Source organism: Trachurus japonicus, chromosome 16 (genome assembly GCF_045865225.1).
Source record: "Trachurus japonicus isolate A0001 chromosome 16, Traja_1.0".
Lineage (NCBI taxonomy): Eukaryota > Metazoa > Chordata > Actinopteri > Carangiformes > Carangidae > Trachurus > Trachurus japonicus.
Genome location: NC_140922.1, coordinates 20,462,219 through 20,606,397, shown reverse-complemented (window position 1 = coordinate 20,606,397; position 144,179 = coordinate 20,462,219). Strand labels below are relative to the sequence as shown.

Here is a 144,179-nt window from a genome sequence, read left to right as displayed (position 1 = left end):
GCTAGACGCTCCAGTTTTGACGCTGGTTCAATATGCAAAAAACGCCTCGTCGCGGCATCGCGTCGCGCGACGAGCCCGCCCAAACAACAACATTTCTCCCACTATTTCATTCTCTGGCTGAGATAACCACCGTCGCTGCACTGTTCCTGTCCCTGTAGATGGGAGAGGAACAGCGGTGTGGGTCTCTGGCTGCAGGAGGAGGAGGAGACGGCTCCGTGAACTACTGTGTGACTGACCGCCTGTTGAGTGCTTTGGGACGGGGCGGCCGGCTCGCAGCGCCCGCTGGTTGAAAACAGCAGTGATAACGGGCTTTCAGGTCCGAATCTCCAAACCAGAAACGTTTGTAACAGCACCGGGAAAGCAACAGTGAAGAGCTGTGGCTTTGCTGCCGCTAATGGGGATCTGAATAATAAACTAATCTAAACCAGAAAACTTCTAATATTGTCAATAGACTCGCTCTGACTAAGCTGCCAAGGGAACACCAGTACGTCCGTACGTCAGCACGTCGGTGACGATCTCGAAGCTGATAGGCTGTCGCGGCGCGTCTTCACGCGAATTCGCCGCAAAAGTTCAATTATTTGAACTCGAGCGATGAAGCGTCATCGCGCCGGGCGACGCGATGGAGGCGATTTTTCGCGGCCAACGCGTCCATCGCGCCGCGCTATCGCGTCCATCGCATCGCCCGGCGCGATGACGCGACTAATCGCGTGTTTGCATTGACTTTACATGTAATCTCGACGCGCGATGAAGCGTCATCGCGTTTGGTGGGAACACCCCGTTAGAGGCGCATTCACGGGAATTCCGTGAGTGTGTGAGGGCTGTTCCGTTGTCAGATCATCAAGTCAGTGAATGAGCCCTTACTGCCCCCTTACCGTAAGTCAGCACCGATGCATGGTGATGCCGTTGGAACGCAAGTGTTAAAAAAAAAAGCAAAAAGCAAATAAACAAACGTAGTCAGAGAGAGCTCTGCCGCTCTCTTTATTGTTAATGGACAGGGGCAACAAAAAAATAAAAAAAGAAGTTTACCGTCAGTATTAACATGTGCAGTTTGCACACGTTAATACTGACGGTAGTAGTACTGCAGAGTATTGATGATGATTTGATCAGATCTGATCCAGGAACATTTTGTTTTGAGTCCATCCCCCTCACACACTTTGTGCGTGTTGAAATTACAGTAAATTATCATTTCATGACCAAAGTCAACAACATTTTGTTGTCAAGGTAACGTATCGTGAGAGTGCTGTTCCATTCATGTTTACAGCATCTGGACCCTCTGGGTTCAGGGCTTGAGTCTTTAGGGGGCGGATTGGAACTGGGCCTATAGTGTGGGTCAGCGGATGTGTGGATATACATACATATTTAGAGCACAAAGAATAATGCCATGATGGCATAACTCTTATATGATACACACCTGCTCATCAAGGCTGGAGCTACTCCCCTAGTCCTCCTCGTTGTCCTCGCCTTTGCTGCATTCAGCTGAGACCGACCACAGATGCCCTTTCCTGGTGCATACAAAGACAAAAAGTTTCTAATGTTATTTTAAAAATAAACTTTCAAGTAGTACAAGAAGTTCAATGAGAATCTATGTGGAAAATACACAAATGAACCCCAAACATGTTGCAAAAATGTTGCATTTTGTTGTTATTGTGTGTCTCCTGCACCCACTCCCCATTTAACTAACTAACGCAAGCCAAAATAGTTTTGGCTCACTGAAAGATGACGGCAAAAATGGACGCATCTGTCCTTTTGGTTGTTTAACACGGCTGAAAATCATCATCTATTAATGGAGTTTCCGCTCCTGCCCGCTCCCGTTGATTTTTATTCCCGTCCCGTCCCAATCACAGGATTAATAAAACTTTGACTCCCATCCCGCGGGAATCACGTGACCCGTGGGAATTTCCAACAAGTGTCATCCTCTTTCTGCGCACAGCTTGTCCACCTTGAAAGAGCTTATCACCCACTCCATAAAACTCTGGTAAAACGGTGTTCAAACACACTTTGCCAGTCTGTTGACAGAATAATTGAAAATACACTTATATGTAGAATTAAGAGGTGGCAACTGTAAATATTGCATAAGCCAGCCCACCCTGGCATACTCCATTTTCTGCCAGCATCCATATGAAGTTTAGGAGAGAGTTCTCAGGTGGTGTTATGTTGCGTGTGTTGGAAATATGATTGGTAAGAGCACCGGTGTGATGCTGCACTGAGCTAATTTAAGGTGGTACTGTGGCTTAAATCAGGCCCTGTGAAAATCACATTCTAAATGAAGTATTATGGTGATGTTGAGGTGTGCAGGCCTACGACTACAACTACTACAGACTTCAGAAAGCTTCTTGGACTGGTACATCCGCATAGAAATCCTAACATGATGTTTTTCTACCAAAATAAGAATAATGATGCACAAATTATCACGATCACATACCAAATCCTGGCTCTTGTTCATCAAGCATCTCCACACCGGTCTCCTCAAGGACACAGAGATGATCATCACGTTTTCTCCATCGTGGCAGGTCTGATGCCTTTGTCCTCTTTTTTGACCTAAAAAAACAACACAATATAATCAAAGTAATGCAGTTAACCACACAGACTTCCTGCACAAATGCATCATAATATCTGATCCCCATGCATGGAATAAGATATTTAAATTACCTTTATGTCAGGCTCTTCGTTTTACTGAGCATCTCATTGAACTCAGCTTCAGCAGTAGCCATTGTAGGTATTATCTGTTACCTGTAAAACAGTGAGAAAAGTACAGTGAGGGCTGGCATGTAGCATTAATGTTAGCCTAGCTATGTTAACGTTAGCCTAATCATTAAAATCTACATCAAACAGTGCAGCTAGTAAAGTCAGCCAGTTTAACAACTTTGATCAACCACATCTGTCAAACTTTGTTTGTGGTTGACGACACTGGCTGGTTTTTGGAGGTAAAATAGCTTTAACTGTTAATTATTTTATCACAATTTTCCATGTTGTTTGTTTACGTTACCTGAACGGGGGCTGCCTGTCGGTGAGACGATGACGGACTTGCCGGAAGCTACGTCAGTCACAATGAAATCAGCTGATCGTTCACTGTAACCATAGCAACGATGGAAATCTGAGCAATCTTCGTAATAACTAACAAACGAAATACACATTAACTGAATAAATATAACGTTTATGATTAAAATAATGCACCAAACGTTGGCCTACCGCAATAATGAAAAAAAAAAATTACATTCATAAAATAGCGTTTAAAACAACCACGACAGCAACTACAAGCTGAAAAAATCTTCGTCAAAACGAAAAAAGTATCAGGTTTTCATAATCATAATTCAGTGCCCACAATAGTGGGAGAGTCCAATCAGTCGGATAAAATATCGCTGGAGTAGGCTACAAATAAAACTTAATTTTCATTCATTCAACATATTTGTAAAGTAAAAGACACATTTCTCGCTAGAAATGTCCTCAAATAGTGCCAAATAATCACATTTTATCCGCCAGAAAGCTTAATGAATAATGTTGAATATATACGTTTTCAATTTTCAAATTCGCAGAATATGTTACAAACAGAAGCTTATTTGCATTAATTCAACATACATTTGGAAACTAAAACACACATTTCTCGCTAAAAAAGTCATCAAAACCATGCCAAATATATCCTAAAATGTTGTTTTTCCAGCGAAAAAATAACGTTGTACAGCCACATGTAAAACGTTGATAATGAACGCAGCAATTGGCTCACGTTAAATGAATGGGCAACGTAATGTTGGCGTATAACGTATTTTCGCTCGGAAACGTTGATCCTGGACTTTTCTGGAGTTTGCAGAATAGTCCATAGTGAACGTTTCTTTCTGGCGACTGGGTTGCAACCCACTGTGCAATGAAAAGGATCAAAACATGTATTCTATAACCAATCTGCTGTTGTGAGAATTGTAAAATAATTAGGTACCATTTTAAGTCACCTACAAATATTTTTTTAATCTTGTAATTGCAGTGTCTGGCACACATTGCTTTGATAAAATAATGAAGAGTTCAAAATATAACTCCATTATGATAATAATATATAATAATTTCCCTCTAAATTCACACATATTTTACAGATATATTTCTAAACATATTAGTATACATACAACCAACCTCAAGACCTAAGAGCTGGAATCATATAAAGGTTCAGAGCAGACTCATGTTCATTGTTTTTGAACACAGGAGTGCAGCAGTTAAGTCAGTTAAACTGAACTTCAGTGAACTAACGGATGTGTTGTGTGTCTCACACTTGGGATTGTGTACACTATGCTAAAAACATGAGGCATGTGCATATTTTTGCCATTCTAGTTCAACTGTGTTATCTCTATCTGTTGACACAACATAAAATGCATGTGTGAGTCACTGAGTTGAGTCAGTGATTTAAAGTTGGTTTAACTTGTCTGTTACATGAAACCTACTTCTCACCTTCTGGAAGAGAAGGCTGAACAAAACAACACAGACTGGTTTCTGTCTATTGAATGTCAAAACTTTCAAGTGTCTGCTTTTTATTATTATTCATGACACAGAGGATCTTCAGTAAACAGTCTGGTGTGTCTGTATGATAGCAAAACACAATTTCATCCAGATCTAACTCTGCATTTATGGCGTACACATTTAAAATGTGTTTGATGTCTTGTTTTGGAGCATCAACAATAAGATAAGGAAAAGAAAGTCAAGGGCGTGTTATGTTGTCAGTTGTTATGAAGCATCATTCATAATTGTAAAGAGTCACTTTAATCTTGTATGTTAAATGTTTTTAATGACATATTGTTTTTTCTTGACTTTGTTTACAGCTGCAGAAGGACAAAAACATCACTGACAAAATCAGCATGTTGTCAAATTAATTTTTTAATTGATTACACTTTCCATAGATCTGGAGACAATTGATACAGATTTATTCATCAAAAATGCGACAAATTGATCAAATTAGATGACAAAGAGGAGATTGTATACCGATATGCTTGTCTGCAGAGCTTACAGCCACTTACCTGCAGGGTAAACTACGACTCTGCGCTTGTGGCAGTAATTATACTGGCTGTTAACTGAAGGAACATTATATTTAACTTAAAATGACTAAATATGAAAACCTTTTTTAATCTAATGCTCTGTTGAAGTTATTTTACAAAGAAAATGAAGTGGCAACACAGAACAAAACTAAAAGGATTTTTTAAAATCAATATGTCACTCGTCACTTCATAAAGCGACTACATCTTGCTAATAATCCATCACAACATTTTAATACAACAGACCCTGCCTTTCACACAGCAGATGTTGGTCTTTCACAAGAATCTGAAGACAGGAGAAAGAGATCTGTGAAGAATTGATTGGAGACATTTCTTCCCACTTTGTCTTTATTGTAAATAGTTTAAATATGCTCCCTCTTATTTAGTCTGAGGAGCCTTGCCATTATCTAACATTTCGCATAATAAAACAATCTCCTGTCAGACATCTGAGTAGGAGGAATGAATTAAAGGGAGGGAAATTTGGTATATTATAAGCAGATGAGTGAGATGGAAAAGAATATGATGAGGATTTAATACAGCACTTGACCACCTACCGAGAATCGAGCCGTATCAAACACAGGGAGGAAATGCAGCTTAATTCAAAAGACGTGACATATGAAAGGAAAGAAAATTGTTGCTTTATTAGTGTAATGTTCAACAGTCAATTCACCATAGATTTGATTCAAGAACATTACTGCGCTAAAGTTACCTCCCCGGGGTGCCAGTTACTCCTATAAAATCAAAATGTGACATTATGAATAAAGCATAAGGAAGACAAGACTCACTGTCACTGATGACAAGAGTGAGATTAATTTAGCGACTCCGCAGACTTTGAGAATGCTTGCTTGACCTTTGGTATCCAAGAAAAAATAAAAACTTAAATTAATTGCAAATTTAACAATCTACAAAAGATGACACAGTGCCTCTAAAAGGTCTATTGAAACAGAAGTGTTACGTATTGAACTCACATGTGTGAAACAGTTTTTGATATTGTTTAAATCTTGTAAATGGCATTGACAATAGATGTGTCCAAGATTCAATCACATGAAATCCTAAGGAGAATGGATATGTATCTCTATATTCCCATTGAATCTACCTTTTGAATGTCTGAGTGTTTTTTTGTTTGTTTTTTTCAGCTTGATGAATCCAACCTTTAATTATTTACTTGCTTGTTTGTGAACATTGTGGCTCTCTTAGTAATTTGGACCTTGAATTACTCCTTCAAAAATACACTGCTGTCCAAGAGACAAAGTAATGTGACATATTGTATGGAGTATGCTTGAAGTAAAGCAAGTAAAGTGAAGCACTGCTGCCTGCTATCAGCTGAAAGTGTCAGCTTTTCAGAGGACAGGAAAAAAGTAAAGCCCTAACACTGACAATCTTGCATTTTGAAAGGATAGAGCAGATTTTGAAATGGCTGGGGAAAGAAGGTAAAAAACCACATCCATTATTCACTGTCATACAGAAAATGACTTTGAAAGGAACAATCTAGAGCTATAAGGTGAGAACACCAAAAAGACAAACACACACACACAAAAAAAACAACTAAAGAAAGCGCCAGCGCAACCTACTCACGCCATTTCACAAATGGATGCCATTTAGGTTACTTTAAGGTGCACAAAGCATGAGAGCATTCACCATCTCCTAAAAAGTACTGCAAAGAAATTTTGGGCTGTAACTGACAGCTGATATTGTCTGCCATGCACTCCATACAATGGTGACAGGCCTAACCACTAGTAATGCACCATATCATGTCAAAGTAATCCCAGTCATGAAGGTTTTCTCCCAAGTTTGTCGAGATTTTAGGAACATACAAGCAAGGTCTCAACAGGACACAAGATAAAAGTGAGAAGAACAGGGGGAGAAATGTAATTACATACAATAGCAGGGAATTTTGACACACAGACAGACAGCAAACACCACACACAAATGAATGTGATTCACCGTAAGTGGCTTAAAGCAAAGGATGCACTGTGTAGTTGCCATTTACAAATAATAGACCTGTCATCTGATGTGAGAAGACAGCAGTATGGGAAGAAGGGGAAGCTACTGGTTCAGTGCATGGATGCATGTTTATGTAAAGGTCAACCTTATTATGGTGATATAGAAAGAGCACAGTGGCCTAAACAAGCTTGTCAACCAAGCCAAGTAAGTATCTGTCAGGGTTATGGCGAGTGGAGGAGTTAGTGATGATTTAGGCTTCCTCAGTGCTACAAAAAGGGGAAATGGCGCTCCATTTATAAATTCACTTCATTTCTTGTAGAAAGATGTGGCGGAAGGGCAAAGTGTGTGCCGCCTTGGCCACAGAGAGCAATAATGAATGCTAGTGAAATCCAGTAAAAGCTGTTCGGATGAATATAAAAACTCCAGCACAGATGTATCTTTAATAGCTTTTTTCACCTTAAAAATTAATTATGGTGCTTGGACACTAGGAAATTTCAGGAGGTGCTAATAACTATTAGTGCTGATGATAATTAATAACATTATGTTAGCCTCGGAAAATGCACACAAGCGGATAATTTAAGTACATTATGTTGTCTAATAGTACACCAATCAGGCATAATATTATCACCATCTGCCTATTGTGTTGTTCCCCATTTTGCTGCCAAATATGCAACAAACTGCGATGCACTGTGTATTCTGACACCTTTCTATCAGAACCAGCATGAACTTTTTCAGCATTTAAGCACAGTAGCTCTTCGACCACATGGGCCAGCCTTCGCTTCTCACGTGTATCAATGAGCCTTGGCCTCCCATTACCGTATCGCTGGATAGATACTGAGCACTGCAGACCGAGAACACCCAAACTCACTCAAATCCTTATGCGTGCCCATTGAGGACAAAATGTTCACTTGTACATAATATATCCCACCTACTAACAAGTATCATGATGAAGTGTTATTCAGTGTTATTCACTTCACCTGTCAGTGATCATAATGTTATGCCTGATCGGTGTATATTAGCTTGTCTGTGTGTGTGTATGTTAATTTTACAGTTATAGTGCAAATACCTTATAACGACATCATCCATACTGCACTCTACAATGGCGCAAGTTTGCTTTACTTCCATTGATTTCGTTCATCTACAGTCAAAGTTGTTTAAACAGTAATATGAGCAAAGGTGAAGCTAAATTCAGATGTGTGTGGATATGGTGTGTCGTCAATGTTGTATGACCAAAATCAGTGAGAAGGTGGCGAGAGCAGGGTATAATATTGGCATCATGGGTGCTTGTAGCAATGACTTTGATATCACTTCAATCAAGTCTTTATAAACATTAAACCAGCAATAATATCTCATTGATTTTCAAACAGCATTCCCTCAAGAAGCTCTTCATGTGAATGCTGCTAAAGGTTGGAAATATGTGGCAGCACAAAGACAGAAATTCTCCCTTTTTTTAAGACCTTAAGGAAATGTAGGATTCTGATCAAACTTATTCAAGAAGGTGAAAGCAGTGTAATTCGGTCTCATGAATAATTCATTTCCTCCCCCTCTTCACCCTTGATTTTTCCTGACAGGTGCCTGTGTGTCCTCTTCCATTACCCATGTCATTTCCTCTCCTTCAACTGCAATCCCCTCTCATGTCCTCAACACTGATCCCCGAGGACTGACATGCAAGTGGAGGGTGGGGATGGAGTGGGAAGGAAGGAAGGCAAGGAGGGAAAAGGAAACTGTGAGAAAGCAGGGTGAAAACTAGAAAAAAGGCAAGATGGAGGAGAAGGAATGGTTACAGTGGGCAGTAACATTTTCACTGCTTTGGCTTGTCTATGTGGATAAAGCAGAGGAATTATAGACAAGGCAGACGGGAAGATAAATAAGCCATGTCTGAGTGAAAAATCAAGTATGAAATGTTGCACTGGGACACATTATAAAACAAATATAGTCAGATGGACAAATGCCTAGCCAGGAAGGCAATCACACTTGACTTGACCACCCTGCCAACTATGCATTGAGCTACAAAAAGCTGTGAGAGCCAGCTTGTAAGCCACCAGCTTCCAGACAGACAGCCTTCTATCCATGAGGCAATCTGATAGATATGAAGCCTTAGCTCACCAGCCAGGCTCACAGACAGATAGACAGATAGAGCTGCTGCTGCTTTGCTACTGCTCTTCCCCTCCAGTGACGCTAGATAACAGCATGCAGCTAGACAAAGTAATCCACCATAAAAATACTGTTAGAGCTACCAAGAGATAGATAAATGCTGACAGAGGAGGAGAAGGAGGAGGAGGAGGAGGAGAGGAAGGAGGGGAGAGATAAATGTGTGTGGGGAGGGGGTTAGAGGGGTTGGTTGGACATGGAGGAAAGAGGGTTAAAGAATGGGATGCAGCGAGATAAAGGGAGGGGAGGACGAGTGGAGGAAAGGGAAAACAGTGGGAGATGAAGAGGCAAAGGAAACCGAGCTTGTAGGAGAGGATGAGGAGCACGAGCAAAAACAACACAAGTGTGAAAAGTGACTGTTAAATGACTGTTTCCCTGCTTGTTTGTGTGCCACAGACTGGGTTTGCACCTTGGGCAACTGCGTTCCCGCAAGAAATACAACACAATGGTTGATTAATGGTAGGAGATGGAGAGAAAGCAGCAGAACAGCCGGCAAAAGGGGGAAAGGGATATGGGGAAAAAGAAGGGAGAAAGGGGAGAGGAGTGAGAGGATGCAAGAGTAAAGACTAAGAAATGGATCTCGGCTGAGGATCAGCTTTCCTTTCTGCCTGTACTCTCCCGTTTGCTTTTGTTTCTGTATCTCGTTTTTTTTTTCCCTCTCCTGCCCTCTCATCCTCTCACTGTATCTGCTGGCTCTCTCTATCCATCTTTCTCTCTCTCTCTCTCTCTCTCTCTCCCTCCCTCTCACTCTGTTTTTGACTCCAGACAGTGTTGAATGTAGGTCACCCTGTCTGGAAGCTCCTCTCCCTCTGTCTCTCTCTCCCTCTTTCTCTCTCCCTCTTTCTCTCTCGCAATTCATTTATTCCACAGCTCTCTGCCTGTCCTTCTCCTCCACTGGGGCTTTCTCTGGGCTGGGTGCCGGATGCTGGACAGCTCGCCTGGCTGGATACCGCTGTACTGAATATGATTTATATCGCATATGGAGAGTGCAGAATCTGCACAATCACAAGGCCCGGCTGCATCTATATCCTGGATTGAGAGCGGGGGATTTCCATTGCTTTATCAGCAGTAGCATGCAGGTGGAGACAGAGCGTAGCCAGAGCCCAAGGGGTCAGCTGCTGTGGGGTGCTGAGTGTTTTCAAAGCAGACCAAGGAGAACCCTTTGGCATCGCTCCTGCCTTCTCACTGTCCTCCAAAAAAAGACCCTTGGATCACTGCGTGTTCGCTCACTTCCAAAATCCACCACATAGGTCCAAATTTCCTTCTCCTTCTTCCCACTTTTGTGTTTGCCTCTTTTTTTCGTCTGGCAGGTCGAGCTGTGAATATTCCTTCTGTAATGATGATACTCCGAATCTCTTTGAAACAACTTTCAGCACAAGGCAGGAAATCAGAAATCCCCGAAAAACGTTTTCTTCGCTTTGCAGCAGGTCTCCATTAAAAGACACGAAAAATGCAATGCTGTCTAGCTTTCGCTCGCTCCTCGTCTCTTCCCTTCCAAAAAATATGGGAGCGGAGCAGAGAAGTGTGTGTGCGTGCGAGTGTGTGTCTGCTTCCCCTGCCTGCCGCAGTGCAGAGCGACTGGCTTGGAGAAGTGAGGGAGGCAAAACGCAGACTGTTGCTAACTCTGTGGTGGCAGACTGGCAGAAAGTGTTTGCATGCATGTGTGTGTGTGTATGTGTGTAGCTGGCTGGCTTAAGTGTTATAGTACAGCAATCAGCTGAGACCATCAATCAATTATCAATCACTGTCAGCCACAGCCTTTCGTCATAACAAATAGCTGTGTGTATTTGTGGGAGGGTGAGTGGGTGTTTAAGTGGGTGTACACATGGCTGTCATCACCTCACAGAATATATGGACACACACTCAACATACACACGCACATACACACATCCGTTGTCTTAACTCTCTTGCCTCAAACTTGTTCATTCTTTGTTAAAACCGTGCATGTATGAAATCTGATTTTTTCATCTCTTATCTATTTAACTCCTTATTGCCTTCCTGTGTCTTAATAATTACAGCAGTGCAACCAGGAGTGTTTATTCCACAGAGTGTACTACAAGTTCTCATAGTACACTGTGGCCTATAGACCTGTGTTTAACCTGTTCAACACTGTCTCACAAACAGATGTTACATTATTCAGCAGATGTTGTTCCTTTTCACTGATAATTAATGATATAATGTGTGACTGCAGCATGACCTTATTTAAGGAGTTACAGAACACATAATAGTAATGCTCAGTATATCACCTCTGAAGATATCTCTCTGAGGAACACATGTCCTCCTGATTGTGTGTGAAATTACAGGAAATCGCGGTGCCCTTGATTCTGGAGTCCCCAGCACGAAAGGAAAAAGACCACTCTGATCCTCAGCCCTTCTGAGAGAAGAGTTGCTGACACGTTCCCCTTGTCTTTCAGCACAGCTCTTTAGGTGGTGGCATTAGTAGAGGCTGCAGCGGAGCAAGGCTTGGTCTCCTTTGGCTGGGATTTAATTTTGTATTAGTGCTGGTTGGTGATTACAATACCATGTGGAGTGAGTCATTTTTCACCTCAGTCAGTAATATTTACAACCCTTAATACCTACTGTTCTTCAGGTCACATGCTCATCCACCTATAATATAATTCAGAGAATTCAGTTGCACATTCACTGTGGCATAAAATGAGATGTTGACAGCCAAGATTAATGGTGAAAAGCCGGTACAACCAAGTACTGTTCCAATCTCATGTGAATAAAATGACTCTAGGGATTTAAACTGAAACTTTAAGCAAACATTTAGCATTGAGTATCTTCAAGGCTAAAAAAGAGAGAGGGGTTGTGTTTGATTGGTGTGCATCCTTACTGTGTGAAAGAGAAAAATGAACACCAGTTACCTTATCAATGTATTTGTCAAAAAAAGATGCAGTCTAGGTCAGTAAGTCAGTTAGGAAGGATGCTCTTCTGCAGCCACACCCTGACTCTAAAAGCAGCAGCTTCCTCCACCTTGATGTTGTTTTCACTTCGTGTTCTTCACTTCTGTTTCTCCCTGAGAAAGACCCAGAAGCCCTTGTTCATCTTCTTTGCCTCCTATTACCCAGTCAGAGCCAGACAGGTTGCAACCTCCTCAATCTTACTGCTGCTATCATCATTTTTATTCCTACAACCGCACCAAGACCAGGGGCTTTTCCTCTTGATCTTCTTCTTCTTTTTTTTTTATTTCACCACATTGTTTTGAAGTACTGTAATGTCAAACATGCTGTTAAAATCACATGGTGCAACATTTCAGAAGCTGATTTTTCTTTATGAGCAGGAATTTGGTCTCCTCTTCATCCTTGTTCGTCTTCTGAATCAAGTTCTCATATTTCATTGAGCGACATCTCCAGATTCCTCATTACTCTTGGCTTCTTCTCTCTCATGTCTGCTTTGCAACAAGGTTGTGTCTGAAGTCTCCACAAGACGGTTGCATTTCTTGTTCCAACACATCTCGCTCAGATTCAGTTCTTCTCCTTTATGCTCAGCAGGGCCAAGGTCTACAAATGCGCCTTTGTCCAAGCTTCCTGCCTTTTAGTGACCTGGACGACCTCCATCTCCATTTCATTCTCTATCAGTTCAGGCTGGCGAACCTTGTTTTGTCACCTGTCATCCACTTCCTTTAGCTTGGTGGCCCACTCAACCTTGAAATCTTTAAGATCTTTTTCACTGGTTACTCTCATCCTAAAGCTTACCCAGGCAGCACTGATCTTATCATTTTCCCCCATCCAAATGTGGATATAGATATTCTCCATGTTGAGGCAGCTTTTAGATTCTCTACCTTGTTTTACAACATGAGGAGAATCCTCCCTCTCTCTGTTTGACTTTCTTCTTGCACTCTGTCAGATTGTTCTTGTTCATTTTCCAAAACCCTTGTCCAACCTGTGCGTATCCTGTTTGTTACCTCTCATTACCCATCATCTATCTGGTAAGGTTACCCCTTATCAGGTTGTCTGATAGAGCAACGTGCTCTTGTTTTTGTTAAACATACCACAGACAGGATGCAGTGGGATGCCAATCATTGGTCTGTGGTGTGACAGTCGTGTATGCCCACCATCCACAGCGACCGCACGCCAAAGACCATAATGCTAATTAATAAAGTAGAGCTTCATTCAGCCGGTGCATATTCTCATTTGCCCAGGTCATAGTATTTCAAAGGAGGTTAAATCGAAAGCAACTGGACTTAGTTATTTGTCTAGGAAGACGTTTCACCTCGGACCAGTCCCAGCCTGGTCAGATGCGTACATGAACTGATGAAGCCTCTTGGATGAGAGGTGAAACGTCTTCCTAGACAAATAACTAAGTCCAGTTGCTTTCGATTTAACCTCCTTTGAAATAGAGCTTCATTCATTCATTGATTGAAGGACTAGCTACTGACCAAGTGTCTCCATGTATTGAGTTAGGAGTGACATTAAATGTAGGTTTTTAGCTAAAAATTGTGTCCCATCCATCCATTTGTTACAATTACAAAACTTAAATTGATTAACACATGTATTCACCTGTGTTACAGGTGAAATTGACCATGAGAGCAAATTAAAATGTTGCTTTAGAGATTAATACTTTTTTGGTTAATGAAGCATTCAGGTGATATTGGGAAGAAGCTATACCGACAGTCCTATGATACGGAAGGACGTCTTGTTTATATAACAATTTACAATTTATGTGTATTTAATCTATGTGCATTACAAATAAAGATCACTCTGCATTTCAGTGAATGGACGTGTTTTCTCAGGGCAGGAGGAGATAGTTGACAGATATATGATGTTACAATGGACTAAACTGCTGAGAATTAAAGCCTCAGTCTACCAAATTGTAAAGCATGGCCTTCAGCTTTTGTTTGTATGTAGCAAAAACATACAGATAATGTGGTTTTCCAGGGTTTTAGTTTTGAAGCACTTTAGACACACCACTTGACCATTTTGAAGAAAGAACTTTTATGATCATGTTTTTGTCCTTGTGGTCATACATTACATTTGCAGATGTACAGAGGACAAGTTTGCTGTTTGTGTTGACAATATATTTGCACCGTGTTTTCAGTATTACAAGACTGTAAAGTTGGATTTCTGAATATTCAATTCTAACAACAAAACTGGTCTTACACTTTGGGAGATTACGGAATATAAAAACACTGGAGAGTTCAGCACAACAAAAGCTTCACAAACTGCACCAAAGTTGGGGCGCTGAGTGGCGCAGTAGGTTGAGGATGCACCCCATGTGTAGAGGCTACAGTCCTCACCGCAGGCGGCCCTGGTCCGAAGCCCGCATCAGGCAGCTCTTTCCTGCGTGTCATTCCCCCTCTCTCTGCATTGCCATTTCCTGTCTCTCTTAACTATACTATCTAATAAAGGCATGAAAAGCCCAAAATATATATTTTAAGGAAAAAAAACTGCACCAAGGTTGAATTACTGTATCATACTGCACTGAGAAGAAAACTGGTATTTTTATGTCAGTAACAAAATGAAAATAATTTGAAGTCAGATTAAGCTGATTCTACCATGGAGAAAATGAATGAATGGAAACCAGAACAACATGTGAACAGCCTGTTAGCTACAGCAGTGTGATATTACAAGAGCTGAAGATGTGTCATTCACCTGATGAAGACTGAGGACACGTAAACACAAGTGACAACCTCTTTAAAAACTTCTCTGCCTGACCTAATCTTTCTGTCTGGCTCTCACTGCCCATTTTGCTCTTTCCTACTCCCTCTCTCATTCTCTCTGTCACACGCACATACATGTTGTCAGCCACATCCAATGTCTGCCAGGTGTGAAGAGGGAGATGGCAGTCAGTAATTGGTGAGAAAGCACTTTGTCACTCTGCTACATGGAGGATAGATTACATCCAATATGTTCCTAATACGGTGGATGACAGAGAATAGAAATCATATTCATTCTTGTTATTGAAACCCAAAGGCAAACCCCACCAGTGAAATACAAAATGAAATGCCCTGTTTGACTGGCATTTCTAATCTAATGTATGTAATGTACTAATTTAATATTGGAATAATGGCAAATAACCAAAATATGTGTTAGCATGCCAGACAACCCCTACAAATTATGAAGGATACAAATTTAATATTTTCTTGAAGTCATCTGAGATTTGCATGACCGCAAAGGGAAATTTCTATTTCTATATACTGCATAATATTTAAAGGGTACACACCAGTTTAGGTAGCCTAGTGCTACTTAAAACACAGCAGGGAACACTGTCACACCATACACATACACCCATCCTTAATAAAGTGTTACCTAAGTTCCTTAGCAAAGTGTCGTCTTAAAAGCTCTTTAAAAAGCAACACTAACTGATGGATACAGGGAAATACAAATGGTGCAGTTGTATGGAGGACCACAAGGGACACATCAATTAAAAAGAGGAATTTCAAAAAGGATTTGAAAAAGCAACTTTAAAACAGTCTTTTAAAACACCATTTAGAAAATACACTATCGAATTCCCAAATTTCAAAATCGATTTCAAAAAGCAACTTTAAAACAGTCTTTTAAAACACCATTTAGAAAATACACTATCGAATTCCCAAATTTCAAAATCGATTTCAAAAATACAACTTTTAATCAGTCTTTCCATTTTCTATTTGGATTTCCATTTCCTAATTGCTTTTTCAAATCCGATTTGAAAATGGATTTTCGAAATCAACCTTTAAAAGCAGTGTCTGGTGGTTTAACATTTTTTCAGGCACGAAAGCAACCATAAAGATTCCCCATATGCGGTCAGTTTATCCAAATAATGCCTGTTTGTTAATCTGCTGCCACGATTTCAGAAAAGCTGTGACTAGTCGGTGTTTCGGTTAACTGGTGACTTTCACGTACAGGTCAATTGTTAGCATCTCATCTTTTAGCCTCTGATCCAACTGAGATGATGAACCGGTCATCTGAGAGAGAAAATGATCCGATGAACTGATCTGTGCAGGGTTTTGGTGATTTACTGCTAGCTGTAATGAGTAGCATTTTAATATATGTATTATTCCCTTTGGTCTCTCACAGATTAAATCTACTGCCATCTGTGTGAATAAGAGTTTCATGTTTTTACTGGACAGAACAGTGCTGCCTATATATCATCAGCTTTACATAAACATAAATGTACAGTACATACACTGTCATACACACAGACACACACACGCTTGCTCCCTCTATGCGCACTACATTATCATTCACACGCACATGCCATCACTCTCCTGTGCGCTCTTGCTCGCTCCATATTTCGGGAGATTGAATCTCATTTGTGGGTGTCAGGGAGCCGCTATAGCACAATTAGGAATTTAGTTTGCAAATTTATTTATTTATTTCTGATTTTCAAAATGCATTATGAAATCGATTTTGAAATTTGGTTATTCATTTGGGAATTCAATAGTGTATTTTCAAAATGGTGTTTTAAATGACTGTTTTAAAGGGACAACGAGGAGTTTTGGAAAGCAAAGTGTTCTCATACTACATTATGAGCCTCCGTGCGCATGGTGAAATTCTTGGACTGGCGCAAGATGGACGTCTTGCCAAGAATGTTTTCATTCATTAAGAGTGAAAGTCAGAGGTTCGAAGACGATCAGATACCGCCGTAGTTCCTACCATAAACGGTGATTCGGCGGCGTTATTCTCATGACCCGCCGGGCAGCGTCCACAAAACCGAAAGTAAGGAAACGCTGGTCGGCTCGCCCAGCATTTCCACCATTAATTAAAAATAACAAAATAACGATAGAGACAAAACAATATATTTATCGAAAATGGAGGCATTAACAAGTGTGGGTAGCGTAGATTCATCCACATTAATGTGAGACTTTTTTATAACCAAATACAAACTCCTCGTTGTCCCTTTAAAGTTGCTTTTTCAAATCCTTTTTGAAATTCCTCTTTTTAATTGATGTGTCCCCTGTGGTCCTCCATACAGATGACCCTGTTGTTTGAATAACATTAAGTTTCTCAGTGTGTATATTGTGACGAATGCGAAAAAGAAGTACTCATAAAAATACATTAGACTAAATAAAATAAATTACAAAAAACTTTGGTAAGTGAAAAGTCATATAGGAATCATATTGAGCTTATCATCTTATTGTATTTTTTGGCTATGCATATGATATATCATGTAATAACAATAATAGAGCTTTGTAAGAATAAAAACTTGGTGCGCAGGCTTTCTTTCTTTCTTTCTTTCTTTCTTTCTTTCTTTCTTTCTTTCTTTCTTTCTTTCTTTCTTCTATTGACCCTGACCCTGATATTGACTGACTGCGCTATCAAGCCCCCATCAAGCAGAGCGCAACTTCCTATGTCGAAAGCATCAGTGTGTATGTGTGTGTGTGTGTGTGTGTTTGTCATCCACGCTCTGAAGGTAGTGGATCTCAAGAGATATGAACCACACACCCATGCTGCCGCCTCATCACCTGAGGTTCACTCCAGGGACCCTTCCATGTGTGTCAACCATGCAGTCAGCCTGGAGTGGGAGGCATCTCGAGAGAGGCTTGACACACCCACACCCACACACATGCACGCACACAAGCACACACACTCACACTCAGACACCCTCAGTCTCCCCGGAGTAAAGGTTGGAGGTGACAAGGTGACACCATGTCTCTCTGATACCTGGTTTCTGTCAGAGCGCAGTGACAACTGGTCACCTCTGACTGGACACACACAGAACCACACAAAGCCACACATGTAAATACACACATACAAGCATGCACAGTCATGCAGTTTGGCAAAACTGCCCACTCACACACATACAAACATCCAATGTGCAAATTAACACAGGCATAAAGTACACACAGTATACATATATACAAATGCAGGGATATGCACACAAAGGCGGCTACATCCTGTTCAAACACTAATTTCAAATTTAAGCCCCTCTACAGCATTGCAGGGCAGAGCAGTCATCTACTGTAATGACTGAAAACATGGTGTCTAGCATTGTGGCACTTTCCACATGAAGGTCAGAAGCCAAATGTCATACTTGAATGTGCTTGAGCCAGATGAAGTGTGTTTTTATGTTAACTCTCAGAATGACAGCGAGCCTGTTCATTATGTCCCAGTGTCACTGGGCTTTACAGAACAGGGATCAAAGACATCATTCAAATCTTAGTTACACACACTGCGGATTCGATAAAAGGGTATTTCTATTGAGAAAATAGAAATGCATTTAGAGATGTATTCAGTATTGGTAAAACTTGTACAAACCAAGGCAATAAATTGCAAATCCATTTAAAGTTAAATGTTCAAATGTTCTTGTGCAGGTTTATTTGACATAGCTGCTGAAATACTGCTTTGAATTCATCAGTTTGCCACCCAGGTTCAATCTCTTCATACAAAGATAGAAATATTGATTAAAAACTAAGTTATGCATGCGTCTGAAGCTGACAGTGTTGCTATGCAACATGTATACTTTTGGGCAAAGAAGTGAGGCTTCAAGAAATGAAAACTAATGAACAAAACACCTATAATAATGTTCAGACCCAGTGATGCTAAAACTGTGAGGCTTAATGTAATGTGCAGTATTGCACATGTATTCTGTAAGGAACTGGATCAACATAGATGACATTATATAAGATCATAACAGTGTGCAAATATCAGAAATATTTGAAAATGCAGTCATCTCACATCTATTGGTTTGTCACACATTTATCTGCCGGATGTGTGTATGTTTGAATTCCACTTAATCACCACTGTGATAGATTAGCCCAGCTTGTATTTGCTCTCCCCTACAGAAACAACCTTGAAATGCAACAGATGTTCAAATTCACCTTGCTGAACTTCACAAATCAAAGCTAGACCACTAATAATGAACTCTTGTCAGTTGAGAAAGAGGTGGGATTGTGAGGGTAAAACAAGTACACACACACACACACCGCCAATCATTAACAGCTAAGCTTGGGTCACACATTGCAGCTGCTCTTTCTGGATAAGATAAGACTTTGACTGCTGAGAGTGTGTGTGTGTGTGTGTGTGTGTGTGTGTGTGTGTGTGTGTGTGTGTGTGTGTGTGTGTATTTATGTCTGCATCTTTGTCTGTATCTGTGTCTGAAAACACCTGTTCAAACAAAGCTTTAGAAATACGACTGAATAAATACATTTCATATATACAGTAACCAGCCATCTGTCTGTTACAAGGCTGTAAAGGCTGTGTGGTGAACATTGACTTTGATGACAGGAGAAATATAATAAATCAAAGGGCTGAGTTGTGTGTACTGTAGTTTAGTGATACATGCTGCCCCATTATCATACAGGTGCATAATGTTTTAATGAGGTTAAGTGTTTATCTTTCTTTACCTGGGTCTACACAGTGGGAGAAAAGGAACGGTGGGGGGTAAAGCAATGGCCCATTGCAATTTTGGTAACAGTGTTTTGCACGGTCTTCCATCAGGGTCAACAGTCTGGTTCCCACAATGCACCTGTGGGGTGTTTCTTTTTCGTCACACTTTTCCAAATTCACATGGGACCCTGTCATTCCTGTTTTGTTGTTATATGTTTCAATTTCATACAGCCATCAACCTCTAACTGAAAATAAACCATTTTTTAAAAAATTCAATCACAGCAGTCATGCCATGATGAAAAGCTGAATAAAGATTTTGGATTCTCACCAGCATGTCTAATCCACCACATCTTTCACATATGACGTCCCTCTCTTCCTGCTGATTAAATCCCTTTGCAGCCTCTGAATGATGCAGGTATGTGGTCCATCTGCAGCCTCTAATTTGAGTGGCATGCATTGACAAAGTGTGATTATGCACATCAGATACACTGGTTACATTGATTGACTCTTGTGCAACCAGCGTCATGCTGTTGCAAAATAACCATGCAGACTTCTGTGTGCATGTTGACGTCAAACTGGAAAGTTACTGCGCGTCTTGATATTCTGCACAGCCTGCCAGGCAGTGAAAATGAATGCAGTGAAAGTAATCAGGAGTGTTAGAGATGGTGACATCCTTGAGATTCATGGGGACACAGAGTTCATTCAGCTCCATGAAAAACCCTGAAACAATTAAAACTTCTCTCACCTCTTCACACTGCTTGCACCCCTCAGCGTGGCAAATTCCCACCAATCTCCTCTTTGAATAAACAGCACCTCAGTGCTGGGTTACAAGGGGCAGCAGCTGCATGTGGCTAAGGTAGTGCCTGAAGTATCACAGGCTTAATTGCAATACAGGTCGACCTGTGGATGTAATGAACAACATGATGTGGTGAGAGAGGCGGAGCAGAATCCTAATTGTTAATATAACTGTATAGCTGTGTTGATTTTTACTTCAGGCTGTTGATTACACTGCCAGATGCAGACTTTTCCTATTTAATTGACAAAAGCAAAACATTTCTCATTATAATATCATACTGTATTTTAAAAGCATTCATTAAACACTGTATTATACTGTCATCTTTCTGGGGTTTTTTTCCCTTCTGTTTGTTACTTATGTCTGGCTAACCCTTTATTTCTTTACATTGTCTTTCTACAGGTTGAGATGTTCAGGGCAACATCTTTTGTAATAGATTAGTTACTGCAGTTATGATTCAAAGTTTGAGCAGGCTGAACTCTTAGCAGGGTTTGTGACAGCCGGTCAATATACGGCTCCATCAATATTTCATATGGGAAGATTTTAAGTTTTCATGAAACTGACTGGATGTACTCTGAGTGGGTGGTTGACCATATGGTGTCAGTGTTCTGAATAACAGATGACCTCAGATCAGATTTATGTTGAGTGGGAGATGGGGAGAGAAGGGAGAAGGAGATGGGGGTGCTTTGGCAACACTTTTCATCTAACATTCATGCCAACAAAACAAACTGAGCTAAACTGAGCAGAGAGCGGGGAAAGGGCTGAGAGACGGAAAGTGGAGTCAGAGAGCAGAGACAGAGGAGGGAACGAGAGACGAGTGAGAAGAGCCAGCACAGACGGAAAGAAGAGGGAAGCTGGTGAGAGAGAACAGACCAAGTCCTTCACCAAAATAAAACTCACATACTGACAGTCTGACACGCTCTCAGACCAAAACAAAACTCAATGTTTACTTGAAGAAAAATTGAAATTGTCATGAAAGCAGTAGAAAATGCCTGAGCCTCAGGGGAAATTGTGGAGCGACATCTGTAACCGATCCTTAAACATTTCCCTCCTCTTTCTGATATTGACTTCTCTTGATCTCTTTTCTTATACAGTTATCTCATGTACCATAGCATGTATATGTCAATCTGTGTTTCAATCTTATCGTTCATGTTTTATTTTTTCAATCATTTATTTGATCCAACTCTTTCATTTGTGGTATGAGTAGTTTTTCATAACTTCACTCTTTTTTCTGTATTTTGATACTGACATGATAAACCTTGTACAGCAAACGGGAGTGAAGTTAATTATGGTGGTTCTAATGACACTAAATCAAATTAGGCAGAGGGAGAGGGAGAGAGAGAGAGAGAGAGAGAGAGAGAGAGAGAGTATAAGAGAAGTAGTTTGTGAAGTAAGGTCCATGGGGGAGGAGAATGAGTAGAGAGAGAGTGAGAAAGAGAAAGTGAGGACAGACAAAGAAAGGGAGGGGGGTGGAGTGACGGGCTGTGAAGGGAGGGGAGGGGTGTGGGGGGGTAGGGGGTGCAAGTGAGAGACACCCAAAAGAACACCTGTTGAGATTAGGGTTGGCACGCGACCCACTCCAACTCGCGTGGCAGCTGCACCTCACTGGAACAATGGCAGTAAAAGAGAAAGACAGAGAAAGCGAGAGGAGAGAAGTTTGAATGCACTACTTATCCTTTCAGGTCATGTGTGTGCGTGTGTGCGTGGCATACTAATGTGTACACTGAGAGGGAGGGAGGGAAGGAGGGAGGAAGGGAGGGAGGGAGAAACAGAGAAGTGTGGGCAGCCAAGAAAAAGACATGTATTCAAGTTATAAATAAGCCAAAAACTAGGTGAAAGGTCTTGTTTAACTTTGGGTTATTGAGAATAGAATAGAATAGAATAGAATAGAATAGAATAGAATAGAATAGAATAGGGGGCACCTGCTCACAGCACTGAATAAGGTGTTAGCTTCCGAAGCCTGCCAGCTGTCACTCCAGGTGCACCGAGACTCTTAAGAGTTTGCTGGAGGGAAAGAGATGTACAACACATGGAAGTTTTCAGGTGACTCCAGCAGGGATTTACAGCGTGTCCGTGGTCAGTGTTACACAATTCATACCAACCTTAACACATTTCCACTGGGATGTTTTTTTTTTTTTTTTTCCTTTGCACTTCTGCAGTGCCTTTGGAAACTTCAGTGTGATTTACACAACTCCATCTCAAGGTCTTAAGTCCTGCTTTAAGGCACAGCCACCTCTCTAAGCTTTAACACTTTCACACTGTGGTTCCTTATTAAAATGGCTTTGAGGAGCAGTGTGAGTTTATGAGTTAACATTCTTATTTCCATTGCAGTTCTGCTCCATGAACACACAAATTGGAGCCCAATTACCCATTGCTTTACTTGGATGCACTGCAGATATGGGGCCATATTGAATATAATTGTACCCAGTGAAATATATCCAGTAACGTTGGTGACTGTACTTTCATACTAATTTCCCCAGTGGTAATCCAAGTCACCTCTGACTCTCCTTTCATTTAGCTAGAGAACATCTGACCATCTCTCTCTCTCTCTCTCTCTCTCTCTCTCTCTCTCTCTCTCTCTCTCTCTCTCTCTCTCTCTCTCTCTCTCTCTCTCTCTCTCTCACACACACACACACACACACACACACACACACACACACACACACACACTTTCTGTTCTATACAAGGACCCACTTTCATTTCCATTTCCAATTCATTTCATATTTTGCCATTTTCATGTGAGGAATCGTGTTCTCTTGGAAGCTGAGATCATTACAGTGGTGAGTGATTTTTTTTCCCCCCACCAACTCTAAATTGTTTTATTCTTCATATTTTATTTCACTGTCTGCTCTACCTTCCAAGAGTCATGGCATTCATACTACACACACACACACACACACACACACATTGCACAACAATCGCTTGAATAACCCCCTATTGCACAGACATTATGTAATTCACCCCTGGTAACTATTCTGGATGCTCGTCTGATCTCTGTTACCCTTCCTAAATTCTCTGCAGCAGCTGAGCTGAGTCCTCTCCGGCTCTGCGACGCCATCTAGCGACATTCCAACACCGCACTGTGCTCCTTGCCTACAGTGTCTGCTTGAACCCCTGTCATACCTCCTGTTTTCTTTTTTCTTTTTGGTAACTCGTCGATAATAATAATAATAAAAAAAAACGAAATAAACTGCTCATTATTTTTAAAGGGGGCATGGAAGGTTATTATATCTAAAGATGAGTCATTATTTCCCAAAAGCGAAAGGTTGCAACAAATCTGACCCAAGAACTTGTATTGGTAATTACGATCATTATAACAGTGTAACATTTGGGGTTGCCGTTTTACATGTGTCTGTGGTAAGACTAAGAAATTAAAGTTTTCATTTTTAACAAAAGATAATGATTGTGTTGTTAAATCTGCCCATCGTCTATTTTTTTTTAAACAACATGCATCTTGTTTTGTGATAAATTAGATACAGTCTCCTCCGTGCGTAAAAGTCAAAACTTTGTGCGTAAAAACGCTGCACAGTGCGGTTTTCTGTCTTTTTCGTGTCACTGCACGGAAAATTGCACTTGCTGTCAGTTTTGAAGATGTGCGGATGTGAGCGCGCATATAGGCAGTTTGCACACACACATACAGCCGCCTGCTCCTCTACCTCCCTCTCTCTCTCTCCTCCGTCTGGTGGTGTGCGGGAGAGGGGTTGGTTCGATGTGTGTTATGTGACAAAAGACCGCCCAACCCCGCCTCAGAGAGAGAGAGAAGGAGAAGGAGAGAGAGAGAGAGAGAGAGAGAGAGAGAGAGAGAGAGAGAGGTGAAAGCGCGGAGCATATACAGCTTGGCTTGGAGCCGTTTCTCACACCAGCCTAACGATCGTGATGTGTCCAAGAGACATTTCCCTGTTTGTGACGCGCTCAGGCTCAACTGTTGAACATGGTCTAGTTCCGCAACGGGTCCATGATAACACAACCTTGGTCAGTGACCACCTGTAGCCAAATAAGCGCCAGTTGAAACAGTTATCATTACTGTTATAAAAGAGTCTCCTCTTCTCTGCCACAAGGTACAATCACTTTTCAAAAATATACAGCACATCATATCTACATCACAGCGCGTAAGCGTTAGAAAGTGTACCACAAGGTGAAGTGTTTCTGCGCTGCCAAGTACTCTGGTTCCAGATTCCAGCTCATCAATAACATAGATGAGCACCATTCATAACACCAAGGAGGTTTATACCACAGTAGTAGCCTATATTTCTTTTACCCAGAATTATCCTGGCAATACACTGCTACAAACTCTGTGTTAAAGTTTCCATATGGTAAAGTAATATACTTACGTTCCCATAAAGCTATATGTTAATGGTCTTCATATGAGCTGGTGGTAACGCCAGCTCATATGAAAAAAAAGTGTGTGGGGGGGTGGGGGTCCATAACATAAGCCAGTGTCTCTTTAAAAAAATTTAGTTTCTTGTTGTATTCTGGAATGAGGTCAGACACGAGGCTCCTCATTGCACGCGCTGATTATTATTACATTCCATTTTTGGCCAATCAGCGCTGAAAGGGGCGTGCATTTGGCCCAGAAGCAGGGTAGCGACAGCGTGCCATTGGTGGATTTTTATCGCCGTTGTATCTCGGGAAGGGATAAATGCAAGCAAGGGGGGCCGGGTCTGGAGGGCTGCTTGAAACTCGACTGCAGGTCTGCAGATGGAAGGCGGACAGTGTAACTCGCTCTAGGTCTCTTTTTTTCCTCCCCACCATGCATGACTTTTGTTTCTAGGAGAGGGGACAGAGTTGATGCAGAGAAAAGCACTTACTTTACACACTGTTACTTGGGAACCATTTGTAAGTGCCCGAGCGCACAGTGTGGCACTCAGTCTGCGCTCTGCAGCTCTATGTTCAGTCGCCACACGGCTGAATTGATTTTATAACACAGAAGGAAGAGACTGATAAGAGGGTACACAGTGGAGAGTGTACTATAACTGTCCGTGCTGTTCCAACACCTACAGAATCTGGAAATTAAACTTTTTTTTTCTTTTTACACATCCAGCCTTTTCAGGCTACTTTGGACTGAACTGTTGCCGAGTTTACTGCACATCTCAGGAGTGAATTATTTCTTGCGCCTTTTTTTTTCTACTGAGCTCAAACTGTGAAGAGTGGGAGAAAATAGCTGAGTTTGCTGTAAAGTGAATTGGAGGACCACGGAGAGAGGAGGGAGAAGGAGCAAGTACACCGCTCTCCCTCTGTGTGTAACCGGGCAGCATGGTGCAGAAAATGAGCCACACGGAGAGCACCGCCGAGGCGCTGTCCTTTTTCGCCGGGGACTCGAGCTCCGACTCCGGTGCGTGCATGGATCTGGACGCGGCCGCCTCGCCTCTCTCCCCGGGCTCCACAGCCTCATCGACCGGGGACAAGCTGGGAGAAAACCCGGCGTGGTGCAAAACTCCAAGCGGCCACATCAAGAGACCCATGAACGCGTTTATGGTGTGGTCGCAGATAGAAAGGAGAAAGATCATGGAACAGTCCCCGGACATGCACAACGCTGAGATCTCCAAGAGGCTGGGGAAGCGGTGGAAGCTGCTCAGAGACAGCGACAAGATCCCCTTCATCAGAGAGGCGGAGCGGCTCAGACTCAAGCACATGGCGGACTATCCCGACTACAAGTACCGGCCGAGGAAGAAGGTGAAATCAAGCGCCTCTAAGCCTGGCAGTAGCGGAGACAAGGGAGAGAAACTCAACAGTAGCTCTAACAACACCAGCACCAAGACATCCTCATCTTCGAGGAAGAATGGATCCAAATCACCCAGCAGCAGCAAACCCCACAAATCACTTTTCGGGAGCAGCAGCAGTAGCAGCACCAAAGCATCACCGTTTGCCTCTGAGCACCCATCAGAGCACCATCACAACTCTCTCTACAAGTCGAAATCTGTCTCCTCAGCAGCTAAGCAGATACCGGATGGCAAGAAGCCCAAGCGAGTTTACGTCTTCGGGAGCAGCGCGGCCAGCCTGAGCGTCAGCCCCACGTCCTCCGTCGTGGTCCCGGCCAGCCCGACGCTCAGCAGCTCGGCGGACTCCAGTGATCCGCTCAGCCTGTATGAGGACGCGGCCAGCGGCAGGGAGGAGGGAGCCGAGTCCCCCAGCAGCAGCAGCGGCAGCAGCAGCAGCAGCAGCGGCAGCAGCAGCAGCCTGGGCGGGTCTTCAGAGCGCCACGGCGGCCACACGTACAGCAGTCGGCGGGCTTCCTCCCCGACTCCCTCCGGCTCTCACTCCTCCGCCTCGTCCCACTCCTCGTCCTCCTCTTCCTCGGAGGATGAGGAGTTCGAGGACGACTTGCTCGACATCAACCCGAGCCCCAGCTTTGATAGCATGTCGCTGGGGAGCTTCGGTTCCTCGGTGCTGGACAGAGACTTAGATTTGAACTTTGAGTCCGGCTCCGGGGGCTCTCACTTCGAGTTCCCCGACTACTGCACGCCCGAAGTCAGCGAGATGATCTCCGGGGACTGGCTGGAGTCCACCATCTCCAACCTGGTGTTCACATACTGAGTGAGCAAAAAACGCAGACAACGACAGGTAATGTCCTGCGCGCAAACATATGACCACAAACAGAAACAGGGGTTCCTGGCACAGTGGGTGTACTAGAGTTTGTGTTGTGACTACAGCAGACTAGTAAAGCCCCACTGAAACTAGCCCCCGTCCCTTCTCGTCCATAAAGGCAAAAGCGATGCAAGTCCTTGGGAAGCTCAACTTTAAAGCGAATAACTTGCTTTTTGTACTTTTCTTTGGATGCGTGGACTGTGGGACTTGGTACAACCACGATAAGTGGGGGGAGTGCAAAACAAGGGGAGAGACGAGGAGAGGCAGACAGACAGACAGACAGACAGACAGGGTTTCCTGCTTGAGAATCGCTTCGTCCTGGACTGTTTTGAACTGAACAACTTAACTGTGATTGATTTGCACGTAACGCGGTCCGCCGTTCACTTAATCAATGTTGTTGCTGACTTAAAAAAAAAGGGACATTTCACAACTTTTTACCAATCGCCAAGTGAACTTCACCACTACAAAGGTACAGAAACAGGACTGTCGTGCGACATTTTTATTGTGGTGTGTCACCGAAAGGAGTTTTTTAATGAAACCGAGGTGGGTTGATGTTTTTTAAAAGTCGACTATTTTCTCAAAAGCAAAAAAACATGTTAAGCATGATAGCCTACTTTGTTCCTATCTTGTGCTGAGATTTTCTGTAAGACTGTCGAGCAGTTAAAAAAAACAACAAAAAAACAACTAGTATTAGGATTATTTAAATGGATAGGTGGCGCTCGCTTCGGTTCTTCTCTTTTTAAAAAAAGGACATTGAAATAATCACCAGCTGTTGTAATTTTTCAGACTTCAGGATTCAAACGCAACTTCAAATCTGTGCTGAACTTTATACACGTGTTCTCTACGATTCAGGACCAAAATTCTTTATAATGTTAATTTCAGATGATAGTTATAGAAATCCTCACCGATTTTTTTTTTTTCATCCTCTGAGCTTTGTTTTGTACATGTATTCAGATGCCATTTTATATGGGATGTTGTATTTATATACTGGGCCAAGCGTTTTTGACTTGATCTTTTTTTCTTTTTTTTAATTTCTTGTATACATGATCTAATCCTTTTTTTCTTACACGGTTGTTTGTCTGTATGTCTGTGTCTGTCACATTTCCTTCTCAGGCGAAGGGCTAGAGTTTTAAAAAACACAACTTTTGATTTCTTTTTATATTTAAATGTACACACTTTTGGACACTTAAAAGAGAGGAAACAGTTTGATTATTTTCTCAGTGTATTTTTGTACAAATCTATATAGAAAATGGGGGAGTCAACAATCGGTGTGTGTAGCCTACTAATACAGCTGTATTGGATTTCCTAATTTTTAATACCCCGGCAGGCTGGTTTTCATGCTGCCTTCAAGTGCTCATAGCAAACTCGTACATATGCTTTTTTGTTGCCTGTTCAAACGCTTTTGTAAGAACAGCCAGCAAAACAAACCTTATATCACTATGGTGCCTATGGATTAATCTTAAAAAGTAAAGGCACCAGCCTAACTTTGGCTTACTTGACCATGCAGAGGAGATAAAATAAATCAGGTGTGTAATTGGTGTTTTAATTCACTAATTTGGCAAAGTTTGTTTGACTTTTACCAGCAAAGACTGACAAAACCTCCTTAGTGTCCAGTCCCTGAACATCCCGAGTGGGCAGGGACATGAGACACTTAAGAAACCCAGTTATGAGGATGCAATTACGATTTTCCCGACAGCACTTAAATGCAGCACCAGCCTTTATATCAGCCTACCTTCTACGTTTACAGTGCTAGTCTGCAGGCTCCTTAAAGACACAGGAACACATTACTTCTAGAGGCTGTTCCTGTGGACCCTGTGGGTTTAACAGCGTCACTATCTTCAGCAGCCACTTGTGTTCTTTTGATTTTTTTTCTTTTCTTTTCTCTTTTTTTTGGCATTTCCAGTCAGATATCTTGCCTATGACAACAAATGAGGAGATTGTAGCTTTAAATTTGACTTATTTCTTGATGTTTTCATTAATTGATGTCAAATTTGCCAATCAACCACTGGATTGAACAGGCTGTCAATATAGCAAGCAAGCAACAAGGATGACAACATCAAGCATATTCAAATTTCTGACTTGAGTTCCGCAACACTTGTACTGCGTTTCTCATTGTATTTGAATATATAATCTTTTCTACTTGTCGGCTAACTATTAGCTAATAATTGTTTTAGTATCTTTATGGCATGGTGAATAGCATTTGTATTTCAGATTCAGGTTATTAGCTGTTGTGTTTTTCAGAAAAAATGAAAAAAATGAGGAAAAAACGATGAAACGTGAACTCGATCTTTGTATATTTGACTGTATCATAAAGCAAAAAGATTGTGTGTTTATGTATGTTGTTGCTATCGAGGACAGGCACTGTCTAGAACTGCTATCTTTTACACATCCTTACTTACATTTAAGGTGGTCAGTTCAGGACTCTTTTTTTTATATATATATGAAAGCATTTTTAAATATATTAACTTTATTTTTCATCCATCCTGTGCAATATGCTGTGTAGAATTATCATTTATTGTCTCTAATCATGCCATAAACAAAGGGCCCACCCTTTTTTTGAAACTCAGAGAAAGGGGGGGCAAACTCATGCCAGCTAAATTGTGTCCATTCACTGCCTGTCAGATTGTTGATATAAACTTGTGTACAGAACTTTTTCAAGGAAGGATAATAAATATCAGCTGGAACTGAAATTCTCTTCTCTTGATTCTTGAACTTTTCTCTCTCTCTTTCTGTCCATCAGCAGCAAACAATGACATTATTGGATTCCACTGATAATGAAATTGATTATTAACTCCCTATTATCATTACCAGCTTCATGCATCTGTTATCATTATTATTTGTATTTTGATAGAGATAATGAGGGACATTACACAGGGCTACTGACTCAGGTCACCACTGCACCAACTTTTTACTTAGTAACATTACATTGCATAATGCAATGGGTATTGCATAATGCAATGTAATGATGTAAAAGAATAGCAAATCTTACTATATGGAAAGTTTCCTAAACATGGATTACTAGGACTAACCAATATGAACTGATGGACTGCTTTCTGAGAAGCCAATGGTGATCACCTACATTTGTGGAAGGAATTATAATACCATGGTTACCGTGATGAAGAAGAAGTTATTAAAGCACAAACATTCCCATCAAAAGAAATATGATTTGTAATCCAAAGTATCACATTGAGTGTTGTTCATATCTGCATATCACTCATGACTCTTTTTTTTTAAACATCACAGCAATAAACTGAGTGTGAATGATTCACAGCTGATCACTGAGCTATGAAAAAAAAACAACAACACTGTTTTCCCAGTTCAAGTACAATAGGCAGCAGTGACTTTGAAATAGTTTTATAGCAGACTCCCCCCTCCATAGACTTGGGATGGTCTTGACACTGTAAAGCCTCAGGGAAGCTTACAACAGCAGTGAGCAGCCAGAAATGCATTTATAAACAGTAGACTCAGAGAGAGCAAATCAATAAGATTATTTTAACCCCATAGCCACGAGGCTTAAGTCTACTGCATGCATTCTAAATGTATCTTAGTAGGACAGGGGTGTTGATATGAGGTCGGATGATTACATGGCCATATGACATGACCTAGCTCAGAAATAACTGGGTCTACAGATCCACAGTAGACTGATTCTTTAAACCGAGCTGCACAGTTTTACGATCAGGAAGAGATCACATTAAAAAAAAAGCTTTATTTTGTCTGTTTAAAAAGCCATGCTACATTGATTTGTGGCTCAAAGGGTTAAGAATCAAATGCATCATACAAAATGCAAAGTTGTTTTGATTCTGCTTGAAAAATGCTAATATTTTAGTGTCACTTGCAGCAAACTGAAAACACAGGTTGTAACCCTACCAACAATGAAGTGCATTGATTAACCTCCTTCAGAATATCTTTTGGTTTGAGGATGAGATGTGCATCCTGAGAAATCCCAACAGATTTTTAATTTCTAAGTAGCGCACGAATCATTCCAAACATAAAACACCATAATAATTAACAATGGATACTTAGATCAAAAAGATGAAGCACATATACTGTATGCTGCACACATCCCCTGGATAGTCGATACTCATCATGCTATAGACTTCTCCTCAAAGTCTAATTTAAAGACAAGAATCCAGCTCAAACAACCATTGCCATTACAACTGTCCAGATGAAGCCTCACAGCGGGGAAACTACTATGCATGTATACATTCACCTAGACACCATATTATACAGACCAAGTGATGAAGTGATGAAGGTAAGCATCTCTCCCACTTTCCCATGACCAACAGCCTTTTTTCATTACAAATATGCTTCTTGTGTAGCCTACTTGGGTTTGTCTAACTGCCTACTATTTATTCCTGCTGAAGATTTAAGTGTTGCCCATTTACATCATTAATATAAACTGCACACTCACTAAAGCCATCTCAAGTGGCTGAATGATAAGGGATGGGATAAAGGATGTTTACAGAAAAATTCACAACTACCAATTGGAAAGTTAACTTCTATTCTATTCTATCCTATTCTATCTAGTCTGTTGTGCTGTATGCTGGCTGTCTGGTGTTCAGACAGTCATGATTTCCCATCCCCCTCTCCCAGACAGACCCTTATTGTGGGGGAAGGGCTGGTTTAGCAGCAGTCAGCCAAGGGCCCTCCAGCATAGCTGACAAGCATGTCTATCTGTCTATACTATGTGCATGTCTCCATGTTTGTCTGTCTGTGTGTGCGTGTGTTTGTGTATGTATGTGTGTGTGTGTATGTATGTGTGTGCGTGTGTGCATGTGGTTAAAATCCTATGCATAAAATTAAACCACATGACATGGGCATGCCCACAGAAAGACCAGACACTGTGCGTCTACCTCAGACATCAGCAAATCTATCATTTGATCTGAACTGTTGGTCCTTGTCTTCTGTCAGATTTAGTTGTATAAAAGAACAAACAAGTAGCAGCATGACATCTTAAAATGTCACATCCTCAATGTTGATACTTTGAAGGAATCTTCAGCATGCAGTGTGATATCCTTAAAATATGACATGGCTTGTACGCTATTCTACCCTATGATTAAATGGCTTTTAGTTGTATAAAATAACAATAAAGATACTATAGCTGTTATTATATGACTATGTAGAGCCATTATGTATGGTAAAAACATCTGCTGTTTTTAATGTTATAATTGGATGCTTAATTACTTTAGGATAGCGAGACATAAAGTATGGGCTATTGTGAAATTCTTTATTATACAGCGTAATATATATAGCAAGCCATTTGAAGCAGTTCATTATTTTGTCTATATCCGTCACACTTTGTACAGTATGTAGGAAAATACCTCTTCAGTACCATTTCAGTGAGCACTCATGCGCATGTCAAATTAGTTTAATTGTCTGTGTGTAATGAGTAGGTAAGGAGCAAGGCATTTAGAATTTCAGAACATGTCATGTCAAAATGAGGTTCACTTTATTCACTATATATGTTATTGTGCACAATCATTAATTGTGAGTTCTAATTTGGAGTAGAGCAGATGAAAAAACAAATCAGACTGTGAACTACACCTATAATTGCAGCGCAGCCAACACCCAGTCATTATATTTTCAGGTGTAAATGAAATACAGTGAGTGTGCACTTGTCCATTAACCCATAACTGATTTTATGATGCGTCTATAGGGTAACTCTGTCCATGCACAATATGCAAATGTGCACCTTTTTTCATAGCATAATTGGCTGTGTGTTGACCACTGACTCTGCACTGAGTGTGAACAAACTCCTATGCATTTTATAATAGCAGCTGTATTTCTTAACATCAAAATGATAAATAGCCGCATGAGAGGAGATCATATCTGTAGTTTGTGGTATAATCTTGCAAATTTCCGTAGAGCTCCATCACTTTGTGTGTGTATCTCTGTGTGTGTGTTAAGCTCCTCTAAGCTGTATGTAGCCTGTTCAGTGTGCAGTCTCATGCGTGGCTCAGCTGACTCCTCAGTGGGAGAGATGCAGGCAGCAGCCAGGGCAGAGCAGAGCAGGCTGACTGCTGGAGTCAGTGGCCCAGTAAAACCACAGCAGGGGGTATAAGAGCTCTGCCGGAGGGGGGTGAGAGAGGTATGACTGTATCTCTATGTTTGCCTGACTGTATATGTAGCCGTTCTGGGAGGAGGAGAGGGAGGGAGGAGGGGGAGGTTATAACTATTTCTTCCCTCTTTCTCTGTCTTATGCATTTTTAAAAAGCTACTCTTCTGTTTCATTTTTTGCACTAACATCATGTCTTTGTGTTGTTCTCAGTTCAAACCGTTTTTCATATGAGCAGTAGTATTCCTTCTTCATTATTAATCTCTATCTGTCTGGCATATGAATACAGGACACAGTGGTTGTGTCTGTTATCTTTAGTTTACTAGTTACTCTAGTCTGTACCTGCTGTAACTGCTTCTGACTGTATCTGAGACGTTCCCATAGGCTCGCATTCACATAAACAAAAAACATCACACAAACCAGAACACACTGAGAAGTTCCTGTTTGTCTGGTTCGTTTTCAGGACCCAGGACGTTGTGGGTGAGAGTGGTGCTGTGTTTGCCTACATCCGTTAAGAGATGGAAGCGCAACCTTCATCAGGTGAAAGCAAGTGCAATATGCCAGGTAAGGTCACACATGCCTTAGAATCGTTTTAATCCTCCTATAGAGAGACGTATGTCCACTGACTGTTGTTGCATGTATTAGCATGTACTACATGTGGGTCGTCTGTCTGGGTGTTTGATTCTTCTCGGGCATGAAGATGTGACTGTTAGGAGGAGGAGGAGGAAGACTTACAACTGGAAGAGGAGACAGTTATAGTATAGCTTCCTCTGCTTTCCCTCTCCACCCCCACACCTACAACACACACACACACACACACACACACACACACACACAGTCACATGTGAAATGCCACCACTGACTCCACTATCACCAGCATGCTTTGCCACTTTCCCTGCTGTGTACTTGTCAGCATGACTGGAGTGCATTTTGTCTAACTGGAATTACTATGTAATTACAAACACTAGACTATATCTACACAATATAACGTACTGTATTATCATTACATACTTGAATTTGTAACGTACTGTGTAATACATGGTCGAAAAAAAAGTAGAAGAAAAAACATGAAGTCATAGAAATGATGGGAAGTGACAGGTGGTTAGACAAATACCTGAGGATCCTTGTCCATTGTCTTTAGTGAGAGCAGAAGAGCAGAGAACAGACGGACGATGATAACAGTGTTCAGTAACAAGAGACTCTGCTCATGCATATGTATTCATACAGTGTATAAACATATATGTAGTTATGTAATTAATTGACAGCAGGTGGTTAAAGTAATAAGCAATTAAAAGATCAAAGTGTTTATTACAAACCTCAGCTCCATGTAAACATCTATAATAAACTATGAATCACCGAGGTGATTTTCTTAACCTCACAGGCCTACATCGCTTCTAAATGAGCCGTTTCACTTAACAAGGTTACACCTTGCAGCCGGAGCACTGCTCGGCGTCATTATTTATATTTACGTGCTACTGTGTGCATCAAAAAAACAATGAGACCTTTCTCTTTTGTCTCTCCCTTTGTTCCCCTGCTGCTGCCGCTGCTGCTGCTGCTGTCCAGACACAATGGTGTTCTCCAGGCGGTGCATCCACCAAAGTTTTTGTCAGCCTGCCCATGTTATGAATACACACAAAATATTGAGGGGAAAAAATATAAGAGAAAATGGAGAGTGAGAGAAAGGAAAAGATGCAGCGAAGTGTTAGGTGACAGTTTGAAGTGTTTTTGTGGCCACTAGAATGAGAGAGTTTATCAAAAGAGAAGGGAAAAAAAACCTGCAAGATGCTGGCGCGTGAGAAAACAAAGGCGTGAGTGAGTGACCAAATAGATGGAAGGTAAATACAATGTTACTTTAATTCACTGGATGAAAAGAATGAAAACAATAAATACTAATGACAGAATGATAAATTCATTAACTGAGTGGAGAAAGTAAATAAACTAATTCAAGTGAAGTTGGAGAGCCTAAATAAATTATGAAATACTTCCTTTTAATTATCAAGCATCATGCTCTTTATGTGTAATCACACATCGGCCCGTCTATATTGTTGTGTGCATAGTTGTTTGACTTTGAGAGGGCGGGACTCTTTGGAGAGCGAAATGAACTAGGCGCGGCCAAAAGGAGCCCCATCCATCTATCACACGTGTAGACAAAGGGGGACTCCACAACACAAAGCTAGATGTGCCCTCTCAAACTTTTTCCACGACGCACGGCGACGCGCACACAGCAAACCACCCTCAGGTGAGTTGCCTCCGACCGGGATACTACCTTCCGCTTGCACCCCCGAAGCGATTTTCGAAACCTATTTCCAGTCAAAAGTTGCTGCTGTAGTTGGTGCGTCAGCGCTCAAACTTGAGCACAAAGCAGGAGGGAAAGGGAGAGAGACTTAGAGAAACAGTGGCAGCGGGGAGAGAGAGAGAGAGAGAGCGAGAGGAGCGGTCCCCTTTTCCTTTGTCTGATGCGGGGCGCTTTGAGGAGATAACTTGAGGGGATGCTCAGACACGCATCTTCATAACGCTCATTAATAGTCAACCTATGATACTTTGAATGAATTGACAATGGGCTTTAACGGAGGTGAGATGGAGTTTGTGCTGCTGCCGTGTTTTTGTCTCTTGGGGATGTTGCGACGCACAAGACAAAGCAGCTGCCTGTCAGAAGTTTGCGGAGAGAAGGAGCTTTTACGCACGCTGGAAAAGAGACAAAGTGACAAGTATTAGTTGATGAATAGTTTGTAAATAGTTTTTCCTCGTGCAGGAGTTTCGTGGCAGTGGTTGATCGTGGTCTTGCGAAGTTGCCAGTTTCACTGAGGGAATTCAGAACAATGCAATCAGGTGTAAAGTCTCCAAGAAACAAAACAGTGGCACAGAATTCAACTTGTTGCACGAATAAGCAGAAAACAATAGAGGCAGAGGGATGCGATGGGAGGAATATTAATTGGTTAGTTTTCGAAATTCACTGTGAAACTTGTGATAGTTTATTGGAAACAGAGCAACAGGTATAAAGTCGCTGCAGCTTCTTTGTTACAGTAAAGGCTCCTTTGTTCTCAGTCCATACAAAGAAAAGCAGCAGAAACGAGCGCAAATCCACAAGTAAACTACTTTTCTGAACACTGAAAATGATTTTCACGGGATAAAAAATGTTTTGAATGAATTCGTTTTATCTCCAAAGTGTTGAATAAGCTTTTATTTCCCCATTTTCTTTTAAATATATAAAAGCCGGCAGACCCTCTCAAGATAAATAGTTACTAAAGTGGGGATTAAAAGACAGTTTTAGATTTGTAAGAAGTGTCCAAAACATAATAAATGCAAGTTTACACGATTTTTAAAAACTTTCTTTATCACGTGAAGGTGTGGCCAAACAACTTGTTTGAATTTGCTGCATTCCATTGTACAGTGGCCCTTCCCTTAACTTTTTTATATGCACTCAAAGGATAGATTCGTTGGATGAGACAAAATGAGTTTTGCACTCTGAAAAATATTTGGTTATTTGGTATGTTTATTTTTTCAACTTTTTCAAACTAATTTTAGAATGCCGACACATGTACTTTTTTGTTGTTGTTGTTGTTTTTACCTTAAGTGTTTGTTAAATATCAGTTATCATGTAAAGTATCCTTCCATTTTCTATTTTGATTATTATTTCATTCATTTTTAAGTCATGAGTAAATTATTTGGACTGACAAAGTTTTAACTACATTGCTTTCAATCTTTTTTTTTCTTCTTATTTCTCTGGGACGTGTCCTTAGGTGGATTTTAACACCAGATTAACCAGCAAAGCGTTTTCTCCTGTGGGAGGTTAAGGAAATAAAAATATGTGGAAATCACATGGAAGATGTACAGAGTCACCTATCAAGCAGCTTTTAAGGCGAAGAGGAGGATTAAGAGACTGTGCGGTTTTCTTTTGGAGAAGGTGAAGACTCATCTCATAAGGATTTAAACTTCAGCAGCATCAGTGCCAAGCGGGATGCGTTTTAGGCACACTTGGAAACCTAAAACTCATGGAGACACTTTGAGGATTATAAATATGTGTAGTATGTCTCTCTACAAGACATGTCCCAGCCCAAAGTCACAGGGATAGCAGGATATTGCATTTCTGATCCTCCTCGGCCCTCAGCATGGGTAGGTAATATTACTTTGTACTGGGGATGTGGCACTTGTTCAACCACTTGTTTGTAGAGCTGGTAGGGCCGGGCTGTCCAACCCCTAACACACATGCACACACTCAACACCACAATTCCCCCTATTTCTCTATATTCTATCCCTGTGCTCTAAAATGTGTACATTTGTCACAGCTTATGTGGGATCAAAGTTGTTTAAAGTTCAGGCAGAATTCAAGAAAAAGTTTATTTTGTAATAACATAAGTAATTTATTAATGAATTAATAAAAAAACGTGACTAAACTGATTTCTCCTCCAGCCTGTGGTTGTTTGGACATTACCATCCAATGATGTGTTTATGTCATTCATGCCTTTTGTAAAATGTCAATCATTACTCTCCTACTGAAGTTAATATAAGCAGTTTAGACCATAACTGAGAATTTAAAAAAATACATACTTATAAATACAAAAGAGATTTTGCCACAGCTTGGGCTTGTGTAAATAGACACCACAACATGCAGGGCTGCACCTGAATACACAGTTTGTAGACTCGGCCGATTTAAGTCATAAAAAGCTCCTCATGGAAAACACACAATCTTCTGTTTATGGCACTATGTGACAACTACTCCATTCAGCGCACATGTATTGTAGCCAATTATGATTAACTAAGTGAGTAATGATTAATTAATTAATTAATTTACATATTAATTGGTAAAACACTGCCCTATAAACTTTTACTTTAATTCGTGATAAGATTGCATGCATTCTCCTGACTGATGAGATGTGGAAAAGGAAATTCATTGTGTCGCATGCAAAATGTCTTTTTCAGCAGACCGGACTTTAATATCTACAGAGAGCCTGTAGGGACAAATTCATTTGTCTATAATCAGTTCTGTGTTACATTCGCTCTGAGATGTTCTGTGATGTCACCGCTGCACTGCAGTTACATGTGAACAGCGATCTGAGCTGTGGTATCATTTCTGCTCACTTTGGCGGCTGCAGTCACAAAAATATTTTTCCCAAATGCTTCTGTTCAGTGACCGGACAGAGACAGAAAGAAGGGCGTCTGAGGCATGTATTCTATTCAGCATGTTGTTAAGCAGCGTAATGGTAATGCAGACAAGGCCGTTGTCTGCATGCCTGCCTTCTTAACCTGTAGTACTGTATGTGAGAGTGAGGGAGAGGTGGAAAGGTAGACTCACTCCTTTCACTCTCTTTGCAGCCCCTTATCAATGATGTCATTGGGAGCCAATGAGAGCATGCAGTAGTACTTGTCAGCATCCAAGCTCCACCTCCAGCCTCTTTTGTGCATGGCAGCCCACATGGTCCCGCAGCATCACATTTTCACCATGCTGTGCTCTGCTGCAGAGAGAGGCAGGGATGCAGAGACGGCTGCTCTCAGCTGTTGTGATGTTAATCCCTCAAGTCTCCTCACAGAAAAAAAAAAGCTTGTTTATTATTGTCAGCATACGCACAGAGCGATCTGAGGAGTTTATATAAATGATTACAATTATAGAAAATAAACTACATAAAAGATCACCTGGGTGATTATCGTAATTCGACTGAATATCTAATCAGTCTATGCTCATTTAACAACAATTTACCAGTACTTGTTAATGCCAGCGATTTAGCACTGAGGGGAAAAAATAAAACATTGACCTGCCACCTCCTGCTCGTGTGGAACAGACTCAGGTCACAGCCTGGAAATCACTGGGATCAGTGAGAATGTGGGTCAGTCAACACTGTGACACACAGGTGGGACAGATATAGGTCAGTGGGAGCGTATGGGTGCTGATGAGTCATGCATCTACGATAAGCCGGGATAGAGGATGCAAGGGGGAGAAAGAGATAGAGAGAGAAATGGGGGATGCTCAGATATCAAAATGTGGAGAGAGCGTGCATGCAGTGACACACTGGGATCCCTCCCTTATTATCTGCTGCAGCAGCAGCTCACTGTTGTATATGCACTTGTACAGTATAGGGGTGAATGATGTCTGCTATGTTAGCAGTTTATGTATTTCAATTACAAGCATGGAGCCTTATATAAGAGTAATAGTTCCCAACTTTCTCCCTTTCATTTCAAGTGTTAAGTCGATTTGTAGCTCTGCATATGAAGCTCTTCACCCACTGTGCACCTATGATACTGATATAAGTGTGCGGCTTCAATCCAGTTCCCAATTAATGAACTTGTGAGTAAAACAGAATCATCCGGTTTAGCATAACTAATCATTGTGACAGGCCCAGCACTGAGCTCTTAATAGGCATCGCGCAGGCATGGGTACTGCTACAATGCAGTATGCTCCACTGTGTGTAGCTTAATTACATTGCTTATCTGTCACGCTATTATCAAGTACAGTACAGTATTCATAACATTCGCCTTTTGGTGGACATTATATGCGAGCATACTTTTTTTCTGTATGGATGTCCCAGTGGGAGTTGAGCTTCTAAACCTAATCCACTGAGTTACAGGGGGGCAACATTAGCACAGCAATCTGTGGCATCTTCCAGCTCTGAAGTCTCAATATCCCTCTAAGCTGGAATGCTCATTAAAACGGGCAATGGTTTCACACCATCTCTTTCTCTCTGCAGCATATGTGCAACTAAATCTGTGTCACCATAATCTTACATCCATCTGTTTTTGCTATTACACTAATATAAAGTACTTCATTCTGCTTCTGGTGATGGGAACCACAAAACATGTTGCCATTTTGAAGAAGAGTGGTCGAACCTTAGGCACAGATTCTACCGATACATCTGTGTGTTTAAAAAGTGCATTATTATTTTTCAAGGCCAGTTTTGGTACTGTTATGTACAACGTGTTTATGAGCTGGACTGATGTTATGCAAAGTGCTTTAGACTAGAGCAAAACATTAGGCCTAGAATAACTAATCACTAGTATAAGCCTAATTCTCTCAGACATGCTGTGGTCAGCCTCAGGAAAGCTATCAGATTTAGTTTTACCACTCATTGCATGTAGCTCGTGGGCACTGCAGCTTGTAGTCCTTCATCGAAATCACTGCAATACATGTATTATGTGTGCACTTTAGACCAGTTAAAGTCGAATCTGTTTTGGTGCAGCCTTTGATAGTTAACACGCGAAACACAGCTGACCCACTACGGTGTAAGTTTACACACTGCTTCACTGAATTTGTACTATTTTTGCACTCTAAAATATAATGTTTGACGCACTGATACAAGTACTGACAGATGGACAAATGAATGTTGAGCTGGATCTTCAAAGAGGAGTGGCTGCTCAAACTGATTTCCTACATGTTATGTGCTGTGCGCCTTGACAGAATAAAGAGAGAGAGATTAAATTGATGAAGATGAGTAAGTAGTGGAAAAAGCAGCTGCAATAATTTTTGTTTTAATTTCCCCTCCCAGCTGAAATTGAGTTGATGCTCCCGTTGTGCGTATCAATGAGTCATACAGGACACTACACTGTGGGTACAGTATACGCAAAATACAGTGCAGTAAAACATTAGGCCCACCATTACTAATTATGACGACAATCCTAATTCTCCAAGCTACAGGCATTCTGTGGTCATCCTGTTGCAAACTATCAGAGCTTAGTTTTACCACTCCGCGCCTGTAGCCGCAAGATAAGTTAACGTGCTCTGCTGGCATGCTAATACATACCCGTACTTGGGGACAGGAATAAATTATTTCTTTATGACTGCGCATGAGGCAAAGCGTTTGAAGGAGGGGAGGGAGAGATAGAGGGGGAACATAGGGAGATGAAGCAAGGGGAAGAGACATGGGGGTAAATGATGGGTAGGAGAGAGAAGAGAGAAAGCAAGGCCAGAGATCCAGCGAAACAGATTGAGAAGAAAAGGGGAGAAGAGCAAGAAAGAGAGATGAAAAGGACAGGAATAAGACAGATAGAAAGCTTTATAGCTCTTTATATCTGTCTCTAGTAATTCTCTCACCCTGCGCAGTGGAGTAGTCATTTTATTCCTGACTGTGACTGAGTTCATGAAAACACACACAAATCCAGAGCTTCCTCATTCTTTATAGCCAATGTGATGGATAACTATGAGGCTTTTCCCAGATAGGCTGCATTCAAACCAATGAGCTCAGGAACAACACAAGGTTTGCTTTGGCAAATAATTACTACACTGTTTTTTTCTTTTCTTTTTTTTACTGCTTTGACCCGAAAACCAGTCAGCCTGCATTCACAATCATACAGTATGACCTTTTCAGAGATTTTGGCCTAGTTTGAAATATCCAAATCACGCAATGAGATATCGCTGGAAGATAATGTTTAAAAAAAAAAAAAAATAGGACTCTGCGATGTTGCTATTTAGCTGGTTTACGTTTGGGTTGAAATGTTAATGTCTTGTTTTGTGTTAGACTGTGTCCTTGTGATTTTCTGCTTGCCGCACGTTACACCTTCTGGGATACTAGTAAAGTCAAAACCAAACTGCAGACAATAGCATGACAAATCAATCAGAAAACACATAACTGTAAGCACCAAATCAAAATTCACTGGATGAGAGATCACATGGTGTGTTGCGCAGCAGGTCTTAACTGCCCCTGAAGATATTGCTTTCTGCTCCTCCTCCCCCCAGGCCTCTCCCAGGTATAGATATAGGGACACAATTTCCAATAACAGCTTTAGCCAGTTGGCTTTCTGTCTATTACAGGTCAACTTATTACCTCCATAAATGCACAGCATGTTGCTGTCTGGGGATGGACTGATAATCCCTCTAAAGACTGGGGGTTTTATCAAAGCTAAATCTGCTGCTCACACAGACACACCCGAGGACAGGCATGCATCAGGAAGGCCCACACGGGAACACACAGATACAGACACACACGTATGAAGACAGGCTTGCCCGGTAGACAGACAGACACACACACACGTGTAAAGACTGGGATTTTATCACAGACAAATCTGTTATCGTCTGGCAGTTAGGAGATTATGAGTGTGAGCAGTGATTTTATAGACACACATACACACATGTCATTAGAGAATGCATATTGAAGACACAGTATCACTTTAATCACTGTGACTGACTGTGTTATAATATTGTTGATAAAGATGCAGTAAATCATTTTAGTGACAGCTTCTATCAAATGCACATTTTTTGTTTTTTCATTACACTTCCAGGACATGTCCATTCACTCACAGCCACACCAGAATTATACTAAACCCCTTAATGACAGTTTATAGATTCTATACGGGGTACTCTTCTCTTTAGAAGATCACCCATAACTACTATATTTGCCCAAACTAGTAATCTTGAATGTATTTACCGTACACTGTTGAGAGAAGTGTAAACTGACATGTTTATACATTTTTTATATATCTACATACTCTGACTGTTTATATTGGCAGAAAGCAATCCAACCAGATTTTCTTCCACACAGCCTCCTGGTATCACTTTACATCAGTGACTTCTGAATTCTCTGTATTCTCTGTATAAGATTTCATAAAATTATTTAGCCAAATTCTGATAATATGTTGGCAAATGGCCCATAACAGCTTTGGTTTAACAGGTCTAAAAGCATCCGTTTGAACTCATCTAAGAAACAAGATCAGTCATTGAAAATTGGAACTGCAGTGCCTGTTTATGTGGCTTTAGCCCGTAATGTATCATGTATCATCAATGTATAATCTGTAGTATTCTCTCTCCCGAGCATCTGCCATGTTTACCTGTTTGATAATCAAAAGGAAGGAGCAATGACCCAGTGAGTGGAGCGCTGATCCAGTTAAGTGTGAGAAAGGTTCATGTTATGCCTGAGTGAAGGAGAGAACACAAAGTCATGCATCGGGTTGTGCAGGCTAATTGAAATCACATCTGTCTCAAGCAGAATTGAGCCGTGGCCAGAGCCAGAGCACAATGAGTGAAGAGAAGCCAGCCTTCAGCCCACACTAAGTGAATGGTCAGACTGTCCTCTGTGCTGGGTGCTCAGTCTTATATGGGAGTACATGACCCGGCTGTGCAACTGCTCCTCTCCATACACATTCATCCATCTGATCTTTTGTACCATGGACAAACACGTTTGAACATTTTTGTACATCAAACCTTCCAGAGAGAGGGAGAGAGACAGCTAGGAAAGCAACCACACTTTTAGGCTAAACACATAACAAAGTTTTCCTTCTAACTCTTGCCAGTTAGGAGGCTCCTCTATTTATAAGCAAACACATCTCCTTATCATCATCATCAGCTAGAGACATAACATTTCTCTACATTAGATATTAACCTGTCTTAACTGTCAGTCACAGCCCTTTAAGTAAACCCTCTGCCAGCCCGTAGTGGGAAAGCTGAAAGGAGCATTAAACCATGCTGTTTTGTTTGAAACAGGCGTCTTCTGATTCCTTGAAAACTTGTAATGTTTTGACAGTAATTACTTAAAAATATTTACTTTGCAAAACAACAAAAAAAGATCACAGCAAAACAACAGATATTTCATAAAGAGATGAAAGCACAAGAAAATGTCTATGAAGCTACCGTGATATAAAATCATGAGGGAGTGTGATAAATGAGCACAAGACTCCAATCCTTCTGCCCTGGAAGTGTCACTTATGAGTTTTCCCTTTCACCTTTTTTTTAGATGATACAACACAATCGTACACTTTTGGTCTTTAATGATATGATGCATAGTGAATTCCCTTTTCTTCTAAAAGCACGTCTATTTTGGAAATCTATGATGTAAAAATAAATACAATACAGGTGTCCTGCTAGTATAATACTAATCCACAGTAAACACTGGGATGATCTGTAATCCTATTCAGATATACCTGTCAGATTAGAGTTGGGTGACATATCAGTAATAAACCTACGTACCTAAAATAATATCTTTATTTATCTGTGTTTGTGTGATGTTGTGTGCCATATATGCTTGCTACAGTGCATGCAGGATAATCCAAAAAATACTATCTTGTGTCATATCTTCTCTTTGCTGTGTAGCCCCTTGTCAGGACTGTGTGCTATGGTTGACTAGTGCTGAATCAGATCTGTTTTGATGGAGATCTCTTTGAGCTTAGCTGGATGTGGTGTGATAAATCAGATTATATCCTGTAACAGTAGCTGAGATACCAGACTTTAAACTACCTCAGTCTCTGCCTTTGTGGGTAGAACACGCCCCCCTTCTTGCCTAGTGTGTGCATGCATACAATACAATAAAGATTACAGTGTAGGATAAAGATTTCTGTTTCCTTTGGCTCTTTGCCATATCAGATCACACGTCAATATTCAGTGATACCGATGATACCGAAAAACATGGGTAGAGAGGACTAGTATTTGTTGGGATATGACCGTAACCTCTGTCTTCATTGGGCTTTTGTGGTTTCTAGTCTTTCTCTATTTTAATAAAAGGCTTACATATTTGGATATATATATATGTATACAGTATACTGTACCAGGTTGTGGATGTGTTGGTTTATGTAATAATATCTTCTATGTCCATTTGCATCAATCTATTCCCTGTGTCCCCATTTATCTAAACAGATGTTTCATATATGACACATACACACACTGCTGCTGACACCACGTGAGATGTCATCCTGTGGGGGTGTGTGACAGCTACTGTAACTGTGATGATCCAAAATTTATCAGTGGTTGCCTAACATTTACTATCAACATCACAGATCATTCATGTCTGGGAATCTTTGTGTATGTGTATACCATTTATAGCCTTATAATGTAAAAAAAAAAAAAAAAGTTAGGTTTTCCTGGAGGCAGATTATGCCTCAGAGTATGAGAGGCTTCCTGTAAGAGTATCTGCACTGACACAATTTTCCAGTCCAGTGCGAGGCATAATCTGAGTGCCTGGAAATGGGATGAATAAACCCAAGTAAATGCCCCACTCTCAATAATGTAGCAGCTCCATGTAAAATACAGCCTCTTTGCTGGATACAAGCCCAATTTCTTATAAAACATGGCACCGCACACAGCAGTGAAAGCAGGGGCTTGCATTTATTATGAAAGCCTTTCAAAATAATAGGCACACGTATTTAAATAAATATGTATATTTTTAGCATGTGGGAAGCTAACTACATTGTTATTTTCACCTTCTGTAATCCCCGCTGACGTGAGTTTGTGTGAGGTCAATAAAAATCCAGACTGCAACTTAAAGCTAAGGCTTTTACAGACAATATAAAAGATCCAGTGAAGAATAAAAGCTGACATATTTCTTTTCAGGTCTTTTCATATGAGGTCAATGTGTAATCTCTGGTGGAAATGTGGCTGAATAAGGCCAAGTCATGCCCTGCTCTTATTATTATGCATCTAATTACTATGCGTCAGCCGTTAGCGATTCTGTACTATGCAGTGTTGCCAGCGCCAGATCACAAGGTCAAATTCATGGTACTTGTAAATGTCCTTGCTGAATAAAATTAGATTGTGCCTCAGATTGTGTGTACTGGATGTGTGGGTGAATTGCTGACAATCATAGGCACTGAAATTATCACACACGACACGCGCACACACACATACACACACGCACACCCAGCCTGTTCGGCGTACACCCTGTAGCAATGTTCACAACACCTCAACATTAAGCCACTGCTCTTATTAAGACTAACCATCTACAGTACTGAACCACAGTGGACACACATTTATTTTCAGACAAGGTCAAGACTTCATCTTCGGCTGAGAAATGAGCTGAGTAAGCATGAGTCATGCTTTCAATTATGCATAGGCCTGTTAGCATGCACTCTTTGACTGACAGCCAGTGTTAGCTTTCAGAGGCTAGACTTACACATGACCCTGTAATCTGTCGGCATGTTGTCCTTGCTCTTGGAAACCAGAAAATGGTAAGTTTACCTGCCAAAAGCTGAACCCTTAATACATGTTATAGGAAATTATAACTAATCTAAGTGAATTATAATTAATCAAATGAATTCATGTGTTTGTAAATAGACTCTCCACATGGAACCATCTCTGTCTGTCTAGTGTAACTGCCCTACCAGAAATATGTTACTTTCAGGCTAATATCTTGCTAACAGGACTAATTTGCTCTCTTTCCAAATTAAAGTGGCCCAATGTAAACACCTTAATTGGCCTAGAGGGAATTAAGAATGTTCACATGCAACTTAATTGTCCATTAATGTGACTCATTTACTTTTATTCCAAATTGCCTACCTTCACATCACCACCTCAGCCTGGAGGAACCCGACTGGCCTCATTCTGGCTAAAATTAAATTCACATTCATTTGAATATTCTTGTGCATACAAAGTTAATCCCTGTGCACCAGTCAGGCTACTTTTCAGTTGGTTTGGGTAGATAATCCACTTCCATCCTCGACTGTGCACATATGTGTGAGCGTGCAAGTGTTTAATGTGCATCAGTGATTCTGGGTTCAGCTGTGAGCGTCTCTTTTCCCTGCTGCTTGTGTTTGTGTGTATGCGCGGCTGATGTTTGTATGCAGATAGACAGAGGCCGCTTTTGCAGCTACTTGCTAAGCTCTCTGATGTCCTCAGCTGTGTGTGGTAATGAGAGCTGCTGACACAGTGAACTGTGGCCACTCAGACCCACAGATATTCACTGTGTGTTTTGCTCTTTCTCTCCAACACCCTCTTTCTCCCCCCATTTTTCTAATTAATTCTGTCTTTCTCCACCCTCTGCCTTCCCTTCCTCTACGCCTCTTTATCTCTTTCTCTGACTTAATTTTTCCGTCTGATTTTCTCTATCGCACAGACGCACAGTGAGATGCTGCTGTGCCACAATAGACAGTGAGAGCACTGAGCCAGCCTCCTCTTCAGTTCACCGCCAGTTCACTCGGCTCCACACTGACAGAAATGATGCTAGACAGAAATGCAAATTTGACATCGACAGCGATGGTACCAGCCACAAATGTTAACACTACTCCTCAAAACTTCAGGTACCAATTTGCATTCACTTGAAAGGGTAACTCCAGACTTTCAGACAAGGGTCTGTATTATTCTTGTCTCAAAGGAAGTCAGTATCTTAGTCTGCTAGACTGATAATATGCTGTCACTTTGTGCTGATTCATCTGTCCCAGGAGTTCCAAATCCTCCAAAAATACTCTGTCAGACCTTGTGAAAGCGTAAAACATTGCATTTGATGACAATACCACACTAAGTGGCATCATTACTTTTTCAAAAACCGAGTGCATTCTGGGACATACCATCTCAGTGGAAGTTAGAGCAGTCCCTTTGCAACGCCCTTGTAAAAACTTTTATTAATCCAACAGAGTTGATAGTTTGCTGCAGTCATCTTTTACAGCGTGCATGGCTGGTAATCTGGTTGGCTGGCAGGCTGGTTTACAGCCTGTTTCACAGTCCCAGAGCCTGAGCTAAAGAGAGTGTGGTGGAAAGACAAGTTGTCCTTGTCATGTGAAGTTTTTTTCCCCTCTTGGACTGTGCCCTCAGACAAGCATGTAAGATTCCCTGCTGAGTTGTGCACTCTCCATCACTATGTGTGTATGTCTCTCTCATCATCTCAAGCTCTGACTCATACTTGCGTTACCTTCTCTGTCACTTTTTTCTATTTTTCTCTCCCCTCTAGTCACCCTTTGACTTTCTTCCCTCCTGACTCTCTCTGTATTTCTCTCTCTCTCTCTCTGTTTCATGCTGGTATGCATTGTTGTCTTTCAGTATTTGCACTTTAAGTTTCCTTTCGCCAATGCAGTCTGCCTGTCACAGCTGGGATGCCTGTCTGTCTTTTTCTCTCTTCCTCACTATTTCTCTTGATCTCTGGCTGCCTGCCTGTCTGTTTCTATTTCTCTCCCTCTGCATGTTTCTGGCAGTATCTCTTTGTCTGCCTCCTCCTCCCACTCTCCACCTCTCTCTGTCTGGATTACTGCATTTGAACATTTGTGTGCTCAAATGTCTTCTTATCAGTGATGGATTTTTTTTAAATGCCTTCCTTGAGCTACTGTAGTTTCCCATGTTGTTAATGGTTTGTTAATCAGCCCTTCTCTCTGAAGCTCTGTACTGCCTCTGTCTCTGCCTGACTGAGTCACTGTCTCTCAGAGTGACGTGTTCATCTGATCTCTGTGAGAGTTTGCTGCTGTAGAAGGTTTCACTCCTCAGATTACCTCTGATTAGCGTTGGGAAGATGATGATTTATTACTTTTTCAGTGAGTTTTGGATTACTCTGTCCATTCCTTGGGCTACCACACTTGTTTAACGGCACCAGTGATGCCACAGCCAGATTAAATCGGGATTCCAGAGTTGGGAAGGGTACTTTAATTGTTATGTAGTCTATAGCACATTGTAATTTTAAACACATAATTTGCGCAGCTTGCTGACACTGACCTGGCTCTGTACGCAAGAAACTGTCCTGTTGTTATTTCAAAACTGTCTGGAATAAAATCTTCTTACTGTTCAACATGTAGACATCTTCTCCAGTGTTAAGTAGCGTTAACACATGTTTTGGTCCTTGGTGTCCATGTGTTCATGTCCACGTGTGTGATGTATCTGTCCATGCATCTGTGCCAGTTCATGTTTCAGCATATTTACATGTCTGTGTTTGACGCATGTGTGCGGTGTGCGGTACACACTCGCCTCCGTGTGCGTACACACATGGATGTACAGTTCAGTTTCACCAATATACATTACTTCTAAGTGTGTCTGTGTTTATACTAGGTTTCCATGGCAACCCTTCCAGGACATCTCCAAATCACTGACTCGGAATTTCTTCCCAACTAGTGGAGCCATTGTCTCAAGCTGGGGAGCCATAAAACTCAATTTCCCATGGAGGAGGGGTTGTGGGGCATTTTGAAGTCCAAATGTTCTTATCTCATGCACTATTAAGCGAGGCAGTGGGGTGTGTGGGTAACGTGGTTTAGAGTCCGTCTGTCACAGCCTCGGGGTATGTTGCTTCGAGTGCATACACAGACAGACACACACACACACACACACGCGTGCACATGTATGAAAGTATGCATATGCATTAACACATGAAAACAGACCATGTAAAAAACATGCACAGACACACCTCTTTCTCTCATTCACCCATTGACACACACACACACACACACACACACACACACACACACACACACACACACACACACACACACACACACACACACACACACACACGCACACTGCCTTGGGGCTCTATAGCTCCAGTCCTATATGGCCTTGGTGCAGGTCAGAGGGGTTGACTGAGACTCTCACTTCATTAATCACAGCTGGGAAGCAAGCAGCTTTTTATGTATAGTTTTCCATATGCATTTACCCTTTATTCAACTTTGACTTGAGAGCAACGTATGGAGCTAAAGCTGTTTTTTAATGACTTAATTTGATCAGGGAGGTAATGTAATAGAGAGAATTGTATGTATGAACATATGTCAACTAATATGTGGCTGTGTGCAGTGAGATTTAGTTTTGCATCTGTGTTTCAATCAGGATCAATCAAGCTTTTGTTCTGTCAACCTTGCAACTATTTTAACCCTTATTATTCAGCTATTTATTTACCATCTCTTACACCTGCAGAGTCATCAAGGCAAGTTTATTTGTATAGCCCATTTTTACAAACAGTTTGTCTCAAAGGGCCTTACACAGCATCATAACAACATCCTCTGCCCTTAGACCCTCACGTCCACTGAGGAAAACTCCCAGGAAAACCCTTAAAAAGGAAAAAGGAGAAACCTCGGGTTGAGCAACAGAGGGATCCCTTATCCAGGCAGACGTGCAATAGATATTGTGTACAGACAAGAAAACAGTTTACAACATGGAATATGGAAAGACATGGAAGCAGAACTTATTCACTTAACAAGTCAATGTAAGGACATTGAAGACCAATTATACTGTATGTAGGGACATGAAACCAAGCCTGCACACAGACATGAACACTAACAAAAACACATTTGAATGCATATGCTGCAGTGGCTTGTTGGTGTGATGATGATGATAAAGATAGGGAGCACTGGTTTCTCATGTCATAGTATACACACAGTATGGTGTAATGTATGTAAGTGTGTGTGGACACCTGTCTGACACTGTGCTGGAGGCAGAGAGTGACAGAGCTCCATCTTAATTATCAGAATAAGCCAGCTCATGATGTGTGTGTGTGTGTGTGTGTGTGTGTGTGTGTTCTATGTTAATTGAACAGGACAGCAGACAGAGCGACGCCTGATATTTGGAGCAGCGACTAATTTCTGCGAAATATTTCGACTTCTCAGCGCGCACATTTCCATGAAAACCCATAAGCACTTAATCTCCAGTGTAAGCTGCCCTCAGGGGGATTTGTGTTTTCAGTCACTTTTCACTGTATATGTGTGAGAATGATGTCATATTTATAACATGTATAAACAACAACAATTATCAACTTTAATTAGAGTGTTTTTCTTTGTTTTCATAAACTATGACACAAGACCCTCCTGCCTTGTATATCAGGGCTCCAATCATCAATTTTCAAATTACTTCAGTATCTCTATCTGATATAGTGTATAATAAATGGCAAAACAAATGATAATGAGATAATGACTTCACAGTTTGATCTTTGTTGACGCTTTTCTGGGATTCTACAACTACAGTTTATACAGATGTAACACAAGGGGACGGCAATCTCAGTCAGAGCCCGCTGTGTTCATTCACAAGCAGGATTGCACGTTTGGCGCGATCTGATTAAAGATATGAATAGTGTTTAAAGAATTAACAGCGCATTAATAGTAGCTGCAATAACAAACACACACTGTCATCACCCACCTCAAGCCTGCGAGAGGCTTTGGCAGAGCGGAGCTGAGCAGTGTGAGGTGCTATCACAGTGCCGGCAGTGAAACTGGTGTCACACCGGGTATTGTGTGTGTGGATGTGTGGATGTGTGGATGTGTGTGTGTTTGCCCTTGACGGCTGGCACTCATACATGCTTAGAAATGGGTAGGGGCTTTTGTGGTGTGTGGTTGTATGTGTGTGCATGGAAGAAAAAGAGAGATGCATCACTGTTGGACAAAAGTTTAGCTGTGTTGAGTGCAACCCAATTTGCATAATTACATAGTCTCTCTTTCCCTGAAATCCCTCTGACATCATTGCACACACACAGCGCATGATGTCAGTTGTAATGCAGCCACCATGCTAACACCTCTCAGGAGTCGACTCTAGTTATAGGCAAAATTAGGTGTTGCTCTCAGATGGAAAGTAGTGTGTGTGTGTGTGTGTGTGTGTGTGTTTGCATGTGCCAAAGAGAGAAGGGAGGGAGCGAGGGAGTATTTGTGTCTCTTTGTGTGCATGCCAGGAGAAGTGATGTTTGATGTGTGTGTGCATATGTGAGGGTGACAGTGGGTGAGGGGTGTATTTGTGTCAGCACAATCAACATGGAAGCAGGGGAGGAAGGAAGTGAAGGATGTATGAGCATATTTGTGTGCCTGTGTTTGCTGTGTGTGTTTCCATATGGACATCTTTTTTTTCTTTTTAACACTATGCTTCCCCCTGTGCTACAGATAAGTTAAAGTGTTCACACTGTATTAATGGCCCCTTCGAGATTAACGCTAACATTTCACCGATTTTGCAAGCCAGAGTGAAGTACCTGCAGCTGAAACGTTGTGTTACCTGCGGGGGTCAGTCATCTGTTACAGTAAGTGTCCTCTTATGGCGACTCTCAGCCTCTTTGGCTTCAGTCTGAACTCGTCCAAAAACACCAGGCCTGAACCGACTAATCTTAAAGACATAGAATCAATTTTTCAACAAAATATATTTTACTTTGTTTCCAGGTTGTCCTAGTGTGTGTGTTTTTTGGACCGTCATACGAAACACTCACGCACACTTCATGCTTTTGCTGAGTGAGTAACACAGAGAGTATGACAGACTGTGTGTGAAGTGCTAAGTGAGCAGAAGACTCCATGACAGCCCCTCTCTGCCTCTCTGCAGCGTTCGCCAACAGCATGCTGCCTTGGCAGAAGAACTGTCCTTTTTGCACAGCTAGTGGTACCACTGATCAAATGTGTTTGTGTGTGTGTGTGAGAGAGAGAGAGAGAGAGAGAGAGAGAGAGAGAGAGAGAGAGAGAGAGAGAGAGAGAGAGAGAGAGAGAGAGACACCACTGCAGTTCCTACTGTGTATTTCTCAGTTTGTTCTGAACACCAAGTTGAGTCTGAGGATTTGAGTGACTGCCTAGTCTGATAATGGGAGAATAAGTGTGGTATTATTGCATTTCTGTGTCACAATCACACCCTCTCTTTGTGTGTCTGTGTGTGCATTCATGCCTTTGTGTGCGTTTAGGGAAAGGCCATTTCAATTTAATCTCATCCATCCAGAGGTATGTGGACATCTATGTGGACATCTTTCATACACACCACAACATTTCTCCCCATCACTCAAACAGCATGAGGAGGTGAGGGAAAACTTCTGACACACCAGTGAACCCTCATCAACAAAGCACTTTTGCAGCAGCAAGGAGAATTGGGCCAAGAGTTGAAAGTGGCAACAGGGGTCTCGTCTAGTTGAAAGTTTACCCAGGATCAAGGCCACAGCTGGCACTCAGCTGACCTAAGTAAATATATAAAGTAAATATAGAAAACACATCCATTTCAGACTTGGGTCAGTTATGAACAAAGACTTCAGAGGGAGAGAGAGAGGGAGAGAGGTTGGAGTGAAAAAAGAGGAGGGTGAGTGGAGTGTTAGTGAGGTGATGAGTCAGAGTAAATGATCTCTGCCTTGTAACCATTCCTTATCTCGGGTTTTTTTTCCCCTCCTGCCTTCCAAAGAAGCAGTAATAACTTAAATGGTGAGCACAAGTGAAAAGGAAGGGCTTGTGCAGTTTAAAGCGTGAGTAATCAAATCAAGTTTGAGAGGAATGAGCAGACTTGTGTTTTATTCAAGATGTTGTTTGACCTCATTGACAGAAAGGTGAGACAAGAAGCCAGGATTGCTGTCTGTAACTGAATATGCATGATGTGAATTATGCTCAGCTCTCACTGTGACTTTAATTAAGCACCTTTCAGCCTCATCACAATTTTGTAATAGTATCTCATGCTATTTTGATGACCCGACAAGCCTTACTGTTTAATTAATTAAGCCCCAAAGTTGCCATCGCAGCCAAATTTCAAGTTTAGGGATGTCCCGAGGCTGCTTATACCATGGAAATGTTTACCACAGTCTTCTAAATTTGGATGAGAAGGCCTAATTAGAAGTTTTATTTGGTTGCGTAGCTCTGGCTGCACCGCCGAGTTTTTTTTTATTCAACCTTAAAGCGCACCAGAGGGCTTTCTTGGTGTCTCAGCAGAATTAAGTGCATTCCATCACAAATGTTGATGCCGTTCACAGCCCTGAATGTTTTTCCTGCTGCTCTTCATTTCATGCTATGAAAATTTGTAAATGCACTGGAGACCAGCGCAGTTCAAGTAATGTGACCACTGCAGAATATGCTTTAACGTCAAGATCCCATCTTTCAAAAACAAAACAGAAAACAAAACGCGTCTGTGAAATACGACAAGAACGATGTCTACGTGTCTTTTAGCCTTCATAACTCGACGTATTGGTCTCATGCGATGTTACTTTCCGCTTACAGTGTATCTGCATTGCCAAAAGCAAAGTGCAAAGTAGAGTTCAGCCCATTAAATGGATCCAAGTTATCCTCAGGCCTCTTTTCAGGGTTTTATGAGGGTATATTTCACTGACTCACTGGCACAGCTGAGCAGGGAAATCCTTCTCTTCACGGTCTAGTTGGGATGACTGATGCAAATATGCTGCTGCTGAGTCCAGACACTGACACCATCATCACACTGACCCAGTTACAGGGAGAGAGAGAGAGAGAGGGAGAGAGAGAGAGAGAGAGGGAGATGGAGGGAGGTGTTCCAAGTCATTTGTGCTTACATTTATTTCTGTGATTCCACATGTTTTTAAGCAGTTTCCAAGGCTATTAAAGCTTTGATCTATGCCTCGCAGCTCTTTGATGTGGGGAGGAGGAAGATATATATTTCAGGTACTGAGTGACTGGACAGTTTTCTGGACATGCAAGAAAGACAGAGAGCAGCTACAGATGATTTGTGATATATATATAAATTGTATATGTTCTGTGCAACCACACATGGTTCTCCTCTGCGCTGTATTTTCCTCGATGACACACGCTGTAGTGGTTAGCTCTGCATGTAAGTTCTGAGCGGACCATCTTTTAAACATTAAAGAAGCCGCTAGGTTTTATACAATGATTGTGATTAGCATCTCATTTTCAAGGAGTTAATGTCGGGCATATTGTTCTCATTTTGGCTGAAGTTATGAGGCTCCAGGTTCTTTCTCCAGCTCAACTAATCCTAATAGCAATCCAGGCAAAAACTAGGTCAATGGTCATTTTCCTCATGTTCATCTATTCTAATATTTTATTGTTCAGGCAGACTTGGTCCAAAACAAAATAAAAAAATATTCATAAACACTGTTTGATCTTCCAACTCTATGATCAAGGTTTGATGAAGTTTAGTCAACTAAGAAGCTGACTGTTTATAAGAAACACAATGTGTACTGTGGTACCAAAGCTATCAATCCTAATGCTTTTGCGGTATTTCAAAGAGTAACTCAACACCCCTTGGAAATCTTCTTTTCTGCCAACCTCCAGTTGCACTCCATGAACCCATTACATCAGTGTTGGGTGTGGTTACAGGGGCAACAAAGCACATGACCTGACCACACTCAGCCACAGGCATCAGTGATGCTGGGTGTGGACAGAGAAGAAACAGACTTGAAGCTTTCAACTAGAGAAGTTGGTGAAAGACTTATCTAAAGCCTGGTGTAAAGTTACTCTTTGATAATAACACACAGTGTCCACCTGGAGGCAAATGAAGTGGAACTTTGAAATTACAATATTATGACACAGATAGTCTGCTCTGCACCATCTGTTGTCACTCAGATGTTCTTTGCTGTGTGTGCACTGTGCGTTGATTGTAGCAACATGTTATGAATATCTCTCAGAAGTATTAAAAGTCAGTCTAGTAACCATCTCTCTCACCTGCTTAGCTATAAGCTCTTACTGTTGTTGTTTGTATTCTATGTGAGCGATGCTGGCCTTACTGCTCGTTAACCTTTCCTAATACAACCTGCATGTATTAATAACGCTCAGCAGGAAAGGTCAATCGATGTATGTCTGCATGTGTGTGTGTTTGTGTAATTGTTTGTCACAGGGAGTGCTTATGCAACCTATAAGTGGTTCAGTATAGGAGGTATATGGGCTTGTCAGTGAACTGGTGAGGGTAAATTGAATTTGCTCTTAATAATTAACCAGGACTGATGGTTTGATGCTGCGGAGCGCTTGTTTGTCCTGGGCTGGAGGCTAATGATGATATGCAATCAAAGTTATTACGTATTGTGATGTGTGTCCTACTCCCTGCTAAATTAAAATACCCCTGCTCTGCCATTTGAGATTACACGAAGAAAGAGCATTTTGAGCCAGGGGCCATTCATTACAGAGATATTTCCTTGAAATTAAGTTACAATATTAAAACGATTACAACACCTTCATTTGCACAGAGTCGCCTTGGCCATGGATTTAATTGCTGTACCGAGATAAATTATGTCACTGAGTTCACTTTGACCTTAAGGGTTATTATAATGATTGTAAATGTATACACCTGACCTGAGTGACCAGGTTACAGGGTTTGAATCGATTGTCTCATTGAGATGTTGCATGCTGAGTCCACACTGACCTTTTTAGAGTGCTAGTGTTCAGAAATGTGGCCAACAGAAACCAATAAAAAGAACATAGCATTTGTTTTATGCTTGTGAAAAAGCTCATTTATATGTTGCAAAAAGATAAAAGTACAAAACAATCATGAGATGATCGCCTCAAAGTGGGCACAGCTCTGTTGCTTTATAACACTCCTCATATATTAAAGGGCATGTTCATATTTTTTTTCCCTGGTAGTGTAAATGTGACAGGTTGTGGTTTTATGTGGTGGATATTGTATTGCCGCTGGTTTGATTGACATGCTAGAGTTTTGTTATCACTTTAAGGTTTCCAGGTCCAAAGCTCAAAGCGAATGCAAATTAATTGCAATTTAATGCAATTATATGCCAAATAGTCAGAGGATATGCTTCCAGTGAAATCACAACATGATCCTTTTTACGTTTCTGTTTATGTCTGAACAGGAGACAGCCTCATCATGCTGGTGTTTTTTATCCTCTCATCTCATGGCAAGAACACAAAACACATGTATTTCACAAGTTATTTAGCAAGTTATTCCTCACGCTGGAATGCCACTACACTGCCCGAATGGACAGTATGATCCATTGCAGGGATCTCATGTTCATGATGTGAATATAGCATTAAGATTAGAACAATGTTAAAATGCACCATGATCTAGTCTGGTTTGATTTAGTTTTGTTTGCTCACACTGTCGAGGTTCTTGTGGACTAATAGACATGACATAAAGTCAGAAGTGGCTTGTTTTTTGGTAACCTGTCATCTCTGACAAGAGTTAGACAGTACCTGAGTCAAAACACACCTGATGCCAGTCCTTGTAAATCCAGTGAAGCGTGACTGTCTGCTACCAAGACCCAAAGGAGGCACGACTGAGAACACAGTTAGTTGCATGATAACAAATAGCATCATGTTAAGTGCCAGTCAAAACTGCACTGTTAAGTATTCAGTCTCACCACCGGTGCACGAAAATAAGTGAATAATTCAAAGGTCAAATGTGATGTGAATACTTCTTTTTGTATTTGCCACAACAAATTTGCTCCCCTGGGTGACAAAAAGAATGAAGGATCTGTGTGTTCGAGATGAAAATGGTAAACAGAGCCAGTGTTTGACAGTGTATTTGAGGCTGTGCGTGGTGTGACAGCCAGGTGCATGTGAATGATTCACTCAACCACAGCCTTACCCTCAAGGCAACTGTGCCACCCAAAAACTCACTCACTCACCTACTTTCTCTCAGGTTAAAATACACCTGTTAACCACCATGTTTGTTGTGCAGATCACTGACTTTGACGTGTTGCAGCTTAGCAACCCACATGCAAAGTTCAGCTTTCGTTTAATTGCAAGGCACCAAAGACACAATTTTGGGTCCCACCCCATGTTTTAAGAAAAACAGCCGACACAAGCCATTGCAGATGAACATTTCATGTTTTCTCGGTGTGTGATTTCCAATCTTACTGAGGCCCGATAAAGCCGACATTGCTGTTGCTCATTCCCTCAGATCCCCTGCCTCCGTCTCTCCTAATCAGATTTCTCTGGTTGGGTTATTTATCATCACCAGCTCTGACTGTGAGTGATGCTTGGCTAATGGGTTTAGCATTCAAATCTGCTGGCTTGATGCGACAGAATCCCAACAAGGGTTGTCATTCCTGTGGCGGCAGCAGCTTCAGAGTGGCGTAAATAAGAGGGGAATGACATTGTTGAAATATGCATTCATGGCGTGGTTGTTTTTACATTTGGTTAGATTTGTATTGATTTTAAAGGCGTTAAAATGAAAGGGACACCGAGAGGCAGAAGGTGAAAGAGGGGAAAGGTGAAGTAAAAAAAAAAAAAAAAACGTGAATATTTTTGCTTTAAAGGTAGAGTCTGGAGTTTTGTCTGTCTGGAGTCAAAACATTCAAGTTGGGTCCCTCCTCTCGGACTCAACTGTGCAGCCTCCTGCCCCTGACAGCAGCAGCAGCTGTCAGGACCTCAAAAAAAAGGAAATACAGTCCGAGTGAAGCGCTGGAGCGGCGGGCCTGGCCATCACCGACAACGGAAGCCTCCGCCACCGCTAGGGGAAGTTAGCGGCGAGCTAGCGGGTGTTAGTGGTGGCGGATAGCGTACATCCATGATACTGTAGCATCCGGGGCAGCCCTCCTACTCTGCTGCACGGAACTTCACCTAAGCTAAAACACGACTCTCCACCCAGAAACGTCCCCATGCACAACAAAACAAAGCAAAAGACCAAAATACAGGTGGGGGGAGGGGGCTTTGCAGACACAGTCACCACCACACAGGACTAGAAGCCAATAGGTGATGATTAAGATGGATTTCATTTGTATAAGTCTAGCGTTTATTTTTGAGTAAAAACCTCCAGACACTACCTTTAAGATGCATTTATCTCTCCATGCATCCATCCATGATAAACCATTTTGCCTGCTCAGTCCTCTTCAGGAGTGACAGAACAGAGACAGATCATGACTCACCACATGAGAGGCAGGAAATGAAGAATAAATGCAGCAAAACAAAACACAAAGCAGAGGAACTCTCTGATGGTGTGGTGAGCACATGCACACCAATGAGACGATGTGGTTCTGAATGACAGTTATGGTTATGACAATAATTATAAGTCATAAACCAACAGCTGTGAGAGACAGCGTCTTCCGGCTTGTTTTTTCACAACTGCATCTGCACTGCATGGTAACATCATGCGGTATCTGGTCGTCAGACAGGCTCTCACGTCTTTTTGTTTTGTATAATCTACGGTGATGACAGAAACTGTAAATTACCAGACAGCTGTTAGTCAGTCTTCATTTCATTCTTTCCTTCTATGATATGTGGTGGAGTGTCAGGTGTATCATTTTCTAATGTTTGATCTACGACCACGAATTAACTGAAGCAGAGATAATGAGACTGCGGGCATGTGTGTGCGTGCGTGTGTCAGACTCTTCAGTCTTCACTGCCCCGCCACCTGTTCCATGTAAATAGCTCCGTATGTGTGGATGAGAGGGTTTATGTGGCTCGTGGGGAACATTCAGGACGCCTTTATCCTCTCATCGGTCGTCAGCACCGCAGTTAGAAATATTGACATCACCTCTAATGTTGAGAGGGATAGACAGAAGAGAATTAAAATGTTAGACTGAAATAAGGTCATTGTAAAGACAAGGAAGTACAACGACTTTCTCTTTCTGTTTCTCAGTTGAATTTCAAGGTGAACAGAATTTATCAATAGATCACTGATGAACTTCACTCATACTGGTCTCACCTCAGACAAGTTCGAACAGGTGCACCTGCTCTGAGGTGATGCAGTTTGTGTTGTTGCCATGTGAGTTTGTTCCTGTACTGTGTTCACGCCCGCACAAACACACACACACACACTCATAAACACCTACACGTGTGGCACCGGTTGACCAGAAAATTGCAATCTCTGTTAACACGAGTTAAAAAACTGGTGTTACAAGTAGGTCAGAATCAACTGTATGATCTGATATGACAGTCAAGTTGAGTAACCTGTTAATCAGGTAGATTCTGACAAGGTGTAAAGCACTTTGGAACTGTGATAGTATCACTGGGCATGTGAATGTGTGAGTGTGTGTGTGTGTTGTTTCTGCTGTAGACATGTCTCAGCTGATTTTATGATGATGTCTACTGACAAACCAACAAAATGTGCGTGTCAAGTCGAGGCTAGAAATTAAAAACCACTTGACTGCATTTCACAATTCATTAAATGTTCCAGCAACACAACACCTTTACTCATATTCACAGATTAGAAGGGATAAGCATGTTTTCCAGCAGTCTTAACTGCATTTCCTCACTTATAACACTAAACTCTGCCACCTTTTAATTCTTTTTAGTCCTTTCAGTAGTTCTATTTTTCACTGTCTGTCTCTCATCTTTTTACCTGCTGGATCTGTTTAGTCTTCCCTCTCTTACAAGCCTTCCTTTAATTACAATACTGAATAAGACATCAGTCTTCCTCTTCTAAAAGTGTGTGTGTGTGTGTGTGTGTGTGTGTGTGTGTGTGTGTGTGTGTGTGTGTGTGTTCTTTTTTTTTTATTAATCATGCCAAATACTGATGACACTTAATTGTCACATGTGGGCCCATATTTTCATCCTTCACACAGGTTGATGGGTTGACAAGCTCTTGTGTTCATGCATCATTTTGAGTTAGTGGCCTTGTGTGCGTGTTTGTTTGCACAAATGCTGTACGTGAATGTTATGTGTCTCAGCATGACTTCAAGTCTCCCACTTAGCTTTGTAATTACCTTTTTCCAGCTATGACTGTTAATTGGAGTACAGGAAAATCACTGTTGTGCACTGACACGCACATGTGCAGACACACACACCAACACGTACAATTGAACTGTCTGGGCTCTTAAGTGTTTTTAATTAAGTTCTACAGTGACACTTATTTATATTTATCTGTTATGATTTTTCATTTTTTTACTGGCTGATACTGATTCTTGGTGCCTATTGTAAACTCCAGAGAAAAAGGAGGGACACTCTGACGGCCTGTTCATTTGTTGTTCAAAGAATGTGCAAATACATTACGTAAACAGCATGTGAGAAATCTCATTGTTCATGCAGATGAATGGGTGGTTAGGTTCAAATGACTGTGAGGAAGTTTTTAATTGAATGGGGCAAATGGTAATTCATTTTCATTTTTACATCTTTTATTACATAGTAAGTGGAAAGCAGTTGTCAACATTTGTCAGAGGGCTCAGGAGACTAAAATTTGATGTGACCTAATAACTCTTTACAGCTTGAAAAATGACTGACTCTCAAACTATAATTAAGGACTTGACGTTGACATATTTCATGTCAGTCTCACTTATGCCTGAGACCTTTTTGGTCAGCAAAGTACTTAAATTCAGTGGAGCTGTCGAGCTGAAGAAATGTGAGGAAATGTGAAACAAGACAGGGTCATAATCTAGAATAAGGCTGAATGGCAACATGGGATTCTGCATCAGCTGAAATCATTTACATGTTTTTTCGGTTTCTCTTGTTGGACAATGTAATAAGTGTGAGAAAGTTAGTGAAATGTGGTCCCTTAAGACGCCATTTCACTTTCAAGCCATTTACAAGCTGCGGGCGACATGGTGCCACTGACCACTCTCCTCTACTGACCATAGTTAGATTTATCTGTAGGTGCTTCTTTGAAGAGAATTTGCTAAAGGGGTCTGAAGAGTTGGTGAATCTAAGTCAGTCAAATCATTTTGAATGAGCAATGACCACTGGGGAAACTTCAAAATTCAGTCAGCTGACCAATGGTGCAACTTCATCAGTCAGTCAGTCAGTATTACGTGCACTAAGAGCACCGGCCAATAAATATATAAATCTTTTTAGTAAAAAATAATATGGTAAAAAGTTTTTACCATATTATTTTATCTAATTTAGTCTTAATTAATATTAGATGACATTACAACTCACATACAGTAGCTCTGTGCATGGACTGTTTGCAACAGGATGAGCAATATAGGTCACAGAGAAAGAGACACGGTAACTTGTACAGTCATAGGCATTTCAGAGAGAGTCAGTGAAACAAGTTTGGCACATAGAGGTGAGGTTGCCTTTATTTTAGTAACACTGCCAATATATTCACTGTATCTGCTTCAAGTCACCACCACACCTCACAGCTCACAGCAAATCTCTCTCTTCTCTGTCTGTCTCGCTTTCTTAATCTTGGAGTTTGTGTCTCACTTTGTGACTGCTCTCGTCTCTCATCACTGCCTGTCTCCATTTAAAGAAGTTCTTCCATTTGAAAAAAAAAAGAACATTCGACAAGTGAATGTACAGGCACGGCATAATCAATCAGCACTACAGAGTTTCTAAACTGAGATTTATTTATATCAAAATGTCATAAGCTCTTACTTTAATATAAAGTTTGACAGACGCGCGGATGAATGTTCATCTCTGCATTTCACAGCACAGAGCGACAGAAACGGAGGAGGAAAGGTAAAGGAATATTATCTGACAAAAGTTATTAACTCAATTAGAGTGTCAGTCACTTTAGTGCAATTTATGATTGAACAAATGTCTCATATGGATGAAGGAGGGAAAAAAAGGAGGAAAAAGACAGACTGGAAAAACAGACATTTATTTATAGGCATTGCCACAGATTATTACTTAAAGCATGTGTTTTGGTTTGGTCAACCAGTTCCTATGGTGAACCCACATGTTCTTCAATTTACAGCTGTCTGTCTGTCTCTTTTGACTCAGACTCTACCCAACCTCCAGGGTGTGTTTATATACAATTATATACGTGTGTGTGTGTGTGTGTGTGTGCGTGCGTGAGAGAGAGGGCAAACACACACAAATACAGAACGTGTGATTGTAGCCATGGCTGAGTCCATTCCTCATCTGTGTGTATGTGTGTGTGTGAGTGTGAGTGAGTGTCACTCTGTGTGTAATTTTGTGACAAGAAAGCTACAGATTATTGCACATGAAATGTTATTCATACAAAGCAGCTCTAGCGTGACTATCCCCCTGCTACAGCACTCAACAGCCTATTGGAGAAACACAACAGAACAAATCTCAGTGAAAATAACAGTCTGCAAATCTCACAAGGGATATACTCTCTCACCTCTCTTCATTTCTCCTTTCCCCCCCTCTTTTTTTATCAAGGGAGGTGCTTGTTGTAGGTGACAATAGAAGTGTTTTTTTTTAATTAACAGAAAGGTTCTGTGCTCGTATGCAAGGATGCGTTACGGCGCCGTATAAGTCTGTCGTGTTACTAGAAACCCTGAAGAAAAATAAAGTGTGACGAAAAGTTATAAGATGCAGGAGTGATTTAAGGTTGATGAATGAAACGCTGCACACATGTAAAAGACATAATCTCCATTAACTCTCATTAGTTTTGCTGCTTAGAAAGTTGATTATTAGGCAGATCATGTCGGCGTCTGAATCTATTGGTGAAGCTGATGGCTTCTTAGTTAAGCTGCACTGCAAAGACAAACACAGACACATGAGCCCACATTGGAACTAAACAGCAAACTCACTCACAGAACCAGCTCCCCCTTCAATCATCACATATCACATCCTTTCCCATGATCACCCTCCCACACACTTTACATCTGTCATATCTTGTATAACTTATCTCTTTAGGCATGCAAGTCAAAATATGTCTAATAATATAGTATATTGATAAGAAGTGCAGCTGATATCTGAGTGTATGGTCTCTGCCGCACAGGCGATCTTTTCTCCACTATGTAAGTGCTAAAATAGTCAAACACTTTACCAAGCAGACAGAGCACTCTGCCTTCTGCACACTAATCAGAACACCTTCATTTAATTTGGATTTCAAATGATGCAGACCACCATTTATGTTAAGCCCACTGCCCTTCCTCCACCTGCGTCTTTCCTGAGCTTGTGATTATATCCTGAGTCAGATAATGAGCGGCTTTGACAATACCTCGCATAATTATGACAAGGATACTTTGTTGCAACATGGCCCTGCTTTAAGTGTCCCGATGCTCCGTTATTTAACAGCATAAGGAGTTCAATATGCTAATATGAGGCATCTTAGCAAATTTAGAGTCTGACTGAGAAAACATTCTTGCTAAAAATCTGGTTGAAATACCGTTATAAACAGGACTTGGCTTGACTTTTCACAGGAAAAACATTCCGAAAGTGCAGCAATGGTTTGAGAGATAAACAGCTGTAATTTCATTTTAGTGAGGAAACACACATAAACAAGCAGCAAGCAGTCGTCGCTCGCAGTTCGTCACGATTCATTTCTCTTTCCTCCCTCTCGCATTATTCCCCTCATTCATTTTAGCTCTCCCCTCTCCTCGTGTCATTTGCATCTCCTTCCCTCAGTGTCAGTTATCCTCTCATCTGCCTCCTTTTGGTTTTTTCTGCTTCTATCCACTTGTCTTGTTTCTGAGGTAGATCTTGTTATTTTTCCTCACTTTGTTTTTTTGGTTTCTCTACATCTCCTCTTTTTTTTCCTAGTTGGAATCTGTGATTTCTTCCCTTTGCTGTTCTGGTTTTGTCTGTGTAATCTCTGTGATCTCTATGTGAGTTGTTTATAACTACTAAATGTGCTACTTCCCCACCCTGACTCATTTTCCCTGAGTAACAGTGCAGAGAGAAATGCATTCGTTTTCATGGCACACTTTTATTTCCCTCTAGATTATTTTTTATGGCAGTTTGGCTTTGTCAGAAGTTACATGGAGAGAAGTGATAGGTAAGGTGGGAAATGGTTTGCTCTGCATTTTCCCTCCGGTGAAGTTTTAAAGCTGTGGTTACATATTGTTTACTGTTTGTCACACTCTGAGCTGTACCACCTTGGTAAAAATGTTAGATTTCTTAATAACAAAAGAAATCACCTTTTTGTGTATAAATTGAATGAATATGTTATTGGTTATTGGACCTAAGTAAGCTCCTTGTCTCTTAGCAGCTCAAAACAAATGTAAAGCACAACCTTGCAGGACTCATAGCTTGGATACTATTCTGGTAAAAGACAAATTCTTTTTAATAAATAAGATTTAAATGTTATTTTTTTCCTCACAGCAAAGTCCTTGAATACTAGCTAAACAAGCCAGTGGTTGCTGGTTGCTAGGCAACATGCAAGTGGTAACTTTTGGGTTGGCACGTTAATTTTAAAGCCAAACTAATGTGGTTATATCTGTGTATTTGTATGTTTTAAAGCTGCATCAGTCAGTCCAAACTGCAGGGAGCAAGCTGTTTTATAACCGTGATTATTTCCATAGTGGTGTTTACAGTTGTGGAGGTGGTGGCTTAGTCTTGCTAAAATGAATACAGGGCAAGCGTTACTGCACATAGGAACAAGGCATCTGAAACCCCATAATTGCATGGATGAAGATTAAAAGGATTTGTCAAATTCAGATTTCCTTTAGAAGTGTAAGAAATGTTGCTTGGTGGCAGCCTTCCATTGCTCAGAGCGTACAAGGGAAATGTCTTTACTGTATAGAAATGAACCATTTTTCAGTCTAACACCACAGCCTTGTGTTTGAAAAGGGAAGACAGAATAGACGGCTGGAAGAATGGCCTCAGTAGTCTGCTTTTGACGCTTATGATGCCTTCGACTTTTTAACCCCAGCTTTCATTGGACGAAGGAATCCCCTGTTCTGTCCTTCTTCATCTCTCATTTGCTCTCCTCTGTGTCCGTCACAAATGCCAAAGCCCTCCCCGGCTCTCTTTCTCTGTCTCATTACCTCTCTCCGAACCCCCCCGCCCCACCCCACCCCCCCTCACACGCTTGCACAATGCCTTTCTCTTCTTTCTCAGTGCCTGCGGTAATTTTCAGTTGGTGATTGAACTGACTCTGGAGCTTGTATGTGTGTGTGTGTGTGTGTGTTTGAAACAGGAGGAGTGGGAAAGAGAGTAAGATCCAGTGAAGAGGACAAGGCAATGGAGAGTAACAGGATGAGAGAGTTGAATGAGAGAGCCGTGGAGAGTGAGAAAGATGCGATGGAGGTAGAGAGGGAGAATTGTACAGCTAGATATTGCCTTGATGTTGATACTGCCCTACTGACCTTCCATCCACCTGGTATTTCTATTTCCCTCTCCGCCTCTTTTCTGCTCCTCTGTCTCACTCAACTTCTCTCTTCGTGGGCTCTGTATCAGAATAACCAGAACCAATTAGTCTTTTTTACAGTGCCATGCTCCATTTAGCATTGTCGGCTAATTACTTTAAGATGTTTCACAAGTCCACATGTTTGGCAGCGAGAAATGCACACAGAGATTCATAAATATAGAACTTTTAGAAATCCTCACTCTCGCTCTCTCTTGTCTCTCTGAATATATCAATCTTTCTCTCTCTCTTTTTGCCTCGGCTGTCTGGTATCACCCCCTTCCTCTCCTTATATTCCTCTCTTCCACCATGTAATTTGAGAGGGAACACAGTGAAAAAATCCCCCGGTAGTCTGACCCACCGTTGAACCTTTGCTTGCTTTGACAGATCGCTGCAACACAAGGCTTTCATTTCATTTGTGAAAAAGGCTACCCCCCCCTTCTTCTTCTTCTCCTTTTTTTTTTTTTTTTTAAATGTGTTGTGTCTTTCGCCACAAATGGACGGCAGTAAAAAGATCAAGTCCAGTGCCATTAACACGTGTGATGTGTGTGCTTTGTGTGTGTCTGTCCACCTTGGTGCCATTGATGTATATGATGATTGTGTGTCTGCATGGGGCCCATTTGTGAGATAAGGGTAGCTATAGCAGAGATAAGGGGCGCGCAGGAAGAGGCTTTGTTTTGGCCAGACACGGTGAGAGGTGTCACAGACAGTTATAATGATTCATTTGGTCACACTTTGAACACCTCTTACTGTGAAAGTACAGCCTGAAACCCACTGTCCATTCTTTCCCTGTGAGCACATGTACTCATACACTTGAAACTGAGAGCAGTTGTCCACAGCACAATAACGATGATGCCTCCAGCAACTCCATTTCCACTGGATTGCTATAGCATCATCGTCAAGTAGTAGTTTTTTTTTTATCTTCAATATATAGAAATTATGGATTTCACTATAGTTTTGTGTGTTGCTATACACTTACACAAATTAGACGGTGGATTTAATCCATGAACATTTGATTATAGAACAAGTTTACACTGATCTTATCGGCTTTTATGTATGCAATAACAATGCATCGTGCAAGTCCTTGCAGATCATCATAACATATAAATTTACCTGAAGCTGATAAAATATTGAGGTACATTTACAATTTTCATTTCAAAGAATAGAAAGTTTTTTTTGTTTTTGTTTTTACACATCCTGTATTCAGAAATACATTGGGAAGAGCAAAGTTTTTCATATTATATACAGTGAGCTGTTGTCTCAAGGTGGATTGAGGTAAAGCTAAATGAAATGAAATGAACCTATAAACAGCTGGAAACCAAACTTAAATCTACCAGCTGTCTACCTCAAGTACTTTCTTTTAACATTACGGTGAATTACCTGGTTATAAAACATGTTTTTAATCATAATTATTATCACTAGGTGTGAAATGCAGTAAAAGGGCATAGTGAAGCATTTCCATTATTTGTGATGATAAGTCCCATTATAAATCCTTGTCAGGCCGGTGTGAACATAACAGTCCTTTTGTTGTGGACAAAATGAAAGGTTATGGTGATTGAGAGAGAAATTAAAGGTTATAAATGAAATTGAGTATTTCCTGCATGAGGACATTTCCGAGATTGAGATTGTAATCATTACTGTTGTGGCTGACAAAGAGTAAAATGGGCACGGGGGTCTATTGTCTCGCCTAAATGAAAAAGTAAGGACTTGACATTGCAAAGGTTAGACTTATGGCAAGAGTGAAGGAAGCAAAGAAAGGAGGGGTGTGGATGGAGATAGATGGATGGGATGACTGACGTTGGAGGGGGAGGAGATGATGGAGAGATGTAAAGGAGAATAAGTGGGGTATGGTGGGATGGGGAGGGGGGGTAAGAGGAGCTGGAGGTGTGAAGAGGCTGGCAGTAAGAAAAAGCTGGCCAGGTGGATGCGAGAGGTCTCAGGAAGGTCATTCATTTGACACGGTTGGCTGCTCCGTCCACTGGGTCTCTCTGTCGCCATGCAAAGTAGTGTCTGTCAAGATGACCCCCACCCCTCCCCTCTCTAACCTCTCTCCTCCCACCTTGCCCTTCGTTCCTTTCTCCTGTCATCCTCATCTCTCCTCATCCCCTCCACTTCTCTAACTGGATCCCTCCCTCTGTCCGTCTCGTTCACACTAAAAGGAACAGAAGAGAACATATAGTAAACGTGGCCACGTAATGTTACTCAGAGCAAAGTTTCTGTCTTCATCCAGCACAATGTATAGTGATCCACTCGAGGAAAGATGTTTATGTTTGCGATCACCTTATGAAAAATAGAGGTTTCTGCTGTTTTTGCAATCTGTGCAGTGTGTGTGATGACACACTGCAAGTGAGTCCACATGCTTTGAGTCACCCTCGCTGTTCTTATCCTGAATGAGTGTCGTAATGACAGAAGTTGGGTAATTGCTTTTTTTTTGGATGTGACAATAGCAGATGATGGATCTTGATCGTGATGTTTTGCATGTATTGGTCAATTCAAAATACATATTTAAGTTTTTTGTACTATATTGAAAAATTCTATCCACGGTGCTGTTTGGTCTGCAAGCTGTTTTTTCTTCCTTTAGGGTCTATAGCTTTTTGTTTGTTGGAAGAAATCTAATGGGTTCTGATGATGTTTATCTGTGTTTTGAAGCTCTCTTTTTTATTTTGCGCTGGTTTTCTCTGGTCTCTGTGTCATTGTTTACAGGTGTTTAAAAAAAGCTTTGAAGGGATTAATCCATACATCTACATCTCAGATCACTGGCTGCTCTGAAGATGTGTAGCAGAGTGAGTTCCAGTGAGATTACAAGGAGCAAGGGGGTGTATGGATTCTTCAGCCAGATTCAGCTGTTTACAGATATTGGGTTGTTCCTTGTTGTTGTCTGGTGATACACTTGTAGCATCTGGGAGCCTTACAGCATCTGAGATGTAATAATTTATCTGCTGGATTTTTACTCCTCTGAAAGTTTTCTTAACAGGCTTTTCTCACTGCAGACAACATCACATCTAAAAACTCACTTTTTGCTCGGGCTCTTTAACATATATTTGGGTGTTTGTGTTGCCTTCCGGACCAGGAAATGTGAGAATTGACCAAAAAATCTGGAATTTGCAGGCTGCCTAGTGTAATACGTCTCCTTTAAACACAGCTGTACCCAATAACATGCATATAGGCCTTAATAATATAGTAAACTTAGTTGTGCCACACCCAGAGCAGACTCGTTACAGATGTTATTAGTCACACCTGTGCTTTTCCTGCAATGACAAGTCTGCTGTAAAAAAGACACAAGAGTCAAAACATGGTATGTAGACCTCATCGTACTGCATCATACTGAGTCAGCTAGTTTCAGCCTTTTATCCGTTTCCTTCTGTGTTCACATACACAGGAGGCTATTTTAACACTTTCCAACAAAGCTATTTTCATTGACATTCTTTCTCTTTCTGTTGTCAGATGGAACAAAAATGAAAGAGTGTCTGAAATGTGGCCCATTAAGACAACATATTAACCAGCAGCCACTTCCAACTCATTTCCAAGCTGCTGCTCTGCTGCTGAAATCCTGTTTTTTATAACAACAACATGCAACAAAATCACCAAACACATAAGTTAAAGACAATTGCTGCGCTGCAACTTGAGTTATGTCTCCTTGTATAATAGTCACTCAGAGAAAAAGTTAGAAGCTCATTCATTTCAGCTGTTGAGTAATTAGTTTGAGAAGTGTTTCTGCAGTGCTTTTTAGAAAAGAGATTGCTTAAGAGGTCTCAAAAGGCAGTTAAGGTGCTAAATTGGCAACATGTTCACCCTAAATTTTCTAAAAGAGAAATAACCAGAGTTAATCTAAGACTCACTGAGCCAATTAGCCAATAGTGTAACTTCATCACTCAGTCAGTCAGCTACATTCATAGGACTGGCTCCACTGTTGCAATCCAGCCAAAATATATCTGTGTCTCCTGAGTTCAGTGTTGCCAGGATATCTTTAGACTGTGAATATATCTTACATTATTCAGTGTCTTGACTTGGTCATCCAGAGTGGACAGGGGCACATTCTCTAAGGTGACAACTGACAGAAACAGACAGTTTCCATTTAGTTCTGCTTTGTTTTTTGCACCTTCTCCTATAATTTATATCCCTTTATCCACCTCTTGCTGTGTCCTCCTAACCCACGCACTAATATGTAGAATTACAATAGAAGTCAAGATAAGAGAAGAGGAGTTAGGAAAGGAACAGGGTGTAATTAAAGGAACAGGAGGAGAGGAGATGAACACAAAGTGGAATTCAAAGCAGAAAGAAGATGGGTGAGATGAGGAATCAAGGGACAGTTAAGAAAAGAGAGAAAGGAGGGATAAAAGAATAACAACAGGTGAGGAAAATAGAAATCAATAAGATAAAAAAGGCGGTGATGCAAGTTTGTCAAATCCTGAAATACCCGTTTGTCACATGGGATAGTAGGTGAGCTGTGTGTTCTGACGTTCACTTGAGTGTATTTCCATCTGTTTGATTAGAAAATACAGAGGAAAGGAGGAAGACTGTACAATACAGTGAGGCATCAAGTTAAGATGGATGTTAGCTGATTTATTGGGTGTAACAGAGGAGTGAAATGATACAGTGTCAGAGTACGCAAGAGTCAAGTCTTTAAAGTTTTGAGAGTAGATAACACTTGTGTGGCTGATGTGCGTGCGTATGTGTGTGTGTGTTGTCTTAAAATTTCTAGTGAACTGCACATCTGACGTGCACTGAACCCTTAACCCTAGCAGTGCAAATCCTTGGCTCAGGACCTGCATCGCTTGGCAGACTACTCAGGAAACGGCAAGTGTGTGTGTGTGTGTGTGTGTGTGTGTAATTGCTAGGTGTGTGGGTGAGGTGTATGAGGTTTATGCTGGTTTGGTGCCTTAAAAAATTGAGAAAGCTTCCAAAACAAGCAGCTGAGCAAGGACACGTTGAGAATATTAAAAGATCAACATTTGAACTATTCTACAACTCTTGTCTTATTATGAGCTTTTTATTCAAAGGGAAGAGGCAGCTGCTTAGATGGGATGCTCTTCTGGGATGATAGTCTCCTGAGCAACTAATAAAAACTGAAACACCTCTACAGCGTGTGTCATTCAAAGCTATTACAACATTTCCGGTGAAATGTAGTTTTGAGAAATGCAACATTTGCATTTTCAATTGAAGTGTTGTCACTTCACTTCATCTGCATCTCTTCTGTTCCCCCTCACACTGGCCCTCAGGCTCATTAAAACCTGTCAGCGTTTGTCATTTGTCATGTGGAGAATCATTCAAATCTATGAGTGGGTTCATATTTTGGCCCAGTACCACAGCTGAGAGAAGCAAGTCTTTATCTTCCCGGACGATAAGTAAAGTCCCAAAGAAATGCCTCAATGATTAGGGTTTTGATCAGGTAATCTGTAATAGATTACTCTTCAGAGGTAATCTCCCTAGCCTTGTTCACACTATAAATGCTTTTTATGAGCCTTAGGCCTTGTACAGTATAAGTCTTTCATCTATAAGGCTTTCAGCTGTGTTAGCTCTGCCAATAAGACATGCTGTTTAAGACTTGGCAGCTAGTCTGCAGCCTCCACAGTAAATGGTTTGCAGCTGACTTTTACGCACAGTGGCTTTCAAACTTTTCAAAAATGATTTTTGTTGCAGCCAAAACTGATTTAGTAGGGGAAGGTTACTGACCTCTAATCCAACAACATGTCTATTCCCCCCTGCCCTGTGTCAGCACAGCTTTGGTGAGCTTCACTAGTTTTACACTGCATGCAACTTTGCATGGAAAGTTTTTCCAGAGCAATTAATGTACCCATTTTTTATCCTCTCCTGCCACCTTTGAAAACTGACAGCCTTTTAAAGTTGAAGCTGGAGTCTTCGACTGGGAGCAGATTCATACTTTTCAAAGGCAACAACGAGAGAGTTTTGTTTGGTCCAGATATATATTAAAAAAAGAAGCTATTTTATAATAAAGCTATAATAAAACAGTCGTATAGATTTTCTTAACTTTCAAAAACTGAGCCGTAAATTACCACATGTCAGGACGGTGGTGAGATGACTGAGAAATCAAAGTATTTGCAAACACTGCAACATTGTTAGAAAGAGATGTGAGTGGTGACTGCCTGTACTGTATGTGTGTGTGTGTGTGTGTGTGTGTGTCTGTGTCACACAGAAGAGTGGTGGAACCTGCTATGAGAGGCATTCCTTTCTACCTGACATAGCTCAGTAACTACACACATACACACACATCTGTACTTTAACAAGACAGGCCTGCTGTGCTTGTTCTCTGTAAAATCGACAACTAATCTATATCAGGAAGGGAAGTTATAATAAAGATAATAGAGGGTACTGTGAATGTGTGTCTGTGTTTGGGGGTGGAGGTGGAGGGGGGTATCAGGGAGGCTGCAGTTTAATTATTTACAGCTGAGCAACTGAAACTGCTCTCTTTTTCCCTCTCTCCCTCTCTCTAGCCTATAATCCAGTTAGGCTATAAACACAGTTAAAGTTTCCATCTCTCTCTCTCTCTCTCTCTCTCTCTCTTCTCTTGCTCTTTCTCGTCCTGGGTGGCCAAACTGTGCATGTGTTTGCTTGTATCTGTCTGCATGTATGTGAGTGTGTGTTTGCCTGCATGTTGGGTTTTTCGTTTTTCATCAATTTGTGTGTCTGTGGATGAACGTCTGTAAGTGTGTGCAGTTTTGCGACACCGAAACCCCCTCACAGCTCCGGATTGCGTCCGTTGAGATTATGGGATTTGATCAAGCTCATCTGAACGGAAATAAATGCATGATGTGATTCTGTAATGTGAGACTCACGGGCTACAGAAGTCTTTGCACCACTGATACAGAAAGTTTGGTTCAACAGCTTTGATAGAAAACACATGAAAAACAACATGTCTAAGTTTAATGGAGTCACAGTGAAGGATATGATGCAAAAGTAAAACACATTAGATGGTGATGACGAGTCTCTGTATAAATGCCTTTAAGAAAGATAAGCTTTAATTAAACTCCAAAATTCACTAACTTAAACTCACATCGTAAGGCTCCTTTCAAACAAGTCTGATGTTTGAACGTGTAGTAATAAGTGATAATATGATGCTCCATTGATCCCTGTGGGCATGTTGTGTTTTTATTGAGGTCAGAGGTCAAGCTTTGCTACAGAATAACACTACTGAGGTGGGGATAGGAAGAGGGCAACTCGATATAACCCTTCATTGCCTTTTTGCTCTTCAACATTACCTCTGCATAACTAATAAATGATTAGGATGGAGTTTAGATTTTGCTTATGCGCTGTGTCCGCAAGTTATTTATTCAAGCTTATGATTAAATCCTGCCATGAGTGACATGCTGTAACCCTGGCACCTTTCCAATAACAATAATAGTGATAATAATAACACAGTGCCATGGAATGAGGCAAAGCTGCTGCATTAAAACTCAACTCTAAAACAGAAAAGGAAAAACTTTAATTATCATTATTAAAAATGATATCACCCTATTGTTGATCACAGCAATAAAGGTGACTTGTGGTGTCACATTTCATTAAATATTATTTCCCTTTTTTATTCCTTGTCTTATTTTTTGCTGCCTATCACCATGACAATAAACATGAAAAAATAGCCAGTGCATGTTAAACTTTGCCATCTTTTAGGTTAATTGGACCTAAGATACTGTAATAATAATAGTTAAGTAATAATAAAAAGATGTTCTGCTACTATCTTTGCTTCACATTTGTCCTTTTAAATGACATTGCTTGCATGACAGTTACTGTTTTTACCAGTTAAAGCTGAGCCACAGTTGTTCAGTTGTTAGAGTATGAATCTTTGATAATGGCACAAACCAGAGCCCAGAAAAACAGTGTGGTCATGAAGTTTTACTGTCTTGGGTTGTCAACTTTGTTCAACTTGAACAAAAACAGTGCACTAAGTCTCTCTCTCTCTCTCTCTCTGTGTGTGTTTGTGTGTGTGTGTGTGTGTGTGTGTGTGTGGTTGCGTGCATACAAATAGTGGGTGTGCCCACCCTGTCCCCTCGCTCTTTTACCTTGTTTTCTTTGCATGTCATGCCCACTTTGCCTTCTGGGTTGAAATTGGTCACAGGTGGGCAGCTCTTTGAAAACTGGAGTCTGGCATGTAGGTTAAGGAAAAGAAAGAGAAAGAGAGAAAGAGGGGAAGAGGGAGCGAAAGCAAGAGGGTGAGAGAGAGAAAACAGATATTTTTAATAGCTACGCTGCAGAGCCTATGAGTCGTTTTTTGCACATAGGTGGTTTTTGCAGTTTGCTTTCATTAATGACTATATCATATGCAACTCTGAAGGTCAGCGAGCAGACGGGTTAAGGTGGAATGAAGCAGAGAAAGAGAGGCAGCAGGATAGTAGGAGAAGTTGCTGACACCCCTCTTTAGCTGCAGAGTGTATAGAGCCTCTATATGATCTGTGGGTGGCCTGAAACACTTTTGCCAGAGACAGGAGGCGAGTTTGAGCCTGATCTGTGGAAAGTTAAATCAGCCAATCCTCTCAAGTCTTACATCAACATCAGCATGTTATTGATGTGCTCTATTTTAAGGTGAGAGCTTTGAGAGTCACTCTCCGTCTGTGTACTTCTCTCACTCTCTCTCTCTCTCTCTCTCTCTCGGCTCTGAGCATTCCTCTCACTGCACAACTATGTGAAAAAATAAGCAGCCTTGGCTAACTTTCCTTTAAGTTAATGATTTAGAAGAGGTGTTGGCAGACTAAATTATCACCTTCTGAAAGGACCCATTGAGATCCCATATGTGAACCACACATATCTGCAGCAAAGCTGAACTCAGCCAAGAGAGATTGAGTCTCGCCCCACCCAAATCCCAAAAAGTCTGTTCAACGCTGTAATGAACCGTGGCTGCTTGGCCCTTTGTCAAACCTTAAAAAAAAAAAAAAAAAAGCCTGAATAAAATATGGGTCATGGCCCATTTTAAGCCCTGGAACACAATTAAGGAAACACTGCATGCAGAGGTGTTTTAAGCTGTTTTGCCAAGAGTAGAAGATTATATTAGATCAAAATATGCCTGAGTGATAAAAGCTAAAGTAACACAGACACCATTTTCCAAGCGATGAATAGCTGAAACGCTCCCTTTCAAGGTGTCACTTCCTTAAGCACCTTTTCTTTCTGCTGGGGTGGATTCAGGTGTGTGCAGGTTAACCATGCAAACCTTAAATCACTTAGCTGATGTATTAGATGGTTCGACTTCTGAGGTTTTCCCCCCACGTACACCTCTTTTGCCAATCCTCCCATATGAAAATCATGAGATGAAAAATCCTTTAGATGAAAGAGCAGAAAGTGAGCCGGTGTAATATGACAACTAAATTGACGGCATTGGACGGACTAAGCTGACTCTTCTGAAGGTCTAATGAAAGGTTTCTTTGAGAGGCCATGTCAGCAGGTGAATGGGGGTGAAATATGTAGGCTCCCTCCTCCTCTCTCCCTTTCCCCACCTGTCTTGTGCTCTCCTATCTCTTTCTCACTCTGTCTCCCTCCCTCTTTCCCTGGGCTGAAAAGAAAGCCTGTCTCTGCTTTCATAGTCATAGTTATTATTGGCTCCAGAGGTGGTCTGAGGCCTGTGCATATGTGACACTAGAGCTCTCATTATCTATCTATCTATCTATCTATCTATCTATCTATCTATCTATCTATCTATCTATCTATCTATCTATCTATCTATCTATCTATCTATCTATCTATCTCTCTATCTATCTATGTGTATGTGTGCATGTGTGCATGTGTGTGCGTGCGTGTGTGCTAACAGAGGGAGTTATTCCACTACATCTACCAGCCAGCTTTGATGGTCCTTCTTGATTTATAGCAACATTAAAAGGCTGTTGCCGGCGTTTGCATTTTTATTTTATGTTTCCTCTTCCGTGCATGAAGAGACGCTGTGACTTATTAGTGCGACAGATTCTGCAGAGGACAGTGTTTTGATGTGTGTGGAGACCCAGGTGGGTGTGTAGGGGGCGGATCAGTGAGAGACTGCAGCCTGTGCGACACATGCATTTCAATGATTAGATTTCAAATGTAACATCATACTTTTCCTGGAAAGTTCAGTGCTTTTGAAAAATGTGTTTCCCTGAATTAAAGAGCACTTGGTGATGATGCATGATTTTTTCTTTTTTTTTGCGTGTGTGTGTGTGTTAACAGCAAGACCTAGTGTAATTCACTCAAAATGCATTTAGATGCGACTGGACATATTGAGCAGAACACAGAGGTAATGAAATGACTTCACCTGGATACACATTAATGACAGCTGCTAAGAAAAAAAAAAAAAAAAAAACTCTGTCACGCATCACTGGTTTGATTGACTTTGACAATTGTGTTAGACGTCTTGTGAAAACATGCAATAAATCAAATTACATTCTCATGCAAGGAGACATGTTTTTACATTATACATAATGTTTATTTCTGCACGTCTGAATGAAAACTGCTGTTGACTGTTCAAACCGTAGCTGAGGACAAAAATGGAATCTGACACCACCTTGCATCAGGCCCCTGAGCTAGTGACAGACAATATGTTGTTCTAATATGCTAATTTCGCATTAAGGATTCAGTGAAAATGAGTGTGAGAGATGATCACACCATTAAAAGTTAGCATTAGCAATGTTGTATGTTAATCAGGCCAGATGGGACCATTCTGTCTGTGTAAATCAACTCCCTCTACTTCTTTGTCGTAAGACCTGAAGAGATAATCCTTGACAGGGTTTTAAGAATGTTTTCATTACAAATACACAGTATTATTTTGTTTGAAATACTTTGGCTCACAATTTTAAGTTAAAGTATCCTACCTACAAAAAAAAAGAAAGAAAAAAAATCAACCTTTAGATACCCTTGCTGTATTACAGTAACAACTGTCTACTATGTGCAGCACAACCCAGGAGTTATTATATGATTAAGTGCTGTTGTTTACTTGTTTGATGGATCCACTTCCCTGAACCTTACTTGCGTGTGCATGGCCATAAGAATGCACTGTTACTGTAACTGCCAGTCCCCATAGTGGCCATTACTTTAATGAAATCTCATAACCTTAATACCCAAAAGGTATTTGCTTAGTATTTCCTTCCATCTCCTGTAAGACATATTTCACTCGCCAAAAGAGCTAAGTGCATGGTAACAGCAATAACCATAATTATGAAGACCCACTCGTTATTTATAATATGAATAATCATAATAAAACAGATATAAAATAATAAAACATCTGTCTGGATGGGACTACCCTGTTATAATACATTATTCTTATCCCCTGTCTACTGTCACTATCCAACAACAGTGAACAAACTGTCTCAAAAAGAAGAAGAAGAAAAAAACAGTATCTTTATTTGGCCAAAATCAGTATTAGTTTTCCACCTCTGTCCCCAGGCATGTTCTGGCTCTCTGGCTCCATAATCCAGGGTATATTCTAAGATCCTTAACCCAGCAACAAGCTTTGTTTTTGGGCTTTAGTCCAGCTCTGCTCTTGGGAGGTCCAACAGCTCCTCCAAACCCCCTCTAGTCGTTTTTTTGGCGTGAAGGGTTTTTATTTTCAATCATGCTGTCCCAATCCCCAGGACAATTAGAGGTCGTCGCAGAGCAGTTTATAGAAAGTGCAGAGCAACAGAATGTTGTTTTGGAAAGTTGTAATGGTCCCTTGTGTGAGTGAATAGGCAAACAGCAAAATTAAAAGAAAAGACCTGTACAATGCAAAAGCAGAAATAGGTTGTTTATCTTTTAATATTTTTTTTTACACAACATAAAACTCTTGTTCATCTAAATCCCTCAGGAGTCAAGGTTACCCAGGAAAATTAAATGCACCTCAAAGACGATCATTGAAATTCCAAAGCAGATCTTGTTCAAACTCTTAAATGTGAATAGAATATATTTCCATCTTTCCATTGCTCATTATGTCGATTCAATCCAAGAGCAACATCAGAAATCTCAAGCTCTGACACACACAGGTTGTACTGTTTCACACACCACTAATAAATCTTTACCACCTGTCGCATTTATGCTTCCAGTATAGAAGGTCTGCTGAGGAAACACTGAATTTTATTTCCTCGTGTCATAATACATCTTCCAACATCATGTAAATGTGCAATCTGTACCGCAATGCAACTGGTGCAACAAATTCCTGAGTCGCCTTTTAGACCGAATATTTCTTCTTGACCAGCATCTTAAGAGGAAATCCATTAATCTAATGCTATCGAATGAAAATTAGCCAAATTTGCTCGGAAGCCATTTAGCAAATTTAAGAAGCACCAGACTGTGACTGTGTTTAAAATAACCATGGTGCACTTGTTCACCCTTCATCTACCCCCGACTCTTGAAGCCAAAGAAAACACAGCTCTCTCTCTCTCTCTCCCTCTCAGCCATTATCTTGTCAGCATGAGCTCATTGTCTGATCCGAGCCCAGTGATGTCATTTCCTTCATAAACAAGTCCAGCTTCCTCTCCAGGGCCCATATCAGCTGAGCTTATCCTGTGAGTGCCCCAGTGGGACTGGAGTTCATGTCAGAGTGAACCCCCCCCACCCCCACAGCCAAACTCAGCATGAATTTACAGCTGACTTACATGACTGAGTCAGATGTTATCCCAAAAATCATCCCCGTGTGAATGGAGAGTCGACTTTTGTTAACTCAGAGCACAGATTAACCGAGGGACAGCATTTTGACTTCTCACTGGGATTTTGGTGATATATGGTCTTGGGTTCGTACAGCAGTGTGCAGCTACAGTGTATATGCTTATGTTGGAAACCTCTCATGCGCCGGAGTATGTGGAATTCAACACCCACGGAAAAAGACTGCACATTGCAGACGTGTTAAAGTGGAGTTTGCAGTGTAAATCAGCAAGGTGAAGGGAATGGGTGCAGTATGAAATGATTTTTTGGAGGTTTTATGGAGTGAGGCACAGCTGTTGCCTGTCTGCATCAACATGGGCTGGGTGACTGTATCCAGCCAAGGTAATCACAACCTAGATGAGCATTAAAGCTGCTGCTTGCTGGTAGGGGGGGAAAAAGGCCCTGTTTTCTTTGCCAAATCCCCTCCCCTCCCCTCCCCTCCCCTCTCCGTTTCTCAGGGAGGGTTCATTTGGGTTAGGAGTTTAAAACTTCTACACACCCATGTGTTTTAACAGTTCTCCACCACATGTGTTATCAGCTGAGCCATGAATGTGGGAAAACCCCGCAGGCAGAATGACATCATGCCCTGTGTAAAACTAGATATAGTTTTAACACACAGGGGTGTAACTGGGAAAATGTAGGAAATGGGAGAGATTGTTGAAAACAACTAAAACCAGTGAAAATAAACAAAGATAGCGATGCCCACAGCTGTTGCTTCTCTGTGCACCGTTCAGACAGGTTTAACACTATATTATATTGGTTGGTTTAATGTGCTGGAGACCAAAGGTGGGATGAAAAGTCCAATATGTGAACCAGAGTGTGTTAAATTTGAATTCCAGGAGGAGCTTTGAAGCTCTTAGGCTTGAAACAGTAGCAACCTTTACAATATGAAAGTAATGTTGACATTCTGGCCTATATTGATGTGTTTTACTACGACATGGCAGAAAGAATTGATTTTTTTTTAGCTTCAAATTGATTTTAACATGTGCTAGCCCTTTAAAAGCTCTGGCATAGTCAGCTGTTTGGTGCAGAGATGTTTTAACAGTTAAAGCGCCCCTGCATGTGTTATCAGTTTAGTCATAATGAGCAAGAAGCCCAGTGGCAGAGTGACATAATTTATGGTTCAGTACGGGCACACAGGGGTGGAACAGAAAAATAACAGGGGATCTTTAGAAATAAGTGAACGTTTAGAAAGATTGAAAACAATGGAAATAATGATGGCTGCAGTTTTCCTGGAGCAGGGGATGATGATACACTGTAATTCGCTCACATTAGAAACTTGAGCATGTTGAAGTAATTGCTTTTGACAAGAAGACAAACAGCGACCGCAGTGTCTCATCATTGCTGAGTAGGGCAATAGAGGAGGGACTGCCTCTTCAGAACTAGAGCCCACAGTTTAGACTTCACAAGAGGATGTGGAGGCCGCCATTCAGGAAAAACAACACTATTAGTGCCTGATTCCATTTTAGCAACACTTTGTCATGAGAGGAGTGTTTCAACATGGGTCTCTATCATAGGAGTTATCAGATGATGTAATACAGCAAGGTGGAGTTAATAGATAAGATAACTTACTGTATTTATACCGCCAGAGCAAAAATGAGTTTTAATTAAAGGCTAAAGCTCAGTAGTGTAATGGCATATCAATTTATGTGTTAGACTTTATTATATGATCAACTTACTAAATATTTTAGGTCTTCAGATTACAATTATTTTTTATAATTTGAGGGTGCTTAAAAATATTAGATTTTTGATAGTGGGTTCTAATTTCTGGTGAACATTATAAAACCGAGACATTGTGTAATAATTCAAAGTAAACTTAATTTCCCCTCCGATTTATGGTACATTAATGATATTAATATTAATAGGCACATTAATGAGGACATTAAGAGTCGTGGTGCCTCCTCCACCCAACCATGTTTTTTTTTTATTAAAAGAGGTAAATCAGCTGGTTCCTCCTCAACAGCACGACCAATAGAGAAGTGGTAAACCGTTCATGCTGTTAAACTGAAAGCGAAAAGGCTTTGGGGAAGATTACATCATCCTCGCTATCACCACCATGACCACTGCTCTGACCAGCACCATCATCATCAGCTCAGTACACTAGCATTATAACTTTGAGATTTGAAGCGCTGCTGGAAACATGACATCACTCTTTACCCCCCCTCCCACCACTCCCCTTCTATAAGTCTCCAGTGTACGACTGACAGAGCTGAGGAGCAGGGAAGTAGTTTTGTAAATGATGTGATGTGTTGGCGTCTTTGCAGGAATTGTCAGCTGCTTTGCTGTCTTACATCTCACAGAAAAGGCCCTGTAGGAAAGTTGACATCATTCTCATGCTGCTGAACAATAACTGGCATCCCTAATCCTCTGACATAAAATTGACATATGTGTGGAAAAGTGGGAAATGTATGACAACAATGGAAATCGTTGGCCCTTCTGCAGGAATCGTCAGCTGTTTGGCGTTCTGGAAATAAATGGAGGGGATTCGAGTGTTTTAGCAGAGCGGCAGACTTGCCAGAGACATGGTCCATGAACTGTGACTGTGAGGGTTCAAACCTTCCTCATGAAATGCAGTCACATGTGCGATACTCTAAGCGTATCTACACTGTGATGCCTAAAATCATTTAATAACACTCTAGAGTGTGACTTCAATCTGCCCCCAGGCTAAATGACATAATTTCCCAGACAGTGGGAGCGCAGTGTAAAACTTGACACTGATGTAAAAAAGAGGAAATGAGAAGGTTTTTAAAAATATCCCACACACTGCTCTTGGTCAGCGTCACAATTTATTGATGAGCTTAATGTTTCGGTCTCTGTAGACCTTACAAGGTCAATAAAATGTGACACTGAGCAAGTGCAGCATGTGGGATATTCTGTCTTTTTAAGACTGAGGTGACATTTTCCAAGACATCAGGATGTGGGAATATCATCATTGAGATGTTGAAAACGTTTCAACATCATAACCATACTGGAGCGCTCAAGGTTAAAAACCTAAAACCCATCATGTTCGGATATGAACACTACTAAGCCAAAAGCGCTACAGGCAAAATGAATTAAATCCCTCTGGCTGGGTAAATGCTACCTGACTTAAATAGTTGTGTGTAAAGCTCTGGTGAATTAGCACCCTGAAAGTGACAGTACGGTGGGAAATGATGACCACAGTGTGTGTGTGTGTGTCTGTGTGTGTATTTGTGGTAGATGATGTGCCACAGGAAAAATGTGAAAGGGCCAGAAATGCCAGAGTCACACTCATTCATGTACAAACACACGCACACACACGCACACAGCTACATCAACTGGGGGTGTGTGTCTACAGAGGGCTGACAGCTAGGTGATGTCATCTTGCTCAAATCAAGCTCTATGCATCAGTTATTGCATCAGTGGTGTGTGTGTGTGTGTACATTCAAAACTTCCCTGCGGCTCATACACAAAGTATAGAATATACTAAAGATGTGTCAGTGTCTGTATTTACTTAGCACACGTGTCTGTGAGTTTACATTTTTACTCACTCTGCTCCTTACCTAACCCTCTCCCTGGCTGCAGTTCCTCCAATGACCTCTAGATGCTGATTCTGAGAAAACAGATTGCTGCTTCTGTCTTGATGAAGTCATATCACATGGTCCCACTCTCAGCATCTAATTTTATTTCTTCTAATGTCAGAGTCTGTGAGGATTTGGAAAAAAAAGAGTCCTATTAAAAAAGATATTAAGGCTTAAAGAGAAACAGTTGGAAGCTTGATTGACAGTAAGTAAGTAATTCTTTATTTCTATTGCACCTTTCACAGCACAGAGCCACAAAGTGCTTCACAGTGAATAAATAAAACAAGAGGATAACAAGGCAACGATGAACAAAGTGCAGACATAGTAAAAAAAACAAAAAAAACACCATACATGTGTAAACACTATGGGCATTTTGAGTAATTTTCTAACTTACTTACTTACTCGAGTAACCGATTACTTTAATAAAAATCTAATGACTCAAATGCGCTTTGTCCGTCAGACAGAGCACATTACTGACACACAGCGTCGTCAGACAAAATATCAGGTGGTTAATAAGAGTAGAGATTGCTGCCTCGGAGGGGATTATTCGTAACCGATTAGCAGATTTCCTATTCGGGTACTCGAGTACTCTGGTAACCGTGCACATGCCGATATCTGGCTATTCGAACGAAATCTGGTTTTTAGCAGTGCTTTGAAAATGTCCACTGAGGCAAAGGCTCTAAAGACTGAGGGGAGAGCATTACAGAGCCTAAGGGCCACAGTTTGAAAGGCACGGTCGCCTTTTGTCTTTAGTCTGGTCCGGGGTACAACAGTTGAAGGACCTTGGAGACCGGCTGGTGGCATAGGGCTGGAGAAGGTCAGAGATGTATGGGGAATGGGGGGCACGGGGGGGCTACCCCATGCAGGGCACTGAAGGTGATCACCAGGACCTTGAATTGGTATCTGAAAGCCACAGGGAGCCAGTGCAGGGAGCGCGGGATGGGGGTGATGTGGCAAGACTTCCGTGACCGTGTTAACAGCCTGGCTGCGGCGTTCTGTACCCGTTGTAAGCCGTCCAGAGATGATTTATTGAGGCAGGTGAAAAGTGAGTTACAATAGTCCAGTCTGGATAAAATAAAAGCGTGGACAGCCAGTTCGAGTTCTGTGTGAGACAATGGATCTTGGTGGGAAAAAAACAGGTGCAGGACATGGGCTTGATGTGTTTGTCCAGGTTTTGGTCAAAAATGACACAGAGATTTCTCAAGCTGGAGTGAGTATTACAGCCTAGAGCCCCCATGTGGTCTGCCACCTTGGAGACGATGGGATCAGCAGCAACAAGAAGAACCTCCGTCTTGTCTGCAATTAAGATGAAGGACATTTACTAGCCGTCCAGTTCTTAATGGCAGATTAACACTCAAGTAAAACGCTGATTTTGTCTAATTTGTCGGGTTCAAAAGAGAGATATATATATACTAATGATTAATGATAATGATTTCCACTTTCTAGTCACTCCAGTCAGCCCCCCTCCACCACACACAAGTTCAGAAAATGTTTGATATGTAATTTACTCCATTAACACTCTGGGACTGGATCATTGTTCAAAAGTCAAGTCAAGAGTCATCGCTGTAACATTCATGAGTCTGTATGTTTGAGAAAATACCTGCATTTTGATCCAAGTCCTAATTATGCGTCTACTGATGAGCATGATGAACTGGTATTACTTTGTCCTTTTCACACACTATTCCACAGTATATCATTATATTATATACAATACAACATCTGTCTCAGCGTTGGGCATGTACAGTCCTGAGTGGCCACATTTATATTCATCTGAATCAACATGCCATAATCGTACTGTGTGGTATTGTTTAGCAGGGTCATCTGAGGTTCTCACATGATCAGGAAGAAGAATGAGTAAGTCTTTTCATTGTTGGGACCACAAGGTTTTGGTAACTCAATATAAGAGCCTGCGGGCATTAACAATCTGAATCACTGATATAAAATGAATCACAGTACAGAGAGGCATATAATGAGAGCAGAGCTTGGCATACCAGTAGGATACAGCACTCTGTGTGGTTGAATCAGTCCTCTAAGGGGTGATGGCGTCACTGTCTAAATAATGAAAATCTGAAGCCCCAAGTGGTCTGTATACCTTACACTCTCCCAGGCACAATGCAGCTTGGTCTCTGACTCACGTGAGTCATGATGATGCCTATAGAGGAAACACTGTGTGTTGTGTTTCAATCAGTGAGGAAGGGCGAATAACAACTGAATCATTTGAGTAACACAAACCACGTGACTCATTTGCTAGTCCATGAAGCAGCTTTGGTATATGGTTTTAGAAAGCACAATCTTACAGTCGGGTCTGAGCGTCTGACAGTTATGTAATTAGTCTGTAAATTATTAAGTAAGTGAAAAACTAAAGGATATATCAACAGCGTGCAGCACGCATTAGTAAAATTATTAGTTTTTTCATAAGAAAGTGAGGATTTAACATGACAAAGCCTGAGCCGGCTGACAATCCAGTCATCATAGATCCATGGAGCAACATGGTTATTGGCAGAGTGTTTGAATGGGATGATTGGTGTAAAACAAACAAACTCTGTGTGATTTGAAAGTCACCTGATGCTCTCACCTTGGAGTCCTCTTTTTGTGGGACACAAACAATCACACACATACTGTATTTGCACACACGCGCACACGGGCGCTGTCAAAGTTGTCTTCCTTCCTGCGGTATGTCAGCGCTTCCTTGTTTATCCAGTTATCATAAAAACACAATCAGCCACAAGTCAACACTGAATGACTCCAAACAAGCTGGATTATTGCTCTAATTAAGCTTTAATAAGCCCTTATTAAACGGCCGCAGGCCTCGTTAGGCGGTTCATTAAGTCATTTCATCCTTTTATTCCTTCATTAAGTCTCTTTTCTTCTCTCCTTTCTTCTCAGGGAGTGTGGGAGTGGTGAGGTCTGGGAGATCACGACCTTAATTCTCTCCAAGACAGACAGTTTAATTAACAGTGGAGGAATCCTCCCTGGCTCTAGACCTCTACAAGGGGAATGTTCAGGGGAATTGGATTGCCAAGGTAAGGAACTACGCTAATATGTTTTTTTACTGGCAATATACACTAATAACCTTTTTAAATTACAGCTACTGAGCTCCCTGTGTTTATGATGTAATTAGATGGTAATATTGAATGCATAAAAAACATATAGAAAATTATGAATATACATGTAATTTAGCAATGGCTTAGAGAAATGCCTGATAATGAGCAACGCTGGAGTAATTTAATGGTAGCATTTTTTCCCCCTACCAGACCACATAGTGTGAAATAAGGAACCAAGAAAAATGTATGTAGCATTAACTATTGTATAATCTAGATTGGAAGATACAAAACTATCAAATGTGGCTGACAGAAGGGAAATTGCAACACAGGCTTGCCTGTTAGTACGGCCTCTACATTATGCATACAGCAACGTGCAGCTTTCCCACACTCGACACTGACATTTTAGATGTAAGAGTGCTCCAAGAGTTAAAAACAGCGGTTTAATTTCATTCGTGTGCAGTTTGATTACAGTTAGTAACGGAAAATGTTGACATACTATTTTCATAAACCCACAAACCCAGGTCTGAATGTGAAAGTAAAGAGGCCTTTACTACAGTTTGAGAGCACCCTGAAGTGGCTGCCCCACGGAACTTTCTATATATTTGACATTCAAGCTCATTGATTGCACATAATGCAAGGTTAATGTTGAAAGTGTGGTAAAGGTTTATGTTTTTCTCAGTCTGTTTTATAGGAATTCAACTCTCCCCTCATTGCCTTATCCTCTTTAAACAGAAAGTAGAACAGTTTGAGGATGTAACGCGGGTTAAAAATACATCTTGGGGGTTTGTGGAAACACATGGTTGTCACGTATTTGACAAGTGTTTACTGAAATGTTGGATTTATTGTGGTTGCACAAAGAGAATAACTAAAACTTGTAGACAACATGGGGATGTGATTTCATCTGCTGGAGACTGAATCATCTACAGTATAGTGACCTGCTTTTTGAACCCATATGGAAGTTAACTCTGCATAATGTGACTGTGTAAACAGATTTAGGTCCCCACAACATGAGTATTATGCCCCCCTTCCCCAACACACACACACACACACACACACACACACACACACACACGCACACACACCAAAAACCCATTTTTAAGATTATAAGTTAAACACTAAAATCTTGCCTTTGAGCAGTGCAGTACAAAATGTTCACCCTTAAGCTCAAAAGCTAAAGATTACAGTTTGCAACACCTGCATGTTTTAGTGTCTACTGCTGTAAGGGGGGGATTTCCAGCTCCACGTGGAATATTCAGAGGTGAACTACTGTAAGAAAGTTATACCTCAGGGAATCTTAGAGCAGAGATAGCTTACATCATACTATATTGTAGTTTCTTATTTCATAAAGACCAGCGTGAATCAAATGTTAATGTAAGAGCATGAAAAGCAAAAGTGAATACAGAAACTAGAGATGTGGAAGTCTGTGCTATGCTGGTGACTGTACAGGTGCAGGTGTGTATGTAGACAGACAGTGATAAAATACTGAAACAGTAGGACGTGGAGAGGGGGCCAAATTTAGCCAACTATTTTGACTGAAGGAGGTGTGAGTGTGTTTGTTTGTGTGTGTGTGTGCGTAGGTGTGCACATGAGCATGTGTTTGCATGTTTATTAGCTGTTTGGACCCTGCTGTGGTGACAGATGTTCATGGCAGAGATAAGACACAGAGTCCAAATAATCCACTGATGTGTGAGTGTGTGTGTGTGTGTGTGTGTGTGTGTGTGTGTGTGTGTGTGCTTGTGTGTCCTAATGGAAGTCAGAAAAGCCGTCCTTCACCTGTCTGTGCTACTGTAGCTTCACGCCATTGTGTGCGTGCATGCGTGTGTGTGTGTGCTGACATGATTTAGTGCAGACAGGTAACTCTTCCGCTCTCAGCCATGAAGTGATTGAGTTTCCTGAAGCTTCAGCAGATGTCCTAACCCCAGGATTCACCCTCTGCCTCCTTCTATCATCTCCTCCCGTCACTGTTGTTTTGGATTTGAAACAGCTTCTATTTCACTCGTCCTCTTCTCTGTGTCTCACACTTTTTCTCATGAACTGATACGGCGGATCATTTATCTCAACTGACTTTGGGCCAATTTGGAGAGGAACACACACACACACACACACACCTACTCAACATGCATATACACTACATTCATATACAAGGAGACACACCACAGACTGTTGATGTTGACTGAGTATGCAGATAAACACGCACCCACGCGCAGTCACACAAGGAAGTGCTGGTTTGGACGTTATGCAAAATTTAAGCTTGTGAAAAGGAAGACACACACACACACACACACACACACACACACACACACACACACAGTTATATGTCAAGTGATTAGTTACACAATTATAACCATGAGTTCTATCAAAAAGCAGAAGCTCTCTGTGTTTGTAGCTTCATGAACAGAGAAATGAAACTTGTGAAACGCTAAAATGTGTAGTTAAAGTCAGATATGCGTTCAGATGTTTTACATTTTGTTGCCTTGTGTATAAAACACACCCGACGTAGTTAGTGCTATGATAAATTTATGTTGGTAGAAATGACTTGTTATGTTTGATTGGAGATGCTGTATATTAACCCTTTACAGCTGTTTTTAATGTACTGAATTAATGTTGGTGGCATATTTAAAAATGATTATTCTAAAAGGGTATGGCATCACACGATTAAAATGGGCACTTTGATATTACCCAATTAGATCTGAGTTGGAAATTAGAGGGTGAGGTTTTGGACAAATGCTGGACCCACATGATCCTGGTATGAAACTCTGTCTGCTGAGCAAGTCAAGCCTCAGCTGTGTGTTTTAATTGGTTGTAATTGTTGGTGTAGTCTACTCAATGAAAGCAATCAAAGGCAAGCAATTACAAGACCTTGGTCACCAGCCCTAGGGGCAGAACTTCAGACTGGGAAACACGCGCGTGCATGTGCACATGTAAATATACAAACTGCCGCACACACACGTACACATACACACGTACAAACAGGCAGTCACCCACACATTTCCTGTGTGTTTCATGTAAGACAGTCTTTTCTTCTTTTTCTTCAGTTTGGAGAGGAAGTACGGGTCTAATGACTTTTCCTATGCGTCACAAACACTACATGTGGGAGGCAGACAGCAGCACTGCACGTGTGTGCATGTGAGAGCCTTTATGCATATATGTATGAGTTTGCCGAGGGCTTGACACATGCAGGTTTTGTTATGCATTTGTCAGAGGCTTCATGTGTATTTACGAGTTTGTCTTTTTGAGAAACGTCATGATGCATTTGTTTATGAAGAGAAAGTTATGCTTTTTTTTCTGTTTTGTTTTTGTGCTCACAGGAAATGTGCACACTTAGCTACTGTTGAACACTTTTGGTGCATCTCTGAAAAACAAGTATGTCTCTGAGGAATTTTTCACATAGGCTTGTTTCACTTTGTCTATTTGATGTGACCATGTGCGCTGTGTGGGGAACTTCTGTATGCACTTGTAATGAAGTGAGGCCATACAGCTCTGAATATGTGTGCAGTTTGTTTTTGCATGTGCTTCTTGCTCAGTCCTTGTAAACACTGCTGCCTCTGAGACCTCACACAGTTTGTAAAACTTACTGTTTCACAGTTTTCTGTACTCGCACTTCTGTATCGATCGCAATCAATATTTTATGTCTGAGGAGAATTAGTGTATGCCAGGCTAAAGTTTCAGCTATAATTTGTGGTAGTAATGTATCATATCATATATTTATGATGGTTGCTGCAATACTCCTGGCTTTTGCAACAGTGTCCCATAGCTTTATCTTAAAGCTTTGAAGGAGAATTCCACTCCAGTCAAAATGAGTTGTCAAAGTAAGACTTTTTTTTCTCCATATAATAAAAGTTTTATGAACAGTGATGTAAAGAAAAAATACCATACTGTACGCTGCTTCCACTCCTATACACTAGAGTCTCTAGTACTGAATCTTAATTTCAATATTTCTTTAGAAAACACAAACAGCAACTATCTATCTTTCTGGTATGTTTTTGTTTATATTCTATATATTACATTTTGCTTCACTTGTCAATCTTGTCAGATTTAACCTACCAATATTTATTACCATATCCCCAGTTCAATCATAGTAACAGATGATTCATAAATAATGTAGCTTAATTCCATTCATGCAACCAAAACGTCTTTGGCTCAGTCACCTTTGGGATGAAATATCTCAAGAAATATTTAACACCCAAGTGTCCGGCTGTAAACTACATCTGCAAAAAGACTGAATAATTTTTCACAGGTTACCAGAGTGAGACAAGGTTAGCTAATCCCACACTGCTTCGTTCGCCCAGCTACAGCTGCAGAAGCCTTTAGCAGCTCGTCTGGGGCCACGCGTATTCATTCAAAAATCAAGGTTGGTGCTTAGCTATGAGCAAGTGACTACTGAAACATTATTTTAGGCGAAATGAAAAACATAATCAAAAACAGTCTTTTGATTGGATCCAAGGCCTTTGCTGAACTCTTCCTCCAAACTCATCACTCCCCCTCTCTACCTTTGCTCCCTGATGCCAACTCCATCATTTCCCTTACTATGTCTTTGGAATCTATGAACACCTACACTCCCTTTTCCTCCCTTATCTCTCTCCCTCTCTCTCATGTCTTTCTTCCCGTCTGCTCCTCACTCTCTTACTTGCCCTCCTATCACTCTTTCCCCCCTCTCTTCATTCCCTACTCCCATCCTCCAACAGCAGCTGTGGATCTCAAAACTGTCTTCCAGGTTTCTCTCTGCTTGTATTTCTCTCTCATTGCCTTCACTGTCTTTCATATTAAACTTTTCCAACACAAGATATTCTTTATGTGCTTTATTCCTCCTTTATACTTGCTTATATATACACTACTGTTGTTTATAATGTTCAGTGACCATCATCTCACTATACAAGATCAATCAGATGTTACTTTAACCAACAACAATCTCACCAGAAATACAGAATCCATCTACATACAATACCAAATAAAACACCACACCACACTACAAACCCCACTGACACAGGCAACATGTACACACCAGCGCCTGTGCGTAGCTCAATTCTTCTTCAGACAAACACAGTAATGCAACCAATCTAGATTTATTACAGGCTTACTCACCTGTACATATGTTTGTCTCACAGAAGACAGATGTTTCTCCTTAAGGGTGTGTGCTTGAGGGATTCGTCACCAACTGTATCCAGGTCAAACCTCATGGAGAAGTTCTGGTCATTATCTTTTGTCCTGTTGTAGGTAATCCAGTCATATGTGTTGATCAAATGGCTGAAAAGAAAGAAGATGTGGAAGTTTCAAAAACTGCTGCTCCCATAATGGCCACTGGAGGCTGTCTTAAAAAGCAAGTTACCATAGATTCTTGTGTTTAAAAGCCAAATTATCATGTGAAATTGAAGGCGTAGGCATGTTGGGTGACATGTTGAAACATCCACACACTCGCCCATTTTTGGATTAGCAGGAAGTTTGGTGGAGTCATGCACTGCTATGAAGGCGATGGCAGTCTAAGCCTCAGGACCACTCCCATATGTAAGATTATGAAGGCTACATCCATCTTTATATGCAATGTATGTTGTTGATTGTCTAGCATTACTGGAGTGGGTCAGTGTCAACTGTCAAGGCATTTAAGTGCCACCAATTCTGCTGTTGGCCTTCATAAGTGTAATTAAAAACACCAGTAGTTTTTCAAACTGATTAAAATAGTAGAACTTTGGATTGCTCAATTGTTGACGGTATAGGCCTGGAGCCAATGAGGTCGGGATGGTGCAAGGTGAAAGATGATGTTTTTATCAAAGCAGCCGAGTGTTAAAACTGAATAATCCATCCATATAACTGAGGGAGTGGAGCCCCCCGAGTGTTGTGGGATTAGCTAACCTCGTTCCACTCTGACTTCATAGGAAGAATTACTCAGTCTTTTAGAGATGCAGTTTAGAGGAGGATACTCATAAATTAGTCCAATAATAGAAGACAAAAGACTATCAAATGACAGTAAATCATTGGCAGAATCAGTCTCTACACTGTAATTCTCATCTTTCACACTGGACATGAGATAAAATTAGAATAACTCTTACAATATACATCAGGAATATACAAAATGAGATTTCTAAGATATATACAGTATAGCTTCATACTTAAAGTACAGAAACTAAATGGAGTGGATATCGATCCTCATCTCAGCAAGACAGTGAATGGGTTGATTTCCCAAGATGTCAAATTATTCCTTTCGTTTTTCATTTCATCATGTTTCAGTATCGCTGACCAAGCACAAGTTAGTGTGTGTCTGTTTTACCCAGAACTTTAATGACACACTTCGCTAAAATGAATTCTCCATCAAGTATTTTATGGGATTTTTGTTTTATGTGCTGCCTAATTCCATGACTCCAATAAAAAGGATAACATATGGTTTCACTGATTTTTGAATACTGAATCATTTTTGTAATTTAATGAAGCAGCAGTTTAATGGAGGGGGTGTCTTGGATTTTGTCTCTTCACCAGGAACATGCAAAGGGAGTTCATCTCTCTCTCTCTCTCTCTCTCTCTCCCTCCCACTCGCCTTCTCTCACTTCAAACTCCCTCTCTCTCAGCTCCACATCATCAGCGCTGGGACTACTGTTGCAGTTGAGTTGAGTTCAGCTGAGGTCAGACAGGCAGTGTGTGCTGCCCCGGGGAGATACAGACTGGCTACCAACCAGATAAGCTGGAAGGAGATGTCCCGTCTCTCTCTCTCTCTCTCTCTCTCTCTCATGTTCGAGGGCTTGTTGCTTCCACTGAGCGTTGGAGGAGCTCTTGGGAAACCGAATCTAACCATTAGGGCAAATAATAATAATAATAATTATAAGGATAACAAATGAAATGCTGTCTGTCTCTCATTTCACTATCACGCCGTCTCAGCCTCGCTCACATCCTCACCATCTCATTTCCCATGTGGACACACGCGCGCACACACACACACGCACACACATGCTCACACACAGATTTGAATGATTTATTTATGTCAGAATAAATTACAGCAATAATCTCTGGTGTACTGAATGAGAATCAGATACTGGTTCAGTTGGTGTTTTAGCAGTGATGTTTTGTGGTGCCTTGATGCCAGCTAATTTTGATCGTGTGTGTGTGTTTCTGTCTGTGCATGCGTGCGTGAGTGTGTGCGCATGTGTTTGTTTAAACTCACTTGGCTTTCCCTGACAAGTTTGATCTGGGTAAACAAGGAGCCAGCCAAGTAACTGTGAAGTGGTGGGTGCGAGGGGGGGTGGGGGGGTTTAGAGAGAGAGAAACAAGGTCAGAAAGTGTATGAAGCAGTGAGAAAGGCAGAGGCAAACACTTACTCAGGCTAAACCCTGAAGTCATGGACAGGAAGCTGATATTTTCCCAGACTTACTCCACTTTTTTTTTTTCCTCGGAGGGGGTGGGGGGGTGGGGGGGTAGTCTGATACGACAATTGTAGCTTCCTCTGAGGGGCTAATAATACAACAGAGCCATTGTGCAATGCGTCGTTTCCCCTCGCCTGATTTAGCAAGAGAGAAGGCGTTTGCATGCAATCTCTCCACTCCCAATGTAGCTGGGTGGAGATTTTTTTTTTTACTGCCATCAGATTGGACTGTTACACCTCATCATAATAAAGCACTATTATAGTCTGAGATGAACGTGAATACACAGAAAGCAGTCCTCTACCTAGCAGCCATTGTGAAGTTGCCCATTTGTTGTGTCTATCTTGCTGCTGCTATTTTTTTTCCACAAATCGTTTCATTTTTGTTGGAGCAGCTATAAGAATGAGTTGGTTAAGTGCTATACATACAAGTACATTAGAAAAAAGGAAAACCCGCACACTCAGCTCCAAGTGTGGGTTTTCTTTTCTTTATTTAGACAAAAATAAAAAATAAAAATCTGCACTTGGAGCTCAGTGCGCAGCGTTTTTCTAAGTTGCCTGTTCCGTCGCCAGCACCTCCAAAAGTTAACCTGTGGTGTTAATCTCTTCCTCCATCCATACAAGTAAACTCACAGCCAGTGTTGATGTCAGTGCAAATACAAAGCATCTAAAAAGTATTTGATCACGGCTGCATTTACATACACAGAGCCATAATACACACACAGAGTGGATTAATTCAAGTTAAGTGAACACATTTAACACGTCACAGAATGAAAACAGTGTAGATCAACCACGGATTCAAATGAGCAGAGAACCAAGGAGTTGAAATGATGTTTATTCATCCTAAACATGCATCTTGTCATTAGCGTGCTAACAAGCAACGTAAGCGATCCTGTGTGTGTGTGTGGCCATGTGCTTGTGACTGTACAGTATTTGTTCCCAGCTGATCCTCTTGCCTGAACTCAGAGGTCATAAGAAACTTGAAATTGCACCGGGCGTGTCTTCACCTCAGTTTAAGCATCTTATCTTGTTGTTCCTTTTTTCTCTCAGTGCACTTGCTCTGCCCCCAAAACTCACTTCCCTTTCTGCGAGACCGTGTCTGTGAGACTCCAAAATAAAATTATTCTCACGATGGTCGGAGCTCGCAGTCAGAATCATTATTATCTTCTGAAATTTCATATCACTGATGTTATATTACAATTATCAATCACGCATTGTTTTCCACAAACCGTTACACACCCAGATCTGATTAGCGAACAACTCCTAACTTTATGTATTGTGTATAGATGGTTTCATTTTGATAACAGTAACACAAACAATGCTAGTCTGAAATCTGATTGTATCTATTTCTCTTCAAAAACAAAACAAAAAACATTGGTTAGTAAACAGCTGAGAAAGTATAATTGCATTTTTTTTAGATTAAAAAGATCCATAAGGGCAATATGTGTCTTCTCCGTCCTGTGGGATGGGGCTGAGTTTTATTAGATACTGAGTTGCAGGCAGGTGCGACATTGGAAACGGTCCCACACAGACCTCTCACCAAGGCTGATTGTGAGATGATATTACTTGTTAAGATGGATGTTTTTTGTAGTGTACTTGACACGGCCTTATAAAAAATATAAATGATCTTGCAAATGAAATATTAACCCCACCATCGCCTCCACGTTCACCTATGCTCTACCTATATTGCATCAAGCGCTAGACTTTTATACAGTGCACTGCTGAATTTTTAAACACACAAACCTTCACTTATTATTCACCTTTGGTGGACACACACAATGATCAATGGTGGGTCGAGAGATTAGATGATAATATAAAATCACAAGGAATGCATTACTCTTACATGAGCTGGGAGAGGGCGAAAAAAAAGGTGAAAAAAATGTACGACCCAGACAGCACAACATTAATGAGACAGATCGCTGTGTATCCCGGCTCACCCCTTGATCATCCCCGCAGGCAGACCGAACTCAGCCTGTCCTGCCAGGTGGACCAGCGTGTGTCTCTCTCTCTCTCTCTCTCTGTGTCTGTGTGTGACTGTAGCCTTGCATGCATCCTTATCTGTTCATCTGGCTTCTGGCCTGCCTCACTGTTTGTCTCCATGTTTGGCTAACCATGCATCTTTCACTTTATCAAGTAAGTCTATCAATTGGGGTGTGTATGTGTGTGTGTCCATGGGTGAAATGACCACTGGGTTTCCCCGCTGTGCTGACCACATGCTCGTCTCCATTCTCTTTTCCTCCGGCCCTCCTTTTCACCCCACCTGGCTGCTCTACCTTGACCACCCATGTTGTTCGGTCTTTCAGCCTTTTTTGTTTTATGCTGAATGGTCACATTATTAAGGGCTTTTCCATCCTTCGGGTTGTGGGCCCCATGTGGGGTCCCTGCAGATAAATAAAAGCCTACTGAGAAAACAAAACAAATGTGAAGTGGCCTTTGGAATATTTTCATATAAATACATTTTGCTGCCTTCTATGGTGATTCAACCATGGTGTACTTCATAAGTCTTCTCAGATTTCTATGTTTAAATCATATAATATCAATTAGGTCTTTTCTGGAATCTCTGTGTCAGCAGATAAACATCTGGGAACCACAGTATAACCTGGGATATGCAGCTCCACTGAACAAGGCAATGAACCCCACCTACAGAGAGCCACACAATACTGACTGAAAAAAAAACATGAGGCAACAATGTCAGAGTACCTGACAAACAACAGCACACAGCTACCACAGTCTTCAAGAAACCCTACACCTTAAAAGTGTTGAGGTTTGACACTTGAACCTCATAGAGGTTAGAGAAGTGGGCTTGGGGCTGAAAGTTTGTTGGTTTCAACATCCAAGGCTTTAGTGCCCTTGAGCCCTTTCAGCTGTTCCCCAGTTGATGTGCTGCAGCTGCCCACTGCTCCTGTGTGTGTGTGTGTGTGTATTCATGACTCGCAGATGGGTTAAACGCAGCGGTCACATTCTCTTTGTGTGTAAACATACTTATATAAAAGTAATTAACTTTACTGAATGAACGAACCAGTAAAAGTCATCATTACCGTCAGAAACTACAGGATCCTATCCTATCTCCATCTACCTGCTTTAAGTGTATTTCCTCTCCTTCCATATTCACATTCTCCAGCAGTCAGACACAATAAACATCTCATGTTTTGGCTCAAGCCTGTGAGTGCAAATACTTGACCTGTAGGCCATATGGTTGGTGAGAGTCTAGGGGAAGTGCTTGTCTGTGTGTATAACCTTACCTGTCTGAATGCATGACATTGTTTGTGAACATGTGCAGTTTGTGTGATTAAGTGTGCAGATACACCCATTTGTCTTTGAGTCTGTGTGTGTGTATTTCTGTCCAGGTCTCTTTGCTCATGTCTTCTCATTAAGGCACTAATTACCTGTGTGTGGACTTAAAAGGACAGGATTTTTTTTTTTGAGTCCAGAGACAGGAGGTGAATTGGCGTGTCCCGGTCTAGACTGATCTGGATGATTACAAGGTGTGCCACAGTGACATGAAGTGAAAAACAGAGGACTTGGCACAGGGAGTGTTTTTGTTTTTCGTTTTACCTGCTTCCTTCCTCTGTTTTAGCAGTTTACAAAGGAGGGCAGAAAAAGCGGCCTAAAATATCCAATACTGGTGTCGAAAAATAGAAACAAAAAGTTTGTACTTCTCGTTTAATCCAATTACATTATGGGATCTTTAAGAGTTTTTATTTGCTGACCAGATTATTATTATTCCCTTAAAACGTGCCCATGAATTCTTGAGGGTATGTTACCGATATTAAGTTCATTCAGAACAATTGAAATAAGTGCTTGCACCTCTCTGCCCTGCTGTAAACATTCACTTGTGCCCTCTTTAAACTTTCTTCCAGTCTCTATTTAAAGGGCAGACGCTAGTAAAACTACCCAGCAGTCTGCTCTCGTTCTTTCTCTCTGTAAACCCAGCCAGCTGTCTGCCCTCCACTTTTGACCTTGTTTTGATGAACACGGTTGTATGTGTGAGTGAGTGCATGCATGCATGTGTGTGCGCATACATGTCAGTGGGCTTTCAGCGCGACCCTTGACCTTTTGTGACTGACAGGCTAAATCTAGCCACCATACCTCTCTCTCTTGCTCTCGTCTCCTTTTCTCCCCTCTGTTTCCTGACTGATAGCCTGTCAGTGGGACAAGCTTTCAGCCTGGCGAATAATGTGTGTGTGTGTGTGTGTGTGTGTGTGTGTGTGTGAGGGTGGCGGGGTGTGTGAGTGCCACTGAGACAGGCAGGGAATGAGAGTTCGTTCAAGTGTGTGTTTGTGTATAGGAGAAGGTGTGTTCACAAGCTTAAGGAGGTCACAGAGGAAGACAGAGTCCAGACATCTCAAAAATAACAACCTATATAGTCGTGAAGCTGTGTGTTTGATTGAGTGTGCACGTGTGTGCATGCTTGTGTGTGTGTGTGTGTGTGTGTGTGTGTGTGTGTGTGTGTGTGTGTGTGTGCCATCGGAAAGAGTATCTGGTAATTATTTAGTCAGGCTTTGACCTCTGACCCTCTCCTTTGACCTCCCACATCCTGTTCAACCTGGCAGAAGATGGACACACACTCATACATATGCACACCCACTCACACAGAAGGAGAGAGAAACACACACACACACGCACTCAGTCCCACACACCCTTGGGTTTAGATAGTTGTGTTTGTGTGGGCTGGAAGAAAATTTAGAGGTTTAGTGATTTTCACTAAAGTGAGTGGTTTAGGGAAGAAAAACATGAACAGATGATCAAGGAATGTGCAAAACATTGATCTAATATGTTTCAGAGATGATAACACACACAGCTGACATTGAGCTTTATTACAGCCCATATTTCAATAGCTATCCCTTGTAACCCTGCCTGTAATTCTACCGTTTTATCAACAGGAGTTAAAAAAGAAAAAAGAAAAAAAAAAAGGTTTACTCTCAAGAGTGAGACAGACGGGGGAGGAGTAAATATGTAATGGCAGGAAAGGAGGAGGTGATCCACACACAATGTGGGAAACCAAGTAAGAAGCAGCCTGTTATTTAAAGGTTTTTGTAGATTACAGTAACATAACTACTTATTGATCACTGCATAAACCTGTCTTCTTTTTTCCCCCTTTTGATTCAATAAAATTACCTCGATACCACAAAACAAAGATTCACCTTGGAAACCAAGGTTCCTTTCCTGCCAATAAAATGAAAGAGAAGAAAAGCAGCAGGAGCAGCTCAGGGCTCTTTCCCTGCTGGATAACATTACTTTGTTCTTTTGTGATAACATCTACTCACAACCTTACATTAGCCTTCATTATGTCTGTCTAGGCTGAGTGCATTCATGCGTATTGGGTGTTAGCATTCATATGTAGTGTATACACATTGCCAATGTTGTGTTTCCATATGCTTGTACGTCCATCTGTGCTACGTAAAAATACATTCACGTGTAAGAGAAGTGGACATAATTGTAAGTTTCTTTTTTTATGGCACATTAATGACTGTCAATTACTTCTTATCTCATCTCCTAGTTACATTCTTTCCAGCGTGTTCACCAACTCCCTGACCTCTGGCTGAGTAGTTACAGCCATGGATGGAGAAGAAAACAATGCAGACCGAAATGCAGTTGTGGTAGAGTGCATGTTGTGCCTTATTGTTTTTAGGTTTATGAGTGAATACATAAAAATTATAGGTGGTTAACCTGGGTTAATATATTATGATTTTTGCTTGGATTGGAGTTTTGATATATCCCTCCAGCTCCTCTGTAAACCCTGTGGTTGCATCGCTGTATCTCATGATTGCAAATATCCCAGCAGTGATAGTAGCAAATATCATCACAGGAAAGGAATGCATTGGCACATGATGATATTTATTTCACCAGTCCTCCCAAGTTATCAAACATTACAGCACACACAATGAAACAGAATGCAGCAGTATAGAAAACAACATAAAAACAATAAAAAATACAGCAGTGAAGTGGAATTCAATAAAATCACTTGAAAGCACAGACTCAATTATGGTCAGGCCTGAGTTTAGCTGGAGGGGGGAAACTTTGTTTTTAACTGCTGGGGCAGGGTGAATGGGTTGACTTGGTGCTGGGGTGAGATATTTGTTTGGGAAGTGTGTGCTAGTGCGAGGGTGCGGGTGTGTTCGTGTGTGCATGTTAACGGATGTCTGTGTATGTAAGCCAAACAGTCCCTTTGCTTAATTCCAGGATGAACTTGGACTTCCTCCTCTTTCAAGTCTTCTTTTCAAACCCAGACTGACAGAAGACACTGTTAAATGAGTCACCTCTTAGGCAGTCCTCTCCTACGGAGACAGTTATTGTTCTTAAAATGTTCCTCTAAGCAGCTTCTGCAATGCCAACACCCATCAATGGAGTGTAAACTAATAAAAGCACCTATAAGGACCGTGATACAGTATTACAGTTTCTTTTAAATGATTCTGCTGGTGTGAGTTTTAGTTTAAAGATTTATAAAACATCTGCGTGTTGGTTTTATGCCAGTGTCCCTGGGATTGGATCATTGAGAGGAAGGGTTTGGGCAACAAAATAAATTTCTCAAGTCAGAAATGTTTAAGCCATAACCAGTAGGGGCTCATATCTTTTTGGCAACATACTTAATTTAGTGTTACTGTTTTATTGAGAAACCACTAAACCACCAAGAAAATCTTCCCATGTCAGTTTACTCATCAGAGAGCAATGTGCTATGTCGTTATGTCGGGTAAACTGTATGTCGCCCACGCGAGATGTTCCCAAAGGTGTTAATTGTCAGGGCTGCAGATGTGTACTTGTTCAATGTCACCTCACAGCAGACCTGACCCCGGTGACATTTCACCTTTCAGAGAGTGAACTTTGACCTTTAGAGAAATGACCCTTGATCTTAACAGGTCCTAATGGCGCAGAGAGGACTGGTGGTGACAGGAGACAGATGGAAACACACATACATGTAAAGGCTGACACACATGTGCTGGTGCACAGACATGGAGACACACTAATAGAGTGGAAAAGTGTCTGCAGGTCTGAGGAGTGACAGGAGAACCACTGGGACACACACACACACACACACACACACACACACACACACACACACACACACACACACTAATACACACACATAGGAAGAGAGGGAATAAGGCAGAGACCTCGGTGTACACAGGAAACTGCTGAGACATGCAGGTCATGTCTGCTTCCATGTTTATGGACCCAGCAGACATACAAAGGCAGACACACACTCACTATGTGCAACCAATTTTCTTTGTTTCATACTCTGTTGGACAAAAGTTTTGACTAAGGCAACACTGTCTGTTTGATGAAGTAGCCTCTGGTCATTTCCGGCCCACAACTACAGGTCAACTTGACTTTGTTTTATTGCAGCTGTTTGAGAACATGTATGCAAGTCTGCACTAACTCCAGAGGAACATGCATTGAATATTGCACATGCATAAACCTCACCTATAGTAATTGAGTTTTCTGAAGGTTAAACTGGACACAAACTTATTTATTTTGGCCCCAGGGGGCTTCCTTCTCCTAAAATAATGAGCTTCATAGTTTACCCTTTACTAAACCTCCCCAGTAGACCGCAGATGGCCTTTCAATTACCAAGCTAAAACATGCAGAATGGCAATGCATGGCATTATCAATGAACACGCAAGAGGGACCACATTCCACACACACACACACACACATTTGCAGACATGTTCAGGCACTAGACAGATACACATGTGTATGGTATATGTATACACACACAAACACACACATATGTGCACACTTACGCACAGAGCCAGATTACTTTGCTTATTTGCTTAGCAAGCAATCTTTGTTGGGGTCACCACTACTCACCCCCTGCACTGCACCAATCTATAAAGCACAGCCCTCTGGGACCCGGTCAAGCCACGGTATTTGTAGAGTGATCTGAAGTTAGTTTCCGTGCTGCTGCTGACTCGTTCACATCGTGCTGGAAACCTCAGATTTAAGATGAATGCACCACGCAGCAATAAAAGACTTACTGTCAAATTTTCGATTCTGAAACTATCAAGTCATCCATCAGGCTGTTTCCTCTCCGATTTTGCCATGATAACTGTTCTGCACTCATTATGTTGACTGATTGAGGCCACTAGCCACATTCAAACTAAGAGAACTGACCTTTTCGGGATTAACGTTTTGCCAGTGGAGGGTGGAGAGAGAAAAAGTGGAGTAAAAGTATAAGAAGTTTGGTTTTCTCACTGTGAAGTCCCATTTTAACATTAACTTATACAATGAAAATGCAGCAAAAATGTGTGTCTCTAGGATATTTTCAATATTTTACAGTGTCACTATACCTAATAGTCTTTTAGATACATTGTAATATGTCATATAATTAAACATTACAGTATACATTAGCAAATATAAAACCAACCGCTGAAATAACCAATAACTAAAATCCAAAATCAAGTATTGGTTGGACCACCAGATCAGTGTGGTTTGTGTAAGGCCAAAGGACACATGGACATGTGGACAGGAGCAACCGAGAATCAAACCGCTGACTCAAGTCCTGGCATAGAGCACTGGAGCAGTTTATTGTCGTCATTTGTTAGGTGAGTTGACCAACAGCTGAATTTCCCAAAATGTAGTGGTCTGCTGTAACACAAACTAAAAAGTTTTATGGCCAAGGATAAAAATTTTTACATGCAAGACTTTGGCAAACTTGTACACATTTTTTTGCTCATTTCCAAGCAGAAAATAACATATGTGCAGTCTCTTATACAATATTTATAGAATACATGATGATAGATGGAGTAACAACTCGTGATGAGGAACCTCAGTAATCTTTACATCAGTGTGACAGTTAAATGTTACTTTCAGATGCTTTTACTGTGAAATGTTTGCCTAAACTTGTCTTTTTTCAAACAGGGTCATCCTGTGACATGATGAGATGAGAAAGTTGTGAAAAGCTGTATGTATGCAAGTCCCACTGTTTAGGAATATATAATTCTCTATTGATATGCTAAGAAGACATTTGGGATTGGGGTTTTAAAGGCAGATATCCACCAGGGAGTTGTGGGCTTGCTGAGGGTAGCTGCATAATCAGCTCCACCATCAGCTAACTGATGTTCTGCATAATAGAGATGGGATTTCTGGGTCAGTGTGTGCGTGTGTGTGCATGGTGTGTGTGTGTGTGTGTGTGTGTGTGTGTGTGTGACTGTGGTGGTGGGGGTTTGTCCTTTTATCTGCATGGATGTGTGCATGTCTGCATGTGTCCTATCTGCATGTGTATGCATGTGTGGAGTCTATGTCTGTATGTTTATCTCTGTGGGTGCATGTGTGTGTGTGTGTGTGTGTGTGTGTGTGTGTGTGTGTGTGTGTGTGTGTCTGTGTGTGTCTGTGTGTGTGTGTGTGTCAGGGGTACTGACCTCTTTCCCCACAGGGAGGACAGTCCCTGTCTCATTAGGGAAGAGAGATTGAGAGTGAGACAGAGAGACAGATGAACAGGAAGTGAGAGAAAGAACAAAAAAAGAGCAGAAGATGGGGAGAAAGAAAGAAAGAAAGACAGCAGCAGAAGTAGGCAGGGAGAGAATGTATTAAGGGGTCAAAGGTCACCCATCCATTACCACAATGAGCAGGAAGGGCCATGGCAAAGGAGGTCATGATGTCTTCTGATTCACACACGCACACACACACACACACACATCTCTTGCTTCCCTCCATGAGGTGTATGTCACAACGTAGACTTGACTGTGGTTTAATTGAATCAAGACACAGTGTGTGGGTGTTTGAGGTTTAGGAAACAGGGGGAGAAGGGATGTGGGGGTGGATAGTAGAGGAGCGTGTGTGTGTGTGTTCATATAGACAGAAAGAAAAATCTGATTGTAAGTTTCCATGTGTGTATAAGTGCAGCCAGAACTCTGACTGTATTCATGTGTGTGGTTATGTGTGCATATAGAAACATGTGGGCGTTATATGTGAGTTTGGGATTACTCAGAACCTCTAGAGTCTTGATCCAGCCTGCGTGCCTGGTGACGGACACAGCAGGTTAAGATTTACTCCCATGAATGAGGTAAAATGAGGTAGACTAAAGCTTTTTTTTCCCTCTCTCTCCCACACAAATAGGGGTTGATGGCAGAACAGAGAAAAGGAGGGAGGGAAGAAACTACAAATCAGAAACATTCAAAGGATAAAACAAGCTCTATTTGCTGTCAATATCATATTATAGCCATTAAAGGGTATTTAAGTTACACACACAGGAAAGAAAAAAGACTGGGGGTGAGAGAGAGAGAGAGGTTTGATTGATGGAGGAACGCTGAGTGCATGTCATGGTTATCCTGGGAAAGAGAAAAAAAACAGAATAGCACTGAAGTACAAAGCAACCACAACAGACGCCCTAAACCTCAACAAAACCCACCACCTTATGATCACAGAGCAGTGTGGTTTATCTGGCAGGAGGTTCCTATACTTATTACAGTCATAATCTAAACTCCTCCTGTGTTCATGTTACTGCACTTATGTCCACACATGTCTCAAAGATCAGGTTATTTAACCGTTTGTGGGAGTGCTGTGACTCTCAGACTCCTCAGTATCTCAGGGGCCCAGTGTTCATACTGTCAGAAGGCTTTCTTAAAGATCCTCTCATCATAGTCCTGCGCCCCTGCCTGAGCTCGGATTGCTGAGCTGGCTGAGACATCTACCGTACGCCGCCTACAGTATTTGAATGGCTGCATTCAGACACGTCGTTAGACCACTGCAAATGTTATTCATGGCCGACGTGTGTTGCCTGTTAGAAAGTGAGAGATGGATGGGTTAAGGATGAGGGGAAGATTGATGGATATAGAGAGGAGAAAATGCAGAAAAACAGCCGAAGGGAAACGGAGCGGACTGAGAAAGAAGGAAGACAGCAAGGACAGAGATAGAGTCATAAAGAGAGAGAGAGAGAGAGAGAGAAGAGAGGAGTGGAATTAAAGAAACCACAACAGAAGCCTAAAGCCCACTAAGTCCCCCTTCTCCTTAAGATGGCGGGGTCTGGTGTGGTGCAGCTCTGGCACAACTTCCTACAGTACAACCCTTCTCTAAGCATCTCATCCATACACCCATGCAGAGACAAAGTCACAGCAAACCACATCACAACGTTTGTGCATGTGTGTGTATGTGTGCATGTGTGTGTGTGTGTGTGTGTGTGTGTGTTTGTGTGGTTAGCTCAGCTGCTCCCAGGCTTTCAGAAAGCATACGCTGCCTGAGCGCGTCAGATCTGTCTCTTGATCTCATCTGTCTTTTTATTGCCTAATCCCTGTCTCTCTCTTCTCGTTCCTCTCTTCCTCATGTACCCCTGCTTCTGTCCTTCATCTTCTCCCCTCTACACCAACAGCCCTCTCCATATTTCTCCTTAAGGTTTTTTTATTTTATTTTTTTTTTACATAAACTTAGTTGCTCTGGTAATGTAAGATTTTTTTTTGCCCATTCATGCTAATGAAGGTCTGGCCCTTTCTTTGCCCTCCAACATGTATTTTCTCATCCCTCAGGTTTGATATCTCGGCAGCAGACTGAACCTTTTCAAAGTGTTTCCTTTCGCTGTAGATGAGTTTCAGATTAGTAGCCAACACACCATGGGTCATTCATGCACCATCCCTGTGGGTTGAGAACGAGACGATGGTTCACTCATGAATGTTTCATACTGGTTTACATAACAGTGGCTCAGCTCTTTGGTAGCACACACACAGACACACACACACACACACACACTGAACGTATGATTATAAAACACGTTCTGTTTCACTCACCCTTTTCTTTTCTGTCTGTATCAGTCACTTATACGTTCTCTGTCCCTTTCAATGTGCCTCTCTCTTGCCGTCTGTCTCATTTCATGAAAATAGCATGAGGGAATCCAGACGTATCACCACTGACTGACTGAACCCTTCATGTTTGTTTGTTTTTGTCAATTTTAACTGGGGACATGTTTCATTTGTGTTGCTGATGCATTCACAGAAGGACGTGATGGGTAAAGGAAAATAGACATCGGGCATAATAAAGTACACAAATGGTAAGGAGAACTATCATTGTAAAACGTAGTTAGAAAGCAGTCCTTGAGTTCACAGCTCCGCCAAAGCAACACAATTTTTTAAATTTGTTTTCTTCTTAATGAAAAATTCAAACTCTGGATCAAAGCAGAAACAGGTGATAAATACTGAGGAATTGCTAAATCCTCATAAAAGAAACAGCCACTCTCTGTATCTCTGTATCGCCTCATAGTATAAATCTATACTGTGTATAGCAGTGAGGCTGCTAAGTGCAGGTGCATAGATGATTTGTCTTGTATCTGTCTTGCCCGGAGGCAGCGGGAGACAAACTACCTTGCCATACTTCTATGTTCCCGAGACAGAAAAGGAAGGTTTTCATTTTCTGGCAAGGTCGTGAAACCTGGAGTAACTTTTCCAAAACTTTGGTCATATTTTATTGCTGTTGTCTGTGGCAGGCTTATAGAAGATGCTGTATGTGTTTCATTTCTCTGTTCTGTGATATTATGTCATGCGGAGAACTTGCAGACTGCTGGGCCATCCTCTTTTTTTGTTCTACCTTTGCTGTTGTGTTGTATAGGTCTCCACTGGTCCTGTGTATGTGCAGTGAGGTCTCATTTTACCATCAGCCCCTTTATGTTTTTGTCCGCAATTACTAAAGCAGATATTAATTCTGTCCTCCTGGAGGGCAGCTTGTAGTGGCTCCCTCGTGTCAGTCTGTCTGACATTTAATTAACATCTTGATCAACTTACTGAGTCCAAAGTTTCAACTCTCCTGCCTCAAACAAGTCGTTGCCATTAATGAAATAAACTACCTGAGTCCTTTGACTCAGGGCCAGATTTACACACATGAAAGCACAGCTCAAATTTCATTCAATTTGTGCATGCAATCTGCCTGTAATTAGCATCTGATTTACTGAGGCAACAGATAATTACACAATCACTGACTGGGTCTGCCTTCTAGGCGCGTTATGTGAGTGAAGAAGGATCAACTTTTCCGCCGTGTCGCCGGTTCTTATCATCATGAGTCATAGAACTCCCACTTTATCCTTAGGTGGTCTTTATTGACAGACATGACCCCACATTGAATGTTGAAAACTATAGATGAGGCAGCACGTCTGCTTTAATTGTAATGACTACTTCATCAGTTGTGGTCCATCACCAGCTCTCCAAAGCTGCCATTACATTTTAGCTGTGGTGCTAAGCAAAGACACCGCCATGTCTGAGTCAGGTCCATTTTTGCCATTGTGCCAAGTCCCTCTCACCACCCATAAACGTGAAAATAGTTAATGTGTTTCCATGCTGTTCAAATGCCTATTTCTGCACCAGTTGTGGTCCTAACCTCGGTTCCATCTCGATCTTCAAACAGCCTCCAACACAGTATGCATGAGTCAGGTTCTTTTAGCCATTTATAAACATAGCACCGAGCAGACAGGCACCCACAAATGTCTGGGTATGTCTCCACACTTACAGCAAGGGGCTCCAGACCTCTCTTAAACCTGCCACTAAACACAGTTTCATGACCCCGGGTCACTGAAAGGTATTAGGAGCTGTATGAGAGAGGTAATAATCATCAGCTCTGTTATCGTCTCTCTCTTCAATGCCATCTCACATCTGACTCTCCTTTCTTTTTATCAGTCTCTTTTACTCTTTGTCTAGGTGTTTGCAGTGGTGATAGCTGTGTATGAGTCAGGCCTCCTGGTATGTTTAGTAGAGATTTTCTCTCTCCCACTCGCTGTCAGGTCCTCTCGGCCATTTAGTAGACTGTGAAGCTGACAGACGATGCCCATGAATGATAAATGATGACTGGAGGTCTGTCTGGTGCCAACAGAATGCATAATACAGCATAGATACAGCGATTCCCACCAGAAACATGGTGCAGTTACTGTATCATATCTCTGACAGATCTGCCCTCAGCAGAAAAGTGTGACTGCTTTTAGTGGATGGGACACATCTGTTCCGGCGTACAGTACTGTACTGTATGTCTGTGTGTTTCTTACAGAGTGGGTGGACGCAGACATGTATCCAGCACATAGACATGCTTACACGCCTACAGTACATGTCTGTGTTCGTATGTGTTCCTGTTTCTGATTGTGTTGTTGGCACCGTTATTCCCCGGCTGCACCGGTATGTTCCTGTGCATGTGTCTGCATGCAGGCACACACTGCAGCTGCCTGGAAGTACTATGGATGTCTGTGCCAGTGCCAAAGCATGCATGCGGGTGTGTGTGTGTGGTGTGTATGTGTGCGTGTGTCTGTCTGTCTGTGTGTTCTGAGTATGTAGGTCACCAATATATTCCTGATGAGGTCTAGTCCTCTGGAGAACTCTACAGATATGAGGGCCTAAATTAGACACTATTATCTGTGCGTGTGTGTGTGTGTGTGTGTGTGTGTGAGAGAGAGAGAGTGTGTATGTGAGTGTGTAAGGGAGAGAGAGAGAGAGAGAGAACCAGACACCATTATCAGACATAATGGCATATACTGTAGGCATGCATGTTTTGTGCACATGCATGCTTTTACATTATAAGTATGTTTGTCCATCTGTGTGTAGGTGTTAAAGTGCATGCCATTTCCAGCATAATGTATTTCATGTGTGTGCGCTGGCGCGTGTGTGCGTGTGTGGAAATGACACATCGGCATCATCTGACAGGCTTGTTGCCTGTTACCACTGACCTAGGCCTGTAAACCTCAGCCCTCAGTTTTTAACAACTCTTGGCTCAGAAAGCCTGTGTCCATATTGCTGTTACCGAGCCAAGCGGCTAATAAGCCTCAAGCACCACTCCAAGAGAGCTATGTGCAGCAGTGGCCATGTGTTAAGGTGTTACCAAATGTAGAAAACGCACATAATAGCCATAAGAAGCGTGTTTGTGGCACGAAGAGTGGAAAAAGCTGATTTCATAGTGTGTAAAATTCACTTAATTCCAGTGTTTCTCTTGCTCAAAATAGAATTAAGAAGGGTTTTTCCAGGCAGCTGAATGTTTCATCTGACAGGTTTTTGGACTTTGTCAATCAAACACCCTCACACATGATTTCATGCTAAGCTGTTATACTTTTATATGGCTACCATTTGAAGAACCAAGGGCAAAGATAATGAGGTTTCTTTTAGGCATACAGAATTACACATCTTGTGTCACTTCCTTGATAAAAAAAATTGGGGCTCTCGCCACAGCTCCTGATCTAGGACAGTTTGTTGAAACATTACATGTAATCCCCCCTTCATTTCAGGATGTCTACATTTCCAGCCTGCCCACTGTCTGTAAGTCGCAGGGACAATACCACATGCAGTCTATCTGTCAAACCAATTCGGGAATTTTGCTAGAGCTCAGCCCAAAAGTTATATTCAACCCGGAGAGAGATGAATGGGAGTGAGAATGTCTACCTTTGAAAAGCTTCATGCTTTGACCAAATCATATGCTGTCACTCCTAAGCTTTAGAAGGCCTGCACTTTTCATCAAAGCCCTTGATGGCTACCTTTCACAGCACTGTCGAATACAACCTCAAAAGCTTCCCTCCCTCCTTTCCTCCCTTCCCCTCCCAAATCTCTTTCTTCTCCCCTCCAATGTCGACTGCCCCTCTTCCCTGCCTTTCCTTCCCCCCTCCCTCAATCCTTCCATTCCCCTTGTCCTTAATCCTTCCCTCCCTCCCTCCTTTCCCTCCTCAATCAAACCGTCAAATCCCTTCAGGTTTCTCTCTCTCTCTCTCTCTCTCTCTCAGTGTATGTGTGACTTCAGTACTGTCAAGGTAGATGAAACAAGAGGAAATCAGATTCATTACAACCATAACCTGCCATGATAATAATCCACCACTATTCTTCCCATGTGGCGGTAGGCCGATGTTACTGGCCTTTTTGGGGGTTTATTTGCATATTTGTTTCCCCTTTGTTTCTTTTGATGATTTATTTACTGCGGAGTGAAATGACAGCAGAGATCACTGATGATTGCTGTAGCGGGTGGATGGGTGCCTTTCTCCCCTTTGTAATTATTCCCTTTTTTCCTGATTTTCAATCAAGTTTTCCACTCATGTTCCACAGTGACAAGAGACGAGGAGCAGGGAAAAAAAAAACAAAAAACATGCACACGTACATTTTAGCATCGCTAGTGGAACCTTTGCACTGTCTAGCGGGAACGTGGCTTCCTTTGTTGTCGTAATGATTACAGAGTAGGAAAAAGGCAGGAAAAGAGAGGAGAGAAGGGAGAGAGTAGAGATCAAATGGAAAAAATATTGTAAACACAAAATGTGCTGGGAGGGCCACCTCACACACCTCCTACACACAGGACACGAGAATAAAAACACACACGCATCCTGATTTTCGTTCAACCAATATAAAGACTTGATGAGCAATGATAGTAGTTGAACAGTGCAGTTTTGGATCCCTCTGCATGACTTAAGTTTGAACACAAAGTCAAAATGAACTTCCAGGGGCTTAACACTGATGTATTTGCACACAAAACAATGTCTTAAGAGTTGTCATCTCAGAGAGTCGTGTCCACATAAGGGCCCTGATTGCAAGATTCAGAAACTGTATTCACAGCTTGCACCAGGGATCTACTGCACACACACACACACACACACACACACACACACACAAAGCCACCCTGTCCCTGTATTGCCCTATCCAGGAATAACAATGCATAATTCATGTCCCGAAGTCTCGTCTGCAGACAAAAGTCAGCGTTTGCATTTATTATTTATTGAAAACAGCACATGATGAATCCTTTAACAAACAGAGCTTCCAGTAAGCACTGCACCTATTTCTTCTTCTCTTGCTGTTTGTGTTTTGGCATAGATTTAAGTGGGCTCATTAGCAGAGATGAGGATGTAAGGAGAGGAGAGGAATGGCAGGGGAGAAGGAGACAGAGACAGGGAGCGACAGAGAGAGGGAAAGGCAGAAGGAGAGAGGAAATGAGGCCAAAGGATAAAGGAGGCATTTTTGTAAAGGTATGAATTGATGAGAGACTTGTACATTGCGTGCTAATTAATTTAACAATGAAATACTTTCGAGAAATGTTATACATTTTGGGACTAAAAGTTTACTATTGCTACCCAATGGGTGTTTGAAATTACTTAATTGCATTGCAAAAGCTGGGGGTAATGGATTTGTGTCAATGTGTAATATTCTAATCTTTTTTATGTGTGTTGCGGTGCCGCTACAGCAGTGCTGCACTTCAGAGGAATGAGCACAAGAAAACTTGCGCACACGCAGACACACATACACACACTACTCGCTGTCACAGTTACACTTGTTGTGTGGACAGCTTGCCATGAGGATGGGAGGCAATTTATTTTCGAGTGAAAGGAGCATTTGCTATCCTATGCTAATGCAGTTATCATTTATTCCAGGGTACTTGCTTTTTTCTTCTACTCCACCCTCTTCACCATCCATCACTCATCTAAGGCATGAGGTATTATCTTAGTGGAACATTTTATATTCAGTCTCCCCTTGGATGGGGTGGAGGCGCGCCCGCACACACACGTGCGCGCAGTCATTTTTGTTAAATCAAAAAAATCAAATCTGGTCTAGCAAAGGCTGAATAATTGATGTGTTATGTTAAAAAAAGGAATGAAATAATCATAGCTTGTTGGATGTTGGAGAAACATCAAACCCAGAGTTGGAGCTTGGCAGACTGGGCTGAGCAGGGTAAGGGCCTTATGTATTTGGGACGACTGCCCTGTGAAATAATAATGAATAGCAAAGAGTTAGGGGATTAGGAGATTTTTGTTCTGCACTGTACCTGACACTTTGTGTGTGCCCACCCATATTTTTTTTTACAGAACGTCCAGGGTACATCTATCCTGCATGAATACAGCAAGATTTTCTAAAAATAGTTTGGTTTTGGTGGGCTGGGGAAATATTCCAGTCGGCCTGCAAAAATGGATAAAGTGCTGCAGGAGAAAATGGCGCTGAGATCACAAGAAGTGCTGATATAAGGGCAAGATGTTGGTGCCACTACACAAGAAATGTGTCGCAGAGAGCTTAGAAAGCAAGTAGGACTGTGAAGGAGCATCGTTGTAGTTTTGTTGTTGCTTCATATCCAATTTCAACAGCTGTTTACTTTCTAGTCCAGTCAAGATGCTGCTAGTTCAGTATCACACTTATGTTTTTACTCACCAAGAGATGTCTCTTAGAGATGTTCTAATACCATATGCTGAACTTTAACAATGGAGTCGGAGTCACACGTACGCAGTACACACGTACTGTACACACTACACAAGTATGCGGGTAATTTGTAGTAGGGCTGTCACTTTTTATTCGACATTCGAATATTCGTTCGAATGTGGGGGGAAAAGTTCGTATTCGAGCAGTAATGACCTGCTCGATATGCAGGCTGCAGCAAAGATACTCTATTTGCCGTCTTTGGCTGCAGTGCCCAGTGCCTGCATAGTGCCGCGGAACGTCCACCGGACGCGGAAGGGCCGCGAATAGCCGAGAAACGGAGCAGGTTTTCTTTCTGTGCCCATATTAACCGCTGGTGTGGTGTCGCGTCGTGCACCTCCGCGGCCGTCTCGCACCGTGCAGCGTCTGGTCTATTTTGTGTGAGAGCCGCGAGCAATCGCATCAAGCTGGGCAGGAAGTCAAACATGAAACAACGAGAGTGTCCGGTCAACTTTCAAAATGAAACACCGCGACTGTGTGTGCTTCGGCGGCGGCGGCGGCGGGGGGGGGGCATGGGGGTCATTGTAATATTTGAATATATCCGAACGAATTACGGGTCATTCAATATTCGTTCGAACCTCGTTTTTCTAAAAACTGACAGCCCTAATTTGTAGCACTGGTCATTTCGTTTTATAAACAGACCGTACCAGAGTTTGACTGTAGCCACGCTAACGGTGCTAACTGGTAAACAGATGCCTGTCCACGTGGTACCGGATTGGTGCCTTGGCTCCAGTACTCGCCGATATCAGTACCAGCATTTTCAGAGGCATTTCCGATACTGGTATCAGAATCTGAACAACTCTACTCTCCACTGGTGGAAAGTAACCCTCTTGTTTTTGCCCTTCTTTTCTTGAACTTAAGGGACTGTAATCTCTTCTTGTATAACAATGGTTTAACCATTGTTATAATGCCCTCACTTGTGTCAAGACTGCTATGTGAAAATGGCAATGTTAACTATGAATAGCAAAATGTAAACATCCTTTATATCAGCAACATGTTGCATTTCCAAATTAAGAAGCCATTCAGTTTAGTTTTCCTGGTCTTTTTCTCTGTTGTTAAAACCACCCCATCATCTGGGTAACACCGACAAAATAATAAATGTGTGAATAATACTAAGTTTGAAAAACATGTGATTTGCACATTATGTGGTTTCACTATGAGCTCATGGAACAATATCTGATGGTTTGCTACTGTAGACTAGTGGCTCCTGTTTTCATGGCAATAAAAGTCAGCCATGAGTACATATTGTACATCTCTTTATAGATTCATGGCCACACACACACTCACACAAACATCACTATGCATCGTTGCCTCAAATGAAGATAAACTGTTTTTATGTTTAGGACCACCTTTTAAGATTGTCCCCATTTGGGATGCAACAACAGTGCGTGATGAATACATTCATTCCAAGCTCCGGTGAGGGCTGTGCAGCCGTGCATCTCTGACCAATATCTTTTCATGATTGTATGAAGGCTGTGCCATATAGATTTTCCTATACGGCAGCAGAGGGATATAAATGTTTTTTATTATTGCTGTTTAAATTTCCCATTCGCCATCTGCATTTTTGCCCACAAGTTCCAATTTGCGTTTAGCAAATGATCTCAGGGAATGAGATGCAGTGGGGTCAAGAGGTGTATTTGCTTACCCTGTCACTATGAGGGTTGGAATTAGGATTTTATAGATACTTAGAGATACTGTACATACAAATAAGGGATGCAGTATGAGAAAGATGATGAGTTGCCGGAGAGAGGGTGAAGAGGGAGGCAGGATGACAAAGAGTCTTCTGTTGCTTCAATTACTTTAGGAGAAAAAAGGCTGATTTTGAGTTGTTTTTCAGAATAAAAAGAAACTAATTTAGGATGATCATCCCAAATAAGGTCTGTGGATAAGCAAGTGTGTTGGTGACAGAGAGAAAAAACATGAGATTAGATGACTATAGCTACTTGTAATCCCTTACTGAATCAAGGTGTATACAGTCTGAATGCATCAAGTTTTACTAAATACTAGTATTTTGTCTCCACCTCTGTTTATTCCAACCAAACTCTCCCCTCCATGCTAATTCTGAGCTCTCTGACTAGAAAGAGTGTTCCACCCAGGGGGCTTATTTTATTAATTCACTGTTTCCTCTGTTACAGGCCTCCTTCTTTGTAGTCCACATTGCGAGAAGACCACCTCATAGGGATTTTCCCCTTCACCAGGTAACCACAAAGGAAGAAAAGAAGCACATTATCCACATGTACACCATACCCCCCAACACACACACACACACACACACACACACACACACACACACGCTTTCTGTGCTATACAATGCTGACCACCAGCACAGCAGGAAACACACATGCACACACACACACACACACACACATACACACACACACCCTGCATATTATCTTTATGAGGTGTTATACACCAGTGACCACCAACACAGGGTCTCACTGTTCTCTAATCCACACTCAAGCTGAAAAGACTGCTCCATGCAATGGAAGGATTACACTGTCGGATTAATAGGAGTTTTAATTTGAGTCATTGTTAGAGCCCTCAGTAATAAGAATAGGTGCAGGAAGGAATACCACTGCTTCTATATGATATTGTTAAATATGTTACAGCTGTACATTTCAGTGAGTGCTTATACTGCATTAACACACACTCTACATACACTGTGTATGCATCCGTTTTATTTTTGATGAGCATCATTAACAGTAACATAGTACATCCACAGATTATCACCCATGAATATTTTTAAGTCACATAAACAAATATGGCCCCTCAGATATCCTGTATCTAGTGTGTCATAATGTTTGTTTGTTTCCCAGTCGACTGCTGCTACTATTATTTTTATGACCATAGTTGTAGCTTTATATCCTTGTGAGCCATTTAAACAAATGTAGTTAGAATCAGCATGCAAGTTGTTAAAATAACAACTCGCTATTGTTAGCTAATGTTAGCATCAAGCAGTATCCAGCAGTGGACAGGAACCCCTTTGTTTTGCTTTGTATTTTCTTCAGCTGAGGCTAGCGTGCTATCCAGCTAGCAAAGCTTCCTCTAGTTGGCCTTTCCGATAGCGAGTCACTGTATCGTCCAGTCTGCCCTGAGGAAGAAGAACTTCTTTTCTTGTAAACAAAATCACTGCAGCTCTTAGAAAGACTGGCGAGTAAACAGCTGTTAATGCTAATGTTGGCTGAACTTGCACATAGCTCCTTTAAAGCCAAATGACAGACAGTGCTATGTGTCAATTCCTATGCACTATATGCACTGTGTATGTAAACAGCAGCACAGACGCATACAAGGGGACACAATTGTATGTTATATAAACAGGGTCAAAACTGAGGGAAAGAGAAAGAAAGAAAGGGAGGGGAAGAGGCCAATTGACAGGCAGGGAAAACAAGAGTCTGACCCAAAGAACATTTGCAGCAGAGTGAAGAAAGCTTGATGAATGAATGGATGACTGGATAGAAGGAGGGAGTGGAAAGCAGAGCTGTTTACCATTCTTAAAGGCAACAATAAAACCATGGATTTAAGCATAAACAAGGGTAAACAAAGGCAGGCTTACAGAGTAACACTGTATTTTTCCTACAGTCATTCTCCTCTTGTCTCTTTTTCTTTTCTTTCTTCATCCTACCAGAAACGTGACAGCTGTTCTGATTACATCTGCTACTTTGTGTTAGAAAGTAAAGCAGGAGCAGAATTAAGGGGGGGGTGGAGAATTATATGTTAATTAAATCAAGTCGGATTAATCACATTTTGCACAAGGCCAGTGTGGTGCATTATGATTTAATCTCACTGGGAGAGAGGATACAACAGAGAAACAACCAAACCCTAAAATCTCAAAGGTCGTTGATCCATTTTACTTAATAAAACCTTATTAAAACTTGCCCTTCAAAGATGGAACAGCATTTTGACACTGCTGGATGGAATTTAAATCAATCCCTTGCGTTACAAATAAAATTGAAAACTCAGCAGACGTCTTGAACAGCAGAGAAGGATCTGAATATTGATCATTTTACCCCTCTGTTGCAAAGGGTGGGAAATGATTTGAATTCCATCACTGGAAAAAAAAAAAGACAACACCTGTATCATTGGGCGCCTGGCTCTTCACTCTTTCCTCATTTTGTTCAAATAGGCTACCACTCCTGAATCCCACGTAAGCTACACGCTTTCATTCTTCCTCTGGATGCTAACCAAACAGACCCAAATGTTGCACAGGTGCATAGAATGTTTTTTTCAATTATTCTGCCTTATTTCTACATTTGCAGGAAATACAACCAATATGTATGTGTATGGTGCTTTTCATACAATTGCATATCACAAAAATGTACCTTCCTGGCTTTGCTCTTAAACAAGCCAGCTGCTGAGTTACTGCTTCCAACCTGTGAATAACAACTCCCACTAATATAATTACCGTAGAGCACAATCAAACATAAGGGATGAAAATTAAACAATAAGAACTGAGAAGTGATGATTTTGGATTTTCAGAAGACTACTTCTCCTCCTTGACTCCTCACTGACTTACATATATGGGCTCCATTATTTATTTCATCATTGTTATATCTTTTAGTATTATGCCTGAGGTTGTCTTGTTGACAGTTACCAGCCTCAAAGGAAGCAATTACCATCACCACACTGAAAGCCTTGTATACAGCTTTTTATTCTGTTTTTTTTTGTTTCCTTTTTTTTAATAAGCTGCATGCATCATGCTATGCTGATAGTGTTATTATTGTACAAGATATTCCTGCACGGATTCTGAGGCAGTTATAGCTGTTGCAATGAGAGCATAACAGACAAGGGAGAAATGTATTTGCCTAAGATAAATAATGGTAAAGTTGACACTTGCTGCACTTTGCTTTTGTTAGTCAGTTAATACTTCTATTAATTCATTAGGACTGGCCCTTCTCCTGAAATCAAAGTTGAATTTGCCTTTCTCTCTATTTTTCTTTTTAACCTGGTCATGTGTATCATAGTTAAACAAAGCTGAACAAAGTTCTGCTATACTCACTTTACATAACACAAATATTAACCACACACTCTTTCAATCCTCTGCTTGACCGGACTACAACAGTCCTGCTCACTTCTGGTGAAACTTTGATAGAAAGCACATGGACAAATTCATCTTCAGGTAAAATGAAGACAGAATAAATCCAGTTGAAGTTGCAGATATTCCCAGGTTGACACAAATGATAAACCGAGATCTTCTAATAAAACCAGAATATCTTTGCTAGAGTGAGAACTATTTTTAGTTATTCTTTTTCCTGACATGCTTAAAAAACAGAAAACGTGAGTGGCAAAATGCTCTAGAGTAGCCCCCCCTGCTTTTTTTTTTCTTGTGCAGAGGTGTACATTTGAATATAGCTGCTAAAATTGTAATGTTTTAAGCACTAAATTGGGATGTGCTTCAGGATCGGCAAATTGGGACATCCTCGTTGATATGGAGATGCTTTTGGCAAGGAAAATGGCACGCCTCATGTATTATGCTAAAAAAATACACATTTGAAAGAAAAGTCTGATGCTGTAAGCAGGAAATTGGGCTAAATTGGCACATTCCTCCAGCTTTACATTAATTTGTGCTCGTGCTATTGTCAGGGCATTGCAGGGTGACAGACAGATGGGCGAGGGCTGACACATGTTTTTGGAGGAGTTTAAAATTCAAATGCTCCTCATGTGTGAATACAGACACCTGGGGTAATCAACTGGCTGTGTGTGTGTGTGTGTGTGTGGTGTGAGTGGCATGCAAGGCTGTGTTTACCCAGAAGCCTCTCTGTCCCTGCCTGTCTTGTTGTCAGGGTGTCTCCCTTGCTATCTGGTGTCAGGTACACTGTCATGTTTGCTGACTGATTAAGAATCATGCTGGTAGGAAAAAAAAAATAACATACTGTTGCTACATTGTTATCAAAACAGGTTAAAATTATGTAGGTGAGGTATTTATTTGTGTTTGTGCTCCTGGTATGGCTGATCTGAGAGCTATTAAAAATTCATTCATTGGTAATACCCTCCCACTCGTCCTTCTCCATCTCCCTTCCCCTCTCTCTCTCTCTCTCTCTGTAGCGCACTCATTTTCTCAATGGTATCTCTGTCTCTTTGTGTCAGTTCACTTCATTTCATTGGCATGGGGTGTGATTCACTGTCTCTATCTCTCTTTGTTCAGTTTGTCTCTCCTTTCAGCCCGTGCCTCCATCCCTCTCCCTCGCTCCTCTCTTCAAAAAATCTGGCATGAAATCGAGACAGGAGAGCGCCTGCTGCTTTTCTGACACACTCTTCCTTTCTTAAATCAAAACCAACTGAGGCGAAATCAGGTTATTACCTTAGCTGTGTTTCTTCTCTCTCCCTTTCACCCGATCTTCCATTTTTTTTGCTCAAGGTCTATGAAATTCTACACTTTGAAAGGAAACAGAGGGCAGCCGGTCAGTCAGCCGAATGGGTGTGAGCTGGATTTGAAAGAGGATTTGCTGCATAAATAAAAGCAGAAAAAAATAAAATAAATTCTGAAGTGTGGGATGGACATCCGACAGGGTTTGTATCTGTGTGACTATGCATGTATGTGTGTGTGTTTATGTGCATCTGCGTCTCAGCCAGCCTCCCTTCAAACTTTATGCTTCATGCCCCTCACTCACATCCACAGTCCCATTATATGGGGTGGTGTTGACTGTCTAGCCTGGTTTGTTTTGGTCAGATATTTGTGATTTTTTTTCTGCATCCTTTCATCTGAGGGGAGAAATAAGCATCGACCGCAACGTTTGCTTGTATGTGATCTCACAAACAGGGAGCTACAGTACATATGGTCTGCAAGTGAAATAACTTTCGTAAATGTAGAGGGAATAAGTGGAGAAGTGGACTGGCAGGGAATGAGGGAGGGTAAGATGAGAAATGTTGGATAAACAAACCCAAATAAACTTCAAATAGCTTCACTAAGAGAGAGGGAGAGAAAGAGGGACGGGGAAGAGAGGGATGACGAAAGAGGTAGCGGAAAAAAGGACTCAACTATCAGTAAAGGTGAGAGAGCTGGATGGAGGGATGGAGAAAGAAAGCAGTGATTTTTATAGATAGTAAACTTCAAAAACTCTGCTCTGAAATGATAGATGGATGGAAAGGGATGAAAGAAGTTATAATGAATAGGACAGGCTAAAGAGTTGAAGGAGAGCAGTCCAGAAAAAAGAAAAAAAAAAGAAAAAGAAAAAGCAAGGACGGTCAGTAAACAGCGTGGCACTGAGTCAAACACACATAAACAACCACCGCTCAAGACGGATGGTAAAGATGGAGGGATGGCTGCATCAGTGATGGACGATCAGTGAAGATGACGGATGAATGAGTGATTGGGGGGAGAGGAGAGGGAGGGAGAGTTGTAAATAAGTCTGAATAACCTCCTAACGAAGGCGAAACAACAGGAGTAAGGATGGATGGTGGGCTGATTTAGAAAGGATGGAGGAAAGTGAGAAAAAGTAACCTTCTACAGTAACCTTGATGAGGGGTTGGGAGGCGGACGAAACCTGAAACACAACATCCGGCAGCAACCTCAGATAATGAAATTAAGAGTGGAAGGAGAGATGGGAGGTTGGAGAGGCAGAATAAAGAGGGGATAATGAAGAAATGTACTAAGATTAGAACGACTTTTCACTAAAAATAATCTCGACAACGAGGCCTCTGTGTGTTTTCTCTCTTAGTACAAGGATGACGCAGAGCTGCAGGAGGCATGTCAGGGTGTTTACTTCTGTTTGTGTGCCTGTCTCATAAGGCCCATGTGACCGGGTCAGACTGACACTTTTGTGTCTTTGCCCTGCCAGCGACAGCTCCACAACACTGTCACAAGACTCGCAGTCTACATAACAGACCTAATGAGCACACTTGACCACTTGTCCACAGGAAAGCCAAGAAAGGGAAGCAGGCGAGTCCACATTTAAAGATGTTTAACGACAGACAGATTGAAATAGCTCCAATTAAAAGTCCCGACAGACAAGTCATGTTTGTAAAAAAAACAAAAAAACAGGGGGATTTTCTTTTTAATTGTGACTGTAATTCATTCACTTGAAAGTATATTTGGAGTCCAGCCTTGCGTGCTATGGAGTGGGGTGGGGAGCTCCTTTCCAGTCCAATTCACCTGATATGTCTTCACACTGGAGGAAAGTGACCTGATTCAAAGCTACACATATGGAAGAAAAAACAACAACAAATGTAGAATGTAGTGTAAAAAAAAAAAAAAAAGAAAAGTCATGACATTTTTGCTTTGAAGGACAGTGCTAACCACTGTACCACTGTGTTTTCCACAGGTGTGGCTCAAGGCAAGTTTGTTATTATAAAGTCACTTTTAGCCGCTTAGATTTCAAGGCCATGTTACATTAGACTGCAGTGTGTGTGTGTGTGTGTGTGTGTGTGTGTGTGTGTGTGTGTGTGTGTGTGTGTGTGTTTAGTGTATTATGTGGTTGTATATTCAGGTCAATCAGAATTAAATACAGATTTAATACAGTTTAATTGCCCGTCCTTTGCTGTCGTACCATTCGCAGTTTGAAATGACACTTTTGAACTATTTCTAAAACTGTGAACGAATATTTATTTTACATATGGTATGTGATTTCAAAGCTGAAAAAATCTCAAGTCTGGGCGCGATGAATGAAACTTTCCACTCATGACCCCCAGTTCTCCATGGTGAGGGCTAAACAAGGCTTTGCTGTATTCATCCCGGCGGCCCATCCTCTCTCACCTGTGCAAATTACCGTGTGTAAACAGACTGGATCACACCAGCTTCATGTGGTTAGCCACTTCCCTAGCCGGGACAGGGTCTACTCAGGAGAAATAAGCCGTTTCCTGTTCGCTAAGGGAAAAGATATGCCGCACTGTAACTTACTGTAATACTTTCCAGGTGGTGGGTGGATTTTATCTCATTGGAGAATGTACAGCACTCAGCAGGAAATATGCTCATTAATTTATAGTTAAATGCTTGCTTTCATTGGTTTAATGTCTTTAAAACACACAGACTAAACAAAGTTTTCATAATAAAATTTTACATAAAAATCATAACGTCTAGGTATGCTAATTCTATTGGCTGCAGTAATTTCAAATGCTGTACTTCCAGACGGTCCAGATGAAGCAGGGATGTGGGGGCTTATATGAAAACATTTATGAATGTAATTTAACTGTATTAATCTGATATAGCACAGATGTTAATTATGGATGTGTCACACTCTATTCAACTTAACGCAAGCCTTTTTATTTCCCATGCACCTGCTCTGTTAATAATGTAAAATATACATAAAAAAGGAACTATGGTTAAAGCATTGTTTCAGAATGGTGTTAAGTTGAAGCCACTCAGCACTTAAGCTGAGGAACACTTCATTTTCACACTTTTGTTGAATCTCTCTGATAAAATGCTTGAAATATCTGCACTCACCCAGCCACTTCTTCGCATCAGCAAGATCTGGAAATCAGGAAGTTGTCTGATTTTTGGTGGCAAGACACAGCACTGAGACACTGCTTTACTTGAAGTTACCAAAGAACCTCTTTCAGCAGGGAAGATGTAAGTGAATACTTGTTTATCGGACTGATCATCTCGGAGATCATGCAAGCAAAGACACTGCTCTTAATTGGTTTATATCATATCTCTGAAAACATATAGTTCCCCGTCATTTTGTCACATAATTTGATGTCTTTTTAATGAACGATATTGCAAACTTGGGCAAAATCCTGAATGCTGCTGATGGGATCTAATCTCCATGACAGCTTATTTTGGAGGCTGACTCGTCCTGATCTTCTACAGCGATATGCGAGATGCTCAGCATGAATGCTCCATCACATGAGTTACAAATACACTGATAGGGAGGTTTAAAAATATATGCTCCTTTTTTGATAATAACTATTTCATTGATTATATACAATCAAATATTCAACACACATTTAAATATTAACAAAGTATCAAGATTTAAAGTGTATGAGTTAGTGAGTTCATAAATATACAATGCACCTAGCTTCAATATATTATGTGATATGTGCTTGGGATGGATCATTTATAAATCCTATAAACTTTTTAACTGGTTTGTAGAAGTGGTCTCACAAGGTCATTTCAAACACTCTCTAATTTCCATGCCTGACCTTGTGTGTGCATGTGTGTGTGCATGTGTGTGTGTGTCTGTGTATAGTGTGTCTGTGTGTGTGTGTGTGATAATGAAGCATTCCTGCCAGAGTAGAGGCATGTCCTGGCTAATCCGCAGGCCAAAGCACACAGGCGTTTAAGTTTCCATGACCTCAACTTCATGCTGTTTAAACATGTGCGTGCACACACACACACACAATATTGTTTCTTCCTCTTGCTTCAACTCTCTGTCCTCGCTCCCTTCCTGCTGTCTTTCATCTCTTCCTCTCACCACTGCCTCCTCTCACTGAATTGCAACATTTTGTCAATTACCATTTAGTTCATTGCTAACCACAGAGCAGCAGTGTACTGTGATCTGTTTTACCACAGGAGTTCTGTCATCTTCAGGACAATTACGTCAATTAGCTCACATTTAAATGGTTTCCAGAGAGGAGCACCTTGGCTAATAACGGTCCAATGAAGGGACAACCAACCAATTAATCTGACTCCTAATTGCTCAGTAGGTACACTCACTCAGTCATAATCTCCCTCTTTCCCTCTCGCTGCTTTCCTTGTTGCTTTCTGCACTCATTCCACAGTGAGTGGCCTGACTCACCACCTGTCAATCAAATATAAACTCGCCCTTCCACCCCCAGAGAGACGGAGGAGCATACCAGTGTGTTGACATCATGTCCATGCTGCGAGTCAGCACATTTGGCTTCTAACATAACATAGAGAAAGAAAAGAAAAAAAAACTGTGTTGACTAGAAAATAGAGAGGAAATGGAAAGAGACAGAAACAAATAAAAGAACAGGACAAAAACTTTTGCAGAAATGCGTTTAGTTCTAATAGGATTCATTTACCAACCATTTGCCAACAACAGCGATCCATAATCAAAAACTGACACTCGCTGCCTTTCATTTAAGAGCTGAATGCATGCTTGCAGCCTAGATCAATTAACTCAGAGACAAACATTAGCTCACTGCCGCAGTGTACGCCGGAGAGTGATAATGGTTTGCTGGATCACTGTGCCACAGCCAAGAGCCTGTCTGTGAACTAACAAGTTTCACAAGATCAAATGTTATGATATGTGTCATGTGAGATTTACAATGTGCTCCTTGCAGCGAACTGAGAAACACATAAGCAGCAGAGGGTGAGGCTGAACAGTCAGCATTGTGTCGCATCTTGCTACAAAAAAAAAAGAAAAAAGAAAAAAATCAATCCAATTCTAATCCAAAAACCATTACATTTGCGACCTGCAACAGCTGTGATTCATTCCCATTACTTTAAAGTCCAGCATTCTCCATAGTTGACATACGCAGCCTTTCTCTAACTATGGGTTTCATGGGCTTTAAAGTCTCTTTTGTTGTAGCTGATGTAGCCCCACAATAGTTAAAAATCCAATTTACAGTATGGAGACAGTTTTCAGGGATGGAGAGCAGCTTATAAAGAAATAAATGGCAAAGAAATATGTGAGTCTGGAATGTATCTTAAAGTAGGAGAAGCTGCTCAGCACTCACAGAAAGTGGGGTATTATAGATAGACTGCAGACGCGCTGTCACAGGGATTTCCCCACATAGTCAATAGACTGTTGTTCTCCATGAGGCTCACAGCAGACGGCCAAACTTGGTGCATCCAGCAGGATGTGTTGTTTATGTCTGAGCTTTGGTTTTGATTTTACCAGAACAATAATTCATCACTGGGGCACATTTAGAATAGTGTCTGAGTGTGGACGTGTATTGGTTCCTGTTTCAGTGTTATTATTAATACTGGTGAATTCACTGGCGAGAATTACTCACTGGACGTCTTGTTTCTTTAGCGATACCATCAGAGATCACATTATGTAAACTTGTGCAGCTGCACCTTGAATTCTCAGTTCCTGAATCCCCCACCACGCCCACCAACCCCCCATCACAGAGCCATGTTTCAGTGACAGACATGTCAACTGTAACAACGCAATTATATATGTATAAATCAACACTGACACCTTTCATTCCTAAGAGTCTTGACTTCAGTCAGAGTTGTCTGTGCGGTTAACCTGCTGTATGAATATGGAATGCTTTACATTGTGCTGTATGTTACCATACACAGTTGTTATATTCTATAGTGTCTTCTACACCTCCAAACTGTTGCTCATCATTCACATCTGTTTGCAGTTGTTACAGTAATCAAGATAAATAACTTTATTTACTCATTAAACAATGTGTTTTTAATGGAACTCACACATCCCTACAAGTTTAATTGTCAACAGCTGTATCATTTAAACTTTCTCAAGATGCTGCCATCCATTCATGTCCTACCAACATCCCACATGTCAACAATGGAAAAAGAACCTATTTAATATAAGTCAGATAGCAACAGGAGAGGAGAGGGATGCAATGTGACCCATATTCTCAGTCTTTAGTTGAAATCCACAGCACTGTGATTTCACTAAGTGCCTCATGTGGCAGCAGAACACAACACATGATGTGAAATATTGTTTGAAAATATTGTTTTCCCTTAGTGCTGTTTAATTGTTCCTCACCCGATCTGCTCATTCCCTTTTTTCATTCTGGTTCCCACCACTAATTAGGAATGGGATTTAACTGCAGATGACTTTAGTGCGGGATCAGAACACACCCAGCCATTATAAAAAACCCAGGGACCCATAATGTGGTGTGGGCTTGGCCACTAAAACCATGGGGTGGAGAGACAGGAGGGGAGGGGTGGGGGGGGGACTGGTGACTGTTTCTTTTGGTTGCTCTTTGAATTGTTGGTTGTGGCCTTTTCTCGCCTTTGGCCTGTCATGAGAGGCTTCTCTCTTTCCCTGTTTTGAAATTGTTTTCTCTGCTCTGCAGCTCTTTTTTCCCTCTCTCAATGTCTCTCGGAGTTGCTCTCCTGTCCCCCAGTCTTACCTCTTTCTTTACCCTCCACCCTCTTGCTCTCTCCCCCTCCCACACTCTCTCACCACTCTAAGACCTAATATGAACTTTTGACAGGAGCTGGGATCTTTGTTTTATTGCCAGTGTTACTGAGAATGCCCTCATAAATCTAATGCTGTAATGCCTTTGAAACGCCTTCTAGGCCTTGCAATCAAACACACATACACACACAAACACACAAACACACACACTCGCGTTCTCTCACTTTTCCTTCACGTACACCCGAACACATGCACAATCGCACATACAGATGTGATGTGTGAGAATGAGGGCTTTGAGGTTGTTTGCGCTCGCATCACACACACAGCAGCTCCAGTGTTTGTTTGCAATTTCCACTGGCTCGGGTCCACTCCACCAAACCCATGGGAATTTGTGGATCAGCATCTTCTCAAAAAGCTCCTGGGCGTCGGAGTGTATAACTGAGCACAGAGAGAGAGAGAGAGAGAGAGAGAGGGTGCAATGAGTGCAGCGAGGTCGTTATTTTTATGTGGTATTTCTTATGTATTCTGTATACTATAGTTTATAGTAGAGGGTGACGGGGAAAATAGGAGCAAGACAAGTGGTGACATAATTTACGAGGCAGTCAGAGAAACCTTTTTCAGAATGTATAATGTAATGTTTCTTCTGTGATAGTGTTTTGTAACTCTTTGTGTATCATCTTTCCTATTACACAGTCATGCATATTTACTTTTTCTGTTTGCTTTCATTTTTCTTTTACCAACTTTAGCAAAAGAAAATATGATATTACTGTATATCGACAAAGTGAGACTAATCCTGCGTGAAGTTTGACATGATACGTTATGTAGGGTTTTTCATTTTACTTCCATCCATTTAATTTATCTAAACACAGAAAATGCAAAAAATATACCAATCCAACATAGTGAGCTACACTCGTATGTAATTGTTGTTACATATGAGCAAACACGCTCATATAGGTTTTGCTCTCTGTATCTGTTCATCTCTGGTGTTAATATTCAGGATCCTGCCTGCGGGGATATTTGTAATCAGCATATGAAGCTACAGCATACACTGAATACCTTATTAATGTTCCTGACTCTGTTGCTTTTTGTAAAGTGTAAAACATACAGCAATTTAAAGCAGAAGTCCAAACTCGTAGCTTGCGCCGCAGTTATTTACACAGCAGAGAGCAGCTCACTTTCATTCTCACTGTGGTGTGAGCAAGGCGTGAAACATTTTGGTAAAGAAACAGCAACGCAGTGACACCATGGTATTTTTTTTTCTTCCTTTCACTGATAACAGGTGGAGTTTTTAAGGTCAGCGTTGTTGTTCAGGCTGCACACTCCCACCACCTTACCACCGCGCTGCACATACACCTACAGTTGAAAACACTTTATGCTATATGTGCTTGACCTAAAAGGAAACACTGTGGGTGTTTGGGGATTTTAAATAAATATAGAAAACAAACAAATGAAATGCTGTGAAGGCGCAGTAAGAAAAAAAAAGAAAAAGGAAAGCTTTAAATCCTGGCATTATGTTCAAAGCTTGTTGACGACCTGCTCAAAGATGATACAAAATCACACCATCATCCTGTGGTACAGGTTTAGTCGTCATCCAAAACCCTGACAACAGAAACCTGAAGTTGTATTTGTAATCAGAGAATAACACGCCTATGTAAACACGCTTACTCTTTCTTCCAGGTGTATCCAAACGAGAATCGGGGAGGAGGAGACAGGGTCACCTGGTCTAGACAGGACTGTGAGGGTAAGTGTTACATCCTCTCTTTGTTGTCCAATAGATGTTTGTCGTTGCACATTTCTCTCTTTCCATCTCCCTACATCTCTGCAGACCAGATATATATTTCTTCTCTCTTGTTGTCTGTGTCTCCATCTCTCTCTGTGTCTGTGCTCCTACAGCTGATTACATGAATAATTTACAGCATGTAAATCCTCAGCAGCTGCTCGCTGTTTGCTGTTTTGCCCTCCTTGTTCCTCTCTCTTTTCTCTTTCAGGTTAACATGGGATGATTTTTCTCAACCTTGTCACCCCCCCACCCCCTCTCTCCATCTCCCTCTCTCTCTCTCTTCCTGTTTCTGTGCCTGGGGTTAAGCTCTCCTTCTCTTTTTGTCTCTACTCTTTCTCTCTAATTACACAGCTCTCAGTTGCAGCCCTGTGTCTTCCCATGGGTTTGTCTTTCTTTATGTAAGGACTGGCTAAATTACATTTTCTTTTTCCTGTAATGTGGGAAATTGAACTCAGAAATGCACGTTGTTTTTCGGTGTGAATGTGTGTGTGGTTGTATGCTTCCCTGTGTGTGTTTGTGTGTAAGAGGCTGCATTGCACAGTAACCATATGGTCTCAGATCTTTACAATTAAGTCACTCACATTGGCGTACCACTTTAGGAGCCATGCTTCACACGTACAACTGGGATGATTATTTTACTGTAGCTCCAAGCGTCAAATGATTTTAAAAGGATCTCAAACTGTGCTGTCAAAGTAGTTTTTTTTTTCCTCTCCTCTTTCAATCAAGTCCTGAGGTTGGACTCCAAGTATATATTTTCATGTACACGTGAATTAATTCCATGTTCAAAAGAAAGGGGAAAAATGTGGTTCCATAGAAAATGGCATAAGGATAATTCTAGGAAAAAAAAGGTAACGACAACGAAAAGAAAGCATTACCTTTGGCTCTGTTAAATAATTTCTTTTTCCCCATTCAGTTTCTATTGTTCGAAGCCAGAGCCGATCTCTCCAATATTACTGCTAATCTAACTTCAAGGGATTGCAGTCATGTTAAAGCACTTTTTAATTGTGATAAGGAATATGCTTTCATGCTTAAACCCTTCTCCTCTGTTCATCTGGACAGAACCCATAAATATTGAGGCCGTTTTTTTTCATTGGCAATTAAAATTAGAATTGGTCACATTTTTCACTGTCAGCCGTTTCCTTTGCACACAAAGACATGTGTGGGCCACACACACACACAGCCACACACACACAACCAGACACTGCCATATGTACACATGTATATGTTCATACTGATCACAGTGTGAAAATTGTTTTTGCCAAAGTTACAACACAAAAAGCTTTTGTGTGACGTCCTTTGGACATTAAAACCTCAGCAAAAGGTTTTTCCAGCTTTGTTAGTCTGGCAGGGTTGATGATTCACCACGGGCTTCCCTGTTGTTCCTCTGACACATGAGATGCAGGCAGCGCCGTATTGTCCAGAGATAACACAATAAGATGATTCTTGAGTGAATCACTTGCACTCCAGTGCTTTTGACACGGAACATTCTTGAGACTTTGATATGCGCACAATATTTTGAGGCAGTGAAGCAGTAATGTGTGATTCTGTTGTGACAAAAATCAATCTGGATGACAGAACATTGTACGAAACAAGAGTGGCATGAAAATGCACTATTGGTTGCAGTTACTGGGTAAATTGCCCGGCTCTTTTGCCTCAAAATGATTCTCTTAAGTTGTCCGACGCTCTAAGCTTTGAGAATTAGTGCAACATTTTCTCCATAAATGAAGGAAACAGGGGGAAAAAGAAGAAAAGAAGACTGATAAAAAAGACAGAAGTGTGTATACTGCCAAATCCACAGTCACATGAGAAGATCGATATCAGTTTCATCTTTGCGTATCCAGATAGATCCAGCATGTATTTAGTCGTTTGAATCTCAAAGACAAGCAAGAACAAAGTGTTGGCCTGACTCTTTCAAAAGTGATAAAATAACACTTTCCAGCAATTCCAAAACTGATTCATTTTCACATCACAAGATGTGTCCAGGCAACATTGAGCTGAATGTGAATAGTCCCCGGGACTGGAGAACAAGCAGATATTTCCAATGCTGCTTTCAGCAAATGAGTGCGTTCAGTGCAACTTCACTCATCAACTTATCTTCAGTCTAACAGTCAGTTATGATGTGAGAGTCATGTTTGACAAGACCATTAGGACCATCATTTAGCTGCAAATTAAGTCTCCTATGTTGTCAGTCATACATTAATTATCCTGTCATGAGTGACATGTGCATAAGGCTAAGAGATTGGTCAGTGGATTCCCCTTTTAATGGCTCATCAATTCAGTGGACAAAAAAAAACTCTTCCAGTGACATACAGCGTTAGTGACACAGCCATCAGACTGACAGCTCTGCACTTCGCTGCAGCTGCTCTCACATGTTGCTCTGGAGTCAGTCAGGACTTTAAGCAGACTGCAAATTGTTCAAACTGAGTTTCTCACTGACAACACTTGGGGATGAGATTTGTGTCTAAGTTTGGAGAACACACTTTTTAGTGACGGCGAAGGAATAGAAGAAGCTTGACTTCGGTTCGTTCCCCCTCACCTCAACTCACCGCAGCATGCCCTTTAGCACTGCGGACAGTCTGGGTATTAGGTTTTGGCTGACATGGCTGAGTTGGCTCAGTGCTTGTTTAGCAGTCTGAGCCAAGCATACAGTATGCATGTGTGGCTGAGTGTGTGTTTATGTGTATGCGTGCCCGTGCCTGTCTATCTCCAGGATTTGTGTGCCTATGTGTGAATGCATGACTGTATGTGCCCCTATGTGTTGGCATGACCTGATTGTGTGCCGACAGTGTGTGTCCGCACACGCCGTGCACGAGGGCTGAAAACCTTGGTGGAGTGTTATTTTTGTGTGTGTGTGTGTGTGAGTGTGTTTTGGTGGTTGTTGTGCACTGTGGCCTCATTACCCAGGTGTTTACCCCAACCACAGGAAGCGCTTGTCAGTGACGACTGTCTGCCGGCAAACATCGCCCGAGGGAAAGAAAGACAGGGTTGGAGGAAGAGAGAGAGAGAAGGAGAGGGAGGGAGAGGAATGAGGAATCATTGAAACAGTTTTTCTTATAGCTTATCTACCTACCTATCTACCTATCTACCTATCTATCTATCTATCTATCTATCTATCTATCTATCTATCTATCTATCTATCTATCTATCTATCTATCTATCTATCTATCTATCTATGTGTGCAGAACATCCAAGTTTCTGTGTGAGCTTCCTTGTCCAAAATGTGTATGTTAGGGTGTGTGTGTGTGTGTGTGTGTGTGTGTGTGTGTGTGTGTGTGTGTGTGTGTGTGTGCGCGCGTCTGTGTGGTTGTGCCAGTCAAACCCTCATTGGCAGGTCACTGGGTTCCTCCACTCCTTCACCAGTGGAGGGAGGGAGGGAGGGAGGAGAGGAGACGAGAGGAGAGGAGACATACAAGCTGTTGACAGGGATTTATGAGCTGATAGTGTCAGACTGCAAGCACAACAACAGCCTCCCTGTCTCTGCCTGTCTGCTCATGGGGAGAGAGAGAGGGAGAGACAGAGACTGACAGAGAGAATTGAGGGGGGTGGAGGGGTAAAGAGAAAGTGAGGCAGCAAAATCGGTTGAAAAAGAAACAGCACAACAAGGGAGTAGAAAATAGGAGGTAGAGGAAGACAGTGAGTGAGGGGAAGATGCGAGGAAGGGATGTAATTTAATTTGTTTAGGGCTGTTTTCCTCCTTTCTCCTCTTACAATGCCTCTTTTTTTCCCCCTTCACACCCCCTTCTTCTCTTCTTCTCTCCCTCGACATCATCTTTGTGCGAGTTGACTTGGTTGTTGTGTTGATTGGTGGCTGCTTTTGTTTTTGCTTGTTTGGACCCACGTGAGTCAGAAACCATGTGGTCATGTTTTTGGTATAAATCAAAAGCTTTTGTTGGTTTTTGCGTGACCATAGACATGATGACAAGGACGCATGGAGGTAACCATGTACAAATATTCTGGTGAACAAAACCTCCACCACCATGTTGTTGAGTCAGAGTAAAAAGGCTGAGGATTAAACTTGATAAGATAAGACTATTACAATGAACCGTGGACAACAGTTCATTTAACTGTTGTACAATAATAAACAGACTATTGACAAAAAATTAATCACATCAGACAATTGTTCTTTGTATCAGTGTGCGTGGCCCTGTGTGTGTATGTGTGTGTTTGTGTGAGAGAGAGTGTTCAGATTTGCCCTGGTGAGTCACAACTTTAGTGTTCACTGTTAGATGACACAGACTGATATAGTTAGACTGTCTGACTGTCTGACATATGAGAGACAGTCTAGTGGGTAATTTGGTCGAACTGCTGTGCTAAGCATAATTCATAATATCCGTCTGTGTTTAACTTTGATGGTTTCTGCGTAATATCCTCTTTTAACAGTCCCTTTAGTCATTGGTTTGTTTTAGTTGTTTTTATATAGTTTTCATAACTACTTCCTCATGTGACTACATTTTTAGATACTTAATACTTAATTTCACCATCGTAAGTTCAGCTCCTGCTAACCACTTAATGCACTAAATGTTGTATTTAGGTTCACTACTGTACAGTTTAATGTGCTACTGTGCATACAGTACAGGCATCCAGCCTCTCTGACGAGACACTGACACAGTTTGGGATATTTTGTACCATGCCCTGTTAAATGTTAGGATTGCCATAATAATAGTGATCCTGATGTGAAGTCTTCCAGACTGACATGTTGGGAAACAGACAGCCTGACAGTGCAAAGCAGATATACCCCCTAGGGATAATGCAGACTGCAAGTGATTTATATGTCAGTTCTCTGGTATTAAAAGACTGGTGATTTATGAGGCTCTTTTCATTTCACATAGTCAGATTCAGACTCTGGCTGCAGTCCACAGTCTCCAAAAGGCTGAGTAAAGAGCCCATGATGGGTGTCCCAGAACACTAATATCATTATGTAATTCAGAATACTGTCAATAGAAAATGGGCACAGCCTTAGTGAATGTGCCTCTAATTGTTATTTGTACAGTGAAGGCAACATGTGGGGTCCTCAGACAGATACCAAGCTGCACATCCCCTACAGGACAAGCTGCTCCTGCTTAAAGTTTTTAAGTCTACTGAAATCATCACTGACTTGTAGTGTAATATATCAAAGAGACACTCTTAAGACTTCTTCATGCCTTCCAATACTGCAAGTGAAAGATAAGCACATGTTATTGAGACACTGAAATGTGGCAAAGTGCAAGCACACTTGCACAGCTGTTTCTTTTTGTATCACTCTGTAGCTTCATGCTAATTCAAACAAACCCAAAACCTAGATGCAGTTATAGTCTGCACTGGAGCATGTGGGCCATAGCTGGCTCACATTTGGGCTTCCTGTTATGAAAACACCCCTAAGTTCAATTCAGCTGGCTGCTGCAGTGACTGTCACGCAGGAGCTGATCATGTTCCTATGACGCATACATACAGGTGCACCCACCCACTCCATCAGCAGTGAAGTGCTCAAAATATTTAACTGACAGATTGGAGGTTTATTATTCCTTGTGAAGTCTCTGCTACTTTAATTATGTGGTATTTTCCCTAAAATGTGAATGTGTTCAAGTATTGTGTTTTTAGTATTCATGTTTGTACATGTGTCTTTTCTTTTTGTGTTTGTGTGTCTGTGACGCAGATATGGGAGGTAGCCTGCATGAAAATGGAAAAGAAAAAAAAACGAAGATAAAGAGAACAGCATGATGGAAAAACACTAACGGGAGAAGAGGGCATGTTTAACAGTTAAATTGTGTTTTGATTTGTTTTTTTGTCACGTTTTGTAACATTTAATGACATCTCCACTGTCAATTCCCTCAACTTCAACTTAAGTATTCAACTTTCTGTACACAGCAACATATGGTGGCTTTGAGGCTAAATGATAGGTTGATTGTGCGGCCACTGGCAGTTTTGAAGTGTGACTTTTCACTGGGTGTCACTGAAGTTATAAAATCATTTTGCACAGATGTTACTTTGTATGTGTTATATGATGAAAAGCATGACAACTCCAGCTGGAAAGTTTTGTTTATGTTTTTTCAAAGCAATGCAAGTTTGTATATACTGTAGTTAAGTCCTGTATCATTGATGTCTGTTTATAATCCACATTTTATTCCATGAAGCTCTCTGTGCTGCTCTTTACAGGTGTTTTCCTAATGGTTTTCATGTACTGTACACTTGAGACTGAATGCACTCTGAACAATGCATGAATCTGAGGAATTGTACTGGTACAAAGATTTGACAACCCGAGTACAAGAACATTCATGCATGTGCACGGTAACTGTTAAGAAATAATGATCTCAATTTGGTCACAGGGGAACAAAGACAACATTGAGGCCATGTCCTCATACAATATGTAAAGCTCTGTGGAGAAATCTGCCCAGACTGTAAAAGTATATGTACAGTGTTTCACTTTCATTATAGCAGTCATTGATTATTAATGGATATTGTAAAGAGTTATGAATGTAACGTTGATTAAATAATTTTATTCAAAGCATTTCATGCACATTCAATGATGTTTTAAATGAGACAATATGACTTTTCAAGCTTCCTTGTTTGTGGTCGCTTACATTGCTTTTACCTGGAATGGTAGGAACAACCTTTCAGCAGTAATCATAGGTGTACCTAGGATATAATCTTGAGAATTGTCAACAATTATCCAATTTGCTTATTTGCTCGCTTTTCCGCTGTTTTGGTTACGCTCCTCTCGCCCCTTGTGCATTTGTTTACAACAAAGCCGGTGAAAAATCAATAAATGGAGCGGTGGATAACGTTACATAAAATATGCGATGTTATGGCGTGTGTGTTTGTGTAGTTTTAACCGTCATAAACAAAAGATTACGCGTTACGGAGCACGTTTGTGTTGCGGTGTGCAGAGACGAGAGCTGGGACACCGGGGCGGCGACCAGGTACTACACTGATGTTGCAAGGTTGGTTTTCAGCCGTGAGACGCCAGGTAGAAGACAGAGAGCCTCCGTTCTCACTCATAACAAGTCACAAGTCATGTAGTTAATGATCACAATTACTCCGGAGCTTTTTAATTAAGGTAAAAATGTAGCATAGCCACGGGAGAAATCCTGCTTAGTTCCTCTTTAATGCTAACATCAGTCTCCTTATGCACTTATAGTGATGATGCTAACATGCTAGCGTTTATGATGTTCACCATCCTGGTTAAGCGTCTTTACATGCTAACACTAGCTAATTAGCATTAAACACAAAGTTCAGCTGAACCTTGGTACTGGCTGTGGTGATGGTATTGGAAGTAAGGAGATGACTAAGTACTGTAGCTACAGCTCATCCTCTGGGTAACGTGAACATCTATGTAAAAACTGTCATTTCACTAAGACCAAAAAATGTCTGCCTAATCATCATCGCCAAGAGGAGAGGTCAAGGGTCAGGAAAGTTAATAGGTGATATCATCAGGGAACCATGAACCGTGAGATATTTCAGTCTGGAGCAAAGTGGTAGACTGACCGTCTGACAATGCCATCCCTTGAGCCACCCTGCTTCCATGGCTAATTAAAAGCTTTAAATGTTCGGGCCAGTCATGTGTAATTTGTCATGGACGAAAACCCGGAAAGAAATGCTTTCTTTATATAAGAAAACGCATTTTCAGCCAGTGAACATCAACATTACCAGCGCTTGGTTAGCCCTATCACACCCATGCAGGGAGAGGCCTCTCTATCTGCCTCCTTCCATCTTTGGCTGTGGTTACTAACCCCAGCTAAAGTGGCCAGATAGGGGCCCCCTATGTTTTCCATGGGCAGTTTATCACACTTCCTTTCCCTCTGCTCTGGGCCCCCACTCAGTCTACCAGACAGGAAAATCAAAGACATTGGGACATACCATTATAGCTCAAATGAAAGGCTATATTACTGTACACTGCAGAGCATGCTGATGATATATAACCCAAAATTCTCACAAGTAAATACAAAACAGGAAGGAAGGCTGAGCTGAGTCTTCTTCCAACAACCCCTTCAAATGAACACAAGAATCGGTGATCACACACTGAATTGACTGTAGTGAGTAAAAATTATCATATAGTTCTACACATTGAATGGTGTCAAACTGAACGGTAGGTAAGGTAATGTCTGCAAATGTTATCCATATGAACTGAATGGCAATTAACTTTATTAAATACAGTGTTCTATAAATCATTCATGATTCAGTTGATTTCACTGGAATTGAACTGTTTGGATCTAAATGTCACGTAAAGTGATTTAATTCCTCGGCCAGTTTGTCATACTTTGTATCCATCACTGCTGGCGTCACATTCATTCTACAGAAACCGAGAAACACGGAGCAGAACAAAAATCTGTGAGCACCTTTGCCTTGAGCTCTGTCCTACATGTTGTACTTATATCTGCAAACGACTACCTTCATTTAACTAAATCATTCATTGTGCTTAAAATATTTAAGAAAAAACTGTACCATCAGTTTTGTGAATGAATAAAGAGCTAAGATATCCCAGCATGGCAGCTGTAATATAGACATAGGTTTTGATATAGAGGATTCCCTTGCTCTACTGTTCCTGACTAACAACAAGTAGTTTAATAAGGGCAAACAGTAAGTTATAGAAACATTAGTCCTATAAATGTCTTTTCTGTTGAAAATGTCCCATTTCTTTCCTGTACTTCTATGTAAGGACATACTAAATCTGAGAGTCAGTTCTAATAGGTGTTTTTGTCAAGAAGTGGTTATGAAAAACATAATCACCTCTGGAGTGCAACTTTCTTCCTTTTTTTTTTTTTGGAAAACGTCATCCTGCTGCACTTCACTTTCCATTTTCCCCTGCTGCGTTTCCCCTTCAGCTACAGGCTCTTCACTGTGGCCTGGGGCCTCTCAAGCCATTAGACAGTACAAGGCTTTTTGGTTCCTATTTTTTAACTTTCTGAAGGAGGTTTTTGGTTAATAGCATTAATCTTCGAACAGAACAAGTATTTTACTTCAAAATGTTTTTTTCCCTTCAAATTAGAAGGGTATACTTCAGTTTTGAGAAAGCAAAATTGATGTTACCTTCACTTCTTTTGCCTAGTGACAGCTTAGACACATACACAGAAGTGGGACGCGGTGATGAGCAAAGACAAGATTTTAAGGAACAATTAAGGAAGAGTTATTGTCACCACAGCTGGCAGACAGCTGTTACCTATCTCGTTTAGTAATTGGGGTTTTGAAGCCAACTACATGGAGAAATGTCACTGTCCACATGTTATATTCCTTCCTATGATAGCAATGGTTCCTATTTTGTTTTCCCTGCCATTTACTTCAGCCAGGATGTGTATGAGCCTGCCAGCCGTTAACCCCACAGAGGAAGTGTGCAGGAAATGAGATCAGCCTTAAAGAGAGGTAACGCCTCAGCCTGAGCCACTGACACCAGACCAATAACTGTCACTCACTGCACCTGAAAGTAAGATACTAAAAATGCAGCAGATAACAGGAAGGTCAGACCAGAGCAGAGTCAAACAGACAAATGTGGTACAGCAGGAGCACTAAAGAGAGGCACGCGGGATGGGAAAGACAGGGTGGGGATGGCATACGAAAACATGGAAAAAGAAGAAGAACAGAGGGGCTTAAAATAGAATAGACAGCACAGATATCTAACACAGCACAGGGGAAAAGAGAGACGACAAGACAGAGGAAAATTCACAGCCACAACTCTCACCATCACTCTGTCTCAAAGACAGTTTCTGTTGGAAAAACTGTCAAAGAGTTAAAAATATCTGAAAAGGGGTGGAGGTTGAATTCTGGCACCACAAACGTAACTGTAACAGTGAGAGGTACACATTTTCTTTTGTGCTGCTATAGAATAGAATAGAATAGAATAGAATAGAATAGAATAGAATAGAAACAATCTAGACCAAAGCACCAGACGAGACCAGACTAGAACAAAACCGCTAGGCGTTGTGCAGAAGAAAGTGTGTTCAGTACAGCACAGAATGTGAGATGAGATTAAAGACAATAAAAAAACAGCACCACCCAAACTAACTATCAAACAAATTCTGTTTGAAAAAAATAAATAATAAAAAAAAGAGGTTTTTCAATAGCTAAAAATATCAGCACGGCTGGGCCTAATTCACTGCTTGTGTATGTGAAACTGTCACTATGCCCTGCACACATTTTCTGTATCATGATGAAAGACAGAGTTGATAACCGCTGAAGAAACCAGGCCTGACAGCAGTGAGTGCATGTGAGGATGCATGTGTATGTTGTGCGTACAATATATAAGCTTTGTGTCTCAGTATGCACACACAAGCAACTGACTTTCTGCATTTTATTTTTTCCTTTACTGAGAAAGGAGGCAGAAGAATGATGAAACATTTACAGTGCCAGCGATCACCTAGACCCAAGAACAAGAACTTTTTTTTGATAAAATACACGGATACAAACACAACACTTGTTTTTGAGGCACAACACACAACTGCAGTAAGGCAGGAAACTTGCTTGCTATCATGGGGTTATGTTGTATTTGCTGTGACTGTTTTGTGTTGGTGTAAACTCCTGTGTGAATTTTACGATTAGATATGTTTTTAGACGCAGAACGTTTGCAGATAAACGTACACAACATATACCACAGCCTGTCGCCATTGCTCTTGTAGGTAAATATATCATGCATATTGCAGTTGTCAATCACATTTTCATTTATTCTGCTGTCTTGGCTCTGGTGCTGTGTCCCTTGAACTGCTCACTCATGATCGGGCTGCTCGACATGTTAGAAGTGATACATTCATTTTGCTGTCACAGCGTTTGTGTTGCTTTTATACACCTGAATAAAAGATTACAGGTGTGTATGCACCACCCTCCCCTCCCCTGGACGTGCTTACTTATGTTCAACAAAATGAAGCCTGTTGAGGGCTTCAGCATGGAGACAAAATGTATAAATGTTTCTGTGTCTGCAGAGCTGGCTTTTTGTCAGGGCAACAGACAACATCCCCTGAACTATGAGCTGAACACAACTGTGAAATGTTGACTTATCATGCCCGGAAAAATATAATTAATGTATGATGGTGTTAAAGTCTTTGTATCACATTATGTGACTCAGTGAATGACTGATGAAATGAGTAAATATATGAACAAATAAATGAATAAGTAATGAAAGGATTAATCATTTAATTAGTTCAACAAACCAACCGAGTGTCAGAGACCAACAAGGCTGGAAAGACTCATCACCATATCTGCATAATCAAACTGGTGCAGAAAGTGTTTTCTGACTGTTTTGACCTTATTTTTTAAGACATTTTACATATTTATCTCCAGGTGTATCAAAGGTACATTTTGCGTATAGTTTATAAATATGCTGTTTTCTTAGAAAAACAAATATTTAACAAATCGGTTGTAAATGTAAAAGAATATTTATTGTGGATGAAAAACATCTTTTTTTAAAATACATTTTTAAGAACCTATAAAAAATCAATCGTATGTAATACAATGTGTGTTGGTGGCTCAAAATCTTAATGAATAATGTTCATATACCTTTACATTAATTTTGCACGGCTATGTTTCGCATTTAATGTGAGATCTAAATGCCATTTACTCGGCACACTCTGCAGTTTCATTTGTTCTCGGAAACAAGGGCAAACTAATTTAGCAAAAACACAGTTGGCTGGCTGATGCAACACAGTGAAATTTGAGGAGCATTCATGCACAATAAACCACTTCTGTCAGACCACCTATTGAGTTGTGTGTGTGCCTGAGTGTTTGCGCATGTGTACAAATCAATGTCAGTATTTTTGTGTACTGTACACGTGTGGGTGTCTGTGTGTGTGTACCTGCCACTGATGTACATACGAAATAGATGCTTCCTCTGTTGTTCACTCCTACAGCGCAGCCCGAAGGCAATTTTCATCACTACCTCTGTGTTGTTGCAGGTATCTATTGTGGCTTATTGCTGCCATAATGCTGAAATTTTTGGGCTTGGAGAGATAAGATCCTGTAAATCACTCCACTTAGGCTGAAGTCGTGTAATTCAAAGTCAAGCCCAAATTCAGCCTGTGCGGTTTAGTGCCACTGCGGTGGCTTGGTTTTCACTGTGTCTAAGTGAAAAGCTCCACTGCTATTAGATGATTGCGATGCTTTTTGGGGATTTTGGCCCATTGGTCACCCAGTGTGTGACAAGAAGATTGGCATCAAAATCACCTCTCTGTTTCCAAGAGATTGCTTTGTCCACTGTGCACAATAACGAGAACAGTGAATAAAATAGCAATTTTATCAGCACTGTTGAAATGCCCATCTGGGTGTTCTCTCTGTATTCATCTGCCTCGCCTCCTAATGGAACAGAACTGAAAACATGAGAATCTGCTGTTGCTACAAAGCAGATAAAAGGAAATAAAACACTGCTGCATAATTTGCACCTGATCAATATAACAAAAACATAACAGGTGAAAGCATTTCTCCAAATGCACTTATTGCAAGTTGCGTTGGAAAAAAGGTGTCTGCCAAATGAATGTAATGTAATGCAAATGTTATTATGATATCAAATGAGCCTGTCACTGTTTTGTGCTTTATTAATTTAAAGCCTGAAGTCAATTGGAAAATAAGACAAAACACATTTGCCATCCTCTGAGCTTCCTCCAGCTCCAGATGCACCATCCTGAACCTGCACTCTGCACTTAGTATTCGCCTGCTCATCTAATAAAGAGTGAAAAAGTAGTGGTTGTAATTTAAGTGAGTAAACCCTTCAGTGAATCTGACATCTGCCTTCTATCAATAAGACATTAGCAGATCCATCTGATCATAGTAAGTTAGATTTTCTTTGCAAAAATGCTATTTCACAACCACATGAAGTTGTTTGTTGTTGTAATGCAATGATTTTTCATTTGGTTCTATACCCCAGAAAAAGAAGCACATTTAAAAAACTTGAGCTATTGGTTACAGCTTTTTGGCTGCAGCACTGTTAAATCAATAGTCCATAACCCACTTTGAGCTGTTCCTGGACATCTCTGAGCTGTTTCTGGGCCTGCACAGCCTGGCGATTGGCTTTACTTGGCTCAGTTGAGTCATCATCACATTCATGTCTTTCTCTAGCTGCTTCTTGATCCTCACAGCGTCGTTCCTGCTTCTCACCACCACGGAGTTCAGGATGGTCTAGCACAGAGTGAGTTGCCCCTTTGGCTATTCCTCTTGATTTGTTCCATCTCCTCATCCCTCTCTGCCAACTTCCTGTCAGCCTCTCAGCCTTGACCTGCATGTTCAGCTCAAGCTGAACACGAGAATCTTGGACTCTTCACGCACACGGGTATTTTTATCAAGGAAATTTCAAAATTGCAGACTAATTCAATAAATCAATCTGACGAAATGCATTAGGGAGGTGATACCACACATGCAGTTCAAATGTTATGACGTGCCACTTTTTTAACATTATTATTACATTTTCCACACACAAAGAATTATTGACAATATTCTCAGTTAGTTTGCAATACAATCTCCAAAGTGCCTGGTTTGGCCTCATGAGCTCACTGACGAATTCTCCACTCCCCATTGGCGCACTAGCATCTGTGACGTCAACGACCAAAAAATATCCTCTCTATTATTTGCAGAGCCCAACAAATGAATAATATAAAATTAATATATAATGCTCTGGCCTGATGTTACTCAGTAGATGAAAGAAATCTAAGACCCAAAGTTGAGTCATTTTGTTTACAGAGTGATACAAAAAACTGAATACAAGTATGTTGTATTTGCAGTTATGTATTAACCTCAGGATAAACATGCCTCATGTACTCTCTACTGTGGTGGGTTTTTTTCTACTCCCTCTTCAGGGTGCTTAATTGACCTACAGTCTTCTCAAAGGAGTTGTTCATCTTAAAGAGCTTGGTAGTACTCATAGATCTGGCCTCCGCCTGGGCTGCCTCCAGCTCAGCTTGGCCCTATTCATACGTGTGCTTCCAATCTGCTGGAACGTGGTGTTATAAATATACCAGCGAAAAGTGAGTAATGACAGGATAGCTCTTGGAAAGAGTGGAGAAGAAGATGGGAGCCCAGATTGGAGCCCAAGATACTATATGCACAGCGCATGTGTTTGCCTGATGAACAAGCAGCTGCCTCTTGGTAGAGCATTTTAAATATAGATATAGAAAGTAATTTACATTGTTAATACACCGTATCTGTTACATATTATGTTTAAAATGTGCTATTCAATGATATGTATATGAACAATGTTGCAATAATAGTTGTATTTCCTAATGTGCAATCCTTTGACCTTAACAGAAGGGAAAACCTTTTTTTTTTTGAAGGCTGCAAAGAAGCTACAGATGACAATACTCTACCACTCTCTCCCTGCTGAAGCCATGATTGTATGTTTCAGTGACCAACAGGTTATACACCTGATTTTTTTTTTTTTTTTTAGATGTCCTGGAGGAAGAGAGAGATGATTTATAGGGAGGGAGGTGTGTCTGAAGATGATGGAGAATACAACCCAGAGCATGATGCATCATCCTCAGATGAAGGAGAAATCCTCTGAGCTGCAGGAGGGACATTTTTTTTGTCAAAGAACAGGAAAATAACACAGTCTTTGTCACCATACAATAACCAGGGCAGGGTGGCAGCACAGAATGTCATAAGGATCATGCCAAAGCACTCTAGACATGCAGCTTTTTATGAGACCAAAAACAAATTTCCACATCGTGGACAATGAATGAAACTAACTAACTTGTGTCCAGGACATGGCCACAGCACTCTACACTAGCCATACACGACAACTTTGGACGGTTTTCATAAATATGGAGACAAATAGAAAAGGATGGATGAGACTGACCCGCGTGCCTAAGCAGCTCTACTTATCATAATGAGTGGGTACTGGTCCCACGATGAGGCTCTGGAAAGGGCAATTTCCGGTGCCACAGGGAAGCCGACCAGTGGAGGCCTGGAGGAGAACCAGAGGATCTGGTTGGATGATACAATCCATTAGCTGCTCTGCATATGCTCTGCAGGTCGCACAGGGGCTGGAGACAATCCCATCTTGACTGACAAACTCCACACAGATAACGTACCAGCTTTAAGGTGACAGTGATGACCACTATCCATCATGTAAACCCTTCTTTTTTTTTTTTTTTTTTTTTAAGTCTGTGACAATTTCTTCACCTCTTATTGACTCAGCCAACAGATGCCTCCAGACATCATCCTGGACGACAACCACAACAAAGGAGGCATGGACAACATGGACAAGGTGATTGGAACCTACAGCTATAGGATGGCTGCCCACTTGCTCCTAGTCATCTGCTATGACATCAGACGTCTGCAATCAATGCCTCTGGGTTATGGAACAAGATCAACTCAACCTGGATGCCTGATAAGCGGATTAAGAGGAGCGTGTTCCAGAGCATCCCCCCACCCTGACCTGCCCTGTAAAATGACTGTAAAACAAATACTACGTGCTGCACATCTGATGATACACATCTGAATACTGTAGTACACACACACACAAGCTACTTGCACAATGTGCTACTTTCTGAGCCTAAGTGCAAAGAAATGTAAATAGATATAGAGTACATTTAACAATAATAATAATAAACCTTTACTTTATAAAAGAAAACAATGATAACAGGTGTGTTATTATAAAGGTGAGTGGTATCCAACGATTAAATGCAGATTTTCTGCACCGTGAAAAGGGGAAAGCCAGATATTCAGTTAGTGATGAGTGACAGGTTGTTTCTTCATGCAAAATAGATTTGGTTTAAAATTCAATTAAGATGCTTTACTGTAGGATTTAGTGAAGGCGGGTCATTTTTGACCCCGAGGACACAGAGGGTGTATAGACTAGAAAAACTGGACAAGGGTTAATTAAAGTCTTCTCCTCTTTGACTGATTAATTGCATCTCAGTTTTTCTCTTTCTTTCCCCCCCTTTTTTCATTAATGTGTTTAATTCAAACATACTTAATTTCGTCAGTTTCTTCGGTGCTGCAGTTATCTCATTAATGTAAGGGGCCACACTATGCCTTTCTCCACATCAATCATCAGATCTGATATGACATGATGTGTCACGTAACACAAGTGGCGTGGCTTCTTCGAGAAATAGCTGTGTGGCTGAAGCAGGAAACGTTAACACATGTCACATCATGTCATGTAGGATCACTGGAAGTGGTGGCTGTGTTGGGTTTTCTTTAAGTGCTTTGGAATGATGTAATAACGCATTGACCCATATGTGGACTGAGCCTGCTTTCTTGACTTTATGTCACTGTGATGCATTGCAGCAGCGTTCACAGAATAAAGTTGTTTTCCTACTGGAGCTCATTCTTTGCTTCATTCTCTGTGATTCTCTGTATTGATGTATTTGAACAGTGACACATTGTTTGATGTTTTAATTATCTTGAATATGAAATGACAGTAGTTATTTAATTGTTCACTCCATATGGCTGAATATAACCTTTAATTAAAGCTGCCAGGCTTTTACCTCATAATTACTGTGTCATTTCATATTCAGTAAAGTATAACAGTAGGGAGTCAAACATCAAACAATATGTCACAGCCTAAATCCGTCTGGAGCTCAGCAAATTACTTTCCATTGACTTCCATCTGCAGCAATGAACTCTTCAGTGTCACTAATGCATTTGACAGTTATTTCACCCTGGATGATCCTGATTCTCACAGGTTGAGGAGCTTCAGCAGGAAAACTACATGTTTTTAGGACATTACGTGAGGAAATAATGTTTCCATCCTTCCATCCATTTTATTCTATTCTATTTTATAAAAAGTTATTGTTGTTAAAAGTTGTTATTTTATTTCTATTGCTATATTTTATTTTTTCTTGTTGTTTTTAATCTTCGTGCATTAATCTCCTTGTTTTTCTTGTTTTACCTCCTATATATATATTGTTCAGTCAAAATATAAAGCACTTTGAACGGCATCTATTTGCTTTGAAAGGTGCTATATAAATAAAATTTGATTGATTGATTGATCCTTAAGTACAGTAAAAAGAGGAAGGCATTTGCAAGCAAGTAAAATGAGAGAATGAGGAGTAAGGCATCCTACTGCTCAAGAGGATGACATCATGTGCAGTTTTAGGCAATGAATGAAAATGTTTTTCATGTGTGTTCAAAATGATTCTAAAAGACACATTTGTGGCTCATGTTTTTGGATTCTGACAAAACCAGCTGCGTCAGCCCTATGAAATCTTCAGGAAGTTTAGGTAAACATGATTTGTTTTATTTTGGGAATTAATAATTATTTTTGCCTCTGAAGATGAACTTCATATACTGTAAAGAAGTGTCATTTTTAACCGAGGAGGTTCAATGCTATCAGAAGCTTTGGCTCATTTACAGGCATCTGAAGCAGCTCATTATTATCACTATTTCTTTTTTATGAGCCTCTCCTTTCCAGTCCCTCACATCTGCCTTTTGCCAAAGCCACTGTTCTGTGTCAACAACCGTACTGCAGATAACATTTCACACTGTAGAGTAGAGGCCACCTTGTTAATACCTTGTCAGCATAGTGATATACTGAAAGGAGGTTCCAAATTAGAGGAGCTAATTCTGTGTACAACTGCATACCATGTGTAGCTATTAACACGTCTTTTTTAAGGTTACCAAGCACAGAGGTATTCCGGTGCTTTTATGGTGTGGTCACGTAACTACATTCTTCTGACAGTAGGGTTTCGATGTTGAGGTCATTATTGTGAATATTAACTCATTAAAGATTTTACCTTCATTTTGTAAGTGGTGGACTCTGCTGCCTTCTAGCCTTCGGCCGCTGAACTGGTTACAAAGCACTCAATGAGGCTGTGTCTTCACAGCACCAGACACTAAAGTTGACAAATAGAGCTTAGCAGTTGTTCCAAAAATGTGCGGCCTGTTCCCAGAAGCTTGTTTGCTGTGAGATGCAGATAACTTTTTAAAGTAAAGTATAGAGCCCCACTTCCTTCACATCTGGAACATGAACAGATGTGAAAAGCCCTCTTCCTGGACTTACTGGTAAGTACTAGAAAACTCAGTGAAACGTGCTTCTTGGAACATGTTCTTGACAAATTATCCACTGACCAGACTGGGCACACCTGAGAGGACCTGGTTGATCCACAGCCAACAGGCGCTCCGGCTAGAATTCCCTCCTTAATTTGAGTAAAAAGGCCAATTTTGGAGTTGGAAAATATACTTGAATGCAACTGCTGGTGCTTTCATTTTTTTTTTTAAATCAATGTTTCTCTTAAGAATTGAGTCATTATCATCCATTAGCTAGAATGAAATCCAAATTAAAGAGAAGGTCAGGTTTTCTGTAGCCCTGCAAAGTCTACAGTCTTTTTGAGGGACTGGGGATTGTACAGTATTTCTATTCAAAGAACAGCTCTGCCAAAACAACAGGTGACTGCACAGAAATGGTTTTACATAGGGATTAACCAAGAAATAAACAAACCCAGTGAACCATGTTCACTAAAATTTGCCATGTTGATCCCACATTAGCACATATAGTTAAAAGAATATACAAAAAGAATCATCATACAGTAGGTTGCCACATCTAAATGCCACACAATTAGCAGTGGAGTGCTTAGGAGCACTAAGTATATTCATCATCGTCATCATCTTAGCCATTGGCTCATATGTCTCCTTTCATGAAAATACACTTGACACAAGAGGGGATTTTACTTCTAATATCACTCTTATTACATATAGTGAGGTGAATAACACCTTTCAAAGAGAAAGAGCAAGGGATAAACAGTGAAGATGATCCTTGGACAAAATATAAAGCAACAATTCACAGGTTAGAAAATATTATGAAAAGAAATTATCACTGTTATACATCCTCTGTATCATAGTGCTCAGAAACACATGCATTTCCTCTGTGTTATCTAAGTGAACCAAGAAGAAAATGTAGCAAAAGACACAGGGCACGCACACACACACACACACACACACACACACACACACACACACACACACACACACACACACACACACACACACACACACACACACACACACACACACACACACACACACACACACACACACACACACACACACACACACACACACACACACACACACACACACACACACACACACACACACACTTCACTTGCATGTTCCCATAAACACACACAGGGTGCCAGGAAATAACCAAACCCCAAATAATACTGTAATTGTTCCTGCTGTCTCAGATGCTCTCTCCCTGTCTGTCTCTCATAATAAAAGGCTGTTTGACAGGCCAGTGCAGTATATGTGCAGCACAGGGGGGAGTCTTCTATTGCTGCTGAACACAAAATTGTATTACTGAAGGCTGCACCCAGCACAGTGCCTTCTTATTCCTCCCCCTGTGTCTGTCCTTATATTAGAAATGTTTTCAGTCGCCAATAAAAGCATAATGCGGTCTTATACATGCTGCATTTGCAAGTGAATTGCGGTGCCCCATATTGCCTCTGATGGTAATCAGAAAAACATCGTGCTATGAGAGAAAGAATAGCCAGTCCAATATCGAGTGTGATTGTGCTGAATGTTATCTGATGGCAATGTTGGAATAGGAGCATACTGTATGTAAACTGAATGCCACACTGCTCGGCCATATGGGTGCCAATAAGACACAGGCATATGAAACGGCAGGAACAAATTATTCTTAAATTATAGTCACGGCACCGCTTGCATGTGAAACCATAAGTAAATGGGACAAGCATATGGTGTGGAATAACTGAAGAGTGTGTTATATGGGAAATACAGTTAAATTGTTTATGAAGGAATGTGTGTGGCACCCTTTGTGTTGTCAGTGAACAGCATATCAATTCTATTCCTCTCTGTCTCATTTGTGTCATCTCATTTTCATCCCAATCAAGCCGCCATTTCACATTTCATTCTTATCTCTCTGCTGCCTCAGCCTATTATTATTTCCCCTGTTTGTGTTTCTCAGCGTCTCCTACTCTCTTCATATTTTACTCTTGATCTCTCTCTGTGTGATTTATTTTCTTTCCTGTGCAGTATCTCTGTTTC

General features: G+C 41.2%; 1 protein-coding gene and 1 long non-coding RNA gene across 5 annotated transcripts; both read left to right on the top strand.

The window, feature by feature from the left end:
• Positions 1 to 24,583: 24,583 nt before the first annotated feature.
• sox4b (SRY-box transcription factor 4b) lies at positions 24,584 to 29,422 on the top strand. The gene has a single exon (XM_085802466.1). The coding sequence runs from the start codon at positions 25,401 to 25,403 to the stop codon at positions 26,679 to 26,681; it is 1,281 nt and encodes a 426-aa protein (XP_085658592.1). The 5' UTR covers positions 24,584 to 25,400; the 3' UTR covers positions 26,682 to 29,422.
• Positions 29,423 to 34,922: 5,500 nt separating this feature from the next.
• Positions 34,923 to 130,950, top strand: LOC146972352 (uncharacterized). 4 transcript variants are annotated; one of them, XR_015037871.1, is made up of 6 exons: positions 34,923 to 35,026; positions 36,528 to 36,900; positions 83,950 to 84,086; positions 111,689 to 111,751; positions 124,187 to 124,250; positions 129,922 to 130,041. It is a non-coding gene; the product is annotated as an uncharacterized LOC146972352 (long non-coding RNA). The 4 variants fall into 4 exon arrangements; XR_015037870.1 differs by lacking the exon at positions 124,187 to 124,250 and having other exon boundaries at positions 129,922 to 130,950; XR_015037868.1 differs by lacking the exons at positions 124,187 to 124,250; positions 129,922 to 130,041 and having other exon boundaries at positions 111,689 to 111,762.
• Positions 130,951 to 144,179: the final 13,229 nt, after the last annotated feature.

Excerpts from the sequence above, each read along its gene's own strand:
- sox4b (XM_085802466.1), top strand. The coding sequence starts at position 25,401 with ATGGTGCAGAAAATGAGCCACACGGAGAGCACCGCCGAGGCGCTGTCC.